The sequence below is a fragment of the Rhinolophus sinicus genome, linkage group LG09 (genome assembly GCF_036562045.2).
Source record: "Rhinolophus sinicus isolate RSC01 linkage group LG09, ASM3656204v1, whole genome shotgun sequence".
In the NCBI taxonomy this organism is placed as follows: Eukaryota; Metazoa; Chordata; class Mammalia; order Chiroptera; family Rhinolophidae; genus Rhinolophus; species Rhinolophus sinicus.
The window spans coordinates 59,419,531-59,563,709 of NC_133758.1; the positions used below are offsets into that span (position 1 = coordinate 59,419,531).

Consider the following 144,179-nt stretch of genomic DNA (forward strand, 5'->3'; position numbering starts at 1 on the left):
AGGATAAAACTGTATCTTGCTCTTGCATTTCTGTTAAGTTTTGCTGCATTTTTGCGTACTTCTAGAATAGCTATTTCTCCTTAGCGTCTTGAAGCATCTTTATCAATGACTTAAATGAGTGGATCAGAAAGTCTTTCTAAACCAGGTCCTGTCAGAGTTTATAAATTTCATTTGATTAGTTAACTTTCTTTAGTCTCTATTAATCTCCCAACAGTTCCCCACTTTTCCCCCTTCATAACCTTGATCTTTTTTTTTTTTTTTGGAAGAAAACAGTTTTCTTTTTTTTTTTTTTTTTTTTGGTGTATATTTAATTTTTAATAGTTTTTTATATTAAATGCTAAATGACAAAGATGGTGGCTTGGCCTTTATAGTATTCTTGTAGTTCCTCAGCACCACTTAGTATTTCAATGTTGTATTAGCTTCCAATATTCTGATAAATACTTCTTTTCATATGGGATAGTTGCTTTACAAAGGGTTCCTTGCACAGAGGGAACTTCACAATTTCCTTTTCTATTCGCCAGTCGTGGTATGCAGAAAGGCACAGGTGTCAACTAGATCTTCCTCACCATCTTGGTTTTCCCACTTATCAAATGTCATATTTGACTTACCAAACAACTTGAAACGCTCATCCTCTGTCAAAAAACATACCTAGGAGGATATCATCTGGACCTTTCCATTGCTTTTTCAAAGTATCCAGTATAAAAGAATTTTCTTCTTCATTATGTATGCTTATCATGTCCGCACCTTTAAAATCTGTAATAATACTTTAATCCAAAGTCAGGATTCAGCAAGATTCTCTGAGTCATATCTCCATTTTTAAAAACTGATGATTACAGCTGCTATCATCTCCTGTCATGGTCAGTACTCTGACTTCTCACATCCTCTATGCTTTCTACTTTGATGGTTTCTTGAAGAAACACATAACTGTCTTGGAGCTGAACCCAGGTGGAGGAAGGACAGTCTGCGACAGCGGCGGAGACAAGGCCCAGGAGCAGCAGCAGGAGCGAGGGCAGCGCGGCCCGGAGCATGACTGCCTTTTAGAGGAGCAAAGATTTTAATTAAAGTGAAAGTACAACTCTCTTACGCGAGGAGTACCCAAAACTGGGATGCCCAGCAGTTTTCTTGAATGTCGTATATTTACTGACCTTTTTTTTTTCTTCATGTGTCTTTTTTTTTTTTTTCCTTCATGATACCTAATTTGTTTCTATCCCCTGTATTTACTGGTCTAGGGGCTTGATTGTTGGGTTCAGCTTAAATTTGTTTTGGCAAGAATGTTTTAAAAGTGTAACACTGCATTGTATCAGTTTTACTTTGATACAGAACTTGATCATCTAAGGTAATCTCATTTGTTTCATTGTAGTGATACACATTTCCCTTGAAAATGTAGTACTCTGTCTCTTGGTGTCCTTTCACTTAATGCTTTTAGCATTTATTATCCATTGTTTTGTGTTCATAAACTTGTTACATGTAAGGAATGTAGAATGTAATTCCACTGGTTCAGCAAAACCACGTTATACTGAGAGTGATATAATGCACTTCCATGGTTTTGAAGTTCTTTATAAAACTTAACGATCACTAAAACATATAAGGAAGAAAAGTTGGTTTTCTTGTTAGAAATAGTCACATTTCTGTTGAAGATACAGGTGGGGGGTGGGTCTTCCAAAATGAACATTTATATATAGTTCCTTGAAAGATTTGCCTAGGAAGATCGTAGCTATTGCATTTGAGTTATTTTGATTTTTTAAGTATGTTAAATTCATGGCACATGCTGTCCTTAGCATGTAGCAATTCTAGGGCTAGGAAGTCAGATACTTGGTTTTCTAATCATGGCAGAGCATGAGATATTTTCTCTGGGAAGTGAAGTCTACTTAACGGGAGGCAGGAACCTTGACACCAATATTTTAATTGAGAATTCCATCTAATTTTTTTTTTTTTTTTTAGGGGTTTATTTGAGCCAAACTGACACCTTATGCCGGGGAGCGAGATCTCAAATGCTCTGCAGAACCCTGTGAGGTTACTTGCCATAGAATCCTATTTTTCATCCACAGTTCCCCTTTTTGGTCAGAAATCATTCTGAAGGATGCATATATGACCTTTTGGTCATATACTGTGGTCTCAGCTCTAGGAAGGTTCATTCCTAGGAAATCTTGGTTTTGATGTCTTGACCACGGGATGGGACAGTACCATAGCCATGGGATCTGAGACTGAATTTTCCTAAACTAGGAAGACCAAGTAAGTGGAAGGCAGTCAAGTCTTACGGCCTTCATTGTGAAAAAACAATGTTGATCATTTCTAATCTATGAACTATGATCAGAGTTTTGCCTTCTGTCTCATCTTTCCGTATTTGGCATCTAGTATAACATTTACATAAGCCATGAAAGTTAACAGTTATAATGTTCAGTAATCATAAACAGTTGAACTATACAGAAAAACCCAAGGAACAAGTATAACATGATTGATACCATTATCAGACAGGTAAAGACAATCATACAAAATGGATTCTGTGTTTAGTATCAATACATTGGTATACAGGCCTTGTTGATTTCTTGGGATAGTTGTCTACCTCCGGTGTTGGCAGCTTCTTATCCTCAAGGAGTCTTTGATGTCTGTAGGTGGGAGCAGATGTTCATTTGTGGTTGGGCACTTGATAAAGTCCCTTCCAGTGAGGTTGGAGAGTGTCTTGTTTGATGTCCTTTTCAGTAAAATCTCCAGATGGCAGTTACTGATCTTTAAAATCTTTGTTCCCCAGGAGTTCGCTGTGAAAGGAAGCAGTTACCAACTTGTCATTTTCTTGAACTGACTGTCAAACCTTGGCAATAGTGTGAGATGTCGCCTTTCAATAATGTCAGCTCATAAGTTCCTTTAGCTTAAATGCACAGTTATGCCTTAAGAAATCCAAGAAAATGGGGAGCCAGGGAGCAGGGAAAAAACAGGTAGCCACCTTGGGTTTCCCATAGTTCTTTGTTTAATTTACAACCATTGTTTATCCATACAATAGACCCTAGAAGTTTTTCATCACTTTATTTTACAATGCATCCCATGCAATTTCAAGTCTTTTGAGGTGTTCCAGGGGCTCTTCTGAAATGCTGCAAAGTTATTTCTACATATTTTGAGATTTTTTTTAACCCTTAAAACCTCCATGTCTAGTGAAAACTAAAGTAATCGGCATTCTTTAGCTTGGACATTTTACAACATCTAGAAATATTTTTCACATACATAAAAAGTTGATTATTAACATGGACTTATTTTTGTAAAACCTAGGCAAAATAGACATGTTCGTTTTATTAAACCAACAAACTTAAACTAGCTTTTTTTTTTTTTTGGTACATTTACTGCTTTATTATAAAGGATACTAATGAACAGCCAGATAAAGAGATAAGAGTGAGATTCAGAAGGGTCCAGAGTGCAGAAGCTTCTGTTCCTGTGGAGTTCGGGTGCACCATCCTCCCAGCACAGAGATGTGTGTGCCAGTTCAGAAGCTCAAGCTAGATTTTATTTAAGGATTAGTTTTATGTAATGTGGACTTGAAAAGCATTTGAATTAGTTTCTATATGAGAATTTTAGAATACCCAATTCTTACAAGCTCTTGCCTTTAAATTTTTACAATACCGTCCACAGGTAGAAAATTATCTCACATATACAACATGCAAATACAGGCACGTGGATACAGAGATCTTTCAGCCATGAAAACTCAACTAGTTTATAAAAGAACAATTGGATCCAAATTTTGCCAGGGAGGTATTTACATTTGTCCTTGACAAGTCAGGTTCCAAATGACCTTACCCCTTTATTAAGCCAGCCATTTTTAATAACTCAAAGAATTGGGTTGACACCTAAATGACATCATGGGTTGATCTATTTATCTAAATCCTTTTTTTTGAGGCTTCAAGAAACATGTTTTCCACTGATTCTATCTTTTTTATAGTTGGCTTTTTCTAACTGCACACAAAAGAAGTATCAGAATCCTCATTTCGGCCATCTTACTATTAATAGGCTGTCACAGGGCTTGCTGGCCTCAGAGGCACAATTTCCCTTGTTAATTTTGAGGTCTGTAGAGTCAACAAATTTCTAGGAAAAACCAGCTGTTAAGTGCATGTCTCCAGATGAGCCAGATGCAGTGGATAATCCTATAGGACTGCTTTACACCCTATAGGACATTTTTCTCAGGCAATTCCACAAAGATTCTTAGTCACCTAAGAATACCCAAAAAAGGGACAGCAAGAGCTCACTGGAAATCGCCAAAACTGATGCTTTCCAAGGTACGGGTCCCTCAAGGTGCACCCATTTCAGGGTTTCCTGCCCTTGTCCCCAGGGCTTTTGCAGGCTATGAAATCCGGGTGACTGAACTACCGTACTGGATGACTCCTGGTCCATATCTCTGCTACTCCGGATTTGGGGATCTGAAAGAATATTGTCACCCTATTGGCTATTTGGGTTGGAGAAGCAAGTGTCCTTTATCTTTCAGAGCTAGAGTTCAGTCTTATTTAACCAGCAGATTTTGTTCAGACTCAAAATAAGCAATCCAAATAAGCCAAACTTAAAAGCAGCAACCCATTTTTTTCCTCTCCCTGAGTTGAGGATTTTCTAAGAACAGTTCCAAAGTCATGGCCTGCTATTTAAAATGTCCCGGGATTCCAAGAGAAATTCACCCAAGTTCACTCAATGCAAAGGAAGTTGGTCAACACAATGACCCTTGCTTGTACCTAGCACTGGGTCCGGGTCCTCAGGGTGGTTCTGGGTGGGGCTTCAGAGTCCTGCTGTACTATGCCAAGTAAATATCCATGTAAGAACGTACAAACCTGTAGAGAATTTTTATACAAGTTTGAGCCAAACTATAATACTGGGGAACAAGATATCAAATGCTCCTGAATTCCATCTAATTTTGATATGCACAGCAAAGCTACACCATTAAATATCTTTTAGATGTGACATACCACAAAGCCTGCATCTTTTTGCTTTAGCAAAGCAATTTTTTAAAATGTTTGACTGGTCTGTGCATTGACACTTGAAAAATAACTGAAAAGAGCCACCTCTTTCCCTACAGTAGTTAAGAATTCCATTCCTCCCCAAAGAACCAATATGCTCTATTGCAATGAAAAGTTACAATGATGGGATTAATTTAGGGACACATAGGTCACCTCTGAGGCACCTGTGCACATTATTTTGAATTTTCAGGAGTCCATTGCAGCATTACACTACAATGTGCAAAACATTGTGCATTTGCCTTGAATCAATGAATAGGACTTTGGGGTAGTTGACTCTTCCAGAAAACATTTAGCTTATGCCATGTGGTACAGGTATATTTATAACCTTGTCCGCTTAAAGTGACAGAAGTAAAACCTTGGTATTTTGGGGGTGTGAATAGTTTTTAGAGCACATTGTCTTTTTAGTATATGTGCTGTCAAAGCGAGCACAAGCACATTGTCTTTTACTATTTGTTTCTTGCTCCGTGTTTTTGATGTGTTTGCCTTAATAATATAATATTAGTGTTTGTTGTGATATTTTACAATAAACCTCTGATATTAAAACTGGTGGGAATCATAGGTTCTCTAAAAGATTTTGAGGACGTTTTTGCAGTGGACCTAGGTAAGCATTAGGCATTCCATTTGCTCTTTGTAACCTAAGGTATTAGGGACTACTGTAGTGACCCTTATGTGCTTGCTATGTAAAGCATGTAACTGCTTAAGCAGTTTAAAAGCATAAATCCTAACAACAGTCTATGGAGTAAATGTTAGTAACCTCTTTGCTAGAATTAGAGATGCAGACATTTGGCTTGCATTTGTCAGGGTGGGTCCTGAGCGTCAGTATTTTGTGGTTCCAGTTGATTCTAGGGTGCCACTGGATTGAAAACTACTGGTTTTCAAAGGTCATAAGCCTTAGTGGTGCAGTTGGAATTTGACAATTCAGTCCACAGCTTATAATCGTAGTTACAGTCCTTTACATATAATTATGTTTTGCTTCCCTTAGAATTGAAAGAGCATTCATTAAATATAACTGCTTCACATGTATCCATTTTCAGCCCCACTACAAACCTTGACAAAGAATTTAACTGCCATTTGTAATCTTTTAGTAAATGTTTTGATAGCAGGCTATGGTATTAAACCAGTTTTCTAAGATAGGTGATACATACCTGATGGTAAGGATGGTGGTAGTGGGTTCTTAAAAATAAAAAACGTGGTTTTTTACACTTGTTTCTCCTCTCACTTATAAAATAATATACTTACCTAAATGGGCCTGGGAAAACCAGGGCAATCTACTGAACAATCCTGATCTGAGGTGTGACTATTAAGTTGGTGAACTTGTTGCAACAACGTTGCTAACCTTTTTTTGGTATCAGAGAGATTATTCATTATGAATTTGCACCAACTGGACAAACAGTTAATCAGGTTTACTATTTGGAAGTGCTGAAAAGGCTGCATGAAAAAGTTAGATGACTTTAACTTTTCGCCAACAATTCGTGGCTCTTGTATAACAACAATGCACCAGCTCACACAGCACTGTCTGTGAGGGAGTTTTTAGCCAGTAAACAAATAACTGTATTGGAACACCCCCCCCCACCCCCCCCCGCTCACCTGATCTGGCCTCCAATGACTTCTTTCTTTACCTGAAGATAAAGAAAATATTGAAAGAAAGACATTTTGATGACATTCAGGATATCAAGGGGAATACGACAACAGCTGTAATGGCCATTATAGAAAGAGTTCCAAAATTGCATTGAAGGGTGGAGTAGGCACTGGCGTCAGTGCATAGCTTCCCAAGGGGAGTACTTTGAAGGTGACTGGAGTGATATTCAGTGTCGTGCAGGGTGCCAGGCGGGTCTCAGCTCCCGCTCCCCACATAAGAACGCAGGACACGGTGAGGCCAAAAAGGAACACCCACGGAGCCATAGATAAGGGAGTCATACTACTACATTCTTGCTGGTGGATGGGTTGGAGAAACAGGAAGCAGGAGTTACACTGTTCGCAACCCTCACTGCACCGCTTGCAGGTTCAGCCACCGTCTTCTTGCTAGCCCCCATTTTTTCTGCTAGCGTAGCCAAGACAGTTATATTAGTGGCCAATGGCTCACTGGTTACAGCTGACGGCCAACCAGCCATAGCTGATGGCCATCCAGTCACAGTTGGCCATTTACTACCTGAGCCAGCACATTTCCATGTGAGGCCAGGAGCCTGGAAACTGATTTTTGGGGCTCTGTCCCCACATTCAGCAACGAAGTATGTAGCATTTTTTCTAAGATGAGTTCGCGAACATAATTGTCCAACCTCGTACTTCCCAGTCAGTTTTCTTCCTGCTATTCTCAGTTTTTAGCAGTGCATTTTTCATTAAAGTGCATTTTGCAGTATAACCCACTAACCAGGGCCTAGAACCTGACTATTCTTGTTTCCCCCACAGAACATTGCTAAGTGATCAAGGTTAGGCAAAAATAATTTGGTGGCAGACAAAGTGTGGGGACAGAGTCCCACAGAGCAGTTTCCTGGCTCAGCCTCACATGGAAAGGTGTTGGCTCGAGTACTAGATGGCCATCAGCTGTTACCAGTTAGCCATTAGCCACTGATATAAGTGCTGTGGCTATGTTGGTTGGTTGGTGTCAGGCGGGTTCTCTAGTCCTGCTCCCCACATAAGAACACAGGTGTCATACAGGGTGTCATGCGGGGTCTCTGGTCCCACTTTCCACGTAAGAATGCTGATTCTCTTGTGGTTGGAAGAGACTATTCACTCTAGTGGTTTTCATGCCAGTTTTCAGAATTATATCACAATTATCCTAGCTGCCAAGTTGATACTGACGTTTTACAAAATTGCTTCATTAACAAGGTTACTAAATCAGATGGTCAACCAAAAAATGCCTTGGAATTGGAATATTTGCAAAATGATCAGTGATAATGTATGGAGGAAACATGATTTTTCCATTTGATGTCATTTTAACTTTTAAAACATTTTTTTTTTATTACGGAAAATCTTAAAGAAATACAGGCAATAATGGTATAATGAATTTCATTGTATCTATTACCCAACTTAAATAACCATCAATTTTGTCACCTCCTCTACCATTTTTTTCATATTTTAAAGCAAATCTCAGCCATCATATAATGTTACTCACGAATGTTTTTAAAACAACCACAATATTAACGTTTGACAAGATTAATAATTATTTAGTAGTGTGAAAAACTCAGCCTTGTGTTTAATTTTCTTCAGTTGATGCAAGAATATTTTACATTAATCGGTTTACTTCAATCAGAATCCAAATGCTCTGTATACATTGCATTTAATAATGTCTCTCAAATCTGTAACCGTTCCCTGTCTTTATTGGGAAAAAAAAATTGAATTCCCAACTACCTATATTTGGCTGACTGCATCCTTGTAGTACTGTTTCACATGATTTTATCCCCCATTTTCTGTGAAGTGGTAGGTCTAAAAGCTTGATTATATTTTCATCCTTTTTTCCTTTTTTTTAAAGCAAAATACCTTATATGGGGTGCTGTATATTTTCCTGTTGCATATCAGGATGTACGTAATGTCAGACTGCCTTCCTTTGGTGATACTAAGCTTGATCAGTAGGTTTAGTGATTTCATATTTTTCCATGCATTGTAAAGTCCCCCATCAAACTTGCACCAAATGGTTTTAGCAGCCGTGGGTGATAAATATCTAGATCTACACAAATATATTTCAGTCACAGAGAACAATTAGTCAAAGGACCCTAAATCCTTGAAAAGGCAAGCCCAGGGTAGAAGATGCCTAGAATTAAGTTGTGTAACTTCTGAAAGTAATTTTTCGCTTTCTCCCCCAAGGTCTATTGGTATTGTTGTACTGGAACCTCAAAAACCCTTCTGGTTTTAGCATCAGGGCCTTGCTCAGTTTTAAGGCTCTGTAGTATCATGCAAACAATATGGGCTGTGGTGTCAGACCTCATTGGAATCTCAGCTCCAAGCCAAGTTATTGGCTTAGAATTGGAACTGAGCAAATAGCTTTAAGCTCCAGTGTTCTCACCTGTTAAATGAAAAACAAACAAACAAACAAAAAAAAACAACCCAAAACACTTTATCTTGTAGGATCATTATGGATTACAAGAAACATTGTTGATAAAGGGCCTAGAACTTAGTAGAATATTAAATGGTAGCTATTATTTTTATTCAAACTTCTTACAGTGCCACCAGATTGTTTGTGTGCCACCTGGAAGGAATATCTCTGTATGTTTGGCAAGTCTGAAATAGGCCTGGTTGAACCAGTTCAGGAAAAACTTTAACGTGTAGCCTCTAACTCCAGAACCTTTGGAAGACAGCAGATGGTGATATGGGCAAAGGTGATCAACTGGAAAATGGAGGAGGTGGTACTGAATGGAACTGAAGAAAAGCCCATGTCCCTCCAGGGACTACAACTACTTGGTGCCACTTAATTGAGGAGAGATTCTCTAACACTTTGGTGCATGGGAGGGAGCAGTCTATTTTAAACTTTGTTTAATGCATACTTGAGCAACATTTTGAAAATCAATTTTTGTTGGGTGTTAGATTTGATTCCAAATTTGTTTACAATTAAACTTTGATATCAGGCCACAGGTGTTGATCAGGCATCTTTGATCTTTGTATAGTTTATAAATATTCTGGATTGTTTGGCTGATTTGGATGTTTGTTTTGTTTGTTTGTTTGTTTGTTTCACTTCAGAGGTAAAATAGGCACACATCTATATAATTAGGAGTGTTGGACAGAAGAACTCCTTCATATTCATATCTTTACAACTATTTTTATACACTTTTAATTTAGCAAAATTATGAACTCATAGTCTTACAAATTACTTTTTATTATTTTATGCTCATATTGTCACATCCTTATTTTCTGCTAAGAACAGAATGCTCCAAGATCACCATTCTGATTTTGTTTCTTGCCCCAAGACAACTGTGCTAGTTTCCTATTGATGCTGTAATTTGATTGAATCTACAAAGTCCTTTTGCCACGTAAGGTAACATTCACAGGTTTGAGGGATTAGCACATATACATCTTTGGGAGGGTATCATTTTTTCTACCTCGTCTGGCCTCTGGACCGTAAAGATTCACAGCCATCTCATGTGTAAAATACATTCACCTCACCCAACTTCACCAAAAGTGTCAACCCATTACCATCCATCAAAGTAAAATCTCATCAGCTCCAAAGCCCCAAATCTCATTGTCTAAATCAGGTATGGGTAAGATCTAAGTATGATATTGGGACAAAATTCCTCCCAATCTGTAGTTTTATGACTTGTTTTTACATTATCTGTTCCTAAAATTCAATGGTAGGATGGGCATAGGACACACTGCCCTTCAAAATGGGAGAAAATGGAAGGGAAAAAGGGGTCACTGGTCTCAACCAACTTAAAAAGGCCTGAGAGTATCTTTTGGGCTTGGGCTGCCTCCCTAGAAGTTCTCCATTCTTTTTCATGAAGAGTAGCACTTGTTCATAGCTGAGTAGTTTTATCAGCCTATATCCTGTACATAGAATTTTGGGAGTTCAACAGCCTTCTTTCATTTTGTCCTTTGTTGCTTGCAGTGTTTATGCTGGTGTAAAATTCTCAACCTTGTGAGTCTCCTGTGTATGTCATGAGATTTCATACCATTAGACAAGAGGCTCCTCTACAGATCTTTTCTGGGTAATGCCATCTTTATTCCTGGCTTCTGCTGAGTTGATTGATGGGGATCCATAATCACATACCTCATCTCTTCGAAAAACCATCTGTGTGGATGAATATTCTGATCTTGTGTGGATGAATATTTTGATCTTTTGATTTTTCTGAGGCACTAGAAAAAGATTGCTCTACCACCACATGCTTTTTCTCTAGAGCACACTTCCCTTGAGTGAATCTCCTAATTTTAGTATCTTTTGCAGTGTGGATAGGCTGAGAATTGCATAAATCACCAAGTCCAGGTTCCTTTTTAACAATTCTTCCCTAGATTTATCTCTTTCTGCATTTTATTAGAAAAATAAAAAAGAAACAAGAAAATACCGTCAGCTAAATATCCCAGTTTGTTATATGTAAGTTTTGCTTTCCACATAACTGTAGAACACAAACAGCTTAGTTTCTACTATATAAGGATTCCCCATTCTTCAATTTCCAAAAAACATTTCTCAATTCCTTCTGAGCCCTCACCAGCAGTGCTTTTAGTGTCCATATTTCTATTAACAGTCTATTTATAATTACATATTTTCTGAGAGTATAGATTTTCTCTATCGTGTTCTTTACTTCCTTCTGAACCCCTCAGCTGAGTTAACATCTATATTTCTGCTAATCTGTACAAAGCATTCTAGGTTTTTTCCTATCATCATACTCACAGTTATTCTAGTCTCTGCCCATTGCCCAATTCCAAAACCACTTCTACGTTTTTGGGTATTTTCACAGCAGTACTCCACTCCCAGGTACCAAAAATCTGTATTAGTTTCATATTGCTGCTGTAACAAATGAGCACAAACTTAGTGACTTAATACAAATTTATTAAAGTTCTGGAGGTCAAAAGTTTGAAATGGGTCTTATGTGTCTAAAATGAAAACAAAAACAAAAACAGGGCTTCTTTCCTTCTTGAAGCTTTAGGGGAAAATCCTTTCTTTGCCTTTTCCAGCTTTTAGAGCTGTCCGCATCCCTTGGCTCATGGCTGCATCACTCCAACCTCTGCTTCCCTAGTCACATCTTCTCTGACTGACTCTTGACATCCTTCTTATAAGGATCCTTGTGGTTGCAGTGGGGCCATCAGGTAGTCCATGATAACCTTCCCATCACAATATCTTGAATTACACCTGCAAAATCCCTTTTGCCATGTAAGGTCATATATTCACAGGTTTCAGGATTTGGGATGTGGACATCTTTGGGGGCCCATTTTTTCTGCCTGCCAAACCTGCCCTCCAATGAATCCTTGTTCATTTAGTGGACAGTATTTGAGGCCATGAGGTAGGTGGTAGGGGACATATATATGAGTGTTGTTAGGCAAAAGTACTGCCTCTGCTTATTGGGGCAGACAGAGCTGGAAAAGATCTTTTTAATATTAGTTTTTTTCCACCCAATTAAGTGTATTACATTATTCTACTCTGCTTATAACATGAACTGATCTAACACTAGGATATTTCACCTGTGTTGACAGTTACTGTGCAGGGGTGTGGGTTCAGTGTTCGCCATATTAGGATGTAAGATTTTTATGTGAGATTTTCTGGGGTTTTTTGTTTGTCTGTTTTGTTTTGCTTTTTAAACATGATGCAAGTCAAAGCAGCACGGTAGGCCAAATTCAAACCTCGTGACCAGAAGTTTACAACTGCTTCTGGCCCAGGTCCAGGGAGAGCTGTTGTTCACAATCTTAGCTGTAGAGGGTGCAGCTCACTGGCCCATGTGGGAATCCAACAGGCAACCTCGGCGTTAGGAGCTCCAACACCCTGAGCCACTGGGATGGCCTCAGAGAGTCTTAATACTACAAAAATGCTGTTCAAACTTACAGGTGGCTAGGAAACAATATAAGTTGGGGCTGATGGCACAAAAAGAAGGCAATGCAGGGCTATTGTCTCTGCTCATTTACTCATTCAGCCATCAAATCTTATATGCCAGATCTATGCCAGGGGTGGGTGTGGAGGTGGAGAGAAGAACCAAGGCAGTATTCAGGGGTGGCTGGATGGCTCAGTTGGTTGGAGCGCAAGCTCTGAACAGCAGGGTTGCCAGTTCAATTCCCACATGGCCCAGTGAGCTGCACCCTCAACTGGATTGAAGACAATGAGCTGCCACTGAACTGCCGGTGGGCAGCCTGATGGCTCAGTTGGTTAGAGCGCGAACTCTTCACAAGATTGCTGGTTGAATTCCTGCCTGGGATGGTGGGCTGTGACCCCTGCAACTGAGGATTGAAGGTGGCGACTGGACTTGGAGCTGAGCTGCGCCCTCCACAGCTAGATTGAAGGAGCTGATGGGCCCTGGAGAAATACATTGTTCCCCAATATTCCCCAATAAAATTAAAAAGGAAAAAAAAAAAAAAAAAAAAAAATATATATATATATATATAAACACAAAAACAACCAAGGTAGTATTCCAGTAAGAAGGCCTGTAAATCTTAAATCTGGTGATTTAAATGCTATTATAGCTTTTACAAAACCCTGCAATCCCCTGAGCCTGGCCCAGCTGACTGTACATGGGAGTTAGATAAGGCCACATGATAGACCTGACTGTAGAACGTGGGTTTTTGTTTTTAAAATAATTACTAAGAACTGTATATAGATCTGTTTTGAGCACTTTATATGTAGTGTCTCCTTTAAAACAACTGCTTTTTAAGGCAAATGTCCCAATTTCCTGGATGAGGAAAAAAGAACGGAAAGGTAAATACTGTTATGCCAATTTCACAGCAGAGTAAAAATTAAAGAGAGGTTAAGTAAGTCATTCATCTAAGGCCACAGAACTAATAAGTGGTAGAATCTGGTTATTAATCCAGGCTGCCTAAACTGTCTCAAATGATAAGTAGGCATAAACAGGAAGATTAGTTAGGTGGTAGGATGGAGGAAGGGTACTGTAGGCAAAAAGAGCAGTATGCTAAATGAGGCCTTGCCTCAAGCCCTCTACTCAATCTTCAGTTACATGAAACAATAAATTCCCTTTAGTATTGAAACTAGTAAGAGTCAGACTTACTGTACTTGAAACAAAGAACATCCTGATTTTACCATTTATCTTGCCAGTCTGCTAAATGTCCTTTCTTTCTCTGTTCACACTGATCCTGTCATTCAGCAATTCAATGATGTCACCAAATACTAAGGATTGTCTCATCTTCCCTTGGAATCCCAAAGTGGCTGACAGCAGCTTCTAAAATTACATCTGTTCTGACATCCAGCAGGATGTATTATGTCCAGCATTGCAAGCAAGTTCTGAGACTCACTCTGACTGGGTTAGCTTGGGTCTTAAGCCCACCAATCAATATGTGTAGGGAGATGGGACAGATTGATCAGCTTAACCTAGCTCTCTTTATCCACTCTTTTTTATTTTATTTTATTTATTTATTTATTTAAATTTATTGGGGTGACAATTGTTAGTAAAATTACATAGATTTCAGGTGTACAATTCATCATCTATAAATCCCATTGTGTGTTCACCACCCAGTCAGTTCTTCCATCACCATATATTTGATCCCCCTTACCCTCATCTCCCCCCCGCCCCCCTTATCCACTCTTAAAGCTGGGCATGCAGTTCCTTTCCCCACAATCAGAAGGTTCCCAGATGGAATTCAGGTGAGTGGATAGGGGGACTGGATGCTGGAAGGACAATCAATATAGGTAGTGCCTCTTGAATCCTGTTGTAAGTGATACCAGCGTCCTAGAGTTAGGGATTTAATGGATAAATATAATAGTGTGAGAAATATCATTTGAGTGAGGAATGACTCTGCTTGTTTGGGACCAGGTATTATTTAAGGTAAAGGTTAAGCAACTTTAATAAAAGACCCCCAGATGCAGCAGCTTAAACAAGACTACATTTATTTTTGACTTTACAGAGCTAGGTGTTCCAGAGCTCCAAGGAGACTCTGGCATCCTCAATACTTCCATTTCTGAATTCAAGGTGGCTGTCCCCATAGTAACCTCCCAGTCAAAAGAGAAGGGAAAAAGGCAAGGGTAAGACATATTCATACTTTTCATGGCACCACAGAAGTGGCACACATTCCTTTCATTCAATTCCCATGAGCCATTAATCACAAACCCATACCTAGCTGCCAGAGGGTGGGAAGACGGGAGGATAGCGGGATGGCCATATGCCCACATAAAAATTTTAAGGAGAAAATTTGTCCTTGTCTTGGTTCAGGCATGAGATCCTGGTGTCTCTTTCTAAGTAATTGTCTGATCCGAACTACATGTCAGCTGTCCCCCCTCCCCCACTGGCTTGTGCCTCTTGGCGGCAGCTAGAGTGCCCACCATAAGTTAGGTCCTCTGGTAGAGGAACTCACCGTGGCTGAAGCACCATGTTTGAGAACGGAGAGCTGCTGTAACTGAATTTGCTATCAGCCCTCACCTGAATTCCACACCACAGCTCACTCTATTGCCGACACCATGTGGGAGTAGCCACCAGAACCATTCCCACTATCTGTGGCCTCACACTGTTTTCCTGGTCCTTGTCTAAGGCTCTTCTGATCCCAGCAATGTGCCCATCACACAATGATTGGTTGCATCTCTCTGGCCAGTGACTCACATATCACCTCTGTAACCAACCCCCTCCTCAACCTCCAAGTAAGTGGCCTTTTCTTTCCTGGACCTTAAATTTCTTATTTTACAAGAGGGTGACCTCGAGCACTGGTCCAGCTCTGATAGGCTCCGCGATTCCAGAAAGAGAAAATCTCAGAAAAAACACAGGCTACCAAGTAAACGACAAGGAAACGTGAAGGAATTCACGAAGCCAGGCCAGCTCCAACTCCTGGAGAACAAACTCTCGCTGTGATCTGCCCAAAAAGGCGTTTCAGCGCTCGCTAGCTGGAGACTGCAGCTTTCACTTCTGAAGCTGCCTCGTCCAAGCAGGCGGGGTGATGATCCTGTCCAGCGGCTCCAGTGTTTGTGAGAATTCAGTCCATTCAGCGGGATGAGGACGAGCAACTTCCAAAAGGGCATGCCTGCGCTCACAGAAAAACCAAAAAGGGTCCAGTGGTATGCGTACCTAGAGCAGCAACCACGCCCCCAAACAGATTGACTGACAACTGCAGTCAGCGTCGCCTGCTCTAGTAATACCAATAGCTAACACGAGAAATTTCTCAGTTGTCATCGCGAGAATAAACCAGCTGCCCAGGGCGGAGTCGGAGACAGGCCAGTCAGTTCCACTACGCAAGTGCAATGTTGCCAACACCCCCAGCCTTCCGTGGAGCGCTGCGGTGCGCCGTCCGGACGCCAAGGGAAGACCGCCTACAGGAGTGCGCCCGCATTTCCTTCCCCTCCCCTGGCCAATTCTCAGTATCATTTCTGGTCCCTTATTTCCGGTCCTTCCTGTTTTTCCTTCCCGGGGACAAAAAAATCGGCGGTGTGGTCAGTTAGAAGCTTCAGTTCCCGTCGGGGTTTGCCTTCCCTGAGGTCGGGAAGCTCCCTGGGCTGTAGCTCCGCGGCCCGAGGGCGGCACCCTCACTTGCACCATGGTGAGTTCGGTGGGTGACTGAGGGAGGAGGCGAGCGGGCGGGCTGTGAGGGCTCCCAGTCCCATCTGGGGCCCTCGTGGTAGGGGCTCAGCCGGGCATCACTGCAGGCTTCAGGCTCCTTGGCTGTAACTTGGGGATTCTCTTTCTGCCTCGCTGTCAGAAGTTGGAGGAGGAAACTGGAATCTGGAGCCGCGCGCATTACAATCTCCCGACTGTATTAAATCTCGATGAAGAGCTTTCGCGCTTAGGGGAAACTAAGGAACAGAGAGCCACAAGGACCGGCTCCGAGTCTCGGTGCCTGCCGTGGGTTGGATTGTTTGCCCCCAAGTCTCACCGGGGAGATAAACAACGGCTGTGACTATATGTTTCTGGATTATTTGATTTATATCTGTTCTCGGTCTGCCCCCCAAGATATAAATTTCACGAGGGTAGAGTCTTTTCGCCATTGCTTCCTTAATGTCTAACGTACCTGGGACGTTGTAGGTGTTCAGTAACGAATGAATGAATGTCATAGTGTTATTGCATGAGGGTGTGATCTCTGGTCTGGCGTGTTTTGTAGGCGTCTTAATTTGTTCAAGAAGCGCTTACAACGGGAATATATGAGAATGCACATAGTGCTGGTACAAAGTAGATGCTCATATATGTTGGTTACTATAATATTTTCATTAAGTGAGGCCCCCACAAGAAGCACTTACGCAGTAGTAAGGTTATAGAATAATTCCAATATAAAGTTATAATGGAAGCTATTGTAGATTGACAAGCACAATTACCTAAGAACAAGAGAACCCGTTGGGCTACAAGCAGCCCTTTCTGTAGGAGGATATGCCCCAAATTTACTGTTTCATACTGCCCTGCCCAGCCTTGAGGCTCTTCATTTCTGAACTCTTTCAAGCGTAGGGAATCCCTTCTCTCCATTCTCTAGCAGGTCCGTGGGCCTGGGTATATCTGGCTATAGGAGTTGTTGGGTATTTTGTATAACTGTTACCATCACCATCACACATTCATATTTGTGCGCTTCCATCACTCTGGGTACATGTCTTTATCACTGATCACTTATCATTGATTCATTGTTTTGGTGGAAGTTCCTATGAGTTCCATGGAAAAAACCATGGCTGAATTCCTAGCACCTAGCATGATGTTTTAAGCATGGAGAAACACTGCATTAAATATTTAGTATCTGTAGGTTTTAATGAAATAGCTAGGACACAGCCTCAGCCTTCAAGGTGGTGGCTTCCCCTGGGAGAGCCTCTTTGTTTTATTCCTTGGTAGATATTGTGTTAATTTATCCACCAAACATTTCCCAAGTTTGTTTCTGTCCATTGAAAAGGAGGGTTAGAAAGGAGATTTAAATTGAGCTTTCTTTGGCTGAGGATCTATAAACTGCATACTTGATGTCTTCATGTATTTATCTTATTCTTATTAAATCATCATGACATCTCTATGAGATAAGAGGTGTGATCTCTGTTGTAAATGTGGGGAAATTGAGCCTACTTCTCAGGGATGGTAAGTGGAAGAATCAGGAGTAAATTCAGATTGTGACTCAGCAAGTTCTCTTTCTACTTATACCCAGAAAACGTTACTGCCTGACACTGTGTTTCAGGGATAGTTGATTTGACACTAGTGTGACAGTACTTACATAAAATTCAGTTAAAGCCGTCCTTTCTTCCTCAAATTCCATTGCCAGGGAACAGGCAAATTGTGATTCTGGGTGGAAAGTGCCATGGTGGGTATAAACCCAGACAAAGGGTAGCAGCCTAGCTGTAAAGAAGGGAGTCACAGAAGAACTTTTTGGGATGGGATGATATGGTAAATTTTGAAGGATGAAGGAATTAACCAGATCCAATGGAGTGGGGACAGTGGAGGAGTAAAGATTTTAGTTCGAGGGAGCAGCATAAGTAAAGTCACAGGACTTGGACATCTTTCAATTTTGTTGTTGTTGTTACTATGTTCATATGCTAGTTCAAACATTCTGCTTGTGACTATGTCCTTGTGAAACTTTTCTCTAAAAAGTAAATGGAAAAAAGGTATTTTAAACATGGACATTTTTCTTCCCATCTGTCTCCTTTTAGGCCCGAAATGCAGAAAAGGCCATGTAAGTATCAACTCGATTTTGTCTGTAAATTTTATATAACTTAGTACTGCCATGGATCTCTTTTTGTGTTTGGTCCTTTTGGTATATGAGCCTTTTGATGTATGTCCCTTTCTCTACATGTGTTAAGATAGTATTCCCATATTTTCTCATTTGTTTTCCCCATTAGTGTTTTTTTGACAGCTCCCAGACTTTTACTGGATGAACACTTATTCACCTGAGGATGGTGCAGGGAATGTTGGAGTGACAGCTAGGGCACCCCGCGATATTAGTCTTTTAACATCTGGATGTGTTGCTTACCTCAGTGGTCTGATTAGTTGAGTTTCGTAGAGTCCTTAAATGTAGTGTAAGTAAAATAGATAATTGGGTCTTCAGGAACACAAATGGCCTTATAAGCCTTACTCTTCGGAACATAGAAAGCTATGAACTACTCTATGAACACACACACACACACACACACACACACACACACACACACAGGAATGACATTAAATATGATCATAGCAGATTTACCCCATCCAGGAACTTGGGTGATAAGAAATCTGTGAGCAAGATCTAATGAAGTCTTCTCTTTTTCTGGTAGGACGGCCTTAGCAAGATTTCGCCAAGCTCAACTGGAAGAGGGAAAAATGAAGGTTGGTGTAAATCTTCCTCATGAATTGTAAAATATCAAGAACAAATGTGTTAGAACTTTCTGAGCAAACTTCAAACTCCACATCTTCCTATTTCTTGTCTATACTTGCTGATACACTTTTGCGTCTACACATTTGAATTCCAGGTATATCTTTCTATGGCTGGGGCAGTGTGATAATCTGGCTGCTTGTTCTTCCATTTTCTTTGTAATGTGATAATTCGGTTCCCATATTATCCCATCTCTGTCTAATATTGAATAAGAGGAAATTGAAGTGCTCTGGGGATCAGTTCTAAGTTGAAATCAGTAAATGATCTCAACTCAGGACTCAGGGAGACTCAGCCAGGTTAGAGATGAAATGTACAATTTTTTGAGTATCTTTGTTTTTTTAAATTATAAAAACACACGTATATGGATGTTTGTTCCAAACTCTAACAGCCATCATTTCTTAAGGTAGTACTATAAATATGTCATGAAATGGATATAATTAGTTTACTTAGCCATCTCCCTATTATTGGACTTTGAAGTTTTTTCCAGTGGTTCACTGTACTAGATACAATACAGTGAATGTTTTTGCCTGTATAGTTGTTTCCTAAGGAGATATTGTTGAGTGAGTTTTAAGGCTTTTTAGACCGTTAGACATTTTAGACTTCAGGCCTGAATCAGTTCAATGTTTGCATGAAGCTTTAATTTCGTATAGCATGGTGGCAATGTGTATATTTTGCTTCTCCTTAGGAACGAAGACCCTTCCTTGCCTCGGAATGTACTGAGCTACCCAAAGCTGAGAAGTGGAGACGACAGGTACATTTTGGGTGAATCTGATCTTAGTAGAAATAACAAGTCTCTGATTGTTTCTTATTATCTAAATGGCTCTTAAACCAGAATTCTGTGTTTTTTGTTTTCATTTTCTATGTTTAATAACTAATTTTGAATTATATTTTTCTAGTGCTTTTAGACATATTCTAAAGTCATAACAATTTATTACTTTTTATTTTTTGCACAGATCATTGGAGAGATCTCTAAAAAAGTGGCTCAAATTCAGAATGGTAAGCTGATCTGTCTTCTTAAAATGCTTGATTTTCAAATCCACAATTAGACTTGGGGACTTCAACACTCCTCTCTCAAAATCAATAGACCTAGTAGAAAATCAGTAAGGACATAGAAGAGCTGAATAACTATAAATGATTTGACCTAATTGACGTTTATAGAACACTTCACTTAACATAAAGGTATGCGTTTTCTTTTTCTAAGAACACATAGAACATTCACCAAAATAGAATATATTCTGGGCAATAAATGTTAGCAAATTTTAAAATAATTAAAATCATACAAAGTATGTTCTCTAATTATAATAGAATTAATGTAAAAACGAGGAACAGAAAAATATCTGGAAAATTCCTAAATATTTGGAAATTAAACGACATACTTGTAACAACCCATTTGTCAAAGAGGAAACCCAAAAGAGATTAGAAATATATTTTGGGGGTGGTGCATGGGTATTTATTTTTATTTTTTAAATAATTAAAAAAATTTTCAATTACAGTTGATGTACAATATTATATTAGTTTCAGGTATATAACATAATGATTAGACATATAATTACAAAATGATCAACCCAATAAGTCTAGTACTCACCTGACAGCATATGTAGTTATTACAATATTATTGCCCTCTAATAACCCATACATTTTACCTCTTTATAACCTGATACATCAGTGGAATCATGCATACTCTTTTCTGTCCAGTGGTCATGGATATTTGTTTAGTGTCCAGTTTCGGACTATAACAAATAGGGCTACTCTGATCATTCTTCTTCACATGCAGTCACTTCCATTGCATATATTCTGAGGAGTGTAGTTACCAGATCATGGGGTACAAGTGTTTATCTTGAGTAGATACAGCCAAACAGTTTCCCAATGTGCTTGGACCAGTTCTCACACCTACCTGCAGCAGCTGAGAGGTTGCATTAAAGGGTTTCCAGCCAGCTCCACATGACAGCTGGTGTGGGGAGAGGATGGTGTAGGGCATCGGACAAAGAGACTGGCAAACAGTGGATTCATACCACATCTTGGGAGTCTCCTCTTCCCATGTTTCCAAAGCCACGTGATTTCCTTAGGATATTAGTAATCTCTGTTAACTGACATGCAGCTTCTGAGTGGACCTTTTTCTATATGTGGTATGTGTTTTTAATTTTTCAATTACACTTGACATACAATATTATGTTAGTTTCAGGTGTACAACATAGTGATTAGACATTTATGTGACTTCCAAAGTTACCACCTCATCTGGCACCATACATAGTTATTACGATGTTACTGATTATCGTCCCTCTGCTGTACTCTACGTTGCTGTGACTATTTTTGTAACAGCCAAATTCTACTTCTTAATCCCTTTTCTTTTTTCACCTATCGCCCCAAGCACTCTTCCCATTTGGCAGCCATCAGTTTGTTCTTTGTATCTTTGAATTTATTTCTGGTTTATTTGTTAGTTTATTCTGTTTTTTAGACCACACATATAAGTGAGATCATATAGTATTTGTCTTTCTCAGTCTGACTTGTCACTTAGCATAATACCCTCGAGGTCCAACCATATTATTCCAAATAGCAAGTTTTCTTTTTCTTATGTCTGAATACTGTTCCAGTGTATGTATGTACCACATCTTCTTTATCCATTCTTCTATCTGTGGGCACTTAGATTGAGTCCATATCTTGGCTATTGTAAATAATGCTGCAATGAACACAGAGGAGCATTTATCTTTTTGAATTAGTGTTTTGGATTTCTTTAGATAAATACCCAAAAGTGGAATTGCTGGGTCTTATGTTTAATTCTTTGAGGCACCTCATAATGTTTTCCATGGTGGATGCACTAATTTTCAGTCCCACCAACAGTGCACGAGGGTTCTCTTTTCTTCCTTCCTTGTCAACGCTTGTTGTTTATTGATGTGTTCATGATAGCTGTGCTGACAGGCGTGAGGTGATATCTCATTGTTGTTTTAATTTGTATTTCCCTGATGATTAGTGACATTGAGTATCTCTTCATATGTCTGTTGGACATCTGTATGTCCTCTTTGGAGAAATGTCTGTTCAGGTTCTCTGCCCATTTTTAATAGGATTGTTTGTTTTGGGGGAGTTAAGTTGTATGAGTATTAACCCCTTATTGGATCTATCATTTGCGAATGTCTTCTCCCATTCAAATGGGTTGTCTTTCCATTTTGTTGATGGTTTCCTTTGCTGTCTGGAAACGTTTTAGTTTGATGTAGTCCCATTTGTTTATTTTTCTTTTGTTTTCCTTGCCCAAGGAGACATATCCAAAAAAATATCGCTAAGAGTGCTTTCACGGAGTTTACTGCCTTTTTTTCCCTCTAAGGTGTTTTATAGTCTGGGGGTCTTACATTTAAGTATTTAATCCATTTTGTGTTTATTCTTGCACATGGTGTAAGAAAGTGGTCTAGTTTCATTTTTTTTGGCATGTATCTGTCCAGTTTTCCCAACAGCATTTATTGAAGAGGCTGTCTTTAGCCCATTATATATTCCTGCCTCCTTTGAATAGATTAATTGACCGTAAAGGTGTGGGTTTCTTTCTGGGCTGTGTATCCTGTTCCATTGATCTACGTGTCTGTTTTTATGCCAGTACCAATGCTGTTTTGATTACTGTAGCCTTGTTTGATATCAGGTAGCGTGACACCTCCAACTTTGTTATTCTTTCTCAAGATTGCTTTGGCTATTCCGGGTCTTTTGTGGTTCCATATAAATTTTAGTATTATTTGTTCTAGTTCTGTGAAAAATGCTATTGGTATTTTGATAGACCTTTCATTGAATCTGTAGATTGCTTTGGGTAGTATGGACATTTTAACAATGTTAATTCTTCGTATCCATGAGTACAGTATATCCTTCCATTTATTTGTATCTTCTTCAGTTTCTTTCTTCAATGTCTTATAGTTTTCCAACTATAGGTCTTTTACCTGTTGGTTAAACTTATTCCTAGGTATTTTATTCATTTTGATGTAATTGTAAATGGGGTTGTTTTCCTAATTTCTCTTTCTGACAGTTTGTTATTGGTGTATACAAATGCAACCGATTTCTGAATACTAATTTTGTATCCTGCTACTTTACTGAGTTCATTTATCAGTTCTAATAGTTTTTTGGTGGACTCTTGAGGGTTCTGTATATATAGTATGGTATCATCTGCAAACAATGAGTTTTTCTTCTTCCTTTCTGATTTGGATGCCTTTTATTTCTTTTCTCCTTTGATTTTTGTGGCTAGGCTTCCAGTCCTATGTCAAATAAAAATGGTGAGAGTGGACAGTCTTGTCTTGTTCCTGATTTTGGTCTTTCACCATTGAGTGATGTTACTTGTGGGTTGGTCATATATAGCCTTTATTAAGCTGAGGTATATGTCCTCTATCCGCACTTTACTGAGAGTATTTATCAGAAACGGATGCTGGATTTTGTCCAACGCTATTTTGGCATCTATTGATAATGATCATATGTTTTTTATCCTTCTTTTTGTTTATGTGATGTATTACATTAATTCAGTTGTGGGTTTTGAACCAACCTTGCATCCCAGGAATAAATTCCACTTGATCGTGGTGTATGATCTTTTCAGTGTGTTGCTGAATTTGGTTTGCTAATATTTTGTTGAATATGTTTGCATCTATGTTCATTAGGGATATTGGCCTAGAATTTTCTTTTTTTGTAGTGTCTTTGTCTGGTTTTGGTAGCAGGGTAATGCTGGCTTCATAAAATGAGTTTCTCTTGTCTTCAATTTTTTTGGAATAGTTTGAGAAGGATAGGTATTAATCCTTCTTTGAATGTTTGGTGAAGTTCACCTGTGAAACCATCTGGTCCCGGACTTTGTGGGTTTTTTTTAAGATTTTTATTAAAAATATAGTTAGCATACAATATTATATTAGTTTCAGGTGTACACAATAGTTACTGAACATTTATATACCGAAAGAAGTGATCACCATGATAAATTCAACAACCATGATAAATTTAGTACCATCCTATCAAAATATTATTGACTACATTCCCTGTGCTGTACTTTATATCCCCATGACTTATTTGTTTTATACCTGGAAATTTGTACGACTTGTTGCCCTTCACGTTTGCCCCCCCTTTTAATTTTTTACTTACAGTTGACATTCAATATTTTATATTAATTTGAAGTGTATATCATATGGTTAGACATTGATATAATTTAAGAAGTGATCCCTGACTAGTCTAGTGCCCACCTGGCACTATATATAGTTAGTACCATATTATCGGCTATATTCCCTGTGCTTTACTTACACGACTCCCCCCGCTCCCGTGACCATCGTGTAACTACCAATTTGTACCTTTTTTTTTTATTGGGGAAGAGTGTGTTTTTCCAGGACTCATCAGCTCCTAATCAAGTTGTTTTCCTTCAATCTGGTTGTGGAGGGCGCAGCTCACTGACTCATGTGGGAATTGAACCGGCAGCCCTGTTGTTAAGAGCTCGCGCTCTAACCAACTGAGCCATCCGGCCGCCCCCAATTTGTACTTCTAAATCCTTTTACCTTTGTCACCCTGCCCCCCAACTCCCTGCCATCTATCATCCCGATAAATCCAGTACCCATCTGACACCATATGTAGTTATTACAGTTGACTTGACTTATGTTATACCCTACATCCCCATGACTACTTTGTAACAACGTATTTGTACTTCTTAACCGCTTCCCTTTTTTCACCCACCACTCCAACCCGCCTCCCATCTGGCAACCATCAAAATGTTCTCTGTAACTATGAGTCTGTTTGTGATTTGTTTGTTTATTTTGTTCATTAGATTCTACATATAAGTAAAATTACATTGCATCTGTCGTTCACTGCCTGACATACTCCACTCAGCACAATACCCTCCAGGTCTATCCATGCTGCTGCAGATGGCAAGAACCCATTCCCTTCCCTGGCTGAGCAATATTCCATTGTATATATATGTACCACCACCTCTTCCTCTATTCTTTTATTGATGTGCATCCAGGCAGCCACCACATCGTGGCCATTGTAAACAATGCTGCGGTGAACATATGGATGCACATATGTTCATCCTTGAAGTAGAGTTTTGAATTTTTTCGGATAAATACCAGGAAGTTGGATTACTGGGTCCCTTTTTGTCTCTTCATATAGCCATTGTTTTTTTTTTTTTTTTTTTTTCATTTTAAACAAGAAGTTTATTTAAACAACAAGACGCTTGACTTAAAGGGAGAACTATCTAGGATTCATTTCTTTTAGAGTAATTTATCCCTACTTAAAGACAGATTGCCCTACATGTAACAGCTACGTACAAAAAAGTTATAAAATTGTCCTTGGTTTTACAATGATAAATGAAAAACATTAAAATTCTCCAATCGAACAAGGTATGCAAGGATTTTTATGTTGTTCTCTTTTTGTTAAACAATGAGAGCAAAATAACTTACTGGAATATAAAGATAAGAGCTGAATGAGCATGCCACTAATGGAGAAAGGGGGTATTTTCACAGAGCCAGTATTTTTCCCCATCCCATCTCCATTTGATGTCGATAAAAACATACCATTGGCCATTTAGTTAAAAAAAAAAAAAAGAAAAAAAAAAAAAGCAAATGCTGTGCACATACATCCGTTACTTTATGTACAATAAAGGAATGGGGAAGTAGCCATTGTTTTAAAGTCTAGTTTGTCTGGTATAAGTATTGCTACCCTGGAGGTGTTTTTTTTTTTTCATTTCCATTTTTATGAAATAACTTTTTCTGTCTTTTTACTTTCAAGTCTGTGTGTGTCTTTTAATGTGAAATGAGTCTATTGTAGGCAGCATTTGTAAGGGTTTTGTTTTCTTATCCAGTCAGCCCACCTATGTTTTTGATTGGAGCATTTAAGCCACTTACATTGAAAGCAATTGTTGATAGATACATAGTTATTAGGTTGGTGCAAGCGTAATTTGCAAAGCGTTTTTTGCAATTATTTTTAACCTTTTAAACTGCAATTACTTTTTACCATTTTATTATTCATATTTTTTTATCTTTTTTTTCCATCTTAAAGAAGTCTCTTTGTCGTTCTTTGTAATACGGGTTTGGTGGCGATGAATTCCTTTAACTCTTTCTTGTCTGGGAAGCTCTTTATCTGTCCTTTGGTTTTAAATGATAGTCTTGCTGGGTTGTAGGTTCTTGCTTTTCATTACTACCCTTGGTTGTAGGTTCTAGCTTTTCATTACTTTGAATATTTCGTTCCAATCCATTATGGCTTGCAAAGTTTCTGTTGAGAAATCAGTTGACAGTCTTATGGGAACTCCGTTGTAGATAATTAACTGCTTTTTTGTTGCTGTTTTTAGGATTCTCTTTTTGTCTTAAGAAGGCTATTTTCATTATTTCTTCAAGTTGTTTTTCAATTCCTTGCACACTCTTGTCCTTTTGATACCCCTATAATGCAATCATATATTGAACTTATTCAAATCATCCGTGAAATGGATATGAGACATGCTATGTTCAAACTTAATATTGGGGGGCTGGATGATGAGCATTTTACAACCAGCATGAGAGATCTGGTTTTGGATACTGCCCTTGCAAGTGCTTTGGGATCCTTGGTTGCTATTCTTACGCCCTCCTGGGGTGGTGGATCTGTGAAGTTACTATTGCCATGGCCACCGTAGGGGATGTTGAAAGCCAGCGGCAAAGGAACTTAAGACAGGAGGTCTGAGAAGTTAAACTCTGGAAGCCCAAATCAAAAGTAAGGGGGTGAGGTCGCAGGCCTCAGAGAGTAACAACACGTACGCTGATGTGGCATGATCTCGTGGCAGCAGGGGTTGATCAGGAAGAAATAGACAGACAACCCAATGCACTCTTGTTGGCACTTTGGAAATAGTTGCGTCCAGAACAGCAATTCCAGCAAAGCCTAAAGGAGAAGTCCGGGAAAGCACGACCTGTGTCCCTCCAGGACTTCATGTGGCCGCTTGAGGCTGACTCCTTTCAGCTTGATGAGGGGTGGGTCAAGGTATTCGGTCAGAGGGAATAAGCAGGGACCGGAGGCCCCATGTGGAATTGTCCATACATTGGTCACCTTCTAATATGCAGAGGGTTTGGCCCTAATTGACACTGGTGCAGACTACAGTCTTGTTTATGAGAAATCCTGGCTGTGCCCAGGAAGTCTGGCTGTGCCCAGAAAGACTGGTGGTACTCTGAGAGCCCTGGCTGTGCCAGGAAGTCTGGCTGTGCCCAGAAGAACTGGCAGTGCCCTGGGAGCTTTGGCTTTGCCCCGAAACTAGGTGGACATCGAGGGACACCCCCTGGGATGATTTTGCGGGGAACCTATGTGCTGTCGCTATGGCCTATTATGGGGTCCCCTGTTCTATTACATGTTGAAACTTTGCAAGGGACCCCAAGCACTGCCATAAAGGTCTGGTACCACAAACTGGGAAAGGTGCCAGTGGCAGCGACCCTCCTTTCCCAGGACAAGAAGCTAGCATGTATCCTCCCAAATGGAAGGGATTTGCCATTGTTGGTTCCTAAGACTGTTATTTCTTTCTGCCCATAGGTGCCTATAGGCTGATACGGCACAGGGCCCCTCGGGGAAGACGCTTGTTGCATAGATGGTGAGGCGAGACCCTGGAGGGGTGGAGTGTGGGGACAGAGTCCCAGAGGGCAGTTTCCAGGCTCTCGGCCTCGCGTGGGGGAGTTGCTGGCTCGGATGGTGGTTGGCCATTTGCTGTAGCCGATTGGCAGTTGGCTGGGGGCCGTGACGGCCTTGGTTGGGTGGCTGGTTGGCAGGCAGAAAGGTGGACAGTGAATTGCGGATCATGTGGATCCTACTTTGTGTGTCTCGCCCGGTCGCCAGCGAAAATATAGTGGTATGACTCCCCTATTTATGGCTCCGTGGGTGTTCCTTTTTGGCTTCACTGTATCTGCATTCTTGTGTGGGGAGCGGGAGCTGAGACAATCCCTCATGACAACTACAGACGAGTATTCCCTATGGATATAAACGTAAAAATCCTCAACTAAGTATTAGCATATCAAATACAGCAATTTATAAAGAGGATATTACATCACAACCAAGTGGGATTTATTCTGGGAATGCATGGCAGATTCAGCATTCAAAAATTAATATAATTCATTACATCACTATTATAAAGGAGAAAAACCATGTGATCATCTTCAGTAGATACAGAAAAAGTGTTTGACCACATTTAACATTCATTCATGATAAAAACTCTTGGCTAACTGGGAATGAAAGGGAACTTTTTACCTCAATAAAGCACTTCTACAAAAAATACCTGTAGCCAGTACACAAAAATAAATTTTGTTTTTATATACTAGCAATGAACGTTTGGAACTAGAACATTTTTTAAAGTGCTATTTACAAAAGTATAACATAAGAAATACTTAGAGGCCCGGTGGCTCAGGCTGTTAGAGCTCCATGCTCCTAACTCCGAAGGCTGCCGGTTCGATTCCCACATGGGCCAGTGGGCTCTCAACCACAAGGTTGCCAGTTCAACTCCTTGAGTCCCGCAATGGATGGTGGGCTCTGCCCCCTGCAACTGAGATTGAACACGGCACCTTGAGCTGAGCTGCCTCCCGAATGGCTCAGTTGGTTGGAGCGCGGGCTCTCAACCACAAGGTTGCCAGTTCAATTCCTCGATTCCCTGCGGGATGGAGGGCTGTGCCCCCTGCAACTAGAAAACAGCAACTGGACCTGGAGCTGAGCTGCGTCCTCCTCAACTAAGACTGAAAGGACAACAACTTGAAGCTGAACGGCATCCTCCACAACTAAGATTGAAAGGACAACAACTTGACTTGGAAAAAAACAGTCCTGGAAGTTCACACTGTTCCCCAATAAAGTCCTGTTCCCCTTCCCCAATAAAATTAAAAAAAAAAGAAGTACTTAGATATAAATCAAACAAAATATATGTGTGATCTGTATGCTGAAAACTGAAATACTGATGAAGAAAATAAAAAAAGACCCAAATAAGTGGCGAGATATACAGTATCCATTAATGGGAATACTCAGTATAGGAAAGCTATCAATTCTTTTTCTTTTCAAATACTACCACAATCAAAATCCCAGCAGGATATTTTTTTATATGTTGATAAAGTTTTTCTAAAATTTAAATGGAAAAGCAAGAGAAGTAGAATAGCCAAAACTATTTTGAAAAAGAACAAAATTGGAGTATTCATACCACCTAATTTCAAGGTTTAATATAAAGCTACAGTATTCAAGATAATGTATTGGTGAATGATAGACATATAGACCAATGGAACAGAATAAGAAGTCCAGAAGTATAGCCACATATATGTGATTAACTGACTTGACAAGGGTACAAAGCGATTCAGTGGAGAAAGGGAGGGCTACTCCCTTGCAACAGACATATCATTTCAACATATCAGGGTTCATTAACTGTTTTCCGTCTTTCACTGTGGTGGGATGCTCCAGTTCTTGGCTGCCATAGACAACACCTCAGCAAACTCCTTTGTGCCCATCTCTTTAAATTAGTCCCTTAGGCTTAATTCTCAAGCTATACAAATGATGTTCCCATTTAACAACACATTGCTTTCTTGAAAGGACTAAATCAATACAGAATGCTGTCAGCTTATGCCAGCCTTACTGCCTCTTTGCTGGAATTGGATGCTAAGTCCCTCCCACCTCTAAGATTTTGCGATTTTAATAGTTGTCTAAATGGAACTGCAGGATTGCTTCAGTTCATTTCTTTGGTTGCTAATAAGGATGAACTTTTTTTTCAATGATTTTTTTTTTCTCTATGCTGGTTGAAACTCTATGTATAGTCCTTGCCCTTTCATTTATTTGGGTGTTATTGGTTTTTCTTATAAAATTAAATGAGTATTTTTATACTGTATGCCCTTATAGGTGTTGACATTCATTTTTGTGGGTATAACATTGAGTGCTATTTTGAAGAAATGATATGAATGTTTTTGTTTTCTAGCTGGTTTAGGTGAATTCCGAATTCGTGACCTGAATGATGAAATTAACAAACTTCTAAGAGAGAAAGGACACTGGGAGATCCGGATAAAGGAGCTGGGTGGTCCTGATTATGGAGTAAGTAAGCAGCAGCCCCAGTGGCTCTTGGGATTGAGCTTGTGAACTTTTGGGCAGGCTGGGTAGATCCTGTCTAGGAGCCTACAGCTCCCAGTCCATGCCTGCCAGAGTGCCTGCTAGGCACTCGAGAAATAAAGAAGGCTTAAAAAGTGCCTGTTGCTTGTGGATAGGAAACCTATGAAAAGGATGGATCAGATAATGCTTAAAGACTCCACGGCACAGGTCTCAGAGCAGACAGGGCACCTTTGTTTACCAACCAGTTGTTCCTGAGTAAGCCACTTAATCTCTCTGGGCCTATTGTTTAAAATGACCATGGTCCTCTTACATCCTTCTCTGAACTCCTTGGGAATTGGGGCATCCATTATTGGATTTTTACCTGAGGGGGTTTGGAACACTCCAGTCTTTCCTTTCTTTGGACTCTTATAGATGCAATATTCTAAAACAGTGGCTTTCAAGTTTTTAGGACCATGACCCATTGTAAAACATACACACACACCCACACACACACTTTATATCACAACCTAGTAAAGACAAAAATGTGTTGAAAAAAATACTTAGTATATGTTGATGAACTTTGGTATTTTCTATTCTGGTCGATTTTGATTTTTAAAAACCTGATGATTATGGGTTACTTAATTGATTTCACAACCCGTACTGGGTCTCAGCTTTAAAAAATACTGTCCCAGACCCTGCATCGTTCATCCATTTGTGAGGAGACATGCCTCAGGTCATTTGAACTAGTAGTATCTAATCAGTGGGCTATAATATGTTATATTAGAAATACATGCTGTTTTTCTACATGGTGGTCTTTTCACATTTGTGAAGGTCTAGCATCAAAACCATAATTCTCACTTTAGTACCTGGCAAAAAAGGGAAGCATTTATTCTTCCCATTGCAGAAGGAAAGGCACTCACATTTCTTGAGCACATGTTCTGTTCTAGGTACTGCACTAGGAACTTACTCATTCAACCTCTTCAGCAGTTCTGTGATGGTGCTTTTGTTTCCTGTTAGACTGCATTAAAGTAATGCAGAAATTTATTAACCCTCCTGGAGAAGTGACCTCCAAAGCATTATAGAATTAATGTTAGATATTCTTAAGTTCCACAACCCAAAGTCAACAGTAATGAGTCTTTTAATGCTTCAGAATTTTATTTTCACTTTATATGTATAAAAGTAATACATTTAATTTCAGTTCTGTAAGATTAGAAGAGTTATGGTGATGGATGGTAGTGATGGTTACATGACATTTTGAATGTATTTAATGCCACTGAACTGTGCACATAAAAATGGTTAAGATGGTAAATTTTATGATATGTGTATTTTTACCACAATAAAAAAAGAAAGGTAATACAGTATCATCAAGCTCAGAAGAGTATATATAAAGAAGCAGAACAACATTCAGTTATAATCTCATTACCTAAGTGCAGCTATGTGAATATTTCCTTCTATTGTTTTTCTCTGAACGCCATTAATTGAGATCATGTGCCCTATATGTACAATTTTAGTTCTAGGTTTTGTATTTTTCAACACGATAATTTTAATTATAAGAAAAATATATACTTTTATGCAAAAAATAAAATGAAAAGAATATAAAAATTGTAAAGTATAAAAGAATTATATATATTATATTCCATATGTGATACAAAATATATTACATATTTTCCTACCACCCAGAAATAACTGCTATTTAGCATTATCTAGAATTTTTTTTAAAAAATTTATTGGGGTGACAATTGTTCGTAAAATTACATAGATTTCAGGTGTACAATTCTGTATTACATCATCTATAAATCCCATTGTGTGTTCACTACCCAGAGTCAGTTCTCCTTCCATCACCATATATTTCATTATCTAGAATTTTGGCTATGCATATTCATGTTCATTTTTATAGAAATTGGTCCATATTCTAACTATATGCTTCGTTTATGTAATAGTGTATCAGGTGCATATTTTCATGTCAATAAATCATTTACACATATGTAATCATTTTTAAAAGCATTTGTGAACTCACAGAAAATTGCAAAAATATACAGCGAGTTTCTGTATATTCTTTATACAGACTTATCAGTTTTTAACATTTTGCTGTATTTACTTTATCATTTTCTCTGTGTACCTTGAGATTTATTTTTCTGAACCATTTGAAGCTTAAACACATGATGCTCCTTTAACCCTTAATACTTCTGTGTGTATTTCCTAAGAGTAAGACTGTTATCTTATATAACCATGGTACAATTATCAAGTTTTAAGGCATTTAACTCTGATACAGTCATTTTATCTAATCTACTTGGCTGATTCATCAATTTTCCCAATAATGTCCTTTGTAGTATTTCCCCCTCTAGTATGGGACCTAGTCTAGGGTCACATACTGCATGTAGTTGATGACCTCATCATTTTTAATAAATGGAATTCAATCTTCTGGATATTTCATTTGTCTTCTACTTCTTGTCATTTAGGTGGTTTGCAGTTTTTTATGAGCTTTTTGTCACATCATATCGTACGATTTTTCAAAGTCAATATAGGAGTTTCATAAGAACCATCATTTTTAAGGTATAGAATATATTCCATCCATGAATATGTTATAATTTGTTTAAATCATTCTCCTTCTTTTAGGTATTTAGGTTGATTGTCTTTTTTAAGGGATAAGAAAAAGTACCTAAACATTTTTCTGTGTATATAAATATTTCCCATGTGAAGCATTATTGTCTTAAAATATATTTGTGGGTCGGTCATCAAAATGGCCTCTATAAAGCTCCCCTGGAATTTACAACCAATCGAACAACAATAACTCCTCAAAGGACTCCCTGCACAGCAGACAGGCAAGACGAAGAGGCCCACTACTGAATTCACCTAAAGCTGGGCGAATCGCGTGAGCGGGGGTGGAGGGAAGAGAGAAGTGCTAACACGAAGCCGCATGGGCGCAGGACGCAGACCTAGCTCAGTGCTCCGAGCTCGATGCATCCTGGAACTACCGCAGCTGCGGGAGAGGGAATAACTCGGACTGCTAGGGCTCCGCTTATGGCGCACAGGGCTGAGGGGACAGCATAGAACACGGCTGAAACCAACGCTCATGGCACAGACCTCGGAGCAAAGACTGAGGGAAGAAGGCTGAAAGCAGTGGTTTAAGCCCTCACTGCCAAGCAGAGAACGGAAGGCTTAGGCACTGAGAATAGCCGCCCTCTCCCTACCCTCCCAGAGCTCACCCTGCCCCCACCTGCCCAGTGCTAGAAGCGGAACAGTAGCAGTGTCAGATCAAAAGAACAGAACATTTGCTGTTCTGAGAACTGTGGACCGCAGACACAGATTCGCAGCCCAGTTACTTCCGGCAAAGGGGAGGGAGCTGTGGACGCAGGACCGGCTGTGGTGGTGGTCGCCACCATTGCTCTGAGCTACCTCTCAAAACTCACCCCACCCCTGGCCCCACCTATCTGGGCGGATCCCTGCAGGAGTATACAGAACAGCTGAAACATAAGGACTCTGAATCTGGTGGAGGAAGAGTTTTGGAACTTTGAAAGCTCTCCGCATACCCACTGGGACTCTGCGCCCTGTGACCCAGGCAAACTATTAATAGGAGAAGCCCGTCTCCCAGGGAATCCCCTCATTGTGTGAGAAGCTGGAATAGTGCAGAGAAAACATAGCACTACCGGGTGAGAGAGAAAAAAAAGGCTGCAGTCGGAGAGAAAATAAAACATTCTACCAACAAGTACTAGAAAACAAAAGAAAGACCTCTTCCTATCAACCTGTTGCAGAAGCCACTCCTGTAGATGTCTAGGAAGAGAAATAATAAATCAGTAATTTCCATGAATAATCAAGGCAACAAGACAGCTCAGAAAGAAAGTGAAAAGTCTCCAGAAAAGGAACTTAAAGATATGGAAATATGTGACTTAAATAACAGAGAATTCAAGATTGCAGTTCTGAAAAAAACTACGAGATGCAAGAAAACACAGAAAGGCAGTTTAATGAACTCAGAAACACAATCAAAGAACAACATGAGCATTTTACGAAAGAGATTGAAATTTTAAAAAAGAACCAAATAGAATTTCTGGAGATTAAGAACTCAATAGAAGAAATTAAGAATGAAATAACCAGCTTAGGTAGTAGAGTTGACCAGATGGAGGAAAGAATCAGTGACATCGAAGATAGAAACCTGGAAATGACACAGATGGAAGAAGAAAGAGACTTGAGACTTAAAAGAAATGAAAGAACTCTACAAGAACTTTCTGACTCCATCAGAAAGAGCAATATAAGAATAATGGGCATACCAGAAGGAGAAGAAAGAGAAGGGAACAGAGAATATATTCAAACAAATTGTCGATGAGAACTTCCCAAACTTGTGGACAGAACTGGATCCTCGAATCCAAGAAGCAAATAGAACACCTAATTACCTCAATCCCAACAGGACTTCTCCAAGGCACATGGTATTAAAGCTGTCTAAAATCAACGACAAAGAAAGAATCCTCAAGGAAGCCAGGGAAAAGAAGACGGTAACCTACAAAGGAAAGCCCATTACATTATCATCAGATTATTCAGCAGAAACTGTACAAGCCAGGAGGGAGTGGAACCAAATATTCAAACTATTGAAAGAGAGAAATTATGAGACAAGAATAATATATCCAGGAAAGACATCTTTTAGATACGAAGGAGGAATAAAGACCTTTCCAGACATAGAGAAGCTGAGGGAATTTTCTAATACACGACCTGCACTAAAAGAAATACAACAGGAGGCTATTCGACCACCATGAACAGGGATGATTTGTGGGAACCAAAACATAAAAAGGGGGGAGTAAAGGCCTGAACCGGAATATGGGAATGGAGAAGTAAGGGTGCTGAAGAAAATGGAATACTCTAATATCAAACTTTCTTTGACATAAACCTAAGGATAACCACTAAAAAAATATCCAGAAATAAAATATGTACAGTAATAAAAGAAGAAACAGAGGGAAACATCTTAGAATACCACCACACAGAAATGATAGACCACAACAAGAAAAGGCAAAGAAACAATGGAGACACAGCCTTAGCAGAAAACTAAAGATAGAATGACAGGAAATCCTCACATATCAATAATCACCCTAAATGTAAATGGACTGAACTCACCAATAAAAAAGCACAGAGTAGGAGATTGGATCAAAAACTAAACCCAACCATATGCTGTCTCCAAGAGACACATCTCAGCTACAAGGACAAGCATAGACTCAAAGTGAAAGGGTGGAAATTGACACTCCAAGCAAATGGTACCCAGAGAAAATCAGGTGTAGCCATAATGATATCAGATGAAACAGACTTCAGGATAAAAAAGGTAACAAGAGACAAAGATGGACATTTCATAATGGTAAAGGGGACTATACAACAAGAAGACATAACAGTCATCAATATTTATGCCCCCAATCAGGGAGCACCGAAATATACCAAGCAACTACTAACAGAACTAAAGGGAGAAATTGACCAAAACACAATTATACTAGGGGACTTAAATACATCATTGACAGCTATGGATAGATCATCCAAACAGAAAATAAATAACGAAATAGCAGCCCTAAATGACACATTAGATGAAATGGACATAATTGACATTTATAGAGCACTTCATCCTAAAACATCAGACTATACATTCTTTTCTAGTGTACATGGAACATTCTCAAGGATAGACCATATATTGGGACATAAAATCAGCCTCAGCAAATTTAAGAAGATTGAAATCATACCAAGCATATTCTCTGATCACAAGGCTTTGAAATTGGATATCAACTGCAAAAAGAAAGCAGGAAAAAACACAAATACATGGAGATTAAACAACATACTTTTAAAGAACGACTGGGTCAAAGAAGAAATTAGAGAAGAGATCAAAAGATGCATAGTAACAAATGACAATGAAAATACATCCTACCAAAATTTTTGGGATACAGCGAAAGCAGTTGTAAGAGGGAAATTTATAGCATTACAGGCCTATCTCAAGAAACAAGAAAGATCCCAAATAAATAACCTCATGCTACACCTTAAAGAACTAGAAAAAGAAGAACAAGTGAAACCCAAGGTCAGCAGAAGAAAGGAAATAGCAAAAATTAGAGCAGAACTAAATGAAGTAGAGAACAAAAAGACAACAGAAAACATTAATGTGACAAAGAGCTGGTTCTTTGAAAGGATTAACAAAATTGACAAACCCTTGGCTAGACTCACTAAGATAAAAAGAGCGAAGACACTAATTAACAATATCAGAAACTGAAAAAGGGGAAGTTATCACGGACCCCACAGAAATACAAAGGATTATCCAAGAATACTATGAAGGACTGTATGCCACCAAATTCAATAACTAGAAGAACTGGAAAAGTTCTTAGCAACATATAGCCTTCCAAGGCTGAACCATGAAGAACTGGAAAATCTAAGCAGACCAATCACCAGTAACGAAATTGAATCAGTCTGGGACCAGATGGCTTCATTAGTGAATTCTACCAAACCTTCAAAGAGGATCTAATACCAATCCTGCTCAAACTCTTCCAAATAATTAAAGAAGAGACAGTACTCCCTAACTCATTTTATGAGGCCAAAATTACCCTGAAAGCAAAACCTGGTAAGGACAACACCAAAAAAGAAAACTACAGACCAATATCTCTGATGAATACAGATGCAAAAATCCTAAACAAAATTCTAGCAAATCAAATACAACAATGCATTAAAAAGATTATTCATCACGACCAAGTGGGGTTCATCCCCGGGGCACAAGGATGGTTCAACATTTGCAAATCCATCAATGTGATACATCACATAAACAAAATAAAGGACAAAAATCATATGATTATATCAATTGATACAGAAAAAGCATTTGACAAGATACAACATCCATTTATGATTAAAACACTTAATAAAATGGGTATAGAAGGAAAATACCTTAACATAATAAAGGCCATATATGACAAGCCCTCTGCTAATCTCATAATTAATGGAGAAAAACTGAAGCCCTTTGCTCTACATTCAGGAACATGACAGGAATGTCTCCTATCACCTCAGCTTTTCAGCATAGTGCTGGAAGTCCTTGCCAGAGCAATCAGACAAGAGAAAGAAATGAAAGGCATCCAAATTGGGAATGAAGAAGTTAAATTATCATTCTTTGCAGATGACATGATGCTATATATAGAAAACCTTAAAGACTCCACCAAAAAGCTATTAGAAACAACGAATACAGTAAAGTTGCTGGCTACAAAATCAACACACAAAAGTCCATTGCCTTCCTATATACTAACAATGGAATCTCAGAAAAAGAAATACAAAAAACAATTCCTTTTGCAATTGCAGCAAAAAGAATAAAATACCTAGGAATAAACTTAACCAAGGATGTGAAAGACCTATATGCTGAAAACTATAAGACATTTTTGAAAGAAATTGAAGAAGACACAAAGAAATGGAAAGACATTCCGTGCTCATGGATTGGAAGAATCAACATAGTTAAAATGGCCATATTACCCAAAGCAATATACAGATTCAATGCAATCCCCATCAAAATCCCAATGGCATATTTTAAAGAAATAGAACAAAAAATCATCAGATTTGTTTGGAACCACAAAGACCCGAATAGCCAAAGCAATCTTAAGAAAAAGGAACAATAATGGAGGTATCACACTTCCTGACTTTGGCTTGTACTACAGGGCTACAATAATCGAAACAGCATGGTATTGGCAGAAAAACAGACACATCGACCAATGGAATAGAATTGAGAACCCAGAAATAAAACCACATAAATATGGACAGACAATTTTTGACAAAGAAGCTAAAAATTCACGATGGAGGAAAGATAGCCTCTTCAAAAAATGGTGCTGGGAGAATCGGACAGCCAAGTGCAAAAGAATGAAACTGGACTGCTATTTGTCACCATGTACCAAAATTAATTCAAAATGGATCAAAGACTTAAGCATAAGACCTGACACAATAAACTGCATAGAAGAAAACATAGGTACTAAACTTATGTATTGGGTTCAAAGAGCATTTTATGAATTTGACTCCAAAGGCAATGGAAGTAAAAGCTAAAATAAACGAATGGGACTATATGAAACTGAAAAGCTTCTGCACAGCAAAAGAAACCATCGACAAAATAAAGAGGCCACCAACTGAATGGGAGAAGATTTTTGCAAACAGTGCCTCCGATAAGGGGCTAATATCCAAAATATACAAGGAACTCATGCAACTCAACAACAAAAATCAAATAACCCAATTGAAAAATGGGCAGAGGACTTGAAGAGACATTTCTCCAAAGAGGACATACAAATGGCAAATTGACATATGAAAAAATGCTCAACATCAGAGAAATGCAAATAAAAACCACAATGAGATATCACCCCACCCCAGTCAGAATGGCTATCATCAACAAGACAAATAGTAACAAGTGTTGGAGAGGCCGTGGAGAAAATGGAATCCTCATACACTGTTGGTGGGAATGCAGACTGGTGCAGCCGTTATGGAAGGCAGTGTGGAGGTTCCTCAAAAAATTACGAATAGAATTACCATATGACCCAGCAATCCCTCTCCTGGGTATCTACCCAAAAAATCTGAAAACATTTATACATAAAGACACGTGTGCTCCATTGTTCATTGCAGCTTTCTTTACATGGAAACAAACAAAATGTCCTTTGATAGATGAATGGATAAAGAAGTTGTGGTATAGAAACACAATGGAATAATATTCGGCGGTAAGAAAAGATGATATAGGAACATTTGTGACAACGTGGATGGATCTTGAGAGTATGATGCTCAGCCAAATAAGTCAGACAGAAAAAGCAGAGAACCATATGATTTCACTGGCATGTGGTATATAAACCAAAAACAACAAAAGAACAAGACCAACAAATGAGAAACAAAAAGTCATAGACACAGACAATAGTTTAGTGGTTACCAGAGGTTAAGGGGGGTGGGGGGTGGGAGATGAGGGTAAGGGTTATCCAATATCTGGTGATGGAAGGAGAACTAACACTGGGTGGTGAACACACAATGGGATTTATAGATGAGGTAATACAGGGTTGTACACCTGAAATCTATGTAATTTTACTAACAATTGTCACCCCAATAAATTAAAAAGATACATACATATATATATATATATATATATATATATATATATATATATATATATATATATGTATTTGTGAACATGGAAATAGTGGATTTAAGGATCAGATCCATTTTCTCTTTTTCTTTCTCTATAAGAAAGTTGGCCCTAAAATGCTGGATCATGAAGGGAAAGAAGTCCCAGGAAATCGAGGTTATAAATACTTTGGAGCAGCAAAAGATTTGCCTGGTGTTAGAGAGCTATTTGAAAAAGAACGTAAGTAATTAACATTTCGACATGTTTTAGCCTCAATTTTCTTTTTGTTTAAACATCACAAATAGGCTTTTATTTGTCACATGAAAGATCTGAATTTTAAGCAGATTCTTAGACTGGGGGCCCATATCCATCAGCTCGTTCAGCTTTAGCACCTCTCTCATTCCCAGTAGCTTTTCCAGAACTGCCACCTTCACAGTGAAGCTCCATGATTTTTCCCAGTTCAAACCTGGGCTTCTTCAACATTTTTACTTTTCTAACAAAGGCATGTGGGATAGATAAATAGATTGGCAAGCCTTTTCTCTCTCTTTTCTAATGCTATCTGGAATGAATTTATTGACCACTTTTTTTCAAGTCATTTGTCTGTACCTCTTGGTCATTATTTCCATCATCTTCCAGATTTGGTGGACTTATTGATGCTGAGCATGGGGTCTTCAAAACCTAATTGCTACATTGTTTAGTAAAACCAACACAGAATAGATGAAGTGAATAACCATTGATAGTCTTGGCATCAACATGAGCTTCAATTATGTGCTACCATTTTTTGAAGATGGAGCACATTTTGTCATGGGTTAAGATCCATGCCATGAAAATTAGGCACTTTTTGCCTTGAACGTCCTCAGTAATTAGCTTGAATTTTCTACATGCAACTTCATCATTCTGTAGGTCAGCTAGGCTCACTTCAAAAACACATCCTTTGAAACCATCAGATGCAATGTGGGTTCTTGTTACTAGTGTTTTTCCAATATTTCGTATATGGAATGTAGCTGGTACTTTCACATCATATCAGTCTTAGAAAATGGATCAACCACTTTCTTCTCAGCTCCCTTTTGGCTGCCTCTTGCAAAGTGCTTGTTCTTGCTGACTGCCATGCTGCCTCTCAGAGAGCCAAAAAAGCTAGCCTCGAATTTTTCGTAATCATCGTAACAGTAGACATGCTATGTGCTGGGTGCTTTCCTATATCATTTCTTAGCTGCACAGAAGCCCTGTAGTGTCAGAATTATTGTTCCCAAAATTTGAAATAAGAAACTGAAAGCACCAGGAGTTGAAGTCACAAGCCCAGTACACACAGTTAGGGCTGGAAAGTACCTAGAATTGACTGGTGCCAAATTCCACACTCTTTGCACTTGCCAGTCTCTCAGTCTGAATGAGCAGTTTGCCTATTTGAAATTTCCCAAAATTATTGGGGTAGGCTCTTAAATTCATTGAATTAGGTTCATAGTTCACTTGCTAGTTGAAAAAATTCTAACTGAAGGACAGTAAAACCTTGGGCCAAACCACAATAGGTAAAAAATAGAGAAAAGTGGAGCTGTTCTGTGTCAGTCCAAGCCAGGCACCCACACCTCTCCTGTCCTTTCCTTCCTTGGCCCTGGGGAACTTCAGCTAAACTTTGGTCTTCCAAAATTCAATTGGAAACCACTGGACCAGAGTTTTTATGTAAAGGCATACTTCGGAGATATTGCAGGTTTGGTTCCAGACCACTGCAATAAAGCGAATATCTCAACAAAGCGAATCATGAATTTTTTGGTTTCCCAGTTACATAAAAGTTATGTTTACACTATAGTGTAGTCAATTAATTGTACAATAATAGAATTATGCTAAAAAATGTACACACCTTAATTAAAAAAATACTTTATTGCTAAAACATGTTAACCATCATCTGAGCCTTCGGTGAGTTGTAATCTTTTTGCTGTGGAGGGCCTTGCCTCGATGTTGATGGCTGATGACTGATCAGAGTGGTGGGTGCTAAAGAATGGAGTGGCTGTGACAGTTTCTTAAAATAAGCCAACAATGAACTCAGCTGCATCGATTCACTTTTCTTTGCAAGAATGTTTTCTCTGTAGCATGTGATGTTATTCAATAGCATTTTACCCACAGAACTTCTTTCAAAGTTGGAGTCAGTTCTTTTAAACCCTGTCTCTGCTTTATCAACTATGTAATATTCTAAATCTTTCGTTGTTATTTCAGTAGTCTTCACAGCATCTTCACTGGGAGTATATTCCATCTCAAGAAACCACTTTCTTTGCTGATCATAAGAAGCAACTCCTCATATGTTTAAGTTTTATCATGAGATTGTAGCAATTCAGTCACATCTTCAGGCTCCAATTGCAATTCTATTTCTCTTGCTATTTCCACCGCATCTGCAGCTACTTCCTGCATTGAAGTCTTCACCCCCTCAAAGTATCCGTGAGGGTTGGAATCAACTTTTTCCAAACTCCTGTTAATGTTGCAGTTTTGACCTGTTCTCATGAATTACGTCTGTTCTTAATGGCATCTAAAATGATGACTCCTTTCCAGAAAGTTTTCAATTTACTTTGCCCAGATCCATCAGAGGAATCACTTTCTAGGGCAGCAATAGCCTTATGAAATGTATTTCTTAAATAATAAGACTTGAAAGTTGAAATTACTCCTTGATCCATGTATAACAGAATAGATATTGTGTTAGCAGGCATGAAAACAACATTCATCTCATTGTACATCTCCATCAGATCTCTTGGGTGACTAGGTGCACTGTCAATGAGCAGTATAATTTTGAAAGGAATCTTGAGTTCTGAGCAGTAGGTCTAAATAGTGGGCTTAAAATATTCAGTAAACCATGTTGTGAACAGTGTACTGTCATCCATACTTTGTCGTTCCATTTGTAGAGCACAGGCAGAGTAGATTTAGCATAATTCTTAAGGGCCCTAGGATTTTTAGAATTATAAAGGAGCATTGGCTTCAACTTAAAGTCACCAGCTGCATTAGCCCCTAACAGGAGAGTCAGCCTGTCCTTTGAAGCTTTGAAGCCAAGCACTGACTTCTCTCTAGCTATTAAAGTCCTACATGGCATTTTCTTCTAGTTTAAAGCTGTTTCTTCTACATTGAAAACCTGTTGGTTAGTGTAGCCACCTTCATTAATTATCTTAGCTAGATCTGGATAACTTGTTACAGCTTCTACATGAGCACTTGCTGCTTCACCTCCCACTTTTATGCTGTAGATAGAGATGGCTTCTTTCCTTGAACTTCATGAACCAACCTCTGCTAGCTTCAGACTTTTCTTTTGCAGTTTCCTCACCTCTCTCAGCCTCCATAGAATTGAAGAGACTTAGGGTCTTGCTCTGGATTCGGCTTTTGGCTTATGGGAGTGTTGTGGCTGGTTTGATCTTCTGTCTAGACCATGAAAACTTTCTCCACATCAGCAATAAAGCTGTTTTGCTTTCTTGTCATTCATATGTTTCACTGGAGTAGCACTTTTAATTTCCTTCAAGCACTTTTCCTTGACATTCACAACTTGGCTAACTGTTTTAGCACAAGAGGCCCTATCTTGGCTTTCAACATGCCTTCCTCACTAAACTTGATCATTTCTAGATTTTGATTTAAAGTTAGAGACATGTGACTCTTCCTTTTACTTGAATACTTAAAAGCCATTGTAGGGTTATTAATTGGCCTAATTTCAACATTGTTGTGTCTTAGGGAATAGGGAGGACCAAGGAGAGGGAAAGAGATGGAGGAACAGCCAGTTGGTGGAACAATCAGAACACATAACATTGATTCAATTTGCCATCTTATATGGGTGTGGTTTGTGGCTCCCCAAAACAATTGCAATAGTAACATCAAAGACGACTGATCACAGATCACCAAAACAAATATAATAATCATGAAAACATTTGAAATATTGGGAGAATTACCAAAATGTGACAGAGACACAAAGTGAGCAAATGCTATTGGAAAAATGGAGCCAGTAGACTTCCTTGAAGCAGGATTGCCGCAAACCTCAATTTGTAAAAAATGCAATATCTGCGAAGCGTAATAAAGCAAAACACAATGAAATAAGATATGGTTGTATTTTAATTTTGCTTTTTAGGAAAGTATTCTATAAATATTAGAATATTTTTAGAATATAAAAAAGTATTCTAGAAAACGTGAAAAGCAGGGAAGAGTAATACTGGTATTCTACTCTCCTTTCAGTCGCTTTTTGTATTTGTTTAAAAATATAATTCTACCTTTATTAAACCCTGCTTATTTTTAAATTCATTATGCCAAAACTGCTTTTGTATGTGTCATTAACATCACTTAAAAATAATTCAGAGTTTAAATATCATGCTGTTTATTATGGAAGTGATATAATTTTATTACAGAGAAGTTGTAAAATACAAAAAATCAAGAAAAAGTCAGCCACATTTTCACAACTTATAGGTAACGATTGTTAACATGTAAGGGCATATTTCCTTCCATTTTTTTAAGGGTTGCAGTGGTGGTGTTGGGGCTCCTAAATTGAAGTTATGTTGTGTGTTTCTCTTTTTTCTTGCATTTACATTTTTCTAAACTTATTTTTATCTATTCCAGGCATAGATTTTCTTGTTTTAATTAAAAAAATGCCTGAGTTAGTCTTAATGAGTATAATTTAAATAGTAGTACAATCCTCTTGACCACCCAACTCCCCTAATCTCAGTGCCCCTGCTAGAGATAACTGGTAACTATTGTTACCTGTTTGGTATGTTCCCTTCCATAATTATTCCATCAGCTAAATTTCATCAGTAAAAGTGACAGGTGACACAACCCCAATTCACTTTAAGCAGAAAAGCCTAAATTTATTGGCTCTCATAACTGAAAAGCCCACGGGTAGTTTGCCATGAGGAATGGCTGATTCTAGATCACATTTCTCCATGTTGTAATTTTGACTCCATTGTGTGAGATTTTTTTTCTCTAACTCTCTCAAGGCTTGCAATGACAAATTGTATATCTTCAAATTAACATTTTGTTTTCTCTCAGCACCAGATTTTTTTCCCCTAAGCAGTTCAAGCAAAATTCCTAGAATTAAGTCTGGTTGGTTTTGATTAGATCAGACCATGTTTTCCCTGAAAATAAGACCTAACTGGAAAATAAGCCCATTTTTCAGGATGACATCTCCTGAACATAAGCCCTAATGTGTCTTTTGGAGCAAACATTAATGTAAGACCCGGTCTCATTTTCGTGGAAACATGGTAGTTCCATCCTTAAACCAGTCTCTGTGTCCGAGTGCCATTGCTCCGAGCCAGCCAGGTTTCAGCTTGTACTCTGTCCTGGTTGCAGCCAACTTGGTGACTACCACTCACAACACATGGACTGAGAGTTGTAGGGGGGTGGACAGAGTTGCCATTATATACATCAGGGAGACAGATGGAAACCTGCCAAAACAGAGTGACTTCCCGTATCTCTTTCGTGATATACACTGACATCCTCCCAAAGTTTTACTTAGAACTCTATTAGTGGATGAGAAGAATTAGAATATCATGGTATGGGTTAACCATACTTTATAAAACCATTCCTGCTTTGGTAGATTTGTAGTTATTTCCAGATTTTCATAATTATAATGCTTTTGCTGATCTGATGGATGAAAAAAAAATTACTTTCATTTCCCTGATTACTAATGAAATTGATAATTTAGTTCAATTACTAATTGAAATGTTCATATATATGAATTTTTTTCTTCTTAAATTATCAGCTTTTATTCTTTGGCCAATTTGTTCGGTTGTCATTTCCCTTTTTATTTTCATGAATTACTTAAATATTCTGAATAGTAATCCTTAGTCTGAAAATATTTTCTTCAGGACTTTCTTGTTTATCTTTTTTTTTGTTTATAGTTTCTTTTGTGTTATCTATATACTTATGTTTTCCCATATTTTTTTTCCATTAAACATTATGGCATTTCCTATGTTATTAAAACACCCTGTGAAATAGCATTATCAGTACTACAGGCTACTCCATCCCACACATACCCTGCAATTAATAATCCTAGGGTATTCCAAGTTTTCACTGTTATAAATAGTGCTGTGATGCACATTTCTGTCCATAAAGCTTTGCCAGCTTTTGTTTTGTTTTTTAAATTAGGATAGATTCATTTTAAATGGACTAATTGGGTCAAAGATTTCAACACTGATTTTTGAAAGGATAGTGCCACTTATATAATCCTATTACTAGTGTAGAGAAGTTCTTATTTCATGTTATTTTAATGAGCACTCATACTGTATTCCTGTATAACATTGTGGAAGGAGAAGTCTTGAGTGTGATTGTGATGAGAAATTCAGCTATGTTGGTGCTCTTTCTTTTAGCTCTTCCTCCTCCAAGAAAGACTCGTGCTGAGCTCATGAAGGCGATCGATTTTGAATACTATGGTTACCTAGATGAAGATGATGGTGTTATTGTGCCTTTGGAACAGGAATATGAAAAGAAACGTAGGTCTATGGGCATTTTGTTTCATTGCAGATGGTGCCTAGTTTCTATTCTGTCCTTTGAAAACATGTTTTTAAATAGTGCTTTATGCCAGAAGGGAGTTTTATTATTTGCCGATGGTCCTCAGAGAAAATGGTCTGCTAATGACCTAACCCCTAGTAACTAGTATGAGGCAGTTTGTGTGGTGTTGGGCCAGAAGGAGAATGTTGGGGAAACCACAGACTGGCATCTGACCTGGTCCTTGTCCACCAGGTTTCACCATCTAGATTCTTTCCTAGACTTGTCTTTTTTTAAATCATGTAATGGTGCCTACTTAAGGAGATTTAGGTCTGCTTTAAACAGCTAATGGGTTATCAGTGTAGAGCAAGATGGGTCTCCCTTTCTGAGTACTTCATGCTGAACGTTACACTGAGCCTTTTATTTACATTCTTTTGAAGCCTTGTAACAACACTGTGAAGAATAAGTTAGTGCTACTCCCCATAAGCCTTTGAGTTAGGGCTTTGGAAGCAGGTGGTCAGGAGTTGGAGCTCTTTGGCAGCATGCTGTACAACTGCTTCTCTATTCTCACGTGAGCATGTCAGTAAGCCGCCCAGGTTGGTGAACTGGGGAGGATCTGAGGCTGTTCCCCAAAAAGCTGTGTTGGACAGACTTAAAGCCAGAGCTGTTGGAAGACCAGACTGCCACTCACATCTGATTCCCTCCCACCAGGGAACAAAGAAGGGTGTCCTTTTCCTGAGAGAATGTCTTTGCTTTGCCCTGCATAGTTTTTAAAGCTTATTTAGAGACCAACATAATACCTGCTCTTTCTTGTCTTCAGTCAGAGCTGAATTAGTGGAAAAATGGAAAGCAGAGAGAGAGGCCCGGCTGGCAAGAGGAGAAAAGGAAGAGGAGGAAGAAGAGGAAGAGATCAACATTTATGCTGTCACAGAGGAGGAGGTACTGGGTGGGCAGTGAGGGTCCCCCCGGCACTCACTATCTTCTGCTCTCAGTGGTGAAGCTGGAGACTCGGTAGAGTTGGTGGTGTGGTAAGAAGGAAGCTCAGCTCATAGACAAGCAGTCGGGTTCAAAGCCCAGCTCTGCCCCTAGCTCTAGCCAAGGCCTCAGCCTCCTCACCTGGAAGATGAATATAGAGATCACCTCCTAGGATCACAGTGAGGATTCCAGAAAGTAATGGCTATGAGAGCACTTTGTAAACTCTGCTTTACATCAAGGATTACTTACTTATGTCTTAGAGATGGGCCCTCCTGAATATACTGGAATTGGATTTATAAACATATTTGAAGCCATATGAGTTTTAGCTTGTGACCTCATCTTTAAAAAAAAATAAAAATGGCAGTGCCAGTAGATCTTCTGTAGTCTTAACACTCCCATTTTAAAGATGGAAACCAGCCCAGAGCAGAGAAGGGACTTACTCAGAGGGTCATGGTTGGGGATGGAACTGTGATCCCAGCCTCTGAAGTCTCCCAGATGTTCTGTAGGGCCTGGTATGTTTAGGCCTTGATCCCTGGATAGGTCCAGAATGGAACCGATTTGCTGAACTGAGAAAGGGGATGGGAATCATCCATGCATAGATGATGAGTCTGGTCCTATGTGAGGAGCTTGCTGTGTTATTACTGGCAAGGAAGCAGTCTCAGAGAGGGTTAGTGACTTAGTCAACATCACCCAGGATATCGCAGACCTGAGGTTCATTCTCAGGTCTAGCTGATAAGCAATGGGGATAGTGAAGCATTTGTTGTAGGATGGCAGTGTGTCCTAGGAAGTTTTTCTCTAGGTGCAAATATGCATTTGCTGTTCAGCCGATGTTTGTTTAATTAGTGGCTACTGTGAGCCAGGCCCATGCCAGAGGCACAGCAGTGAACAATCTCCACTTGTAACTCAAAGTCCAGTGGGGAGAAAGTCCAATCAGTAGAGGCAGTGGAAAACGGCAGCTGTGACCGGAGCTCTGAGTTAGTGACATGGTTCAGAGAGAGTCCATGAAGGCTTTCCTGGGAGGTGACCCTTCAGCTGAGATCTGGAAGAAGAGGTGGTGAGGGAAGAATGTTCCAGGCAGGGGGAACAGTGTGTGTCAAAAGACTCTGTAGGAATGTGAGGGACAGAGACCAGACCTGTGTGGCTATAGCAGAGTGTGGGCTGTAGGGTGTGAGAGGAGCCTGGAGGGAGGGGCGAGATGGGACAAGAAAGAACCCTGGCTCCACGGTGAAGAGGATTTTCCTTTATCATAACAAAAATCCTTTGGTGGAAAACCACCAAAGGATTTTTATTTTTCCTTTTTATTTTGATATAACTATAGATTTATAGGAAGTTGCAAAGGGAGTACAGATCGGTTCTGTGTATCCTTCACTGAGTTTCTCCCATGGTTGCATCTTACATATCATATCAGTTCGCAAACTTGTTGCAATGATGTTGCTAACCTTGTTTGATATCAGAGGGATTATTCATTATGAATTTGTACCAACTGGACAAACAGTTAATCAAGTTCACTATTTGGAAGTGCTGAAAAGGCTGCGTGAAAAACTTAGAACTAAGTGAAAATGACCTGAACTTTTCACCAGCAATTCATGGCTCCTGCATCACAACAATGCACCAGCTCACATGGCAGTTCTGTGAGGGAGTTTTCAGCCAATAAACAAATAACTGTATTGGAACACCCACGCACCTCCCCTGCCCTGGCCCCCAATGACTTCTTTCTTTACCCAAAGATAAAGGCAATATTGAAAGGAAGGCGTTTTGATGACATTCAGGACAGCAAAGGTAATATGACGACAGCTCTGATGGCCATTCCAGAAAAAGAGTTCCAAAATTGCTTTGAAGAGTGGACTAGCCACTGGCATCAGTGAATAGCTTCCCAGGGGGAGTACTTTGAAGGTGACCATAGTGATATTCAGCAGTGTATGCAGCACTTTTTCTAGGTTGATTTCTCAAACTTGACTGTCAGACCTCGAGTTATAGTACAGTATCAAATCCAGGATATTGACTTGATATAATGAGTGTGTAGCATTTTATGTCTTTTATCACATGTAGATTCCTATAACCACCACTGCGATCAAGGTACAGAACTATTCTCTCCCGTGAGCTGTCCCTTTACAATCGCATGTCCTACTCTCCCTTCCCTCCAGTCCCTCGCCCATGGCAAACTAATCTATTCTCCATCCGTATAATTTTGTCATTTCGAGAATGTTTTATAAATGGAATTTATAAAACTACAACGTTCTGTACTGTATGTTGCCTTTTTAGATGATCTTTATACTGAGCACAAGGCACTTGAGATTCATCTGAGTTGTTGAATTCAAGAGTTTAATTTTTTTATTGTTAGACAGTAGTCCATATACTGAAAAGGACACAAGTGGTAAGTGTGCAGGTCAATGAATTTTCATAAGGTGAACACACCCATATAGCAAATACCAGGTGAAGAAACAACTAGACCAGCACCCCAGAATCCTGCTTCTGCCCCTCTAGATGTCACTCTCCAGACCTCTAATAACCCATACTTTTTACCTCTTTATAACCTGATATATCAGTGGAATCATGCATACTCTTTTCTGTCCAGTGGTTATGGATATTTGTTTAGTGTCCAGTTTCGGACTATAACAAATAGGGCTACTCTGATCATTCTTCTTCACATGCAGTCACTTCCATTGCATATATTCTGAGGAGTGTAGTTACCAGATCATGGGGTACAAGTGTTTATCTTGAGTAGATACAGCCAAACAGTTTCCCAATGTGCTTGGACCAGTTCTCACACCTACCTGCAGCAGCTGAGAGGTTGCATTAAAGGGTTTCCAGCCAGCTCCACATGACAGCTGGTGTGGGGAGAGGATGGTGTAGGGCATCGGACAAAGAGACTGGCAAACAGTGGATTCATACCACATCTTGGGAGTCTCCTCTTCCCATGTTTCCAAAGCCACGTGATTTCCTTAGGATATTAGTAATCTCTGTTAACTGACATGCAGCTTCTGAGTGGACCTTTTTCTATATGTGGTATGTGTTTTTAATTTTTCAATTACACTTGACATACAATATTATGTTAGTTTCAGGTGTACAACATAGTGATTAGACATTTATGTGACTTCCAAAGTTACCACCTCATCTGGCACCATACATAGTTATTACGATGTTACTGATTATCGTCCCTCTGCTGTACTCTACGTTGCTGTGACTATTTTTGTAACAGCCAAATTCTACTTCTTAATCCCTTTTCTTTTTTCACCTATCGCCCCAAGCACTCTTCCCATTTGGCAGCCATCAGTTTGTTCTTTGTATCTTTGAATTTATTTCTGGTTTATTTGTTAGTTTATTCTGTTTTTTAGACCACACATATAAGTGAGATCATATAGTATTTGTCTTTCTCAGTCTGACTTGTCACTTAGCATAATACCCTCGAGGTCCAACCATATTATTCCAAATAGCAAGTTTTCTTTTTCTTATGTCTGAATACTGTTCCAGTGTATGTATGTACCACATCTTCTTTATCCATTCTTCTATCTGTGGGCACTTAGATTGAGTCCATATCTTGGCTATTGTAAATAATGCTGCAATGAACACAGAGGAGCATTTATCTTTTTGAATTAGTGTTTTGGATTTCTTTAGATAAATACCCAAAAGTGGAATTGCTGGGTCTTATGTTTAATTCTTTGAGGCACCTCATAATGTTTTCCATGGTGGATGCACTAATTTTCAGTCCCACCAACAGTGCACGAGGGTTCTCTTTTCTTCCCTTCCTTGTCAACGCTTGTTGTTTATTGATGTGTTCATGATAGCTGTGCTGACAGGCGTGAGGTGATATCTCATTGTTGTTTTAATTTGTATTTCCCTGATGATTAGTGACATTGAGTATCTCTTCATATGTCTGTTGGACATCTGTATGTCCTCTTTGGAGAAATGTCTGTTCAGGTTCTCTGCCCATTTTTTAATAGGATTGTTTGTTTTGGGGGGAGTTAAGTTGTATGAGTATTAACCCCTTATTGGATCTATCATTTGCGAATGTCTTCTCCCATTCAAATGGGTTGTCTTTCCATTTTGTTGATGGTTTCCTTTGCTGTACGGAAACGTTTTAGTTTGATGTAGTCCCATTTGTTTATTTTTTCTTTTGTTTTCCTTGCCCAAGGAGACATATCCAAAAAAATATCGCTAAGAGTGCTTTCACGGAGTTTACTGCCTTTTTTTCCCTCTAAGGTGTTTTATAGTCTGGGGGTCTTACATTTAAGTATTTAATCCATTTTGTGTTTATTCTTGCACATGGTGTAAGAAAGTGGTCTAGTTTCATTTTTTTTGGCATGTATCTGTCCAGTTTTCCCAACAGCATTTATTGAAGAGGCTGTCTTTAGCCCATTATATATTCCTGCCTCCTTTGAATAGATTAATTGACCGTAAAGGTGTGGGTTTCTTTCTGGGCTGTGTATCCTGTTCCATTGATCTACGTGTCTGTTTTTATGCCAGTACCAATGCTGTTTTGATTACTGTAGCCTTGTTTGATATCAGGTAGCGTGACACCTCCAACTTTGTTATTCTTTCTCAAGATTGCTTTGGCTATTCCGGGTCTTTTGTGGTTCCATATAAATTTTAGTATTATTTGTTCTAGTTCTGTGAAAAATGCTATTGGTATTTTGATAGACCTTTCATTGAATCTGTAGATTGCTTTGGGTAGTATGGACATTTTAACAATGTTAATTCTTCGTATCCATGAGTACAGTATATCCTTCCATTTATTTGTATCTTCTTCAGTTTCTTTCTTCAATGTCTTATAGTTTTCCAACTATAGGTCTTTTACCTGTTGGTTAAACTTATTCCTAGGTATTTTATTCATTTTGATGTAATTGTAAATGGGGTTGTTTTCCTAATTTCTCTTTCTGACAGTTTGTTATTGGTGTATACAAATGCAACCGATTTCTGAATACTAATTTTGTATCCTGCTACTTTACTGAGTTCATTTATCAGTTCTAATAGTTTTTTGGTGGACTCTTGAGGGTTCTGTATATATAGTATGGTATCATCTGCAAACAATGAGTTTTTCTTCTTCCTTTCTGATTTGGATGCCTTTTATTTCTTTTCTCCTTTGATTTTTGTGGCTAGGCTTCCAGTCCTATGTCAAATAAAAATGGTGAGAGTGGACAGTCTTGTCTTGTTCCTGATTTTGGTCTTTCACCATTGAGTGATGTTACTTGTGGGTTGGTCATATATAGCCTTTATTAAGCTGAGGTATATGTCCTCTATCCGCACTTTACTGAGAGTATTTATCAGAAACGGATGCTGGATTTTGTCCAACGCTATTTTGGCATCTATTGATAATGATCATATGTTTTTTATCCTTCTTTTTGTTTATGTGATGTATTACATTAATTCAGTTGTGGGTTTTGAACCAACCTTGCATCCCAGGAATAAATTCCACTTGATCGTGGTGTATGATCTTTTCAGTGTGTTGCTGAATTTGGTTTGCTAATATTTTGTTGAATATGTTTGCATCTATGTTCATTAGGGATATTGGCCTAGAATTTTCTTTTTTGTAGTGTCTTTGTCTGGTTTTGGTAGCAGGGTAATGCTGGCTTCATAAAATGAGTTTCTCTTGTCTTCAATTTTTTTGGAATAGTTTGAGAAGGATAGGTATTAATCCTTCTTTGAATGTTTGGTGAAGTTCACCTGTGAAACCATCTGGTCCCGGACTTTGTGGGTTTTTTTTAAGATTTTTATTAAAAATATAGTTAGCATACAATATTATATTAGTTTCAGGTGTACACAATAGTTACTGAACATTTATATACCGAAAGAAGTGATCACCATGATAAATTCAACAACCATGATAAATTTAGTACCATCCTATCAAAATATTATTGACTACATTCCCTGTGCTGTACTTTATATCCCCATGACTTATTTGTTTTATACCTGGAAATTTGTACGACTTGTTGCCCTTCACGTTTGCCCCCCCTTTTAATTTTTTACTTACAGTTGACATTCAATATTTCATATTAATTTGAAGTGTATATCATATGGTTAGACATTGATATAATTTAAGAAGTGATCCCTGACTAGTCTAGTGCCCACCTGGCACTATATATAGTTAGTACCATATTATCGGCTATATTCCCTGTGCTTTACTTACACGACTCCCCCCGCTCCCGTGACCATCGTGTAACTACCAATTTGTACCTTTTTTTTTTATTGGGGAAGAGTGTGTTTTTCCAGGACTCATCAGCTCCTAATCAAGTTGTTTTCCTTCAATCTGGTTGTGGAGGGCGCAGCTCACTGACTCATGTGGGAATTGAACCGGCAGCCCTGTTGTTAAGAGCTCGCGCTCTAACCAACTGAGCCATCCGGCCGCCCCCAATTTGTACTTCTAAATCCTTTTACCTTTGTCACCCTGCCCCCCAACTCCCTGCCATCTATCATCCCGATAAATCCAGTACCCATCTGACACCATATGTAGTTATTACAGTTGACTTGACTTATGTTATACCCTACATCCCCATGACTACTTTGTAACAACGTATTTGTACTTCTTAACCGCTTCCCTTTTTTCACCCACCACTCCAACCCGCCTCCCATCTGGCAACCATCAAAATGTTCTCTGTATCTATGAGTCTGTTTGTGATTTGTTTGTTTATTTTGTTCATTAGATTCTACATATAAGTAAAATTACATTGCATCTGTCGTTCACTGCCTGACATACTCCACTCAGCACAATACCCTCCAGGTCTATCCATGCTGCTGCAGATGGCAAGAACCCATTCCCTTCCCTGGCTGAGCAATATTCCATTGTATATATATGTACCACCACCTCTTCCTCTATTCTTTTATTGATGTGCATCCAGGCAGCCACCACATCGTGGCCATTGTAAACAATGCTGCGGTGAACATATGGATGCACATATGTTCATCCTTGAAGTAGAGTTTTGAATTTTTTCGGATAAATACCAGGAAGTTGGATTACTGGGTCCCTTTTTGTCTCTTCATATAGCCATTGTTTTAAAGTCTAGTTTGTCTGGTATAAGTATTGCTACCCTGGAGGTGTTTTTTTTTTTTCATTTCCATTTTTATGAAATAACTTTTTCTGTCTTTTTACTTTCAAGTCTGTGTGTGTCTTTTAATGTGAAATGAGTCTATTGTAGGCAGCATTTGTAAGGGTTTTGTTTTCTTATCCAGTCAGCCCACCTATGTTTTTGATTGGAGCATTTAAGCCACTTACATTGAAAGCAATTGTTGATAGATACATAGTTATTAGGTTGGTGCAAGCGTAATTTGCAAAGCGTTTTTTGCAATTATTTTTAACCTTTTAAACTGCAATTACTTTTTACCATTTTATTATTCATATTTTTTTATCTTTTTTTTCCATCTTAAAGAAGTCTCTTTGTCGTTCTTTGTAATACGGGTTTGGTGGCGATGAATTCCTTTAACTCTTTCTTGTCTGGGAAGCTCTTTATCTGTCCTTTGGTTTTAAATGATAGTCTTGCTGGGTTGTAGGTTCTTGCTTTTCATTACTACCCTTGGTTGTAGGTTCTAGCTTTTCATTACTTTGAATATTTCGTTCCAATCCTTTATGGCTTGCAAAGTTTCTGTTGAGAAATCAGCTGACAGTCTTATGGGAGCTCCCTTGTAGATAACTAACTGCTTTTTTTGTTGCTGTTTTTAGGATTCTCTTTTTGTCTTTAACAAGGCAATTTCATTATTTCTTCAAGTTGTTTTTCTTTTCCTTGCACACTCTCTTGTCCTTTTGGTACTCCTGTAATGCGAATGTTGGTACGCTTGATGTTGTCCCAGAAGCCCCTTAAACTATCTTCATTTTTCCCCCCCCATTGTTCCACTGGGTGTTTTCTGCTATTTCATCTCCAGAACACAGATTTGATTCTCTGTTTCATATGCTGTTGATTTCATCTAATGTATTCTTCATTTCAGTTATTGTATTCCTCTTTTCTGTTTTTCGTGTTTTCTATCTCTTTTTTTTATATATTTCCTATCTCTTTGTTGACGTTCTTCATGAATTTCCCCTATGTGTTTCCCCTATTTTCCCCTATGATTGTTGAGCATCCTTATAACCATTGTTTTGAACTCTGTATCTGGTAGGTTACTTGTCTCCCTTTTGTTTAGGTATTTTTCTGGAGTTTTGTCCTGTTCTTTCATTTGGGACATGTTTTTTTTTTTTTTCTCTCTCTTCATTTTGGCTGCCTCTCTCTGTTTTTTTCTATGTATTAGGTAAATCTGCTACATCTCCTAGTCTTGGCTGAGTGACCTGAAGTAGTAGGTGTCCTAGTGTTCCTGTTTACCTGAGCTGGGTTGTCCAAGCATGTCCCTTGTGTGTGCCCTCCTCCTGTTGTAGTTGAGTTTTGGTTCCTGTTGGCATGTCAGTGGGTTGGACTGGCCATCGGGTTTACTGGCTGTGAGGATGCCTGTGACTAAAGCGGATGAGATGTTGTGTGGGGGCTGACCCCACAGAGCAGAGCTGTTTTAGCAGCGCTCTGGTGCCAGCTGAATGCACCTTTTGGGTGTGTTGTTTGTGGAGCTAGTTGGGTGGTATTCTGGTGTGGTCTCAAGTTGGCTGTCAGGTGTGTTTACTTGTAGCCTCTTGGGAGAGATTCCAGTGCAAGTCCAGTTCAGCCACTGCTTTTTCCCTGGTTTGGGGCCTCGTGGTAAGAGCTACATAGTGATCCTTGGTTGGTTGCTGCTTGTGCTGTGTTTGAAAGTGCTTCGGAAAGGCTATGCTGTGGACAAAAGCGAGCTGCCTCTAGTGTTGGGTCACGGAACCTTCTGTGGGCCTCATGATGTGAACTGAGGCCATTTGCCACTTGTGTCAGGCTTTAGGCCACTTATTTGAAGCTTAGTTTTGACTAGCTGCTGGTTATATCTGTCTTGGGGCCACCTGATGGAAGTTACAATGCAAGTTGAGACTGGTTGGTCCATAAGTTTGGCTTGGGGCATCTTACCAACATGTTGAAGGTACCGTGAGGCCACCTGTTGCTTGATTGGGGTTTGTGCTGCTTTGAGAGATTTTGATAAGTATGCAGTGCAATTTAAGGTAGGCTGCTGTCTGGAGCAAATGTTGGAAGAAGCTCAGTCCCCGTGAGCAAGTTGGGTGGGGAAGGTCTCAGGGAATTTCCAGGGCAGGGAGAACTATGTCAGCCAGATTAGTGGAGATCTCAAATTTGGTGCCCATCTGTGCCTGTCACCTGGATGTGAGGAAGGCTCAACAAGGGAATAATGGCTTCTGCCAGCACTCCCATCCTGGAGAGAGATGCCTCAACCCCTGCCCTTCTATCCTTTGTCCTGAAGCTTGTCAGTTTAATTGCCATATGTCCCTGGCACTTTTTGAGCTGCTGCCCCATTACTGGAGCCCAGAGCAAGTGAGTTTGTGAGCGAGTGTGTCTGTGTGCGGGCCCTTTAAGAGGAGTGCCTCATTCTCCAGCAGCCCTTCGTCTCATTCAAATGCAATATCTTCTGGTTTCCCCAGCCAGATATAATGGGGACGTCTCTTCCCAACACTGGTACCTCAGGCTTGGGGGCCCTGGTTGGGGCTGGGACCCCTCATTCCTCAGGGGGGAGCTCTGTAGCCAAGATACCCTTCCCAATTCTTAATCACCACACCATTAGTGTGGGACCTGCCCGTTCTGCATCTGTACACCTCATAACCATCTCCACATGGCATCTTCTTTACATCTTTAGTTACAGGAATTCTGCTCAGGTAGTCTTCAGGTGGTTCTCAATGATGGTTCTATAATTTAGTTGTAATTTTGATGTGATCATTGGAGGAGACGAGGACAGCGTGTACCTACTGTCCCATCTTGACTGGACTATAATTTTAATTTTAAAAAAATAGATAATTCACAAAGTTCAAGGACCAAATAGTATATAAAGATAGTGAACAAAGATTCTCTTTCACAGCTCTGCCCTCCATCTACCTAGGTCTCACTGCTGTCACCAGCTTTTATTTTTATTTTATTTCCTAACACAAAAGGTAGCATAATATACACAATGTTCTGTTGCTTTTTGTACTTAACAATGTCTTGGCTGTGTTTTTGTATGAGTACAGAACTTATTCATTCCTTTTAAACAGCTGCAGAGTAGTGGTAGTGCATTTTTAACAATACCAATATTTATTTCATGGTCTCCTACTCATGGAATTTTGGTTGTTTTCTGTTTGTAGTCTGATGAGGAAGGCAGCCAGGAAAAAGGAGGGGAAGACGGGCAGCAGAAGTTCATTGCTCATGTTCCTGTGCCGTCACAGCAAGAGGTAGGTAGAGGCTGAGAGTTGCCCTTGCAGGTGGATCTTCCTAAATGCCAGGAGCCTCGCCTCCAGAGGAGACTCCACAGAGTGATTTAGTGGGTTTTATTAATCCTGTCTATCCATTTGGGCAGCTCTGACTTCTGATGACATGGCACTGGTCACCGTGCTCATACAAGGTGTGATCAAACAATATGGTGAATGTTTAAATAAATAAAAAAATTATTATAGTAAAAGACACATTGCCATTAATCCCCCTCAAAATACACTCCCTTGCTTCAAACACACTTATCCCATCATTCTTGCCACTTTCGTGAGTGTCTTTAGTTGTGCTGTCGTGGCTGCCTCAATGTCCTGAATCGATTCAAAACGTTTACCTTTCATGGTCATTCTGACTTTGGGGAGCAGCCAAAAGTCGCATGGTACCAGATCCAGTGAATAAGGTAGATGAGGACACACCGAAATGTGTGACATGGAGCCTTTCCATTGTGATAAAAACCATATGATTAATGCTGATGCTGAGTGCCATTGAATAGAAAAGCAGGGATCTTTAATATGGGAAGTGGCACGTTGAACCTTAGTAACAGTGTGTGACAAGTTTCAACTTGTTTGGTGCACTCAGTCAGGTGTGAGCACTCAGTCAGAAGCTGTGTTTTAAAGTGTGCTGTAAAACATCCTCCATCAAGACAACGCTCCATGTCACACATCGCTTCCGGTATATGGCACTTACTGTCAAATAAAAACATTCCAGTGTGTCCTCATCCACCTTATTCACCGGATCTGGCACCATGTGACTCCTGGCTCTTCCCCAAAGTCAGAATGATTCAGGACATTGAGGCAGCCACAAAAGCGCAACTACAGACACAAAAGAAGACTTCTTCCAGAACTGCTTCAGAAGGTGGCTAGAATGATGGCCACTTCAGTGTGTTTAAAGCAAGGGGGAGTGTTTTAAGAGGATTAATGGCAATGTGTCTTTTACCGTAATAATTTTTTAAAATTTAAACATTTACCATATTTTTTCATCTCTTAATAGTGTGTGGAATCCAGAGAAAACAGGATTTCATCTGCTTTAGAAGAAACTCACACTCTATTGCTCACATACTTCCTGGGGGAGAGAGCAGGACCTTGGTGACCATGCTGGGTATTGGGCTCCTCAATGGCCTCCATCACAAGGACCCCCTCCTGACTGGTTTCCGGTGGGCGTGGAAGGCCTAACTGAGCAGAAGCATGAACCCTTTATTTTTGCTGTCCACAGATTGAGGAGGCACTTGTGCGAAGGAAGAAGATGGAACTCCTCCAGAAGTATGCAAGTGAGACCCTGCAGGCCCAGAGTGAAGAGGCCAGAAGACTCCTGGGATATTAGGGCCAAGTGAGAGCTATCCTTAGGGTCTGGAAATCTCCTGGGAGTCCTTCACCCCCAGCTCACACTTGTCTTAACCCAGAGAGCTCTGTTGTCTTGGGACTTCAGACTAGCCGGCTAGTGCTGTGAGGCTTCCTGCTATTTCTTACTGTTTATTCTCCTCTTACCTTTCCTTACCTCATCTGCTGATCTCAGAAGACGAGTCTGCCCTATCCCTCCCTGACAGACTATCTACATGCTAAACACTTCAGCCATCACCTTTGTACAAATGTTTTGCTACTGTATCAACCCACTTATTTTTATCTTCAGTGTGCAACACAGGCTGCTAACTGACTGCCTATAAGTGTTTTATTTAGCCTTCTACTGACATTTGGTAGGAGGATGGTCAATTAGTTACTACCATTAAAAAAAAATGCATTTTTTTTCCTAAAAAGATATATTTGTAATTCCTCTAGAGAAACAAGATGTGTCAACTCTAAGCCCACATCCCACATGTCAACAGCCAGCCAGAGTTGTCCTTTTTGGGCTGGGCACAGTTCTCCATGGCCCAGTCAGCCTGCCTCATTCCCTCCTGCTCAGTTGACAGGAAATTGAGTTTGGTACTTCTGTTTTAGATGGTTCTGCAGAGAGCTATTTTTATTAGATTTTTGTATGAAGGAGAAACCTTCATGTGTGCAGCTTGTTCCCTGGGCTCCCTGTACTGAGGCGGTGGTTGCATTAGAACATGAGGTTCAGAATCACTGCAGGGGAGAGAATCCCAAAACACGCAGCCCAACTGTGGAAGGGCTCGGACCAGTCCCAGCGCTGTCTGGGAGCTCAGATGGGTGGGCAGAGCCATCCTCACTGTGCTCCCGTGGTGGCCTGTATAAAGGCACACCGTGGATGCCCACGAGTTGGATCAAAACCTGCCATTCGAGCTGGGTGTTGTCTTTCTGGTGGGGAGAACCGACAGCAAAGGCCACAGCAACTGGGACAGTTTAGGGGGCCTCCCCATGGTCAGAGGGGTCCTGGGAGTGTCTGGGAGTCAGTGTCAGGAGCAGATAGTTTTCCTTTGGGTGAGGGCCCCGGCTCAAGCTGTTTGCGAACAGGAAGTCTTGTTTGGAGAAGCTCATTACACCACAGGGGGTTTGGTTCTCCAGGTGGGTGGGAGATGTTCTGCCTGCCTAGAAGCAACACATTCTGGAAATGGCAGAGCCATGTGTGGCTGTGGGTGTCGAGTGTTGGGGAGAGTGCAGCCAGGCCGTGGATAGTCCTGGGGGCCCTCTTGAAGGAGACTGAGGGCAGCAGGGAGCCGTGCAGAGGTCTGAGCGAAGGGGTGACCTAGTCAGTGTGTGACCTAATCTGCAGCCAGGTGTGGAGACTAGAGGCAGGAGCCAGGTCAAGCAGAGGCTGGGCAGAGGCTGGGTGGAGTGGGGACTGGCTGTGTGGGGAAGGTGACAAAGGTGGACTTCACAGCTGTAAGGATGAGGAGATGGGACATAACTAGGCACAGGTACCCTGTGTCCTGGCTTCTCTAAAAGAAGTGCTGGTGCCCCCTTCCCCCAGCAGAGCCCCTGGGCGAATGTATGCAGGGTGCAGGGAGGGGTTTTGGTTGGAACTCTGGAAGCAGAGCCCCTGAGGATCAGGCAGGGTCAGACTCAGCTCTGGGACCTGGCACCCAGCCCAGGACTGGCCTGAGTAGGGAGGCCTCAGGAGAGAACTCAGTGGGGGCTTTGAACAAGACCTTCTGGGTCCCTGGCTTCAGTTTCCCTGCTTTAAAGTCCAGGACAGGACCCATGAGTTTGCTGTGGGGTCTGGGCAGTCCCTAGTGTGGACTGAGGCAAGGGAGAGTCCTTGGTACAGCCTGGCCCATGAGGCAGGCTCTGGGCGGGGTATGGGGTGCCCAGCTAAGATGGGCCCAGTTATGGGTTTTTCTTTCAAGGGGCACACATGGGCTTGGGTCTGTCCTCCATTCGACAAGAGCAGGCAATTCAGACCACAGGTGTTTTTTCTCCCTGGAAAGGGTGGTTGGCAAGCGCCTGGAGTTTGGCCCATCTGAAATGCCCAGGACTTCAGGCCTTCCTCATTCAGTGAACAGAATTCAGCAGGCTTCTAAACCACCTGGGACAGAGACAGAAACAGAAACAGGAGCCCTCTGCTCCATCCCTTTAGTTTACAAGGTCCTCCCCACCCAGGATCTCATCGTGGCTTCCCAAGGTACAGGCAGGATAGGAATTAGTGTCCCACATCTGAGGAAACTGAGGCCCTGAGTAGAGAAGCACCTGGCCCAACATCCTACTGGTTTTCCTGACAGAGTTGAGACCCAGCCCTAGGCTTTTTCCTGCCTTACAGGTCCTGTCTACTTGTCTGCCAGTGACGCCAGAAGTGAGATCTCTGCTGGTCTTTCACCTCAAACCAGGAGCAGCAGGGAAGTCTGAATTGGCTTGGTGGGTATGACTTCTGGTGGGGATGTGGTCACCTAGGTCCCGCTCATTGTTCAGAGGTAACAATGTTACCTTATCCTCAAAGGGTTTGCTTGCCTGGGCACATCCAAGGTAAAAATAGACATTAGCAGGAGTTTGCAGCAAAGAAAATAAAAGTTTATTTAAGGAGTTGGTGCCAAACCCAGAGACACAGGTGAGCTAGTACTCTCAAAAACCTGTCTCCCAGATGCACTCCTGTAACTAGGTTATTTAAGGGAAAAATCGTTAATCATGGTTACTATGGGAGTTGGGATTGTGGGCTCTACTGATTGGTCGAGGTTAAGGCAGGGAGCAGCTGATCATGGATTCAGTTCCTGGTGTCATTCATGGCATTGTTCGGTCAGGTGTCCAAGGGGTGCGGTCCATGAGGTTGTTCTGCTTTCATGAGTCTGGAGTGGGAACATAACAGGCCAAGGTGTTATCTTTGTTTGACTAAAACCTTATTCTGTTTTAAGGTTTGGTTATAATATCTTGGTCATGGTTGATAGACCTGAAGTTTTATTCTTAAATAATTTGGTGTTGACCAGAACCCGATGTCCTAAGGACTTAATGATTAAAAGGAGTGAATATACAATAAGTATATGAACAGGTGGGAGGATCTGGGGACAGAATGCAAATGAGTTTTATATATATAACGCATATATATATCAGGCAACAAACCTAGCTTGGATTAAAGCAGAATGCATGCTAAAGAAATTAAGTTCATGTGCGATTACAACAGAACCAGTCTCAGGAGTCTTTGACAAAATTTTTTTCATGGTTTGTATTAGCTTTGGCTCTGCTCATAGTTTCCAAAATGGCAACTTTCCATGTATACATTTCCATGGACTTCCCTCCCCTTCCCTCATCCCACCGGTCCTCCTGTAAGTCTAAAACAATTTTTCTCTTTTGCTGGATGGGACTTCATACCAGCCCCATCCAAACCTCAGACTACCCTCCTTCCCCTGTACCCTCACCCTCTGCACTCTGCCCCGACTCCACCTGCTCCTGATTTGGGCAATTTATAAACAAGGAAGAGAGAGATTAAAACCTTTCTCCTCTGCCTCCATACCCTGGGCTGCTGTGAGAGGGACAGGCCTACCACTGCGAAGCAAAGAGCTGGTTTTGCTGCCTCAGACTGCTTCACCCCAACACCATCCTCTACAACTGTGCTGGAGAAGAGGGCATCAGCATCTCACTGCTTCCTCCCAAAGCCCCAAGAGAGTACAGAAGGAAACAGTGAGCTGCTGATGCCCTCTTCTCCAGGACAGGTCCCCAGCTCCTAGCAGGCACTGCTTGGCTAATGAGCAGACAGGTCCACTGTGACACTAGCAGCAGTACCCTGGCTCTTCAGGCATTTTGACATCTCCCCTCCTTTTTCACCCCCACAAAACAAACAAATAAACAACAACAACAAAATACTGTAGAGGGAAGGTCGCCTGTAGGGCTAACCCAGTACTACAGAGTTCCTGCACAGGATACTTTCCTGCAAGTCACCAAGCCTGAGTTTCTGCCTCAGATGAGTGGAGTGGGAAGATCTGCTCCCAGGTCTCTCTGGCTGGGCCGTGTAGGATTCTATGAAAACTGGTACGGGGGAGGAACAAGCTTTCTTTTATCCTCAAGGTTCTTCTGGCTGGTCTAATAATCAAATAGACATGAGACAGATTAGCAAGAGAAAATACATATTTAATACAAATTTAATCCACACATATGTATGGGAACCCCACATACATGAGAGAGTCAGACATAGATAGGGAACATGGTATAGTATATATGAAATCCTGAGCTAGGGATGAGGTAAGGTGCCATGGGGGCTTCAAAGGCTGGATGATAAGAACAGACATTTAGTAAATAGAAGTTTGCCATGCTCTATAGACAGGTCAAAAGAAGTTCTCTCTGATAATCTCATTATGGGCAAGGCCCGATTCAAGTTCTAGGTGGTTAAAGGGAAGGGAACAAATTTCTCTTGATCCTGAAGCTAAAATTGTCTTTAGCTCAAAGTAATCTGTTTACCAGAAGGACATCTTAGGGTGGCTTGTTCTGAACCCCCACAATGCAGCTAGGGAATAGGGAGAGGGGATTTATGGCAGGTGAGCAGATGATGTTGGTGAGGTAAGATGGGCCTTGAATGTGTGGATATTCTGGAGGGTCTGGGTCTGAAATCTGAGCAGGGGAATAGTGAGGTAAGAGCACTCCTAGCAGGCCCATTTGGTGGGAGGGTAGGGAGATTGCTGAGTCAACTAGAAGCTGAGAGAGGAGGAAGCCAGGGGGTGGATGGGTACTGCTGTGGGTCTGAGGGTAACTTTGGATGTAGGAGGGCACTCTTCCACTGTAGAGTTGGTGGAAGTTCAAGTAGGTGTGCTGAGAGCCAGATGGCCCTTTATTTCCAGTCAGAGACTCAAGTATGAGATGGGTACCATCAACAGAAATAGGGAGGGCTGGGGCTCATTTGTCCTGTGTTCATGACATTTTGGGGTTCTGGGAGGGGAGAGTGGGGTAGCTGCAGTTTCCTTGGCCACTATGTGAGCTTAGGACTACCTGGGAGGGAGACTTCTCAGCCAGTATCAGCCAGTATCAGCCCAGGGCACTTAAGTCTACAACTGCTGTGGCATAGTTTGCTTTCTTGCTAATTTTCTAACATTTTACATCAAACACTTATATTAAGAACTCAGGGTATCATGTTTGGTGTCTAATCTTCTTTATGGCGTTTTTCACCTTTTATTTCTAATTCGGGGGCACATTTTCAGTACCAGTCTGGGCACTGCTGAATAAAAAAAATGTGGATAATATTATTAGAGGCTATACATTTTAATAATGGTGACTGTAGAAAAAAGAAAAGGATGACAAAAAAAAAAAAAAAAAAGAGGGAAGGAAAGGAGGAAGGGAGGGAGGAAGGAGGATGAAGGCACTTATCTCTAACCACTTGGAGGAGTTCTGATCCATAGAACATTGGGGTTACAGCACATGCTACAGATGTTACAGCTAGGATGGTGCCACTGTGTGGCAATAGCACAAGCACAGTTAAAATTCACTCAGCCCACCTGCCATTAGCATTAAGAATGTTAAATTCTTGATACATTTTTTAAAAATTGGGATGTGTATTATTTCAAATTTTGGGCAGTACGTAAAACTTCACAAATGTTTTTGAATTGCTCTATTTTAAAAAAGCATAATTCAATTTCAGATAAAATACCATTGTGCTATTCAGGAATTTACCACCAAAAGAAAGGAAATGCAAGTTTTATTTTTTATGGCTTTATTGAGGTATAATTTGCATACCATCAAATTTTCATATGATAAACGTACAATTAATTTAAGGGTTTTAATAAATTTCCCTAGTCATACAGTCCTCATAACACTCCAGTTTTTGTTTGCTTGTTTGTTTTTTTAAGGAGGGTGCAGCTCACAGTCACTCATGCGGGGATCGAACCGGCAACCTTGGTGTTAATCAGCACCATGCTCGAACCAACTGAGCCAACCGGCCACACCAAACAATCCAGTTTCAGAACATTTCCATCACCCCACAAATGCAAGCAGTAGCTGGGCTTTTTGGCAAAATTCATGCCCAGATCAATATGCCCCCCCCCCCCCCCACTCCAAACTAATTTCAGTCAAGGTCAACATAAAAGCCAGTTTGGCCATCCAGCCACTTATCCACCTCACCCCATAACTCTCAACACTCCTTTTTTTCCTTAATGCCTCCAATTGGTGACAGCCTTAGTTCATCCTAGCTCTTGGATTCACTTTTTCCTTCCCCCTCTCCACCTTGTGCTGTGGGTAGCCCCTCTGATCTGGAGGCAGACATTGTTTCCTGGGGTTCTGGGCTTTGATTGCCTCACCTTCCCAGAGCCAACCCCATCCCATCCCATCTGCTTCTACCTTGGAATGGAGGCTGTTTCCTGCTGCTCCACCTGTCTACTCCTATCTAACATATCAAAGCTGTGCTCCCAGAATTGCTTTTCTATGGCACTTGGGGGTTTCCTGTCTGGGTACTGTTAGATATTTCCCATGGCAGTGGAGTTCAAACTCTTCCAGAACAAATAAGTCTTCCACCTTCTCTATGGGTCTACCTTTGCCTCTTCGTCCATTGTCTTCCCCACTTGGCCAGAAAAGCTGGTGAAGGGTCCTCAAGGGTACAGTCCTGGTGGACTTGCTCTCTGTAGTCTCCTTACATTACAAGAAGGCCCTCTTCCTTTTCAACTGGGGATGGTATGGGTTTTTGTCTACTTTGCTCATTGATGTATTCCAAGACCCTAGAAAAATACCTGACCCATAGCAGGCATTAAACCTGTTGAATTAAATGGAATTGAAGTGCTGTAGCCCTCCTTGTAAGGGTGCTGTTTGAAAAGGGCAGGAGTGTACTCAACTCCCTCCCATCTTGGTAGCTGGAAAGCCCTTTGGCAAATAGGTTCAATTTGATCTATTTTAAGCTTCTTACAGATGTTTGGATCTCGTTTCTTTGAGGACCCTTGCTTCACTGGGCCATCTTGGGAACTGGTCTGCCCTTCCACAGAACTCCCCACAAACCTCCATTGTTCCTCTGCTCAGGCCAATCTTTGGTGCTTTTCAGATGGGTCAGTTCCCCAAACTGGACCCATAACCCCAACTGAGCCAGCCCATCTTGAGCCATTCGGCAACTGCTTCAGTTACTAGGTTGCATTTTGGGGTTGGAAATCTCCCAACTCCTCCTTCTGGCCTTGCCTTCCACCAAACAGGGCTCCCTAATTCTCTCCCCAGCGTCCGGGGAGGTCATCTTGAGCCACAGCTTTCAGGTCTCTCTCCACAGTTATTTAGGCCTACTCCCCAGTTTTATAGCCAGCTTAATTTCTGGCCTCACTGAAGATTTTTTCTTTCCTCCTTGTAGTGTGCTACCAGCGCTTTCTCCTTTTCAGTGTAGAAAAATGCTACCACTTATCGCCATCCTCTGTTAGATAGATTCTACATTGTCGGCCCTGTTAGTGTGAGCACTAAGGTGACACTGCCATGGTAGACCCCTTCCCCATTGATTCACTCTAGAAGTGGCATTCTGGATCCAAGTGCTGGCTTAACAGGACCCCAAGCCTGCAGGCCCCCACCATTACCTAGAGCCTGCTTTTGACTGTTGGTCTGGGAGAGCAACAGGTAGGCGAGCCCAGGCGGGCTGGCCAGGCCTAGGGAAGGCGGAGGCGGGACAGGAGGCGCCAGAGCAGGACCTAGGGTCCCAGCTGGAGAGTAGCTTAGCTGAGGAAGGGTCAGGTGGAGCAGTGGTTTGGCGGCGGTGTGGAGGGAGAGATAAATAGGCGGAGGGGGTGTGGGGAGTGCTGGGGGAGGTACTGCGAGCGGAGTCGGACTGGGGCGGTGCCGAGGCGGGCCTAAGGGCGGGACTGACCTGGAGAACCGAGGGCTGGCCGCGAGCTTCGCGGAGGGCTGGACTATGGGAGTCGGGGGAGGAGCCGAGGCCCGCGGGCTCCCTGCAGGCCGGGGCGGGCCGGGGCGGGCCGGGCCCGCGGTTGGCGGCTGCACTGCTTCAGGTGTTGCGGCCGCTCCACGTCGCCAGGCGCCCGTGGCTCTGTGAGCCCAAGCCGCCCTCAGCGTCTGGAGCGCCGGCTCTCGGCTCCCTCGCGGCCATGGCGGGGCCGGGCCCAGGCCCAGGGGACCCAGACGAACAGTACGATTTCCTGTTCAAGTTGGTGCTGGTGGGCGACGCGAGCGTGGGCAAGACGTGCGTGGTGCAGCGCTTCAAGACCGGCGCTTTCTCCGAGCGCCAGAGCAGCACCATTGGCGTCGACTTCACCATGAAGACGCTGGAGATCCAGGGCAAGCGGGTCAAGGTGGGAGGCCCGGCCTAGGGTCGCCGCGCTGGGTTGGGCAAGCCCTCTCCGGCCTCTCCGCAGCACTGGCTCCGACTGGCACCAGGGGCGGCCAGGGCCCCTGGAAGGTTCTCCCTCAGCGGGGGCGGGGGCCGCAACTATCGCCTAGGATTGTTCTGAGGTGTCTGGCAAATCCGTTTTGCTTTTCCTTTCCTTCCTCCTGTCGGAATAGGCCTGGGCCTTGGAATCTGGGCCAGGTTCAGTACGCAAAGCGCCGGCCTTGTGTGTGTGTTTGTGTGTGTGTGTCTGTGTGATGGGGGTAGTGCAAAGGAGGAGGCCCTACCCTCACGAGCTCGCACCCTGGGGGATTTTGCTCCACAATAACTTCGCCAGTGGAAGGCAGCCGAGCGCCTCGGAATGCCGGGGACAGAAGAACGCCTGGCTGGCCCTGACCCCTTCCCATCGTGGTCAAAGCCCCCAGTTCGGCCCTTGGGTGGGGAACCCAGCGAGAAAACTACACCCGCCCCGAGACTAGGCGGGATCAGGAAGTAGTTGCTTCTAGGACCAGAGGGCCAAAACTTTGTCAGAATTTCCGGCCTGGCCACGCCTCCCTGCAGTCTCTTTGTGGACCTACTGGTGGAACTTTACTCGACTAGTGCCAGCACTGGGTCCCCTCCCCCAGCTGGAGTTTGCTAGAAACTGAAAACTTCACAGCTACCGGAAGGTAGGGTAGAGGACCAATTTTTGGCAGTGGCTCCAAATAGAAACAGCAGGATATAGTTGTCACAATGTTCTGGCAATGATTTGACACGTAATATTTGATTAATGAGTCAGACTTTCTTAATCTGGGTGTCAACCCCCTTTAATAGAGTAGGAGACCAAGACCAGGATAGAGCAGTGTTCTTGCTCAGAACTTAACTGTGCTTCGTTTTCCATTCTTTCATGGTTTTCAGTTCACATGATCTTTAGAACTCTTAAGAGTACTGGGCAGGAGCAAGAAGTTGCACCAGGGCAATTGGAGTCGGTTGAGCCCTGATGCTCTGGAGTTCTGCCTCTTTGGTTTACTGTAAGCTTTCTCATGGTTGCCATTGGCCTGGATACTTAGCTCTTTGTGCAAAATTTGGATAATTTCTCAGTGTTGCCTTCCTCCTGCCCCATCATGGAGAAAAAGTAAGCCAACAGTCTTTACATGACCACAGTGCATCTAGAATAGACGTGACGGTGGAAGCAGAAACTATCTGCTTGAAGGGTTTTGTTTGTTTTTAATAGTCTTTTGGTTTTATGGGGTTTTATTGTTGTTTGTTTGTTTTGTCTCCTTGGGATAGAAAAAGAGCAACGTGTGGCAGGCAGTTTTGTTATTACTTGGGACCACCTCTTTAGAGCAGGTGGTGAGGGAAGGGCTGTGGGATGGGTGAAATGTATCCGTGGGTGAGCTTGTGCCCTGTGATGATGCCAGCAACCACAGGGAAAGTGGAGTATTAAAATATAGGCATAAACAACAGTAGTGTTCTTGTAAGCTGTCAGCCTGCTCCCACTTCAGTGTTTGTGGTGACCCATGCTGACAGTGGTCAAGGAAAGCGCAGGGTGTTCCCTGTTTACTTGGCGAGATAACAGCCTGTGCCCCTTTGGAGCCCAGGGTGTACTGTGTACCTGAGCACAGGTTATGCAATGCAGAACAGGCAATTCGTTATTTCTTTTCATCATGGTCACCTCCAGATTGTTCTTAGGAGGCAGGTGGGTGGGACTGGCAATGGGAAAACAGTGTAGGTATGGTAACACCCTTAATAGTTATATTTCCCGTCTTGAGAGTCTTGTGTGCCAGTTGTTTTACAGATATGTTCTTATTATTAGCCCTTTCTCACACAGGACGGGATTGCCCCGGAGCACACAGCTAGTAAGTGACAGAGGTGGAAATTTTTCTTCCAGTTTTTTTACTCCAAAGCACTGAGGTCTTTCCCCGTTATCAAACTGCTTCTTTGATCTAATTGTTTGGAGTGGAAAAGCCTTCGGCAATTATTTACCTCCTCATTTTGAAGTCAGAGAAACCTGAAGCCCAGTACACTAAAGAGGCTCTGAATTAAAAGTGAGCAGCAGTAGGTGGGGGACAGTCTCTCTCAAGTCAGGATTTCTGGGCTCTAATGAGTCATCAGGAGTAAGTCGGTTTGCCTCTCTCTGTTTCCTCATCCATAAAATACCTCTGAGGTGTCTTCCAGCAATGTAATTTAAAAAATAGGATTATTGAGGTTTAATTTACACATACTAAACACCCATTTTTAAGTGTACAATTCTGTGAACTTTGACAAATGTATACAGTCTCGTAACCACCACCACAATCAAGGTATAGAATACTTCCATCAACCCAGAAAATTCCCTTGTATCTCTTGGTGTCATTGTCCTACCTTCACCCCTGGCCCTGGCAACCACTGAACTATTTTTTGTCCCTATAGATTCAGCAGTGTGATTTTGACTGTAATCTTTGATGAGCCAGATTTTATTGTTGTTTCTTCAGAAGCAGATCCATATCAGGTTTAGTTTGAAATCTTCCCAGGGTCCATCCAGTGTCCAATAAGCATCCAGTATGATCTCTTAAACCTCCTTTTCCTGTAACGCTGGCTTTTGTTAGAGCTTGGGTAACCTTAGAGGTAGATCACCTAGTGGTTTTCTAACTCCTCTGAGCTCCAGTGTTTGGGGGCATGGTGGGGTAAAGGGGGAAAGCCAAGACGCTACAGATTTGGAAGAGCCTTAAGCTTCCACACAGAACAGTGCTACTTGTATCTAGTTTTATATTGAGGTTCCACTTGTTTTTATTTGATTAAAGAATTCTGCTGCCGAAAAATAAAAAGTTTGAAACATCACAGATGTAATTAAACCCCCTTATTTCTATAGTCACTTCCCAGTGCAACCAGAGTAACATCTAAACCTGAAGAGATGGGCCCCTGTGTGCCTTGCCAACTTCATCTCTCTTCCTCTGCCTCATTCACTACTCTCCATACCTTTCTGCCCTTCAGACATGCTTGCCTCAGACCCTTTGTATTTTTGCCTCTGCCTGTCATACTCTGTCCCTAGATCCCATTGTAACCACTGCTGCATCATTTGGCTTCCACGGAGAATGCAACCTCTTCAGAAAGGCCTTCCCTGGCCTCCCAGGCCCTCCTTCCCATTATGGGATAAGTTCAAGGGTAAGTTCATAGCACTTACCGGGACTTGAAATTGCTTTGGGTCTTGGTCTCCCCCTGTATAATGTCAGCTCCTTAGAAGCTCAGGGATCCAGTCTGCCTTGCATATTAGTGAATTCCTGCACCTACAACAGTGTCAGACAGATGGTGTTCAATACATGTCTGTTAATTGATTTTTATTTATAGAGAGGAAGCTGAGGCCAAAATAAATGAAATGACCCATATGCCTAAGGTCACACACATCAGTGGCAAAACCAGGACTTGAATGCAGGGTCAGCCTGGCTTCTAAATCTAGTGCTCATTTTTACAGTTGACCACCCTTCTGAGTCCCTCTGAGTTCATAATGATGACCCTGAAATTCTGCAAGTTAATCAGTCTAGTAAAAGTGCACTTGTGGCCACCACACTTTGAGAGAAGAATGTGGACTTGGGCATTTTATATGTTTTCAACAACAAGGATTGAAACCTCAAGGAATTTCAGGGCATTTGTCAGCTAACAGAACATCTAGCCAGTTCCAAACAGCTCACGTAGTCTGTTGTGCTGGTTAGTAAGGCGCTGCATGTGGTGATTGGTTCCTATGTCCCACCCCATTCCTTCTGCTCTAGCTATGCAGACTGAACATCAAGAATGAATCGGTGCTGCTAGTGTTTCAAATTTTGGTGTCTCTGAAAGAGAACACTGGATTAGGAGTCTGAGTCCTAACTGGTCTGGGTCTTATGTCCAGCCCTGCCAAAACTGTGGCTAATTCCTTTCCCCTTCTTGGAGCCTCAGGCTTCCTCATTTGTGAAATAGGACTCATGATCTTCCTTCTGCCTACTTAGTGTGTTGGAAAGCTATAGACATGCTTAAAATAATTTAAAATTTCCTTTATATGTTTTTGAATAGATAATCATCTACATAGTTCAGAATTTCAAAATTTCAAAGATGTGAAGGGGCATACTCCTTTCCACGTTTGTCCCCCAAGCTACCCAGTGCCCTCTAAGAAGAGGCAATCAGTGTTAACCCATTTTTTTGTCTGTCCTGAAAGTGCTGTTGTAAATAAAACCAAGGAGTCACAAATATAAGGAATTATTTTATTATTGCTGTTGTTACCGTTTTCCTCCTTAGATTAGACAGATTATTTCTTAACCTGCCATCTCCCACCCGTCACTCCTTCCCAACCTCACTGTCCCCCAGGAAATCTCAGCCGGTTCTAAATCCTTAAAATATTCTTACGGTTCCTCTACTCACCTTATCTGGGACAGATAAGGCTTGTTATATAAACTTGTTTTTTGCAGATCACTGGGGACACAGGCCTCAAGTTTACACACACAGGTTAGCCTTGTAAAATTGTACCCTATTTATTCAGCTCTCTTTCAGGCTCACTCTCCCTTTGTTGGGATGCTGCCAGATCCTTCCTTCACAGAGGTAAAGTCTATGCCCTTGGGCCTGGGCCTCCAGAATTCAGGACCTTCAGCCTTGGTTCTCAAGCTTCTCTTGGCCCTACAAGACATCTTTGTTTTGTGGCACTTCCAAAAGAGGGGACAGGAGCAGGGTAAAAGGAACCAGCATCTTTTTAAAGTTTGCATCCTCAGTCCTTCCAGTCAGGCTTTGCTCACATGCTTTTCCTATTTGGATAAAATTGGTCGGACTTTTTCAGTTTTGATCAGAGATAGTAAAAGGACTGTTAGGTAAGAAAGAAGTTTAGGTCATGCTGGTTGTCTAAAGCAGTCTGTTCTTGATACCAATGACAACCATCCTCATTGCAAAATAAGCCTTGCCTCCCAAGGTTTCTGACAGTCCTGAGGCAGCACGTGTAGTAGTAGAAAGACTAAGGGCCAGCGTTAGATGGCACCAGGTTAAAAATCTTGGCTTTGCCACATAGGGCCTTGGGTATGTGACGTTACCACTTCCAATCTGCTTCACCTGCAAACCCCCTAGCTTTAGGGACCTGACATATAGCAGATCATCAGTAGATGGGAACTCACATTTGGTGGAAATCAGCTGAGAGAGATAGTGGCATGGGGAGTCAGGAAGTGTGGGGCTGCCCAATGAGCTTTGTGAAAGTTGCTTCACTGATTTCTTATCCTATCAGTGAAATGAAGAAAAGGATCCCTCTTGTATCTATATTGGGTTTTCTGGGCAAGAAAAGGCAAGGGCCTGCCCCCTGTGGCAGATCTGGGCAGAGATTCCACACCAGTTAGGGGTTACAGTGCACAAGGCCTTTAGCACCTTGCTGGGTCCACATCTCAGCTCAGGGTGTCAACATGTCTATTTCCTTTCCTCACTTTCATCTCTTTGGTCTTTAAGTCCTTTCAGGTTTTCTTTATCTTCCATTGGCCTTTGGGTAGTGCTGGGCCTGTGATAGGCCCTTGCTGAGGCCTGATGCTTGAATGGTTTTCTTTAAGTGCTTTGGTTTTCTTTGGACGTGAGGAAATCATAGAGTTGAGTAGTAGTAGAGCAGCCCTCCCTCCCACATGTACTGCATCTTCTGTTTTTACCATTGTTCTCATACTTGGTCCTCGCAGTGGTCCTGTGAGAGGGACCCCCATTTTACAGAGGGGGAAATGAGGGCCTGTGTGTAGCAAGTCTGAACCAGAACCTAGCCTTCTAGTTCCTAGTCTAGTACTTTTCCTCATTGTTGTATTATGCCCTCTACCACTACCAACACACACACACACACAAAAAGGTTTGGGACCAATTTAATATGTAAGCCATCACATATCACTTGTATTTACATTTTGATTAGCAGTATCATATGAACATCCTAATGCCAGATGCTTATTAAACAAATCCTTATTAATTCATATTAATTGGGAGAAATGGTGCATATGGCCAGTGTAAACAAAAGAAAAAAATCCATCATCTAGATTGAGTTACAAAATGCTACTTTATTGAACGTGTAGCCATGGAAACCAAGCAAGTGCTGTTAGAGGGCTTATCCAACGACCCTGAGGGCAATTGTAGTATCTTTTGGTCAGTGACAGGTCATTGGAGTAAGTGTGCTGCTTCCTGAGGTGACTGCTTTTTAAGGGGACAAGGTTCTTCTTGATTTGAGAGGCCTAAAAAGTTGGTCTCCAACTCACAGCTGATAGTTTATGGGTCATTTTCCCTCCCTGTGTTAGTTATCTTGTCTCTGACATGAGGATGTTGGGCTATGCTATCTTTGAATTCACTGAAAAAATTACTTGTAATTTCAAGCCAGGTGATCCTGCCATTTTGATGCCTGAGAAGTGTAAAAATCAGATTTTTTTTAAATTAAAGTATTCTATTTACATTTTCCAGTGAGAAACTTTGATTTTTTATTGTTGTTGTTTAACTTGTTTTTTACTCTTGGGTTTTAACTCTGTAATGGGTATACATATAGTAGATTATTTCATAATGAAAAAATAGATCACAGCTATCAGAATAAACTTCAGTTTGCTAGCTATGAATTGTTACTATCTGTCATGTTTACATTATGGATGAAATACATAGAAAAATCAGTATTATTAGTGAAATCACAAGGTAAATATCTCAATATAAACTTTGACTCTACAGTTTTCTTTGGGTTATTTTCTCCAGAATAAGCCCTTGACAAGTATTGGCTGAAGAAACGAGCAAGTAAACAAGAGAGAAGGGAGAACCACATTTGAGCAGAAAAAAGTGTCAGTGGATCTGGAAGCTCTACTTAAAGTGTGGGGTTCATGCAAAAGCCTTAGGGCACCTGGGCACAGAGCTGGAAATGAATGTGGAATGAAAAAAGGAGACCTCATGGGAACTCGGGTTCTCCTGCCACTGGGAAGGAGAGTGGTAATGGATGGAAGGCCCTGGTGTGTTAAGATACACACCAGTTTGCGCTCCAAGTGTATGCATGCATATGTACATCAACAGATTATTATTTGGCTTTACATAAGTTGGCCTTACCTGATTATCCTGTCTAATGTAACACTCTACCAAGTTCCCGTAAAAAAAGAATCTTTATTGAGATAAAATCCACACACCATAAATTTCTCCATTTAAGGTATACAATTCAGTGATTTTTTTTTTTTTTGGGGGGGGGGCTTTTTTGTTTCATACACTCACAGAGTTGTGCAACCGTCACCACAATTACTTCAGAATATTTCCATCATCCAGAAAGGAACCTTGTACCCAGTTAGCAGTCACTCACATTCTACCCTCTCCCCGGCTCCTGGCAACCACTTGTCTACTTTTTGTCTCTATAGAGTTGCTTGTTCTGGACATTACATATAAATTGAACCACACAATATTACGAGTTTTCTTAAGCATGATGCTTTTAAGGTCCGAGTTACTTTTTATCCCTTCTTTGCGCTGCTTTGTTTTTTCTTCCTATAGCACCTACCACCACCCTAAGTCACTCTTGCTGGTTTGTTCCCAGGCCCCGGAGGGAATGTGAGCTCTGTCCTGTATGCCCACACCTAGCCCTGTGCCTTCCCTTGTTTGTTGTTGATGAATGAGTGAAGCATCTGCTCTCACTGTTCAGTAACTGGAGTTTTTCCAGGTAGCAAAGTATGTTTTAGCTTTTGTTGGATCAGTTAGTTGTCTCACTTCCATGTCACCCTCTAGAATTTGGATATATATATATATATATATGTATATATGTGTATATATATATATATATATATATATATATATGTATATATGTGTATATATATATATATATATATATATATATATATGCTATTTCTACTTGTTAAATTTTAAATGCATATTCAAGCTTACATTATTCTATCTACAGTCTAGAATTAGTATCTATTTCTGTGACCTGAAGAAGACAAGAACGCTGGCACTCTTTTCCTCCCTTCTCATTGCCTCCATCCCAACTTCCACATTAAAATCATCTAGGATTTGAATTCTAGATTGTTGTTAATTTTTTGACATTTTGCATCAACACTTATCTAGACTCAATTTTAAGATTTTTTAAATTTTCAGTTTACTGTTATTTTTTTAATATTTTTAAATTTTTTCAATTATAGTTGACATATAATATTACATTAGTTTCAGGTGTATAGCACAGTGATTAGACATTTATATAACTTATGAAGTGATCACCCCAATAAATCCAGTACCTATCTGATACCATACTTAGTTATTACAATACTACAGACTGTGTTCCCCCATGTTATACTCTTCATCCCCATGACTATTTTTTTTTTAATATTCACAATTTTTATTGCAACATGGCCATTTTTGTTAGGGTGAGGAGTTTGATCTTAAACAACAACATTCCATTTAAGGCTCTTTTTTACAGAAATTGCCATCATGACTGATATTCAAAATACATTTAGTGTTGCAAGACTTACATGGTAAACATAAAACTCCTACACTTATTCAGTAGTGTACACTCAATGGAAAAAATGTCATTAATAACAGATTTCTTTTAAGAAGGTATTCAGGTAACAGGAATGAACACTGAGGTACTAGGATAAGTTGATGAGGCAGTTAATACAACTTAATTGGCATTTCTTTTGGGGGTGGGGAGTTAAACTCATTACAAAAATGTGCTTTCAGTGCATAATGTTATATCCATGCTTCCATGTCACAAAAATAGGCTTGCCAAGGCAGGTGAATGCTGGAGCCTCAAAGAACTGTAATCAAGTGCAACTATAAATAATACTGAATAAAGTTTACCATCTGACAAGTGGATAATGCTTTCAAGGCATTCAGTTAGCTTACCCTTTGCAGTGTTCTAAGTTATTCACATTGACAATCACATTCATTGTATTGCTTGCTGCAAAGGAGGCAAGTTTGTTTTGGTGTAAATATTATGGGACGGTATTCCTTGGGTTGTATATTAGAGTAACAGTATTTAACAGTCTAATGGCAATCACCGATAGGCTGCTTACATAAGTGATATGTCCTTTATTCATTGTGTTGGATGGACCCAGTGGGAAGAGGGGAAAAAAATCCAAAAAATCCTAATACTAGTTCAATTGAGCTGAAGAAATGGAAGATCCTTAAGATCTAGATGGCACTTGAGAGGCAAAGAGTTTTAAAACGAGGATAGTTTATTGAAAGCAAAGGGTCAGAGCTCCTGAGTGGGAGGGGGTCCTGAATGGGGGTGTCCCGTGACTGAGGCAAAAGCTCTTTTATACCTTCCCTTGCCTGTTTGGGGAAGGGAAGCTGGCGGCTTTTAATGAAATTCGTCTACCAGGTTTGTTCTGCTTGCCCATCCTAAAGGAATCAGCAAAGTAACCCACTCTTACCTATCAGATCTGCTCCATTTGTCAGGCCAAAATAATTTTATGATTAACCTCAAGACGATGTTACATTTTGTCCTGGAGCGAAGGAGTGATTTAAAAACCTGGAGTTTTAGGATATAGCTGTCTTTGTTTATTCCACCAGGGACCTCCCTGTTTACCTAATGACTTGCTAACTAAATTTGATAAGGGTTTTCCTTCAGGTAAAACGTTGCCTCCCAATTTTTCTTCAAGTGTTGAATGGTCCTTTATGTCATCTAAGTCATTTATTTGCATTTTTAATACCTGTAAATTTCTTTTTAATGGCATCTTTAAAGCTAGCATAAATCATCTTGCTTTTTAAAGGTGCATTTTCAGGAACCCAGAATATACATACTAGGTCTTTCTTAGACTCTTGTTTCATACATGACATGGTACAAAGCATATTGGCAATCATTCAGAAGTAGCAACTTCACAAAAGATGTGTGGGGGTCCTCTACAGTATCTACCAATGTCACCCACCAAGATCTGCTTTGCTTCCCCTACAATTGTCTATTGTCATCACTTACACAGAAGAGAACTGCTTTCTTTCTTTAGATCTCCTCTAGTGTAGGTTTCCTTACTTTCACATCATTAAAAACTTTGATAACAACTTCGGTCACTGTAACTCCAAAAGCCACAGTGCCTGTGGCTTCAGTGGTGGCTCAGAATTCAACTCAGTGGCACTGGGAGAAGGAGGAGGAGTGGGTGGGTAGTTCACATGACTGTTTTGTAACTACCAATTTGTACCTCTTACTGTCCTCCCCCACTTCACCCATTCTCCAAATCTTGTAACCATCAAAATGCTCTCTGTATCTATGAGCTTATTTCTGTTTCATTGTTTGTTTATCCTGTTCTCTAGATCCCGTATATAATTGAAATCATATGACATTCGTCTTTCTCTGTCTAACTTACTCCACTCAGCACCATACCCTCTAGGTCCATTCATGTTGTTGCAGATGGCAAGTTTTTTGTTTTTGTTTTCAAATTGGATAACTGTGTTTTTTTCTAGGACCCATCAGCGCCTAGTCAAGTCATTGTCCTTCAATCTAGTTGTGGAGGGCGCAGCTCAGCTCCACCTCCAGTTGCCATTTTCAATCTTAGTTGCAGGGGGCTCAGCCTACCATCCCATGTGGGAATCGAACTGGCAACCTTGTTAAGAGCATGCGCTCTAACCAACTGAGCCATCTGGCCTCCCGCAGATGGCAAGATTTGATTCTTTTTTACAGCTGAGTAATAGTCATTGTATATACTAAGGGTGCCAATAAAATGTATACAAGTGGACAATTTGGTCAACATTGCTCAAGCAGTAGTTCGCCATACTCAGAAGTGTCTGGATGCTGATGGTAACCACTTTGAGCACCTCTTGTAATTGCAGAAGTCAAACATGACTTGTATTCATCTTTTGTTAATGGTATATATTATTACAATTTTAACACAATTTTCCTTTCTTAAAATGTATATACATTTTTTAGGCACCCTCTATATGTACTACCTCTTCTTTATCCATTGATCCATTGATGGACACCCAGGCTGCCTCCATATCTTGGCGATTGTAAACAATGAACTGCAATGAACATATGAATGCACATACCCCTTCCAAGTAGTGCTATGCGTTTCTTCAGATAAATACCCAGAGCTGAGATTTCTGGGTCCTTCTTTATCTCGTAATAGTCTTTGCTTTAAAGTCTGTTTTGTATGGTATGAGTATTGCTACTCCAGATTTTTTTTTTCTTTTCGATTTTCATGAAATAACTTTCCATTCCTTTACTTTCAGTCTGTGTATGTCTTTCAATCTGAAGTGAGTCTCTTATAGGCAGCATATGTAAGGGTTTTGTTTTTTTAATCCATTCAGTCACTGCATGTCTTTTGATTGGAGCATTTAATCCATTTACATTTAAAGGTAATTGTTGAGAGATAGGTAGTTATTGCCATTTTCATACTTTTTATCTTTTTTTTTTTTTTTAATCTTAAAGTAGTCCCCCTAAAATTCCTTATAATCCTGGCTTGGTGTTGATTCCTTGTAATCCTTTAGTTTTTTCTGGGGAACTGTTTATCTGTCCTTTGATTCTAAGTAGTAGCTTTGCTGGGGGAGTAATCTTGGTTATAGGCCCTTACTTTTCATCACTTTGATTATTCTGTACCAATCCCTTCTGGCCTGTAAAGTTTCTGTTGAGAAATCAGCTTGACAGGCTTATGGGAGCTCCCTTGTACATAACGAACTGTTTTTTTCTTGCTGCTTTTAAGATTCTCTCTTTGACTTTAACCTTTGGCATTTTCATTATGATGTCTTGGTGTGGACCTCTTTGGGTTCATCTTGTTTGAGACTCTGCACTTCCTGGGCTTGTATGTCTTTCCTTTGCCAGATTAGGGAAGTTTTTGTCATTATTTCTTCAAATAGGTTTTCAATTTCTTGCTCTTTCTTTTCTCTTTCTGGTATTCCTAGGATGTGAATGTTGGTGCACTTGTCCTCCCAGATGCCCCATAAACTATCCTCATTTTTTTTTTTTTAATTCTTTTTGCTTTTTGGTGTTCTGATTGGGTGTTTTCTGCTACCTTATCTTCTAAGTTGCTGATTTGATCTTCTGCTTCATCTAATATCCTGTTGATTCCCTCTAATGAATTCTTTATTTCTGTTATTGTATTCTTCATTTCTGACTGGTTCTTTTTTATGTTTTCTAGCTCCATTTTTATGTTTCCTGTCTCTTTGTTGAAGTTCTCACTGAGATCATTGAGCATCCTTATAACCAATGTTTGGAACTCAGTGTCTGGTAGATTGCTTGTCTCTATTTTGTTTAGTTCTTTTTCTGGAGCTTTGTTCTGTTCTTTCATTTGGGACATATTTCTTTGTCTCCCCATTTTGGCTGCCTCCCTGTGTTTGTTTCTATGTGTTAGGTAGGGCTACTATGTCTTCCAGTCTTAGTAGTAGGTGCCTTATGTAGTAGGTGTCCTGTGGGGCCCAGTGGCACAATCTCTCTTGTCAACTGAGCTGTGTACTCCACGTATGTCCGTTATGTGGGTTGTGTGTGTCCTGTTGTAATTGAGCCTTGATTTCTGTTTGCATGTCAGTAGGAGGGATTGACCCTTAGGCTGATTTGTTGTGAGGACTGGTGGTCATTACAGTGGCGGAGCTGGTGTACAGGGGCTGACCCTACAGAACAGGATTTTCTTTATCAGGGCTCTGGTGCCTGCTCAATCTGCCCTTTGGTTGTATCTTTTTTGGAGGTGATTGTGTAGTGCTCTGATGTAGTCTGAAACTGGCCACTGGGTATGTTGGTTTTGGGGTCTCTTAAGAGAGGCTCTGTTGCAGGCCAAGTTCAGCCACTTCCTGTGCCCTGCTCAGGGCCACTTTGTATGAGCTACAAAGTGATCTGCAGGTGGTTGCCAGTTGCACTGGGCTTGGAGATGCCTGGGAAACTCCAAGCTGCAAACCAAGGGTGGCTGCCATTAGTGCTGGTCTTGGAGCTCCTCAGCAAGTGGTATGGGGCATGCTGAGGCCAGATGATGCTTGCTTGGGGTATGCAAACCTTTGAGAGATATTAGGAAAGTCCTCAGCATGAGCCAAGACAGGCCATTTGTTTGGAAAAGACACTGGAAGTGACAATTTGGGTGGAGTGGGGTCTCAGGGAATCACCAGGGTGGGGCAAAGAGTGTTAGCCAAGTTGATGGAGACTCAGATGTAGCAGCTGACTGAGGGCTCAACAAAGGAACAATGGTGTCTGCCAGCACTTCTTCCTGGGAGAAAGCTGCCCCTCCAGCTCTTGCTCTGAAGCCAGACAATTCAGTTCCTCGTGGTAAGTCCCTGGCACTTTTCGAACTGCTACCCCAGCTCTGGAGCTCAGAGCAAGTGAGCCCATTAGCGAATCAGTCCATGCTCAGGCCCTTTAAGAGGAGCACCTGGCACTCTAGTCACCCTTTGTCTCACTCAGCCACAATCTCTGCTGGTTTTCACAGCCAGAAGTCATGGGGACTTATCTTCCCAGCACTGGAGCCCTAGGCTGGGGAGCCCTGGGGCTGGGACCCCTTGCTTCTCTGGGGGAACTTACACAGCTGAGATATCTCTACTGATTTTTAACCACCACACATGGGTGTGGGACCAGCCTGTTCCGCATCTCCACCCCTCCTACCAGTCTCAAGGTGGTTTCTTCTGTATGTCCTTAGTTATAGGACTTCTGTTTAGCTAGACTTCAGGCCATTCTCAATGATGGTTGTTCTGTAGTTAGTTGTAATTTTGATATGGTTGTGAGAGGAGGGAAGCACAGTGTTTTCCTACTCCACCATCTTGACCAGTAGTCTTACTGTCCTTTATTTCTTTGATTCATTTTCATTTTGCCTGAATTGTTCCTCAGGTGATTCTTACAGAAAGTCTGTAAGTGATGATAAACTTTCAGTAACCACATGTCCAAAATTAACTTTATTTCCACCCCTGTTGCCCCTGAGATGTTAGCTTGACTAGATATAGAAATCTACTTATAAAATAATTTCCTCAGAACTGTGAATATATTGCACTATCTTAAAGCACCCAATGCTGCTGATGCAAGGTCTGAGTCTAGTTGACTTATTGTTTGCTTGTAGTCAACTCACTTTGTTTTTTTTTGTAAGCATTTATATTTAAAAAAAAAAAAAATGCTTCCTCATGTTCTGAAATCTTACCATAGTGTGTCTAGGTTATGGGATATTTTTCATTCATCCTGCTGTGAACTCAGTAGGTATACTTCCTATATTTTTAAAGCTCGAAGAAATTTCCTTTTATTTCTTTAATTAACTCCTTCTTGTCATTCTCCCTGTTCTGTCCCCTGTCCTCCACATCTCTTACCTATTCCTCTGTCTTAAAGCTTGTTCTGTTGTGCTGTGTTCTGGACAACCCCTGGGCTCTACCTTCCAGCTCACTGATTTGCTTTTCAGTCATATCTCTTCTGATATTCATTTCGTCTTTGGTTTCTTAATTTTGACAGTTACATTTTTCATTTCCAAGATCTCCCGTTGGTTCTTTTTCATATCAGTAATATTTTCATTCTGAGGAGATTATTAATACTCTTTTTTTCCCAACTTTTCAGTATGAAAAATTTCAAACAGAAAAGTTGAAAGAATAACAGTGAACCCCACACATACTCTACCTAGAGTCAATAGTTGAATCATATTTTGCTGTATTTGTTGTATCTTTCTATGTATGTAATAGAAATATTTTTGTTTGAAAGGAAGTTGCAGACATCATGATACTTTACCCCTGGATACCTCAACATACAACTTTTAAGAATAAGCACAATACTCTTATCACATTCTATAATAGCATCCACAGGCTGGTCCATTTTTCAGTTTCTCCAACTTTCTCCAGAATGTGTTCTGTAGTGTTTTTCCCCCTTGAACCAGTATGGGTTTAGTTCAGGACAATGCCTTCTAATGGCTTTTGTTTTTGTTATTGTTAAGAATCACTTTCTGGATTTGTCTCATGATTTCCTTCTGGTGTCTTTTGACTAGTTCCTTTATCCCTCATATTTCTAGTGAATGGGAAGTTGAATTTAGAGGCTTGATTAGACTCGGGTGGCACAGTTTTGGTGAGAATGACTCAGTGGTAATGTTGTGTACTTCACATGGCACCACGGCAGGCACCACTTGATGCCAGGTTACCCCACTGGTAGTGATGCCAAAATCACTTGGTTAGGATAGTGTCCATCAGATTTATTTATTCATATTTCTTAAGATTCCTCTTTGCTCTATTAACTTTATTTCCTGGGGCATCATTTAAGAGCCACAGCCTTGAGCTGGCCTTTTCTGTCTGGAGCAGTGAACAACTTGAAATGAGAGTAAAAGGAAAAATGCCTGAAACTTGGAAGGGTGGTCTGTTGAGTTTAATTATGGTTGTTGGCTAGAAGTTACCTTCTGATACCCGAGACATAAACTACATGTCAGGGAGATCATTAAATGGCGACAAGTTCACGGTTTGTATATTCAGTATCTACTTTTTCCCAAGTATTGTTATAAGCACTGGTGAGAAAAAAGGTAAATAAGAGACGGTCCCTTTTTTTTCAGGAGCTCACATCTGGTTGGGAGAATAGATGTATAAATAAAACTAGCATGCAGTGCTATCATTGCTGTTGCTGTAGTGACTGTAATTTCTGAACCCAAAATTGGAACACATGGCCTGATAAGTACACATGTGTTTATTGTGGCGACAGCAGGAATGAATATTTAAAATTAGGCCTGTTCCCTTAAAGCAGGGCCCTGCGGTTGCCATGGCTGCCATAGGGATGTGTGCTGAGTTCTGCAGGGTCATAGAGGAGGCAGCAGTCTGCTCTTCCCAGGGTCACAGAGGTAGTGAAGTTTGAGCTGGATCCTGAAATATAAATGAGTTTCCCAATGGAGAAAGACAGGGATTTGCTACCAAGAATATATATGTGCAAAGCCATGGAACTGTGAAAGAGGAAGTGTTTGTTTAAGTCAAGTGTAGTTGGAGTTTGGGGGTAGAGACACTATGGACAGGGGTTAGGACCAGCCTTCTGATCATGCTAGAAGATGTGTCAACTGTGTCCTAAGGAAGCACACAGCTTTGTCTGGGATACACACCGTTTGTTCCTGAGGGTTGACATGGGCTGGAGGCATAATCAGCAGTGATCATGGGGTAGCCGAGGGGTCAAAGCTGAGTAGGGCTCCCAGCTTGACCCACTCTCCCTTAATCCAAGTAGCAGGGCAACAGGAGGGACAGTTTGAGGGAAGGCAGAGTTCACTTTGGGACAAATGTTATCTAAGCCCCCGGTAGCCAGGCCCTTGCTTATGAGGAATTTTGGATAAAAAGCAGGTTGGGGTTTTAGGGAATTATTGTGGAGGCTGTGAGGACTCCAAGAAATGGTTTACCAGGGAAGTCAGAACTTGCAGTTGTGTCTAGGAATGATATCATTGCTTCCTCTCAGCATACATTATTACCATGAAGACCTTGCATTCTACCCTGTTTGTTGCCAACTCTTCCCTGCCCCACTGGACTGAATTGGGGGGAATGGCTTCTGGCGTCTTGCTTTGGTTTGGTCACCCATGTTTTCTCATAGTTCCCAAAGGGGCCTGTGAGCGTGATTTGGGTGGCAGCAGGAAAGATGGCCATGGAGGAAGGGCTTGGGGGTAATAGATGGTCTCAGCCTCCCTGTGAGAGGGAAGAATGGCATCCCTGATGAGTTCCTTTGTGAGTGATTGAGGCAAGACTCATTGGCTAGACGTGAGGGTCCTTTCCCACATTGTGTCTTTTCTACACCAAGACTGTTTAGGAAATGGTTTGACTGATTCCTGCAAGAGATATATTAATATATTAATAAATCATCAGTGAGGTTTCTTGGAAAAAACAGCAACAACAACAGATACGGTTTGTGGAGTTGCTGTGCACACAGTATAGAGTTAGACAAAGCTCTACTGAAACTTGGCCCCTATCTAAAAAGTAATAAGAACTTGCTTTCTAGGGATATGTGAGGATGAAATGGACTGAAAGATGTGAAGCACTAACAATGCCAGCGCCTGGAGGTTCTCAAAGCACATTCGAACCCCTCCTTTACCCCTTGCTCCCACTGGCCCTGCGAAATAGGGCTGGTCACTGCTATTCCCAAGTTACTGGTGATGAAACGCGGACTCCAGAAAGGTACTGTGACCATCCTTGATCACTTGGCTGGTGGAGTAGGTCAGGATTCCTGATCTCTCTCTCATTCAAACTACAGATGGCCCTACCAAGGATAGCTGCATTGTGGCAAAGGACAAAGAAAGTAATCTTTGATGCTGGGATCTTGAATAACTGGGTTTAGGGGGGTGGGAGGAATTTATGCTTAGGAGTCCATCTCTAGCCTTCCTGCCCACCACAGAGGAGCAGTTTTGCCCGTGTAACACTATCTGTATTAGATCCATGTTGCTTGCCCCTCACTGTGTGGCTAGCACAGCATTCTCTCCTTTCTCTTTCCCACTTGGTCTCTGTCCAACTCCCTGACTGTGTTTAACTTGCTAACATACGGGAGGTTTTGCAGCATTTTACTATTAACAATGCACCCATGTCTTGGGCTGTGGCTTGTTTGCGAGCCTGGGCCAAGCTCTTCCCTTGGAGAACCGAGGCAAGAGAAATGATAATGGTGTTGGCTGGCGGAGTAGACTGCAAACTGTACCTCCTGGTTCGACTCAACCACATCCCAAGACACCATGAAAAACAGCTCAGGAACTCATATTTGGGTCAGGCTGACCAGTTTTCAGAGTTTTGACCTGAGAACTAATTTTTCCAAGGTCCTTTTCTATGACGAAGCAAGGAACTTCTACGGTCTGCTTCATCATGCAGGAGAAAGACTGTTCAAATAAAATTCTCTTCTTTTTCCATTGGGAGGGACAGTGCTGGACCCAGTTCTGGGAAGTGAACCATGTGTGCTTTTAACCTAATAAGCAGCATGATTTCCACTGGGGCACACGCGTACCCACTCCATAGGAACAGCAACTGCGAGTCCCTGGAATGCAGTTTGAGCCTCACTGCAGCTCTGGTCTTCTTCTCACTGTCCTGACTATCAGGACCTGCTTTCAGAAGGCTTCCTTCCTTGTTGAACACCTGCTGTGCTCCAGGTTACTGGTGGCACAAAGGAATAAGATGGGACCTCTCCTCTCAAGAGCCCGTGCTCGATGGTAAGAGACAGACTTACAAAACAGTAAGTGTTGTGACAGCCCGAGGCCAGTCCCCACTATGAAACTCATTTTGTTTGGCCTGAGGATGGCGATTTGCTGGTTTGTATTTTATCCTGCTTATGCAGGACATCCTTTTCTGTCATCTTGCTGTATTTTATGTTCCCTACCTGGCCCCCAAAGACCTTGGTTTGGGATATTTGACTTAAATTGATAACATATTTTGTGGTGTGTGCTGTTATGGAGGCAAGAATAAAGAGCTATGGGAGCATGAAGGAAAGAAGAATGGATTCTGCTTAGGTTGGGGCCCAGCCCTGTGTGTCAGGGAAAGCTCAACTGAATAGATGATCTTAGAACTGGGGTCCTGAAGGTTAGGTAGGAGTTCACTAAAAGGTCAAGATGAATGTAGTATATTCTAGAAAAAGGATTTAATGATGAGAATGATAAACCCCATCATGGATGTGTGGATTCAGAGGGGCAGTGTACACTGGGAGTTGTTTGCTGTGGAGCTTAGAGAAAATAAAACTCATGGAGACTGTGCTTCCCCAACTGAGGCAGCAGTTGGTGGGCCTGAGCCTGCCCACCACCAAGGCAAATGAAAGACCCAAACCAGGCCTCTTGAAACCCCCGCCCTACCCTACCCATTTGAAATTTACCTTACCACCCTCTGCTGAGTGGGAGGGGAGCAGCATCTGTCTTCTGAGCTGATGACCTCTGGGAGTTATTTCCATCCCATTCAGGCCTTACTCCTACCCTCAGTACCCAGCAGATGCTTCTGGACTTCACTCCAGATTATCAGCAGCCCGGGGAATTTCCCCTAAAGAGAAAGCCTAGCAGGGAGAGGTTAGAGAAGTTAGTGGTGTGCCAAGTGGCAGGTGAGGAGTTTGGGAGGGAGGGCTCAGGTATAATTCACAGTACAAAGTCCCAATGTGTCAAGTGAGGGTGCAGGAAGAGAACTTCCTGGGGGTGACGGGTGGAGAAGTGGGTGGTGATTTCAACTTGGCAGCTGTCCCTAGCAGTTTAAGGCCGGTTATGTGGTCCAGGTAGTGAATCACTCCCTGAATTTCATCAGGATGCATGTTACCCAACAGTTTGCTAAACTAGGGCTTAGAGTTCAGCCCCTAGATGGAGAACAAGCAGGGAAGGGTAACAGGCTCTAAGGGCAGAAATGGAACTCATCCATCCAACATATTTATTGAGCACCTTCTATATACCAGGCGCTATGCTGGGTGCTGGACACATGCAGAAAGCCAAACAGACATAGTGTCTGCCCTCATGAAGCGTATATGAGGAAGAGACAATAAACATTTAAAAAGTGTGAGTTGTGTGTGCATTATGTCAGACAGTGTAATGCACTGAAGAAAAATAAACTGAGGTGAGGGGATAAGATGGGCTGCTCTTTTAAGAAAGAGTAGTCATGACAGGACTCTTAGCAGAGGTGATATTTGAATATAGGTTGGAATGAAGGGAGGAAGGCATGTGGAGAAGAATACTTCAAGGGGAAAATCAAGGGCAAGCCTCGCTATAGAAACCTCAAGGAGTACTAAAGGACTGGCAAGGAGGCAAATACACTGAAGTGAAGTGACAGCAGGTAAAGTTGGGTCCTGTGGGTCCTTTACACCCAGATCCTAAGGACTTAGGGGATGCTACTTGAAGGGGGAGGAGCAGAGGAGTGACAAGATCTTAGTAGTTTTAACAGCTCCACATTGGCTGCTGTGTGATGAATTGATGGGAGCACAGGTAGAACCTGAGCAGGTTTGAGGCTATAGTGACCTGGTGCCAGGCTAAGTAGAGGTAGTGACAAGTATGAATGGGAGGGAGCAACAAAGGCAGAGGCAGTGGAGACTTGGTGCCTGTGATTTCCTGCTCTCCAGGCCCCTGCTGAAAACGGATCAGGGAGGTAGGCAGACAGGCAAACAGACAGGCTGAGATGCCTTCAGAGCCTGCCTTTCTCCTCTGTGACATTGGGCATTTGGTCTTTGCCTGCAAGCTCAGGTGAGGATCCTGTGGGTGGTCCACGTACCTGCTCCAGAATCCCACAGTATACATGTGGTAGGTTCTGCTCTGGCTTCTGAGACCTTTTAGGATTAACTATCCTCTCCAGTAGATGGTTCAAGGTGATGCTAGTCTGTTTGCCTGCCTCCTCAAATAGCTAAGGTGACCGATCAGACTCATTAAACTTTTCACTCAGCCTCCTTTGGGGCACTATCAGATGGCAGACCTGGGGCTTCAGCAGTGCTTGGCTGCTGAGAAAGTGAGGCCTCTCCTGGCTTGGCTTTCCCCACCTCCTTTGAAACACAGAGGGCATTTGGGCCAAGTGGTTGGGTCTCCTCTACCAAGCCTTCTCTGTGATCCTAAGGCAGGCCCATTCTCCACCCAGCTACCCGAGTGATACTTCACAAACATCAATCAGAACACATCTTGTCTTAGCCTGGGCTCCCCTGGAAAACAGCCTGACACAAGGGCTTGCAGGCAGCTCATTTGGTTTGGAGACTGGAGAAAGAAAAAGGAAGGGAACATTATATGAGGTTGCATTTTCAGTTTGGTCACTGCCATGGACAAGTAGGGCTTAATCTGGCCCAGGCATACTCTGCCTGCCACTGGCTAAGGGTTGATCCATAGAGCGGTAAGCCTCTCACTTCTGGGTAATGAATACATGAGTGTTTGGTGGTTTCCAATAGGCTTCACGGACTAGAATCAGAGAGGCTATGTGGCAGGCAGCGAGGCAAGCCTGGTGCTGCAAGGAGTTTTAGGCTACGTACTGTGTGAAGTTGGTTGCTGCTGTGATGGCTGGAGTACAAGGTGGACTGCTAAGCTATGTGAAGTGGGATAAAAGAGGTGTCTGATACATATTTCCCTGCTTCAGACAATGTCCAATGGATTCCCACTGCAGTAAAAATAAAATCCACACTCTTGATGTTGTCCTACAAGATCTTACATGCCCTGGCTCCAGCCCACCTCAGACTGTGTTTCCTTCCGAGTTCCTTCTTCACTACCATCTAGCCACACTGCCCTTTTTTGTATCTCAAACATGGCAAGCTTTGTCCTGCTTCTGGTCGTTAGTGCTCTTCCCTCTGTTTGACCATTGTCCCAATGGCTCCTCAGCTCAAGTGTGTTACCTTTTGTGACCACCATTGGAGGCCCCCAGACAAGGAAGTCTCTGCCCTTACCTTGATTTTCTTCAGAGTGCTTACTATTTCTACTATTTACTTTCTTCTTGTCTGTCTCCTTTTACTAGAATGTGAGCTCTGTTTCATTCCCTGCAGTATCTTCAGTTCCTAGAAGGGGCTGGGACATGGCAGAATTTCGGTACATAATGAATGAACAAATGACCCACGCACACAGTCCAATATATTTTTCTTTGGGTACTTTATGTATTCTACTTTGCATTAAAGCTCCTTTGCATATTTTAAAAACACTAGCCAACAATTGTAATAGCTCAGTAAATATTAAATGGGTACATTTATCCAGCACCTTCTCTGTCTAGGCACTGTGCATGTTGAACCTATCATTTGACGCTTACAGCACCTTTTTTTATAGATGTAACACTGAATTAAATTTTAGCCCAAAGACACCAAGCTGACAGAACTGGTTTACGATCTCAGGCCTGTCAGACTCCAGAGCACCGTCACTGCTCTTTTTTGTTCCCTTTAATGTGGGGGAGTAGAATGAGAATATTACCAGTTATGGGAAGGACCTACTTTCCAAAAATATCTCCTCCATTACTGCCCAAATTTCACACCAATTGGTTGACCTAGATATTGTAATCTGTAGCTGTTTTGTTGGTTTTTAATTTAGTTCTTATTTTTATTAGAGTTATACTTGTGTATGATTTAAAGAGTTAATAAGGCTTGTTACAAAAAAGGTCTCCTGATACCCCCACCCCCAACTTCCGGGGGAAATCACTTCAACTCTTTATTGTTGATAGGATTTTTCTATTTCTCTTGTTTATATTGCCCCCACCCCATTATAGGCATAATCTATTGATTTCTTACTTTGGAAGATGAGGGTTTAACTAACTCTCAGCACCACCCTAGCCCCCATTATACACATGCACACTTTGCATCCTCTCAATAGACTTGTGTAATACTGATTAGATCAGCATTAAGTTCCTTTCAGCTCTATTCTTGAAATATATCCCGAATTTGATCAATTCTCCCAATCTTCACTGCTACCACCCTTATCCAACCACCATCTTTTACCTGAATTATGGCCATAGCCTCCTAATTGGTCTCCCCATTTCTGTCCTTGCTGTCTTTTGCTGTATTCTCAATCAGAATGATCCTGTTAAAAAGTAAATCTGATTGGCAGAAAACTGTGGCTTCCCACCTTCACTCAGAATGAAGGCCAAAGTTCTTACCATGGTCTATAAAGTACTACATGATCTAGTTCCTTTGTACTTCTCTGTCATCCCTATTACTCATTTCCTTTTTATTTATTTATTTATTAGTTTCATGTGTACAAAACACTGTAATAGTTAGACATTTATCATTTATACCCCTCACAAAGTGATAACCCCACCTCCCCCAATCAACTACCCCTCTGACATTGCATACAGCCGTGACATTTCTACTGTCTCTATTCCTTATGCTGTGCTCCACTTCTTGGAATATGTATATATACACACACATATATATTAAATGTATACACATATATATTAAATATATGCACATATATATTAAATTATAGTTGACATTCATTATTATTCAGCTTCAGCTTCAGGTGTACAGCACAGTGATCAGGCATCTACATCATCCCTGAGGTGGTCTCCCTAATGAGACAAGTGTCCATTGGATACCCTACGAAATCTTTACAACATGATTGATTATATTCCCCAAATTGACTTTTATATCCCTGTGGCAATCTTGTGGTTACCAATTGTGCTTTCTAATCCCCTCACCTTCCCCCTTATCCAGATAATTCCAAAATGCTAATTCGAAGAAATCTGTGCACCCCTATGTTTATTGCAGCACTATACACAATGGCCAAGACATGGAAACAATTGAAATGCCCATCGGTAGATGACTGGATTAAGAAACTGTGGCTACAATGGAGTATTACGCAACCATAAAGAAGAACGAAATTTTACCATTTGCAACTATATGGATGGACCTAGAGAACATTATGCTAAGTGAAATAAGTCAGACAGAGAAAGACAAATACCATATGATCTCACTTATATGTGGAATCTAAAGAATAGAATAAATAAACGAACTAATCAGAAACAGTCTCAGAGACATAGAGGAAAAACTGAGGGTTGCTAGATGGGAGTGGGGGTGGGGATAAGGGGGAAGGTGAGGGGATTAGAAAGCACAATCGGTAACCACAAGATTGCCACAGGGATATGAAACTCATTTCTTTTTTATTCTGCTCTAAACATAGTGATCTTGCTTGTTTTGAATATACTAGTCATGTCTGCCTCAGGGGCCTTTGCACTTGCTGTTCTACTTGGAATGTTGCCTACTAGACATCTGCATAGCTAGCTTACTCTAGCTTTCTGCACAGCTAGATATCTGCAAAGTTAGCTAATTTTCTTCAGATCTTTACCCAACAGTGATCTTAATGAGGCCTTCTTTGGCCATCCTATCTGAAACTTCATTCCTTGCTATTCTTCATAATTTCTTCTCCTGCTTGTTTTTTCCTTCTTATCACTATCTAGCATACGTGTTATTTTGTAACTTATTTTATAATAAACATTCTCTTTATACCTTTACATATAAATAAATATATTTTCTAATAAGTATAAATTATTTTTTAATAATTTTTATTTTTCAATTACAGTTGACATACAATATTATTATATATTGTACAATAGTGATTAGATATTTATATAAATTACAAAGTGATCACCCTGATAAATCTAGTACCCATCTAACACCATACATAATTGTTACAATATTATTGATTATATTCCTTGTGCTATACTTTACATCCCCATGACTATTTTGTAACTATTTGTATTTCTTAATCCCTTCCCCCTTTTCACCCACTGTCAGCTCTCCTCCCCTCTGGCAACCATGATGTGTTCTCTGTTTCTATGAGTTTGTTCTGTTTTGTTTGTTGTTTATTTTGTTCTTTAGATTACACATATACAGGGTGTGACAATTAAGTTCGCGAACTTGCCACCTTGCGCTTACATTGGCAGCACTGTACAAATAGCTCAGTAAGGTTTCATAACCTTGGTATATTAGTGTCTCACAGCTATGTTTGTGTCGACGTGTGGTGGTGTCTTGTTGAGTGGCGTTCATTATTGTTGTTGCCTGTTGTTGTTTTTTTTAACTTTGTTTTAATGGGTCTCAAAATTCTGTGACAGATTTTTGTCAATCTGTTTCCATTAAAAAGTACTGATTTTTAAAATCAGTAACTTAAAAACTGCCACACACAAAAAAACGAATGGTCCACAAAACATTCTCCTTTCCTTCTGAAGGTTTTACGATGCACTGTAATTATTAACCAGTCTTTTACTATTACACTTAAATGGCCATTTGAGACAAACAGTTCTGAGACCATTGTTCCACCGCTGATTACGACTGGGCTGGCAGGTATTGGGGATAATGTCCATTTGGCCTTCTGAACTTTCTGGGTAGACTTGGTGATCTTGCCAGCTCCAGCTGCCTTCTTGTCCACTTATTTGATGACACCCACAGCAACTGTCTGTCTCATGTCACGAACAGAAAAATGGCCAAGAGGAGGGTAGTCAAAGAAGCTCTCAACACACATGGGCTTTCCAGGAACCATGTCAACGATGGAAGCATCACCAGATTTCAAAAACTTGGGGCCATCTTCCAGTTTTTTCCCTGAACGACGATCGCTCTTCTCTTTCAGCTCAGCAGATTTGCAAGCAATGTGAGCTGTGCGACAATCCAGCACAGGCGCCTATCTGGCACTGATTTGGCCTGGATGGTTCAGGATAATCACCTGAGCAGTGAAGCCAGCTGCCTCCATTGGTGGATCATTTTTGCTGTCACCAGGCACATTGCCACGACGAACATCTTTGATAGACACATTCTTGACATTGAAGCCCACATTGTCCCCAGGAAGAGCTTCATGGTGCAATTCACCAGACTTTACTTCAGTTGTAACACTGACTGGAGCAAAGGTGACTACCATGCCGGGATTGAGAACACCAGTCTCCACTCGGCCCACATGGACAGTACCAATACCACCAATTTTGTAGACATTCTGAAGGGGCAGACGCAAAGGCTTGTCAATTGGACGAGTTGGTGGCAGGATGCAATCCAGAGCTTCAAGCAGTGTGGTTCCACTGGCACTGCCATCTTTATGGGTGACTTTCCATCCCTTGAACCAAGGCATGTTTGCACTTGGCTCCAGCATGTTGTCACCATTCCATCCAGAAGTTGGCACAAATGCTACTGTGTCAGGGTTGTAGCCAATTTTCTTAATGTAGGTGCTGATTTCTTTAACGATTTCCTCGTATCTCTTCTGGCTGTAAGGTGGCTCAGTGGAATCCATTTTGTTAACACCCACAATTAGTTGTTTCACACCCAGTGTGTAAGCCAGAAAGGCATGCTGCCGGATCTGCCCATTCTTGGAGATACCTGCTTCAAATTCACCACCAGCAGCAGCAACAAGCAAGACAGCACAGTCAGCCTGAGATGTGTCTGTAATTGTGTTTTTGATAAAGTCTCTGTGTCCTGGGGCATCAGTGATGGTCACATACTTGCTGGTCTTGAATTTCCACAGGGAGATAGCAGTGGTGATCTCTCACTCACGTTCAGCTTTCAGTTTATCCAAGACCCAGGCATACTTGAAGGAGCTCTTTCTCATGTCAGCAGCCTCCTTCTCAAATTTTTTGATGGTTCTTTTGGTATTCCACCACATTTATAGATCAGATGACCAGTAGTGGTAGACTTGCTGGAATCTACCGTGTTTCCCCGAAAATAAGACCAGGTCTTATATCATATTTCCCTGAAAATAAGGCCGGGTCTTATATTAATTTTTGCTCCAAAAGACGCATTAAGGCATATTGTCAGGGGATGTCTTATTTTTCCATGTACAACAATCTACATTTATTCAAATACAGTCATGTCATCTTCTTCTGGAACATCGTCATAACATACTAAATGTGCCCATCTGGCTGATGGTCTTAACTGGGGCTTATTTTCCGAATAGGTCTTGTTTTGGGGGAAACACGGTACATGTCCAATGACAATGATGTTGATGTGTGTCTTTTCCTTTCCCATTTTGGGTTAGATTTAATGGTGGTTTTCACTACACCTGTGTTCTGGCGGTAAACCCGTTGCGAAAAAGTTGTTGAGTGTTTTTGTGTGGTGTCACGAGAATGTCTGAGCTTGAATTAGAACAACGAACAAACATTAAATTTCTTGTTAAACTTGGCAAGAGTGGAAGTGAAATCAGGGACATGTTAGTCCAAGTTTATGGGAATAGTGCCATGAAGAAAACGGCAGTATACAAATGGATTAAACATTTTTCTGAGGGGTGAGAACGTGCTACTGATGAAGAGAGGTCAGGACGGCCAGTAGCGAGAAAAAATGATGAAAACATTGCACAAATTCATCTAATTGTGCATCAAAATCATTGGCTGACTGTGAGAAGCATAGCAGACCAAGTAAATATCAATAGAGAAACAGTTAAGAATTTTTTTTTTTTTAATTTTTATTGGGGAATATTGGGGAACAGTGTGTTTTTCCAGGACCCATCAGCTCCAAGTCAAGTCGTTGTTTTCAATCTAGTTGTGGAGTTGTTGTTTTCAATCTAGTTGTGGAGGGCGCAGCTCACTGGCCTATGTGGGAATTGAACCAGTGACCTGGGTGTTATGAGCACTGTGCTCAAACCAACTGAGCCAACCAGCCGCCCCAACAGTTAGGAAAATCTTAACTGAAAATCTTGGCATGAGAAACATGTGTGCAAAAATGGTCCCAAAGGAGCTTTTGCATCACAACAGTGCACCAGCTCACATGGCACTGTCTGTGAGGGAGTTTTTAGTCAGTAAACAAATACTGTATTGGGACACCCTCCCTACTCACCTGACCTGGCCCCCAATAACTTTTTAACCCAAAGATAAAATATTGAAAGGAAGATATTTTGATGACATTCAGAACATCAAGGGTTATATGATGACAGCTCTGATGGCCATTCCAGAAAAAGAGTTCCAAAATTGCTTTGAAGGGTGGACTTGGCACTGGTGTCAGTGCATAGCTTCCCAAGGGGAGTACTTTGAAGGTGACCGTAATGATAGTCAGCAATGAGGTATGTAGCATTTTTGCTAAGATGTGTTCGTGATCTTAATTGTTAGGCTTTGTAAGTGAAATCATACGACATTTGTTTTTCTTTGTCTGACTTCACTCAGCACAGTACTCTCTAGGTCCATTCATGTTGTTGCAGATGGCAAGATTTCATTCTTTTTTTATGGCTGAGTAATATTCTATTGTATATATGTACCGCCTCTTTATCCATTCATCCATTGATGGACATCCAGGTTGCCTCCATATCTTGGCAATTGTAAATAATGCTGCAATGAACATATGGGTGCACATGTCCCTTCCAAATAGTGTTTTGGGTTCCTTTGGATAAATATCCAGAAGTACAATCACGGAGTCTTCTTTGTCTCTTGTTATATAGCCTTTGTTTTAAAATCTATTTTGTCTTGTATAATAATTGCTACCCTACCTTTTTGTTTGTTTCTGTTTTCATGGAGTATCTTTTTCCATTCCTTTACTTTCAGTCTGTGCTTTTGATCTGAAGTGGGTCTCTTGTAGACAGCATATGTAAGGGGTTTTTTATTTTTTTTATCCATTCAGCCACCACACATCTTTTATTTGGAGCATTTAATCCATTTACATTAAAAGTAATTGTTGAGAGATTTGTTATTGCAATTTTATTTATATTTTTTATTTTTTTAAAGGAGTCCCTCTAACATTCCTTGTAATACTGATTTGGTGGTGATGAATTCTTTTAACTTTTTCTTGTCTGGGAAGCTGTTTATCTGTCCTTTGATTCTAAATGAGCTTTGCTGGGTAGTGTAATCTTGGTTGTAGGTCCTTGCTTTTCATCACTTGGAATATTTTGTGCCATTCCCTCTGGCCTGCAAAGTTTCTGTTGAGAAATCAGCTTGACAGTCTTATGGGAGCTACCTTGTAGGTAACTAACTGCTTTTCTCTTGCTGCTTTTAAGATTATTTCTATGTCTTTAACCTTTGGCGTTTTAATTATGATGTGTCTTGGTGTGCACCTGTTTGGGTTCATCTTTTGTGGGACTGTATACTTCCTGGGCTTGTATGTCTATTTCCTTTACCAGGTTAGGGAAGTTTCCATCATTATTTCTTCAAATAGGTTTTCAATTCCTTGTGTTCTCTCTCCTTCTGGTACCCCAACAGACGTGAATGTTGGTATGCTTGATGTTGTCACAGAAGCCCCTTAAACTGTCCTCATTTTTTTTTTTTTTTTTTGGTTTCTTTTTTCTTTTTGGTATTCTGATTGGATGCTTTCTGCAACCTTGTCTTCTACATTGCTGATTTGATCCTCTGCTTCATCTAATATGCTCTTGATTCCCTCTAATGTATTCTTTATTTTGGTTATTGTATTCTTTATTTCTGACTGGTTCTTTTTTATGTTTTCTATCTCCATTTTTATGTTTCCTATCTCCTTGTTAAAGTTCTCACTACTCTTCTTTTAAGTTCATTGAACATTTTTATAACTAGTATTCTGAACTCTGTGTCTGGGAGATTGCTTGTCTCCATTTTATTTGGTTCTTTTTCTGGAGCTTTGTTCTGTTCTTTTATTTGGGACATGTTTCTCTCCATTTTGGCTGCTTCCCTGTGTTTGTTTCTATGTATTAGGTAGATCTACTAAATCTCCTGATCTTGGTAGGGTGGCCTTACGTAGTAGGTGTCCTATGGGGCACAGTGGCATAGTCTCCCTGGTCACCTGAGCCAGGTGCTCCAGCTGTGTCCCTTGTGTGGGTTGTGTGTGCCCTCCTTTTGTAGTTGAGCCTTGATTTCTGTTTGCACATCAATGGGACCGATTGACCCTCAGGCTAATTGGTTTTGAGGACTGGCAGTGACTACAGTGGAGGAGCTTTGGTGCAGGAGCTGACCCCACAGAGCTGGATTTGCTCTAGCTGGCCTCTGGTACTTGTTGAGTTTGACCTTTGGCTGTGTCATTTGTGGAGGTGGTTGCGTTGTGCTCTGGTGTGGTCTGAAGCTAGGCAGTGGGTGTTTTGGTTATGGGACCTCTTGGTGATGGGGGCTCTGGTGCAGTCCAAGGTCAGTGCTGCCTGTGCCCTGCCTGGGGCTACTTGGTATGAGCTATAAAGTGACCTGCAGGTGATTGCTACTTGTGCTGGGCTTGGAGGTGCTTGGGAGAGGCTAAGCTGTGAACTGAGGCTCGTTTCCACTAGTGCCAGACTTGAGGCTGCTTTGCAAGGAATACAGGGCATCCCCGGCCAGATACTGCTTGTTTGAGGTTTGTGAACCTTTGAGAGATTTTAGGAAAGTCTACTACGTGAGCCAAGACAGGCCATTTGTATGGAAAAAAACACTGGAAGTGGCTTGGGTGGGCCTGCATTTGGGTGGGATGGGGTTTCAGGGAATCACCCAGATGGGACGATCAGTGTTAGGTAGGTTGATAGACACTTACATATGGTGCTTACCTGCGTGTGTAGGCTGGGTCATGGGATTACTCAACAAAGGAACATTGGCTTCTGCCAGAACATCTGTCTGGGAGAAAGCTGCCCCTCCAGGCCTCGCCCTGAATCCAGACAATTCAATTCCTCCTTGTATGTTTCTGGTGCCTTTCGACTTGCTACCCTAGCACTGGAGCTCATAGTGAGTCAGTCTGTCAGAAATATTGGTATTTGGGCCTTTGAGGAATACTTGGGACTCCAGCCACCCTCTGTCTCACTCAGCCACAATCTCCACTGTTTTTCATAGCCAGAAGTTATGGGGATTTCTCTTCCCAGCACTGGAACCCTGGGATGTGGGGCTTGGTGTGGGGCTGAGACCCCTCACTCCTCAAGGGAGACCACCACAGCTAAGATATCCCTCCTGTTTTTTAACTGCCACATGTGAGTGTAGGAATAGCCCCATTCTGCATCTCCGCCCTTCCTACCATTCTCAAGGTGGCTTCTGTTAGTTATACGACTTCTGTTGAGCTAGATAGACTTCAGGCAATTCTCAGTGATTGTTGTTCTGTAGTTTAGTTGTAATTTTGAGGTGGTTGTGGAAGGAGGCAAGCACAGTATTTATTATCCTAGTTAGCATCTGTCTCCTACACTAGACTGTAAGCTTTAGGACAGGAATTTACATCTGTTTTGTTGGCCCTGGTATCCTCAGTGCCTGGAGCACATAGCAAGTTTTCAGTAAGTACTTGTTGTAATGATTGAATAAATACATTATGATTAGTAAATGCTACTCACAGATAAACGGTGGCTGCCATTATTTTTAATTTCCTGTGCTCACTAGTTTCTTCTGGCCATCATAATCATCTTGTTTTTGCTTAGGTGTCTATTTACCATTAATTCATCTCCAAACTCTCACCTAATTGGTATAACTCTCTTCTCCATCTGTTCCAACATATTGTGTAACTCTCCACCCAATATATTGCTTTCTCTCAGTTCCATCTTCTTGAAGAAGTCTCTTCTGAGCTTTCTTAATTTCTGTTGTTAGTTTTGTTGTGTTTAGAGTAATATTCTTTTGAAATTTACTGAGACTTATTTTGTGGTTTATCTTGGTGAATATTCCATCTCCTCTTGAAAAAATGCTGTTCTGTAGTATAGTGTTCGGGAAATGTCAGTTGAATCAATAGTGATGTTTAGATATTCTTCATACTGATTTTTTTTTTCTACTTACTCTATCAATTATTGAGAGAGAGATGTTAAAATCTCCAGCTACCATTGTAGATCTATTTCTCCATTTAGTTATGTCAGTTTTAACTTCATGAAATTTAAAATTCTGTAATTAGGTTCATAGATATTTAGTATCATTATGTCTTCCTGATAAATTGTGTCTTTTATCATTATAAAATGTCTCTTTATATCTTATATTTCTTTGTTTAGAAGTCTACTTTGATATTACTATAACCATCATTCTTATGCTTTTAAAATGCTTTTTGTGTTAAATATAGCTCTCTTTATGTATATTTTCATTCTTTTACTTTCTACCTAATTTGTGTCTTTATGTTTAAAGTGCATCTCAGATAGATAGCATATAGTTGGGTCTTACCATTTTTTCAGTCTGACAAACTATGGCTTTTAATTGGCATGTTTAGTCTGTTTATATTTAATGTGATTATTGGCATGGTTGAGTTTAAAATCTACCATTTGCTATTTGTTTTCTATTTGTCTCTTCAGCTTTTTATTCCTTGTTCCTTTCCACTTGCTTTTGGTTTAACTGATTTTTTTTTTTTTTTTAAGAATATCATTTTAGTTCTTCTGTTGACTTATTATTTCTCCTACTGGTTAATATGGGGCTAACAATGTGTATCCTTAACTTATAAAATCTCTAGAGTCAATTTTATACCACTTCATGTCTTAAAACTGACACTTGTCACATCTGACACTTCACAAGTACAGTAACCTTACAATTGTATAATTTTACTTATATGCCCTCTTTTCCTTTGTGCTATTATGGTCATATTTTTTATTTCTAATACATTATAAACCCCACTTTATAGTCATAATTTATAACTTTAATGTCAGTTGTCTTATAAGGAATTTTTAAAAAAAATTTTATTGTAAAATATTGGGGAACAGTGCATTTTTCCAGGACCCATCAGCTCCATGTCAAGTCGTTGTTTTCAATCTAGTTGTGGAGGGCACAGCTCACTGGCCTATGTGGGAATCTAACCGGTGACCTTGGTGTTATGAGCACCGCACTCTAACCACTGAGCCAACTGGCTACTCACGCGGGGCTCAGCTCCAAGCTCAGGCTGTTGTTTCTCACTGGTCCCGGTGGGAATTGAACTGGTGACTTTGGTGTTACGAGCACCATGCTCCAAGCACTGAGTCAACCGGATGCCCCTCTTATATGGAATATACAAGAAGAAAAAATAGTATTTTATATATACCCACTTATTTACAATTCTGGTGCTTCTCTTTGCTTTTGTAGATCTGAGTTTCCATTTAGTACCATTACCCTTTATCCTGGAGAATATCTTTTAGCATTTCTTGTTGTGCAAGTCTTCCAGGAAGATTCTGTCCACTTTCAATTATCTAAAAATATCTTTATTTCACCCTCATTTTTGAGAGATTTTTTTCCTTCTAGATATAGACTTTGGTGTTGAGTTTTTTCTTTAGGTACCTTTTTTTCCTTTTCAACACTTTTCATCATTATCTTCTGGCATTCATTATTTCTGATGAGAGGTTACCTGTCATTTTTGTTGTTGTTCCCCTGCATATAATGTCTCCCCAATCCTCCCAACTGCTTTAAAATTTTTATTTTTTTACCTTTGGTTTTCATCAGTTTGGCTATGATCTGCTAAGATATATTTTATATTTCTTATGCTTGGGGTTTGCTGAGTTATTTTGATCATTAAATCAGTATTTTCATCAAATTTGGAATTGTAAGTCATTAGTTCTGCCACATTCTCACTATCTTCTCCTTCTGGGGCTGCAATTATGTGAATATGAGACTGTTTGATATTGCCCCAATTTGATATTGTCTTCAATTTTTTCCTCTTTATTCTTCAGACTGGATAATTTCTATTGATTTTTCTTCAATTTCACAGATTCTTTTTTTATTGCCATCTTTATTCTGCTGTTAAGATTATCGAGTGAATTTTCCACTTATTGTTCTTTTAAGTTCTAGAATTTTGAGTCTTTTTTATGTTTTTAAAAATAATTTCCGTTTCTCTGCTGAAATTCCCTATTTACTTACTCATTGTGATCATATTTGCTTTAATTCCTTGCACATATTTTCTTTTAATTCTCTGATCATATTTAAAATAACTCCTTTGAAGTCTTTGTCTATTAAATTTAATATTTGGGCCAGTTTGGCATCATTTTTTATTGACTGCTTTTTTTTCTTTGTCGGTCAAATTTTCCTGTTTTTTTTTTTTTTGTTTTGTTTTTTTTTACTATTTAGCCATTTTTGATTGTATACTGGAAATAGTGGTTGATACCTTGTAGGGACCCTGTATTCTGTTATCTTCTTTTGAAGAGTGTTGATTCATGTTTTAGTAGTCAATTCAGTTACTGGGTGATCACCTTGGATCTGTGTAGGTTTAGTTTTATATTTTGTTAGGGCAGATAGGTAGAAGTTTGAGGAAGTTTCTCTTGCCTCTCTAATTTGACAGAACTCAGCTTCCAAACCTGATACTTGTGTTGGGTCTTGGTTTTAGGCTTTGTTGGAGTAGGTTTATGGAGGCCTTCTTATAGCCATGTTTCTCACTCATAGCCTTCGTGATGTCTCAGCTTAATATCTGGGTCATTATCAAGGTGCTAAGGAGGCCTCTTCACCATGGCTAGGTTGGAACTTCAGCATCCTCTAGCACTGCTCAATCTGTATGTCTATGTTCTGGTCTGTTCTCAACCCTGTAGGAGCCACTCTGTGGTGAGATTCTTATAGTCTCACCCTGTGCATAGAGTCCTCAGGCAAGGAGTACTGGGTCCCCTCTCTTCCTACCACATAGACTTTTGGGCTCTCCCACCTCCTGCATTGTTCCATCAATCACATCTGGAGACATTGACCTTTGCCTTCCTGACTCAGTGGGACCACCATGCCCTGCTTATGTTCTATCCCACTGTCCTGTGGTCAGGAAACCGTCCCCAGGTAGAGTTGTGGTGATGATGAGGTGCATTTCATGAGTTTTGCCTCTCTCGGGAATACAGTTTTGTGCTGCTTATTGTTTATAACCTGAAAATGGCACCCTGCCCTATTTTTCTCAATCTAATGGTTGTTTATGGAGGGAGGGCTTGTCTGCTACTGATTATTCTGCCAGAACTGAAAGCTGTCCCAGAACCTTGGGGCCTGCTCTGGATGAGCTGATGTTCAGGCTCACTGCTGTCTTGGGATCTTCCTCTACCACCATCCTTGGGATTCAGTTTGCCTCTCTTGAATTGAACTCTGTTTTCTGGAGCCCACATTTTCTCATTTTTGGTTGCTTTCTTTAGGTAAAGGAACCTTTGGTAGTTTCCTGAGAAAGGTTGGCAGGAAGGTAAATTTTTTTGAAGCCTACATGCCTGAAAATGCCTTTATTAAACCATTGCACTTGCGTGATAATTGATTGGGTAGAGAATTCTAGGTTAGAAATGATTTTCCCTCATAATTTAGGCATTGTTTTATTGAATATCTAATGCCATGTGGATCTTTTGTGTGAAACCTTGAAACCTATTTTTTTTCTTTTCCTTCTTTTCCCCTCTGTGGAATTTTTTTGAATCTTCTTTCCCATTGTTCTGGAATTCCCTCCGTCATGTGTTTTGTTTGGGTCATTTTCTTCCATTGTGTGTGTGCTTAGCGGGCCCTTTCAATTAGTTCTGGGGGATTTTCTTGAAGTATTTCTTTGATTTTACTTTTCTTTTTTCCCTGAAACTCTTACTATCCCATATTGGACCTCCTAGGCTGGTTTTGTAGTTTTCTTCTCTATTTTCCATCTCTTTGTATTTTTTTGTTACTATGGAGGGATTTCTTCAACTTTATCTTCCAACCTTTATGTTGTGTTTTTCATTTATGTTACATTTTTAATTTTCAGAGCTCTTTTTTTCTTTCTGAATGCTCCTTCTACTTAAAAGAAACGTGTTCTATTATTTTTTCATGGATCTTTTCTATCTCTGAAAATATTGATGATTATTTTTGAGGGTTTTTTTTTTGTTTTTGTTTTTTTGCCTTTACATGTTTCTTATTCCTCCAAGTTCCTTTTTTCTATGTTTGGCCTTTATCTTTCATTGTATATGCTCTCTGGGGTATGGAGGTGAGTTATTGGTCATTTGGATCTCAGGTTTGTGTAGTGCTAAAGTGTACACCCTTTGCTTCACCCCATGCATGAGCGAGCAGACACCATGGTTTAGAGTACAGAGCCTAGTGTCCTTGGAGCCTCTCACAGTTAAGGAGTAAATAGGAAGTGTCAGGACTGGAGGATTTTATTTGTCATGTTGTGGCCCAGAGCTCATTAACTCTTGGACTTCTCTTGGTGGGGCCTAGGGAAGAAGTTGTCACCTCCCTGCCCTCAGGAACTGTCTGAGGCCTCTGGGGTCTGTCCCCGCCCCAGACAGAATAAGGAGCCTTCCACACCTTGAGAATTCGATAAAAAGGCACTGAGAGTGCTTGTGCCAGCTAAAGAGCATAGATAGACCTGCAGCTTGGTGTAGACCAAAGCAGAGAGCCCCAATAATCTGTGATTTGTGGAGTAGAGAAGGCAACCCCTGAGCTCCTGAGAACAATCGTACCTCCCTGCTCTGATGCCCATCCATGGTCCATCTCTCCCAGTCCCAGAGCTGGTGTTCTCCGCCTGGAATGGGGGACCTTCTGGCCGGGTACAGTGTAGGTCTATGTCTGCCTTGGCTCAACCCCTCCTCCTGCTCTATCTCATGTGTATCCTGCCAGACTGCTGCTTCTAAGAAAGCCAGGGAAGCTCCTGCCACACACAGGCACCTCTCCTCCATGGCCAGGAGGACTAGGCATTGGGCACTAATGGGTGTTAAGTGAAGGCATGGGCAGGAAAAGACCCCAAGCTCCTTTTCTTTAGCCAAGCTGGGTCAGCTGATGGTAAAGGCCCCTCAGGAAGACTCTTCCCATTGCCTTCCCTAGACCTTCATTGCCACAGCCAAGGCTCCCTTACCACCAGGTTGTGAGCATCTTCCCAGGTGTTGCTGAGGCAGAAGCACAGAACCCTAGTTCTGGGGGAGCCTTACACACAACTGGGTACAGCGGTGCATTTATAAGCCCATAGAGGGGAAGGCAGTGGACGTGCACATAGCCAGCTAGCATCATGGCAGCTCACTGGACTATGAGCTGCTGGAACTCTTCTGGTTCACAGCAAGCCTGTGTTTAGTGGAGGGAGGGCATACAGAGGACCCTGGGTTGAGTGAACTTCCTGCTGCAGTGTAGAATACATCCCTTGTCCTTTTACCACCTGTCCCTGGGGACTAGAGGGAGCAATGGGGTTACCTACCTTTTCATCCTCCTGTCTTCAAAGTTGAGCCACTGAGTTGTTTCCTAAGGGCTCAGAACACCTGTCTCTCTTTCTGTCCATCTTCTATCTGCCCCTCCTTTGTGATTCCTGTCAAGATGTGGGCTGGTGGTCTGCCAGTTGAAACTAGTTTTTTGGGCATGGGTACGTGGGATTGCTTTCCCTGTCCCTTGGGCTTGGCCATGTCACCACTTTCATAGGAGGCTCCCTAATTTTTTAGCTGCAGATCTGGGACACAGCTGGCCAGGAGCGATTTCGCACCATCACCCAGAGCTACTACCGCAGTGCCAATGGGGCTATCCTCGCTTACGACATCACCAAGAGGAGCTCCTTCCTGTCAGTGCCTCACTGGATCGAGGATGTGAGGAAGTATGCAGGCTCCAATATTGTGCAGCTGCTGATCGGTGAGCTGGGGGGATATGGAGGGGGCTGGCAGTGTTTATCGGGGCCACAGATCCTGTTTGTCTGTCTCAGTTTCTCTCTCCTTTTTAAATAAAAGGCAAGCCAAAGTGCAGAGTTGGGGCTGAGCTTCGCTAGGCAGGAACGAAACCAGAACTTGAATGATCTTGCAAATCCTTATCCTGCTAATCACTTGTAAAGTTATATTCAAAATTGGAATTAGAAGAAGGAAGAAAGGAAGCTAACGTTTACTTTGCTATGAGCATGTATCTGTACAGTGGTTAACACTGGCTAAATCTTCACATGTGTCTTTGGATTTAGTTCCCATAACCATGGCTACTCTTTGTTAGTCAGGAAATGGAACTAAGGCTCAGAGAAGTGAAGTGATTTCTTCTAGTTCACACAGCCTGAGAATACATACAGGTGAAATTTGAGTTCAGTTCTGCTGATCGTAATTCAGTGACTTGCTCTGTCATACCACATCGCAGAGCAATGCTTCTCAAATGATTGCATGCCTCCAAAGCCTTAAAGCACAGGTGCTGGGGACCACGCCCAGAGCATCTGATTCAGGAGTCTGGGTGGGACCCATGAATGTACATTTCTAATAAGTTCCTAGGTGACGCCTGTGACATCCATGTTGCTGGCTCAGGGACCCCACTTTGCAAACTGCTGCTGCAGAGGGATGCTGTTACCTTCATTTTTCCTTTTCCTCTTACATAAAATTCCCAGACCTGGGCTCAAGCAGCTTTGGACCATTTGTGTGGTCCTTGGGGTCTTTACCCCAACAGTCAGGCTGATTCTTCTAAGATGAGATTGTACAGATGGGGCCTGGATGTGGGTCCAGCTGGGAAAAGGATGGCACTTGGTTCCATGCAGTCTGCCTTTTGCATCCTGCCTCGACAGGGGTGTAGAAGCACTCAGCAGAGCTGGACTCCCCAGGCTCTTCTTACCCAGCCTTACACTTCCCTTTAATCCAGGACATTTAAAATAAAACATTTTATTATAAAGCATTTTATACAAAAATAAAATCGTGTAATAAACCCCAGATACCTATCACACAACTTTAGCAATTATTAATAGCAACTCACGTCCCATTTTCATGTCTACCCTCATCCCCTCCTCCCTTGTGTTGTTTTTCAGGCAAATCCCAACACCAAACTATTTCATCAGAAAATATTCCAGGATGAATCTATAAAAGATACAAACACTTAAAAATATATAACAACAGTAATACCATTTTTATATAAAAAAATATTGACATTTTGTTAATAAAATTAAATAGCTGATCTGTGTTCAGATTTATAATTACTCATAAATAACATGTGCTTTTTTTTTTTTTTTTTTTAGTTTATTGAAGTCAGGCTAAGTTCTACATATTGAAATTATTTGCTGCATCATTTAAGGTTACCAAAGAAATTTTAGATCTTTATAGACACTATTTTTTTTCATCTTTCCTGTAATCACATTATAAAAGTCAACCAGTTAGAAACTTAAAAAAATTCTTTTAGAAATTGGGTCAAGGAGCAGTTTACCAGATGATTTAGAATATAATGAAACATCGTATACCTGTAGGAGAAGCTAAAGATGTACTCTGAGGTAAAGTGAGAGACTGTGCTCTATCATAAAAGCAAAATAACCAGAAACCACAATCTTACAGAGAATAAAAAAATCCCAAAGGGAAATAGGAGAGAATAAATAATAAGCATAAATTTTAGCAAAAAAACACACAAAAATTAGCAACGCCAGATTTTCTTTGTTACTTCCACATTTATGGAGTACCTGCCAAGTGCCAGTTGTTTTCATGTTTAGTGTACCATTTAATTCCTACTCTGCTGAAGGTGGCATCATAGATTGGGAAACTGAGACTCAGAGATGAAGTGACTTACCTAAGGGTCACACAGGAAGTGATAGGAAGCTGGAAAGAAAACCTACTCAGGTTTTCTTCCAGCTCTAAAGTGGAAGAACTGTGTTCTTTTCACTACATTGCTTCTGTTTCTTAGAAAGAAGCAATAAAATATACAAGCCTCTGGCAAAGATTAAAAAACAAGGGACTAAAGCACAGAATAAAAGCTTTAAATAAAAAAAAAGTTTTATTTTTTTTAAAAAGATAGATTACCATGCACAACTAGTAGTTGACAGAGGGCAGTGGGTCTCTCAGCTTGCACCTAGCACCTGTGGGCCTCACCAAGCTGCACCTGGCCTTTCCCTACAGGGAACAAGTCGGACCTTGGCGAGCTCCGGGAGGTCCCTCTGGCTGAGGCACAGAGCCTGGCAGAGCACTACGATATCCTGTGTGCCATTGAGACGTCTGCCAAGGACTCAAGCAACGTGGAGGAGGCCTTCATGAGGGTGGCCACGGAGCTGGTCATGAGGCACGGGGGCCCTCTGCTCAGTGAGAAGAGCACTGACCACATCCAGCTGGATAGCAAGGACATTGGAGAAAACTGGGGCTGCGGGTGCTGACCGGCATGCAGGGCAGGCAGGCAGGGGCCTCCCCGCCTCTTCTCTCTCTCTGTGGCCTGCCAAGCCCAGCCTTCCAGAGCTGGCCCTCCAGGGCATCAGTGATTCTAGAGCAACTGTATAAAGTCCTAGAATTATTCATCCCATGGCCTGGATGCTTGATGGGAAAGCTACCCCGAGGAAGGAAGAAGTATGAGTCCTCCTGCAAGAGGCCTGTTGGCACAGGGTAGAGTATGGGGCCCATCCTTCCAGTTAGAGGCTGTTCCCTCCATGCTCTTAACATTCCAGGGCTGGCCTGATGCTACCGGTGTGGACTGCAGAGGGAGAGGGGCCAGGAATGTGCCTCCCCTGCTCTACACATAACTTATTCTGACCATTTCACACCTTGTGTCTGCTGCAGCTGTGGCAACAGGTTGCTGCTCTTCAGGGATGTGGCTGGTGCCCCAGGTTCTCCCAGGTCATTCAGGGCCATCACATGCACCTGCAGAGAGCAAGAGCAACCAGACCAACAGACTGGTTCCTGAGCACAACCCCAGGGAAGCCCTAACTCCTTCCAGGCGAGGAACCTTCTTTCTTCACTGCCAGCTCTAAGCTCACAGACACTATGTGGCCCAGCTTGCTGCCTTAGCAAGACCTCTCAAGTTTTCTGGTTTTCCACGTAGCTTCTTGTTTTTATCTGCACAAGTGTGGGGTCATGGCCCACAGCCAAGTGGCCCACAGCCAAGTCTGCTGTCTTGGGGCCCAAAGTTTTGGTACTCAGATTGCAAAACCAGCTTCTTCAGTACCCGCTCTCAGAAGCTTGGGGGTAGGGGAACTGAGATAGGAATAGGGACATTAAAGGGAAAAGTAAAAATTGCATCCTTGAGGCTCAGGTCTGAGAGGGACCGTGAGAACACCCAGTCTTAACCCATGTGCAGAAATCTTGCCTGCCATGTTTAAAGTGTCAGTTCACCCACTGCTCCCAGTCTAGCCTCTAGAGTTTCTCAAACAAAAAAAGATGAGGCCGTGGCAATTCTGGGTCTGGCTGTTTCACCCCCCTGGGCCTACCTGCCCTCAATAGCCTCAGTGTGCTCTCAGTGCTAAGGTTACAAGGCAGGTTGGGGCTGAGATCCCTGGGGATCTTAAAAGTAGCACCAGTCTTTGCCTTGTAGCTCAGGATTACAGAGACCCCAGTCCCTCCATGTCAGCCCAGTCCAGCTCCTCTGGTCGCTCAGTTTGGGGCCCTAGGAAATAAATTGCTCTCAGAGCATGACGTGACCTAGGCACAGGCACCCTGTGTCCTGTGCCAAGGTCACACCTGAAAGAGAAGCCAGGACACAGGGTGCCTATGCCCAGGTCACATCATGGAGAGAGGCAGCTCAGAGCCTTTAAGAGCCCAGGCAGCACTCCAGGCTTAGTCCCAGTCCCCAAGGCAGGCTGCGGCACTCCAAGCTCAGACTTCCCTTGCCTTCTTCAACTCCAAGCACTTTGATCTGTATCGCCACCTCTCCTAGGCAGCCTGGCTGTAGACCTTTTGCAATAGCCCCACAGCAGTCTGAGGTGGCAGGGTTGGGCACGAGCAGCTGAGACTGAGACATACAGGGTTGGAGGCTCCCTTTCAGGCAGGGAGGCAGCCATGGAACAGCTGAGCCTGGTCCTGGAGGGGAAGGATGTTGGCCTGGTCGGGCCAGAAGCTGCTGAGCAAGGGTCTACGGTGAGGGGAATCAGCCCACTGTTGGCTGAGGTGAGGTAGGAGCTGGGAACAAGAAGACTGCCTGGCTTCCTTCCTCAGCAGCCTTGCTGATGGGATGGGGCCCAGTTTCTGGCAGGGAGTTGATATCTCACTGACCCCTCCATTGCAGTCCCTGGACTCCACCTGTAGTTGAAAGTGCCTATTAATGAGGGGTTCCCTAAAGAGGGTTCCATTCAGGCCAAAGGCAAAGGTTCTCCAGCCCCAAGATCTCTCTGCTAGATGCTGACATTTGGGCAGAGCTGGGCATTCAACCCAGGGCCCAGATGGAAGAGAAGTCTCATCAAACCCTACCTTGCAGAGACGTGTTGCTTTGGGAGGTGGGGAAACATGCAAGGGGTCTTGGAGCAGAGGCCTAGGCCTGCACCCCTGTGATTGACTTGCAGCCACAGTTCCAGCCAAGCAAAGGTACTGTCCTTGCTCATACCTACTTATAGCTCCCTCCTGCCTTGAGGCTGAGGATGGCTCTCAGCTGCCTTGCAGGGCTTAGGGAAAGAGGGAGGCCCCTCTACCCCTTCTTCACATGGATGCCCTGATCTGCCATGAGGATCTGCCATGAGGATCTGCCATGAGGGGAGGCACAGGAAGAGGTAGCTGACTGGTGATGGGCTCATTTGTCATCTTGGAATATGAGCCATACGCCTTCTTGGGCAGGAGACCTGAAACCTTGTAAAGGTTTGACCCAGAAGGGGGAAGGAATAGCCAGCCCAGCCTGGGACCAGGGAGGTTTCTTCTCACTGGTGACCTCTTGGTTTACCCAGAAACCAAGGAAACAACACTTCCTCCCCTTTCACAATCCCAGGATGTTCGAAACACTGGGCCAAGTGGGTCTCCTGCCACCCCATCCTTCCTGCATGGGAGCAACCTCACTCATTTTCTAGGGTTTAGCCTAGAAATCAGAAGTCACTTTGGCTCCTCAATGTCTCCCCGCACCCTACCACAGTGCTGGGATCCCATCTCCACCGTGCCCTGCCTCCGCTCACCTGGACATCTCATTGACCTCCTTGCTTCTAGCCTCCATTGCCCCAAGCCACCCTCCTGCTGCTGTCAAAGTGGCAGTTGTGCAAGGTCACTTCTGGTCCTGTCCCCCCTCCCCAATACCTTCCAGGGTGCTCTGGGGCACTCAATGCTGTCCACACTTGACTCAGATGTCCAAGGCCTTCACAACTTTGCCCTGGCTTTTCTCCATTACCTGCTTGTCCCCCAGGAACACCCTCTGTCCAGGCCAACCCCTTCCTGTCCTCCCCTACTTACTGACCCTGCCTTTTTAGTCATGGCATCTATAATCCAGCTGGATACCTCTGAGAAATATCCCCATCCCACGCTAGTCCCTTGCTCATAGTACCCCCTAGTAAGAATTGGTTCTTTCCCGATTCCTTGGTCTCTGAGATCCACTCCCCACCAACACACACACAAGCACACGCATGCACACACACACACACACACACACACACACACACACACACAATTTCCTGGGCTGCAGCCATATCCTACCGTTCCAAGAGATGTTTCCCCAGCCTTCAACCTCAGTCACAAATGCTAGTCCTCAGGGCTTGGCCTGGGGTGTGATATTGACGACATGCCACGTGGGGTGTCTGCTCTGTAGTGCCCTGTCAGGCCAGGGTCTCACTACCTCTCTAGGCTTTAGTCCTCAGTCAAATGGGGCAAGAGAAAATGGGGAAGTATGTGACATAGGAAACAAGACTCACCTGTTTCCACTCCCAGCATCCCAGAGCCTCTGGGGCAAGAGAACAGTTTAATCTCTTCCTTTGTTTATAAATTACCTAAGAACAGGAGCAGGTGGGGTAAGGGGCCAGAGTGTGGGAGATGGGGGAGGGGAAGGAGAGCGAGGAAGTATTCTGGCAGCCCAGGCCTGGAGGATGGCAGTCTGTCTGGGTGGGGCTGGTACGACAATGGGCTGAAGGAGAACAAGAGGGAAGTTGGTATTTTATGCTCATGGGAAGAGGAGTGGTGTGGGCAAGGGACCTAACTCCTAAGCCAAAAAGGTGGGTCCCTGTCCTCCCAGACGTGGCGGTTTGACCCCAAAGACACAGGCCCCCGCAGACTTTTGACCTGAAGGAAGCTCCTATTGAATTCAGTTACTCTTCTCCAAGAGGGCTGCCAGGGCTGGGGCCTCAGGGACCCTCTGAGCCCTGCCAGCCTGGACTGTTAGGGGCAGAGAGGGCCTCAACCAGCCCAAGGATGCCATTTGCATTTGGGGATTTTTCATATTATCTATTTATAAATATATAAATCTATATCAGATCTATTTTTTAAAACATGGAAAAGTTGCCTTTATGGAAACTTAGCAGAGCCAGAGTGTACACATTCCTAAACCATTAAACAGTTTTTTTCTAACGAGCTAATGGTGCCCAAGACTAGTTTTCTTACCCTTGAGCCCTGAGCCAGCCCAGGTGGCCACATGCCCAGCTTCCCCCAACTAGTTTCCAGGTCTGGAGTGGGTAGGTGGGCCTACACACTGCCCACTTCCTGTCTGTTACCTGGAACCCTGTTAAGACCTCTTTTCCCCCAGACTAGTGTGGGATTCACTGGGCAGAGAAGCAGTCAAATGCCTCAGGGGCAGAAAGGAACTTGGGTTGAGTCCCATCTCTGCCAGGGATACCCGTGTGACCTTGGGCAAGTCACTGTACCTCTCTAGGCCCAGCTTTCTTCAGCTGGGTTTGTGTGGGGAGCTGGGGAACAATATTTGGCATCCCTCACACTTCTATCATTCTGTGAAAGAGGTGTTACTATCCCTCTAACATCTACTTTTTCAGATGAGCCAACAGGCTCAGGGGTTGGGAGTTCCTTGCCCAAACCTTGCAGCCACAACAAAGTAGAGCTCTTACTCCAAGTCAGGATCTGAGAGCCCCCACAAGAACTAGACTGTTCCTGTTCACCGTTATATTCTCTGCACAGAGAACAGTTCCAAGCACATAGGTGCTCAAAGAATTGCTGAGTGCCTGAATTGGTCCCTGACACCAGGAAGGCCATGAATCCATATCCCACTGAAATAATCTGGGATCTGCCCCTAGTCACTCAAAGAGGGTCTGCGGAAATGGGGACAAGATGTGGCGAACAGGGCATGGCTGCTTATGTCAGCCAGATGCTACTTCATCTGCCCTGACAAGCCCAGTTCTGAGACAAACTGACATCATGGGGCTCACTCCAACCACCTTTCAAATTCCAGTCCTCTCCTGACTAGTTGTGTGACCTTGGGCAAGTCATTTCTCTACTCAGGGCTTCAGTTTCCTCAGATGTGGGACACTAATTCCTATCCTGCCTGTACCTTGGGAAGCCACGATGAGATCCTGGGTGGGGAGGACCTTGTAAACTAAAGGGATGGAGCAGAGGGCTCCTGTTTCTGTTTCTATCTCTGTCCCAGGTGGTTTAGAAGCCTGCTGAATTCCGTTCACTGAATGAGGAAGGCTTGAAGCCCTGAACATTTCAGATGGGCCAAACTCCAGGCGCTTGCCAACCACCCTTTCCAGGGAGAAGAAACACCTGTGGTCTGAATTGCCTGCTCTCATCGAATGGAGGACAGACCCAAGCCCATGTGTGCCCCTTGAAAGAAAAACCCATAACTGGGCCCATCTTAGCTGGGCACCCCACACCCTTCCCAGAGCCTGCCTCGTGGGCCAGGCTGTACCAAGGACTCTCCCTTGCCTCAGTCCACACTAGGGACTGCCCAGACCCCACAGCAAACTCATGGGTCCTGTCCTGGACTTTAAAGCAGGGAAACTGAAGCCAGGCAGGGACCCAGAGGGTCTTGTTCAAAGCCCCCACTGAGTTCTCTCCTGAGGCCTCCCTACTCAGGCCAGTCCTGGGCTGGGTGCCAGGTCCCAGAGCTGAGTCTGACCCTGCCTGGTCCTCAGGGGCTCTGCTTCCAGAGTTCCAACCAAAACCCCTCCCTGCACCCTGCACGCATTCGCCCAGGGGCTCTGCTGGGTGTAAGGGGGGCACCAGCACTTCTTTCGGAGAAGCCAGGACACAGGGTACCTGTGCCTAGTTATGTCCCATCTCCTCATCCTTACAGCTGTGAAGTCCCTCCTTTGTCACCTTCCCCACACGGCCAGTCCCCACTCTGCTCAGCCTCTGCTTGACCTGGCTCCTGCCTCTAGTCTCCACACCTGGCTGCAGATTAGGTCACACACTGACTAGGTCACCCCTTCGCTCAGACCTCTGCACGGCTCCCTGCTGCCCTCAGTCTCCTTCAAGAGGGCCCCCAGGACTATCCACGTCCTGGCCGCACTCTCCCCAGCACTCGGTACCCACAGCCATACATGGCTCTGCCATTTCCAGAATGTGTTGCTTCTAGGCAGGCAGAACATCTCCCACCCACCTGGAGAACCAAACCCCCTGTGGTGTAATGAGCTTCTCCAAACAAGACTTCCTGTTCGCAAACAGCTTGAGCTGGGGCCCTCACCCAAAGGAAAACTATCTGCTCCTGACACTGATTCCCAGACACTCCCAGGACCCCTCCGAGCTTGGGGTGCCCCCCTAAACTGCCCCAGTTGCTGCAGCCTCTGCTGTCAGTTCTCCTCGCCAGAAAGAAAAGACCCAGCTTGAATGGCAGGTTTGGATCCAACTCGTGCTTCCTGGGCATCCACGGTGTGCCTTTATACAGGCCACCACGGGGGCACAGTGAGGATGGCTCTGCCCACCCATCTGAGCTCCCAGACAGCGCTGGGACTGGACTGAGCCCTTCCGCAGTTGGGCTGCGTGTTTTGGGATTCTCTCCCCTGCAGTGATTCTGAACCTCATGTTCTAATGCAACCACCGCCTCAGTACAGGTAGCCCAGGGAACACGTTGCAGACATGGTTTCTCTATATCAAATGCAAAGCTGCTCATTCATCATCACAGTGACAATGCTATCTACCAATGAGCTGGAGTATCTGTGTGCTAGGCTGATTGGCCATCAGGATGCAGGGACCTGGGAGTGGAGGCCAGGAGAGAGGATGTTGGGGGCCCGTGCATTAGCTCCTAGGAGCTGGGTGAGTAGGGCCAGCGTGCTCCAGCATGTTCAATGTGTGGTTCCCGGGCTAGCAACTGGCATCATCCAGGAGCTTGTTAGAAATATAGAATCTCTGTCCACCTCAGAGCTCCTGAGTCAGAATCCAAATTTTAATAAGATCTCCAGGGATTTGTGTGGACATTTTGAGAAACATTGGTCTACACAGCCTGCTTACCCAACCAGGGTGGCCCATGGTCAGGCCCTGACATCTCAGAAGTTTTTAGGTTTCTTCTAAAAAATGTCCTGAAGGATCTTGCCCATTTACCTCTGGGGGAAAAGTGTTTTCATTTTTTATTTTTTTACTTTATTTTTTTTATAAGTGCTGACTTGGTAACGTGAAGGGCAAAGGGCTGGTGGCTCCTTGACAAACTCAAGCTCTGACTCCGACCAAGACAGATACAGGGCCCACAGAGGGGTCAGTAGAATCATTTGGGTCAACCTAACATCCCATCTTCCATTCAAACTCACCCTATCTAGCAACATTTGAATTGTCATTCCTGATGGGGATTCTTGGTCTTTTCTAGATCCCTGACCACTCTGTAGACCCTTTTTTTCAGAAAACATAGATTTACATATACTCATAGTCCAAATAGGACACATTGTCAGGAGTAAGTAGACAGTTGGGTGAAGGCTGCCCAATTTCCATGCCTAGCGTCTTCAAACTTCTGTCAGAATGCTGGTAGATAGCCACCGGAAATGGAGTCTGATGTTTATTGAGAGATTTCTATACTACTACACAAAAGAGTTTAAGCACCTTGCCTCAAATGCCACTGACAGAGATAGGAGCCCTAGACATTGGCCCCAGGGTCATGCATTAACCCCGGAGGGAAATCCTGAGAAGGAAACTTGGGTTTTGTGGGTTAGACTGCACCTGCAGAAACAACGATTCTAAGTGGACCTTTCTGAAAATAAACTCCTTGTGGAGAATCTATGCAAGGAATGAATCTTAAAAACAATAAAACCTCTATGCACAGGAATATCCATGGCAACCTTATTTGGATGAAAAAGGGGCCATATACTAAACCTGACAAGCTCAGAGGCCTGGATGGTGGACCTTACAAACTCAGAGACCAAAAGTAACCACATAGGATGGTCTGAACATAAAAATCCCTAACTAAAAGTGGGTCATGGCGGGTCATGTTTTAGGTCTATAGCTTCCCTGGCAAAGGTAAATCTTTACCTTAAGCGAGACTCATTGTCTTTTTGCATCTTGGATAACATACCTTTGAAATGTCAGAGTAAAATCTCCTTTTTCAGACCCCTCAGGGCACACTCATGCACAAGAGCATAACAGAGAACCCTCATTGTTATCTTGTTCCCAGAATACCATCTCTATGTACTATAAATGTTTACTATCCTGAACCCACCAATGTAAAAGTAGTATGTCTCTCTCCGTTTTACTTTTTATCCAATTCCAGAGAATTCCCCACTTTGCTTTCTTCTGCCTACTTAAGCTACCACCAGTGGATTTCATGTAACCCTCCTTAGGTCTCCTCCTTTTATTCTAATGTATAAAATAAGCTGCAAAACTGACATTCTCCATAGCATATTCTCAATCTGTTGAGATTTTTCTTTCTGGCAATTGCAGTCGGTTTGGCTCAAATAAACTCATAACAATTATGTCCCCTTCTCAGGGATGTGTGGGGAATCTCACATCCTGAGAGCAGGTCATGAAGGGGGTCAGGTCCAGGGCCAGAAGGATGGATACTACTCTCTAAGTGTCAGCCCTGAACCTAATCCTTGCCTTCCACCTCTGCCTGCTGTCCCAAAACTGGACTTTGTCTTCTCAATTTCTTTGAAAACAGGTCTCTTTTGGGGTTGGGACAAAATGGTGGTCATCTAGAGGCAGAAACTGGGGAGAAGCCCTGGGGGTTCTAAGTGCTATGAGCCAGATTTTCAGCCAGTGTTTATTTTGCAATCCCTAGCCTCCCATGATCTGATCTTATTAAAATCTGGGCAATCTAGAAATGAAAGCATGTTCACTTAAAAAAGTAAAATGGTTGGTGCTATGAAAAATTCTTACTTATTAATATCCTTTTTTCCCCTACAAAGTGTTTATATGTAAATTGGATAAATTCTATTTTAAAGGTTATTTTTTTCTAGATATGAACTATTTATAATTGCTTTTATACAGAAGATTGTAAACTAGGCATAATAGAAATATTTTTAGGATCTATATGGTTACTTTTTAAATATTTTTATTAAAATATAGCTAAATACAATATTATATTAGTTTCAGGTGTACACCATAGTTATTCAACATTTATATACCTAAAGACGTGATCACCATGATAAGTCCATCTGACACTGTGCCGTGCTATCACAATATAATAATATTGTGATATTCCCTATGCTGTACATTACATCCCCATGACTTATTTGTTTTATACCTGGAAATCTGAACCTCTTATTTCCCATCACCTTCCCCCCTTTTACTTTTTCAATTACAGTTAACATTCAATATTATTTTACATTAGTTTCAGGTGTACAGCATAGTGGTTAGACATTTATATAATTTACAAAGTGATTTTCCTGACTAATCTAGTACCAACCTGGCACTGTACATAGTTATTACCATATTATTGACTATATTCCACATGCTTTATATCCCCATGACAATTTCATAACTGCCAATTTCTACATTTTAATCCCTTACTTGTTTTCACTGCCCCCCCCACCCCTTTCAATCTGGCAACCATCAAAATGTTCTCTGTATCTATGAGTTTGTTTCTGTTTTGTTTGTTCATTTTGTTCTTTAGATTCCACATGTAGGCAAAATCACATTGCATCTATCTTTCTCTGACATACTTCACTTAGCCCACCAGGTCCATCCATGCCACTGCAGATGACAAGAACCCATTCCCGTCCATGGCTGAGCAATACTACATTGTATATATGTATCACCTCCTCTTTTTCCATTCATCTAGGAATGGAAACCCAGGTTGCCTCCACATCTTGGCCATTGTCAACAGTGCTGCAATGAATATATATGGATGCACACATCCCCTCGGAGTAGTGTTTTGGGTTTCTTCAGATAAATACCGAGAAGTGGGATTATTGAGTCCTTCTTTGTCTCTTGTTAGAGCCTTTGTTTTAAAGTCTGTTTTGTCTGGTGTAAGTATTGCTACCCCAGATTTTTGTTTGTTTGTTTGTTTCCATTTCCATGAAATGTCTTTTCCCAAACCTTTGCTTTCAGTCTGTGTGTTTCTTTTGATCTGAAGTGAGTTTCTTATAAGCAGCATATATAAAGGTCTTATTGTCTTATCCATTCAGCTCCCCCTTTTTTAAATTGGGGAATATTGGGGAACAGCGTGTGTTTCCAGGATGTCAAGTCACTGTTCCTTCAATGTAGTTGTGGGGGTGGGGGCGCAACTCAGCTCCAAGTCAAGTCGTTGTTTTCAATCTAGTTGTGGAGGGCGCAGCTCACCTCCAGGTCAAGTCGCTGCCCTTAATCCAGTTGTAGAGGGTGCAGCTCACTGGCCCATGTGGGAATCGAACCAGCGACATTGGTGTCATGAGCACTGCGCCCCAACCACTGAGCAAACTGGCTGCCCACCCGTGGCTCAGCTCCAAGCTCAAGCCATTTATTCTCACTCAGCGCCCCTGTCTTTTGATTGGAGCATTTAATTCATTTGTATTTAAAGTAATTGTTAAGAGATATGTAGTTATTGCCATTTTATTATTCCTATATATATATATTTTTTGGTATTAAAGAAGTCCCTCTAACATTCCTTGTAATATGGGTTTGGTGGTTATGAACTCCCTTTAGCTTTTTCTTATCTGGGAAGCTCTTTATCTGTCCTTCAATTCTAACTGATAGCTTTACTGTGTAGATTACCCTTGGTTGTAGGTCCTTGCTTTCTATCACTTTGAATATTTCATTCCAGTCCCTTCTGGCTTGCAAAGTTTCTGTTCAAGTTACCTGATAGTCTAATGGGAGGTCCCTTGTAGGTAACTAACTGCTTTTCTCTTGCTGCTCTTAAGATTTTTTTCTATGTCTTAACGTTTGGCGTTTTAATTATGATGTGTCTTGGTGTGGGCCTTTTTGGATTCATTGTCTTTGGGACCCTTTGTGCTTCATGGGCTTGTATGTCTATGTCCTTCTCCAGGTTAGGGAAGTTATTGTCATTATTTCTTTAAATATGTTTTCAATTCCTTGCTCTCTTCTTCTTCAGGTAGCCATATGACACAAATGTTGGTATACTTGATGTTGTCCCAGAGGCCCCTTAAACCCTGGGTTCTTTTTTCTTTTTGCTGATTTGATCCTCTGCTTCATCTAATAAGCTGTTGATTCCTTCCAATGTATTCTTTATTTCAGTTATGGTATTCTTCATTTCTGACTGGTTCTTTCTAATGTTTTTTTATCTCCGTTTTTATGTTTCTTATCTCTATGTTGAAGTTCTCACTAAGATCATTGAGCATCCTTATAACCAGTGTTTTGAACTCTGCATCTGGTAGATTGCTTCTCTGTTTTTTTTAGTTCTTTTTCTGAAGCTTTGCTCTGTTCTTTCATTTGGGACACGTTTCTTTGTCTCCCCATTTTGGCTGCCTCCCTGTGTTTGTTTCTATGTATTAGATAGGGCTGCTGTGTCTTCCAGTCTTAGTGGTAGGTAACTTATGTAATAGGTGTGCTGTGGGGCCCAGTGGCACAGTCTTCCCTGTCACCTGAACTGGGTGCTTCAGGCATGTCCTTTGTGTGGCTTGTGTGTGTCCTCCTGTTGTTGTTGAGCCTTGATTTCTGGTGGCACATTAATGGGAGGGACTGGCCCTCAGGCTAATTTTTTGTAAGGACTGGTGGTGACCACAGTGGAGGAGCTGACAGAACAAGATTCACTTTAGCAGGGCTCTTGTACCTGCCCAGTCTGCCTTTTAGGTATGTTGTTCTAGGAGTCATCCAAGTGATGTTCCAGCTGGGTCTAAAGCTGGCCACCAGGCTTGATAGTTCCAGGGCCTCCTGGGAGGGGCACTGCCAAGGCCAAGTTAAGGCACAGCCTGTACCCTGCCAAGGCATGAGCCACAGAACAATCCACAGATGGCCGCCGCCCATGCTGGATTTAGAAGTGCCTTGAGAGACCAAGCTGCAAACCAAGGCCAGCTGCCACTAGTGCTTGGCTTGGGCTACTCAGCACGAAATATGAAACCAGATGCTGCTTATTTGGGTTTTGTGAACCTTTGAGATATTTTAGCAAAGTCCATTGCATGAGCCAACACAGGCCCTTTGTATGGAAAAGACACTGGAAGCAGCTTGGGTGTGCTGTAAAGTTGAGTAGGGTGGGATCTAAGGGAATCTAGGGTGGGGCAGACAAACAATGTTAGCTAGGTTGACAAAAACTCAGATATGGCAGCCTCCTGTGTTTGCACATTAGGAGGGGGAGAGCTCAACAAAAAAACAGTAGATTCTGCTAGCACTTCTGTTTGGGGGAAAGCTGCCCCTTCAGTCCTCACTCTGAAGCCAGACAACTGAGTTCCTTTCCATATGTTCCTGGTGCCTTTCAAGCTGCTGTCTCAGTGCTGTGGCTCAGAGCGAGTGAGTCCACGTAGTTAGTCCATGCACAGGCCCTTTAAGAGAAATGGGGCTCCAGCCATCCTGTTTCACCCAACCACAATCTCTGATGGTTTTCACAGCCAGAGTTATGGGGGCTTCTCTCAACCCTGGAATCCTGGGCTGGGGAGCCTGGTGTGGGACTGGGACCCTCTCGCTCCTCCAGGGGACCTCCACAGCCAAGATATTCTTCCTGATTTCTAATGGTCACACGTGGTTGTGAAACCATCCCATTCCACATTGCTATGCTCCCTACCAGTCTCGAGGTGGACTCTTCTGTTTGTCCTTTGTTGTAAGACTTCTCTTCAACTAAACTTCGGACAATTCTCAATAATGGTTGTTCTGTAGTTTAGTTGTAATTTTGATGTGGTTATCAGAAGAGGCAAGCACAGTGTTTTTCTCTGCCATCTTGACCTGAAATCTATACGGTTACTTTAGTACACACTTATTTCTTTAATGTGTATTGTATGATTAGTGTTATTTGGTTAATTTGTGATATTTGAAATGTGTTATCTTAAATGAAAATGATGTAAAGTGTCTTTGTTTTTCAGACTTTAAAAAATTATTTTGTTTTATTTCCTCAGACTCCTTTTGCAGGCCAATGGGTGGAGACTTCTCTCACCTAATGAGACAGCTCAGGCTCCTTTGTTCACTTTGTCTTACAGAGGCTTGCAGGCATGTCTTTTCCATTGTTGTCTACTCAATTCACCTCATCCTTATTGATTTATCCCTTTTTAAAAATAACCATCCAAGTAATTTCCATGGGATTTGAGGCAGGGTGAGGAGACCTTTGTATGTGGTCAGTATCTCTAGCATAGCAGGACCAAGGGAAGGTTCTGTACACATTGCCAAAGCCTCCCCAAGCTGCTAATCTGGCTCTACCTGGCTTTCTGTTTAAAGATCTCATGAAGATTGATAAAGAATGTGGTGCCAGTCTCATTCCTTATTTGTGTCAAGTTCTACAAAAAACTTCCCATCAAGATTTTGGTTGGTATGAAATTGAATTTAAAGATTAATCTGGGAGAATTGAATCTTATTCACAAATGGGTACATCTTTCCATTTATTCAGACTTTTATGTCCTCAGTTACATTTTGCCATATTTGTTTGTTAATAAATCAAATTTTAATATTCCACTAAAGCTCTAGATCCATGTTTTACAAATGAGATTTTTAAGTCTTCAAGCTTGTCAATAGTCCACAGTGAGCAAGGATGGGGAAGAAGGGAAAGGCAGTGTTTAGTCCCCTGTCCAACCAGATTGAATCACTTTGTCCATTTTATATACTAGGTACGGCCTAGGAGTTGTTTGGAAAAAAAGGTCTTACTACTAAAAACGTTTGAAAACTATCACTCTATATTTTATTTAAAAAGTGTGACAAAATATATATAACATAAAGTGTACTGTCTTATGCATTTTTAAGTGTACAGTTCAGTAGCATTAAGTAGATTCATATTGTCGTACAATCACCAAAGTAAGGAATAGTTATTTAGATTATGATTCAGGTCCATAGAGTTTTTTTTTAGAATCTAGAACATCAACTGCAGTATGCATGTACTCCTTCTTCCACTTTTGTTTCTACTAACAGGTAGGCATTCTGGAGCATTATATAATGAATCCATCAGGTTGGTGAACTTCAGAACCTGCTTTTCTTTTTATGATGATATCTTTGTAAACCTCACATTTGTTTTCATCTTAGTAAGCATACACAGACCTAAAATAAAGAAATAGGATTTTTATTATGTCCTTATAATAGTCTGAACAAAAATAGAACAGGATCAGTAGGGCTGTTGGGGAACTCTGTCTGGCTCCTTCTATGCTGTTATACTGACAACTCTGAGGTATTGCCTCAGGCTGCATTTTCCAAGATGAACAACATCTGCATCCCAATCCACAGGAAGAGGAAAGGAGGAGAGAGGGTAGCTCTTTTCCTTTAAGGCATGACTAGGAAATTGCCACATCTGCTTTCATCCCCTTGTCTAGAATATGGTCATGTGGTCACAGCTAACTCAGGGCATCTCGGAAATGTAATCTTTATTCTGGATTGTCATGTGCCTGGCTAAAATTCTACTCCCATGAAAAAAGGGGAGAACAATACTAAGGGAAACTACACAATCTTTGCTACATCTAGTTGTCCCTGACCAGCTAGCAGGGGTGGATGGAAAACCTAGTGTTATGGATTAACTGAAGATGGGTTTGAATTCCAGCTCTCCCAAGTGCCAGCCTTGCACCTTTTGTAGCATAACTTCCTTTAAGCTTAAATTTTCTCATCTAAAATAATGTGGACAATTCTTTTTATCTTGCATGGTTGTCTGAGATTAGGAATGATATATGTAATGCATATATAACAATAACATATTAGGTTGGTGCAAAAGTAATTATGATTTAAAAGGTTAAAAATAATTGCAAAAACCGCAATTACTTTTGCACCAACCTAATATGTAAAACAAATAGCTGATGCCCACAAAAGGAGAGTTTTTATTATGATTAGGTGTATTATTAAACAAATAAACATTACTGACTGTGACAGTTCATTTTATGTGTCAACGTGCATGGACCACAGTGCCCAGATATGTGGTCACACATTATTCTAGATGTTTCTGTGAGGATGTTTTTGGATGAGATGAACATTTGAATCAGTGGACTTGGAATAAAACAGATTTCTCTCAATGTGTGTGGGCCTCCTCCAATCAGCTGAAGGCCTGAATAGAACAAAAGACTGACCTCCCCCAAAGTAAGAGGGAATTCTGCAGCAGATCACCTTCAGACTTAAACTATAACATTGACTCTTTCCTGGGTCTCTAGACTGCCAGCCCATCCTGTAGATTTTGGACTTGCAAGCCTCCATAATTCCATGAGCCAATTTCTTTAAAATGTGTCTTTCATTCTCTCTCTCTCTCTCTCTCTCTCTCTCTCTCTCTCTCTCTCTCTGTCGCTCTCTCTCTCTCATCATGAATACTAATACACTGACACATATGTTTATTTACCAGAGTGCATTCACACATTGAGTAAATTCTTTGCACTCCAAGTTATTTGTAATATTAATTTCTGCTCTGCCGACATTTTCCCTTTTTTTCTATCCAGAATTTTAGGGCTAACTTTACTTTTTAGCAGCATGAGGAGAGGAATGAGAGGGATGAGGGAACATTTTTGGTTTTGAAAATGGATCTGACCTTTGACCCTCTAAATTAACTTTTGGATTCTGTCCTAAGCAAACATGTCTAGATGGAAAAAAAGTTTTGTGTATAAGATTTCAATAACAGTTCCATTTATTTGGGGGAGGGTTGGGACTTGGAAATAACCTAATTGTCCCAGAAAAAGGCAGGCATAGAAATAATCTTCATGAAGGATTTCATTAGAATATTGATTGGAATTCCAACGTGAAAAAAAAAAAAGGCCAGATAGTTTTTTAGGATTGCAATTTTCATTTAAACCTAAATGTTCACCGGTAATAGAGCAAAATGTATATTAAAGCTTTTTTGAAAAGCCTGGAAAGATATTCAGTCTGGCTAGCAATAAATATCTTGCTGGGATTTCAAGGTTTTTAACTTTTCTCAGTTTTCTCTATTTTATGAATTTTTCACTATGAGTATGAATTAGTTATACATAATCAGGAAAACCAAAAAAGCTATTCTCAGTTTTTAAAAAAAATGAAAAAATGAAAGAAAATGATTGGCTATGATTTCAATTACAATTTTTCAAAGACAACAGAAAGAAATACTAAAATGGTTGCTTCTGGATGATGGATTTATGCCTTAACAGTCATTTATGATTGTTCCTCTGTGTCTTTATACTAGTTTCAGTGGTAATGTATTTTTTTTCCAGAGTTAGATAAGAAAAAAGAAAAACATATATAAAAAAGGCTTAGAATAACAATGTGCTCATAATGATTGTGTTTGGCTCAAGGAACTTACAGAGAACTGCTATATTGCTTTTAAAAAATTTTTTTTTAATTAATTTATTTATTTTTAATTAGTTTCAGGTGCACAAGACAAAGCAAAACTTAGACGTTTATCATTTATATCCCTCACACTGTGTGAACCCCCCCTCCCCCCATCCACTATCCCTCTGTACGTTCCCAAAACCTCTCACCTTCCCCTTATCCCCACCTCCCCGCCCCTCTAGCAACCCTCTGTTTTTCCTCCATGTTTCCAAAACTGTTTCTGATTAGTTCATTCACTTATTCTTTTCTTTAGATTCCGCATATAAGTGAGATCATATGGTATTTGTCTTTCTCTTTCTGACTTATTTCACTTAACATAATGTTCTCTAGGTCCATCCATGTTGTTGCAAATGGTAAGATTTCTTTCTTCTTTATGGCTGCGTAATACTCCATTGTATAAATGTACCACAGTTTCTTAATCCAGTCATCTACTGATGGGCATTTCGGTTGTTTCCAGGTCTTGGCTATTGTGTATAGTGCTGCAATAAACATAGGAGTGCATAAAGATTTTTGAATTGGAGTTTTGGATTTCTCCGGATAGATACCTAGGAGTGGGATTGCTGGATCATAAGGTAGTTCCATTTTCAGATTTTTGAGATACCTCCAAACTGTTTTCCATAGTGGCTGCACCAATCTGCATTCCCACCAACAGTGCACCAGCGTTCCCTTTTCTCCGCATCCACGCCAGCACTTGTTGTTTGTTGATTTATTGATGATAGCCATCCTGACTGGGGTGAGGTGGTATCTCATTGTGGTTTTTATTTGCATTTCTCTAATGGTTAGTGAGGTTGAACATTTCTTCATATGTCTGTTTGCCATCTGTGTGTCCTTTTTAGAAAAATGTCTCTTCATGTCCTCTGCCCATTTTTTAATTGGGTTGTTTGTTTTTTGGAGTTGAGTTGAGTGAGTTTTTTATAAATTTGTGATATTAACCCCTTATCAGATATATCATTGGCAAATATCTTTTCCCAATCAGTAGGATCCCTTTTTGTTTTATTGATGGTTTCCTTTGCTGTGAAAAAGCTTTTTAGTTTGATGTAATCCCACATGTTTATTTTTCTCTTACTTCCCTCATGAGGATATATCAGTAAAAATCTTACTCCGGGTAATGTCTGTGAAGTTTCTTCCTATATTTTCTTCTAGGAATTTTATGGTTTCAGATCTTACATTTAAATCTTTAAGCCATTTTGAATTTATTTTTGTATGTGGTGTAAGGAGGTGATCCAGCTTCATCTTTTTGCATGTGTCTGTCCAAGTTTCCCAGCACCATTTATTGAATAGACTGTCTTTACCCCACCGTACATTCTTGCTTCCATTGTCATAGATTAAATGGCCATATAGGCATGGATTTATTTCTGGACTCTCTATTCTGTTCCATTGATCTATGGGTCTGTTTTTATGCCAGTACCATGCTGTTTTGATTACTGTAGCCTTGTAGTATAATTTGAAGTCAGGTATTGTTATACCTCCCACTTTGTTCTTATTTCTCAAGATTGTTGAAGATATCCGGGGTCTTTTGTTATCCCATATAAATTTTAGGATTATATGTTCTATTTCTGTGAAAAATGTCGTTGGTAGTTTGATAGGAATTGCGTTGAATATATATATTGCCTTAGGCAGTATGGACATTTTAACTATATTAATTCTTCCTATCCATGAACATGGTATGTGTTTCCATCTATTTGTATCTTCTTTCATTTCTTTCTTCAGTGTCTTATAATTTTCTGAGTACAGATCTTTTACTTCTTTGGTTAAATTTATTCCCAGGTATTTTATAGTCTTTGGAGCAATTGTAAATGGAATTGCTTTTTTATTTCTCCTTCTGATGTTTTATTATTGGTATATACAAATGCAACTGATTTCTGAATATTAATTTTGTATCCTGCTACTTTACTAAATTCATCTATCAGCTCTAATAGTTTCTTGGTGGAGTCTTTAGGGTTCTCTAAATATAGTATCATATCATCTGCATATAATGACAGTTTTACTTCCTCCTTACCGATTTGGATGCCTTTTATTTCTTTTTCTTGTCTGATTGCTGTGGCTAGAACTTCCAGCACTATGTTGAATAGAAGTGGAGAAAGTGGGCAGCCTTGCCTTGTTCCTGATTTTAAGGGGAATGGTTTTAGTTTTTCCCCATTGAGTATGATGTTAGCTGTGGGTCTATCATATATGGCCTTTATTATGTTGAGATATGATCCCTCTATTCCCACTTTCTTAAGGGTTTTTATCATGAATGGCTGCTGAATTTTATCAAATGCTTTTTCTCGTCAATTGATATGATCATATGATTTTTATTTTTCATTTTGTTAATGTGGTGTATCACATTAATTGATTTATGGATGTTGAACCACCCTTGCATACCAGGGATGAATCCCACTTGATCATGGTGTATAATCTTTTCAATATATTGCTGAATTCTGTTTGCTAGTATTTTGTTGAGGATTTTTGCATCTATGTTCATTAGCGATATCGGCCTGTAGTTTTCTTTTTTGTGGTGTCTTTGTCTGATTTTGGGATCAGGGTGATAGTGGCTTCGTAAAAGTGTTTGGGAGTCTTCCTCCTCTGGATTTTTGGAAGAGTTTGAGGAGAATAGGTGACAATTCTTTTTGAACGTTCTGTAAAATTCACCTGTAAAGCCATCTGGTCCAGGGCTTTTGTTTGTTGGGAGATTGTTGATTACTGATTCAATTTCCTTGGTGGTAATCAGTCTATTCAGGTTTTCTGTCTCCTCTTGAGTTAGCCTTGGGAGGTTGTATGCATCTAGGAAATTGTCCATTTCTTCCAGGTTGTCAAATTTGTTGGCATACAGTTGCTCATAGTAATTTCTTAGGATTTTTGTATCTCTGCGTGTCTGTTGTCACTTCTCCTCTTTCATTACTGATTTTATTAATTTGGGTCCTCTCTTTTTTTAATGAGTCTGGCTAAAGGTTTGTCAATTTTGTTTATCTTCTCTAAGAACCAACTCTTGGATTCATTGATCTTTTGTATTGTTTTTCTGGTTTCTATTTCATTTATTTCCGCTCTGATCTTTATTATCTCCTTCCTTGTACTCCCTTTGGGCTTATTTTGTTGTTCTTTTTCCAGACCCCTTAAGTGTGAAGATAAACTGTTGATTAGTGATGTTTCTTGTTTCTTTAGGTAGGCCTGCAGTGCTATGAACTTCCCTCTTAGGACTGCTTTCGCAGCATCCCATAGATTTTGGGTCGTTGTATTTTCATTTTCGTTTGTCTCGAGATATCTTTTGATTTCTTCCTTGATCTCCTGTTTGACCCATTCATTGTTTAGTAACATATTATTCAGCCTCCATGAATTTGTGTGTCTTCCAGTCTTTTTCCTGTAGTTCATTTCTAATTTCATAGCACTGTGGTCAGAGAAGACAATTGGTATGATTTCAATTTTCTTAAATTTATCCAGACTTGCTTTGTGGCCTAACATATGGTCTATCTTGGAGAATGTTCCATGTGCGCTTGAGAAGAACGTGTATTCTGCAGCATTGGGGTGGAATGCTCTGAAAATATCGGTTAAATCCAAGTGGTCCAATGTGTCATTTAAGGCTGTTGTTTCCGTATTGATTTTCTGTCTGGAAGACCTGTCCCTTGTTGTCAGAGGTGTGTTGAAGTCCCCTACTATGATAGTGTTACTGTTGATCTCCATCTTTATGTCAGTCAATATCTGTTTTATATATTTAGGTGCTCCTATGTTGGGTGCATAGATGTTTACTAGGGTTATATCCTCTTGTCGAATTGATCCCTTTATTATTATATAGTGTCCATCTTTGTCTTTTAATATTTTCTTCATTTTAAAGTCTATTTTGTCAGAGATAAGTATTGCAACTCCAGCTTCTTTCTCATTTCCATTTGCATGGAATATCTTACTCCAACCCTTCACTTTTAGCCTGTGTGTGTCTTTTGATCTGAGGTGAGTCTCTTGTATACAGCATATACAAGGGTCTTGCTTTCTTATCCATTCAGCCACCCTATGTCTCTTGATTGGAGCATTTAAACCATTTACATTTAAAGTGATTATTGATAAGTACATAGTTATTGCCATTTTTAAATTTGTAGTTAGATTGTTTTCATCTTTCTTCTATTTACAGAAGTCCTTTTAGTATTTCTTGCAATGCTGGCCTGGTGGTAATGAATTCCTTTAGCTTATTCTTTTCTGGGAAGCTCTTTATCTCCCCGTCAATTTTAAATGATAGCCTTGCTGGATAAAGCAACCTAGGTTGTAGGCCTTTGTTTTCCATCACTTTGAGTATCTCCTGCCACTCCCTCCTGGCCTTCAATGTTTCTGCAGAAAAGTCATTTGATAGTCTTATGGGAGTTCCCTTGTATGTAACCCTCTGTCTTTCTCTTGCTGCTTTTAGGATTCTCTCTTTGTCTTTAACCTTTGCCATTTTAACTATAATGTGTCTTGGAGTGGACCTGTTTGGGTTTATCCTGGTTGGAACTCTCTGCACTTCCTGGACTTGTATGTTGGTTTCCTTCATCAGGTTAGGGAAATTTTCAGACATTATTACTTCAAATATGTTCTCAATCCCTTGTTTCTTCTCTTCACCTTCTGATATTCCTATGATGTGCATGTTGTTGCACTTGATATTATCCCATAGGTCTCTTAAACCATCTTCATTGTTTTTTATTCTTTTTTCTTTCTGTTGTTCTGTTTGGGTGATCTCTGCTAACTTGTCTTCTAAGTCGCTGATTCGATCCTCTGCTTCATCTAACCTGCTGTTAATTCCTTCAAGTGAGTTCTTTATTTCGGTAACTGTGTTCTTTAGTTCTAACTGGTTGTTCGTTATGATTTCTACATCCTTCTTGATGTCCTCTCTAAGTTCCTTAAACATTCTTATCATCAGTATTCTGAACTCTGTCTCTGACAGTTTGGTTACCTCTGCTTCATTTAGTTCCATTTCTGAAGGTTTCTTCTGTTCTTTTATTTGGGATATGTTTCTTTGTTTCCTCATTCTGGCTGACTCTCTGTGTTTGCTTCGATGTATTAGGTAGATGCCCTGGAGTTCTTAGTTCTTGCTGGATTAGTATATAATAAATGTCCTTTATATTTGACTTGCACTACTTCGTTCTTCTCTCCTGCGTGTGCTCTAAAAGTGACTCTTGTGTTGTGTATATTGTCCTGTTAAAGAAGATCCTTAATTGCTTTTCGCTTGTGAGTAGGTGGAGTTAACTCCTAGGCTGACTAGTTGTGAGACTTGGCTTTGCCCATGCAGGGTATTCTGCTGCGTGAGGGTTGACCGCTTAGATGTGGTTTGCCCTTTGGCCTCTATGTGCCTGTAAAGAATCCCCTCTGGGTGTGTCACTTGTAGGTCAAACCTGGTAGTACTCTGGCTTGGTCTGGAGTTGGCCGCTGGGTATGTTGAATCTTGTGCCTCTTAAGCTGGGCACTGGTAGGGCAATTACAGAACAAAGCAAATCACCAAGCACAACAATAACAACAAGGAAAAAGTCAAATACATTCACATGTAAAAAAGCAGTCGACAACCCCCACTCGACACAGGCAAAGATGTCAGAAATATAAAGACAAATCAAAACAGAACAAAAAAAAAACCACAGCGCCAGTTGTAGCTTAAGCCCACCAAGTAATCTCCAGGTTGTTCTCTGCTGTAGCACAGAGTCCCCACTCGACACAGGCAAAGATGTCAAAAATATAAAGACAAATCAAAACAGAACAAAAAAACAAACAAACAAACAAAAAAAACCAGCGCCAGTTGTGGCTTAAGCCCACCAAGTAATCTCCAGGTTGTTCTCTGCTGTAGCACAGAGTCCTCACTCGACACAGGCAAAGATGTCAAAAATATAAAGACAAATCAACACAGAACAAAAAAAACAGCGCCAGTTGTGGCTTAAGCCCACCAAGTAATCTCCAGGTTGTTCTCTGCTGTAGCACAGAGTCTCCACTCGACACAGGCAAAGATGTCAAAAATATAAAGACAAATCAAAACAGAACAAAAAAACAAACAAACGAAAAAAAAAACAGCGCCAGTTGTGGCTTAAGCCCACCAAGTAATCTCCAGGTTGTTCTCTGCTGTAGCACAGAGTCCTCACTCGACACAGGCAAAGATGTCAAAAATATAAAGACAAATCAACACAGAACAAAAAAAACAGCGCCAGTTGTGGCTTAAGCCCACCAAGTAATCTCCAGGTTGTTCTCTGCTGTAGCACAGAGTCCCCACTCGACACAGGCAAAGATGTCAAAAATATAAAGACAAATCAAAACAGAACAAAAAAACAAACAAACAAACAAAAAAAACAGCGCCAGTTGTGGCTTAAGCCCACCAAGTAATCTCCAGGTTGTTCTCTGCTGTAGCACAGAGTCCTCACTCGACACAGGCAAAGATGTCAAAAATATAAAGACAAATCAACACAGAACAAAAAAAACAGCGCCAGTTGTGGCTTAAGCCCACCAAGTAATCTCCAGGTTGTTCTTTGCTGTAGCACAGAGTCCCCTGCGTATTGTGCCGGTAGAGCCGGTCACCTGGTGCCCAGAGTGACTCTGAGGCTGCAGCTTTAGATGCGTGGGGCTGAGGGGTCTGGACAGTAGGTTTTACAAAGTCAGTGCAGTTTCTGCCCTTGCCGGCACATATGCACACTGAGAATAGCACCACCAGCCCTGTGTCCAGCTCTCCTGAGTCTTAGGGCACCTCTTCCCTGTGTGTGTGTGTGGCCGGCAGGGAATTCCTCAGCTGCTGAAAGCTGAGTGCTGTATCTGCCACTTACTGCTGATCCCTGGGAGTGCCTCCGCCGATGTAATTGCCCCGCCCTAGGCAGGCCAGAAAGGGTGGGGGCTGGGGATGGAAAGAGGGTCTTCTTTCCCAGCCCAGCTGTGTCACACCCCACCCACAGGCCAGAAACGGTGGTATCTGGGGGTGGATGAGTCTCCTGTCTCCTAGGCCAGGGCAAACCACACTCTTCTCAGCCTCTTCCCTGGGCCAGAGCCAGCGGCCAGTCTTCCCATAGCCCAAACCCCAAGGCTCCTCTGTAATCTGACACTGCTCTTCAGATCAGGAGCCAGTTCAAGTCTCTGGAAGGGTGGGGGTAGGATTGGAAGAGCGGGGGGAGGGGCCCAGGTATGGAGTTAATAGCCTCAAATGCTAGATATCCTCCCTCTGGGGGGGGGGGGGAGAGGTCTGCTGTGGGACGCAAAGTAGAGTCCGCCACCTGGCTTTTGTGTTCTCTCTTTTGTCCTGGGAACCCCTGCGTCTCTGCATCTGGGGATGTGGTTGCCCCGTTCTAGGCTGGCTAGAAAGGGTGGGGGCTGGGGATGGAAGGAGGGGTCTTCTCTTTCCCAGCCCCGCTGTCTTAACACTCTTCCCGCAGGCCAGAAAAGGTGGTGGCTGGGGGCGGAAGATTCCCAGCTCCTAGCCTCCTCCCTGGGCCAGAGCCGCCCGCCTGTCCTCCCGGAGCCCGGGCTCCAAGGCGCCTCTGTAATCTGCCGCTGCTCCTTAGTGCAGGGGCTAGATCAAGTCTCTAGAAAGGCGGGGGTAGGGTCGGAAGAGCGGGGGGAGGTGCCCAGGCACGGAGTCTGTGTTCCTTGTCCGGCCCAAGGACCAACTGAGGTTATTAGCTGAAGTTAATGCTGGATATGCTGCCCCTGCAGCGGGAGAGGTCCGCTGTGGGACGCAGGGCAAAACGCCCACCTCCTGGCTTCCGGGCTCTCCTCCGTCCTGGGATATCCTGCGTATCTGTAGCCGTGGGTGTGGGCTGGAATTTCACAGGCACAGGTGCGGAGCAGATTTCCACAACCCAAGGGTGGGGGCCGAATTTCTACCGCCACAGGTGTGGACCGCGATTCCAACCCGCGTCCCCACCGCCGCCGCAGGTGCGGCGTGTCTCCGCTCCGCTCCCTTCCTTCTTCCCCTGCTCGCCCAATTTTTCCCCACCTGCAAGAAATCCCTGCGCGAGTCTCTTCGCTGTTCTGCGTGATGAGCAGAGAGTCCTTTGATGGGTTATAAGCTTCCCGTTTCTGATAAGATCCGACGGAGAACTCAAAAAGTGCGCCCCGCTGCCGCCATTCCTATCTGTCCTTTCAATCTTGATTGTAGAGGGCGCTTTTTAAAATTTTATTTTCTTATTAGTTTTACTGTGGTAAAATATACATTACATAATATTTATCATTTTAACCATTTGTAAGTGCACAATTCAGTGGCATTAAATATGTTCAGGTTGTTATGTAACTATAACCATTATCCTTACCCAAAACTTTTTCATCACTTCAAACACAAACTATGTATCCATTACAGACTAACTCTCCCTCTTCCCATCCTGGTAACCTCTACTTTACTTTCTGCCTCCATGAATTTTATTATTCTAGGTACCTCATGCTTTGTAAATTTTTTAATGCTCCTGAGACAGACTTTTTTTCTGGGAATGCTTATGAAATGATGTCATGGTTTAAGGCAGTTTGGGGATATCTACAAGAGGAAAACACATTCTGTTTGAAAGGTTTGCTGTAGGGTTAACACCTGTGGGGGAGACAACCCAGCACCAGAGTAGGGACTCAGTGAAAGAAGGGCTTTGTCTCCTGTTTAGGAAAATGGGAGAGTTATTTATTTATTTATTTATTTTTGAAACTAAAAAAAAAAAAAAAATGTTTAAAAAATGGGAGAGTTAAAAATAAATATTATTTTCCCTGGTAAGACAGTGGTGAATTTCCTTTAATGTCATTTTCATGTGAGAAATCAGCATATGTTTAATCAGTATTCTCTTTTCCTATTAGTGTAGAGTAAAATTTAAGAAAGATTTGTTTTCCAGAGTCTGAAGGCTATGCAGCCCAGCATCCCTCTGGGGCCCTGGGAGAGGAGAGCATTCGTTCATCAGGATTGGTACCCCAAGATCTTTTTTGGTCACCCCAAAAGCATAGGGGGACTGTCACAAAATAAGCTATCACCAGTGGCTGCCAATAACTTTTTAATGGGAATCAATCTGGTGGAAGACACACACTCACCAGACACCTTGTCTCCTGGAGTGGGCATGGTCTGAATTACCACAGGACAAATCTGTGACATATTTGGCACCCTAATTTGTTTTAAAGACTCCCCATATTTTAAGAAACAAATACTATGTGTAGGCTAATGAGGAGAGAGGTAAGAGGGAGAGGTAACATTTGGGGTAGAGTCTTATTTAAACTTTAAAACAACGGTGTTCATATAAGAATTTAGTGCATTTCTTTCATGCATCCTTCCCATTGAATTTTCTTTCCATGCCAGACTTTTTGGGTCAACCAGCCTGTGTGCCTGTAACCAACCATAGGAGGGTTTCCAAGGCTGACCTTGGGGGCCAGACTGCCTGGATTCAAACCTCAGCTCTGCTACTTACCTTTTTGTTTTCAGTTTCCCCATCTGTGAAATGGGGATGAGGACGATGAAAATGGTGCCCACCACGCACTGCCGTGGGGTTGTTCTGCGGATTAAATACCTTAATAAAGGAGGTACTTGTATCAGTGCTTGGTATTTGAGTCTTTGCTGAATATAATAGGGACATAGAGGTGAGTATCAATTGGGTCTCACCTGTGAGCACCTTCCTGTTTGAACTCCCAGACACCACCTGATTCTCCTTACTCAATGATTAGGACTATCGGTGGCTTATTTGCACCTCTGTCTTCATTCTTTCTCTACTTGCCCCTTAAGTGAGTCACACTTTCAGAATTCCCCCAAGCTAGCTACACATGAAAACATTAAGAAGTCAGGACAGTGTGACATCACCATCATGGCAGTATGTGAAGACCTTCAGGCCTCTCCCCTTGAAGTTACAACAAGTTGGATAGTTATAATTCAACAAAGGGCCCCCTGATCAACATACAAATATGTCTGTCTGATGGATCCACTCATTGAGACATCTGAAGGTGAGCATATCAGAGTATTCAGGGGAGACAGGGTGGGGGAAGGACAAAGACAGGAGCCACAGACATGGTCCAGTGCCTGCCTTGGCACCAGTGGGTGCAATAGCAGTAAAAGGTTGGGGTGCAGCCCCACTGGGAAGATCAGACCAGAGGGGCAGAGGTGACAATCAGGTCTGGGTGGCTGGTACACATTGAGGCTGAGCCACAGGGAAGCAGTGCAAAGGGTGGCCGCATTCCACAGATCACCAATACCAGACAAAGAAAGCCACAGACATGGAAACCCCCCACCCCCACCCCCAACCCCCAGGGGCCCTCTTGGCAGTAAAATCCTCACTCAGGAGATCATGAAAGGCCAGGAACAGCTTTCTAGCATAAGTGGTCTGAATTTGTGGCTGAACCCACTGGAAAGAACTGAACTGCAGACCTGTGAACCTGCCTCCCGCCACCATTCCCCCACCCATTGCATAGCTTCTGGTTACAGGAAGGTGGCACCAGGAACACATAGGCCAGGAGACCCATAGCCCACAACATCCCACCACAGAGGTGGTGCCCTGAGACAGAGGTAACTGGAAAATAGAGAGGATGCTCACCTCCTCCGGGAATATTGGGCTGCTTTCCACAGGCAACTTGCCACCACTCCATCAAGATCCTGGAAACCTCAAAAGCACAAGTAAAAGAAAACAAAAACTTGTGTATCAGCACCACCTACCGGAAAACAAAAGAAAGACCTCTACTTATCAACATGCTAATCAGTTGAGTCAAGTACTCAAATATATATTTATCATTCAAACAAATGCCCAGGCATAGAAATAATCCATTAAGAATAACGAATAACCAAGTAAACAAAGGAGTTGAGAGAGAAAATTTTAAAATCACCAGAAATTAAACTTAAAGACATGGAAGTCTGCGATTTAAATTACAGAGAACTCAAGATTGCCGTTCTGAAAAAACTCAACAAGATACAAGAAAACTCAGAAAAGCAATTCAAATAGTTCAGAAATATAATCAATGAAAAAAAATACTTCACCAAAGAGAATGAAATTCTACAAAAGAACCAAACAGAAATTCAGGAGCTGAAGAACTCAATAACAGATGAAGAATGAACTAGTGAGCTTAGGAAATAAAGCAGATCAGATGGAGGAAAGAATTAGTGATATTGAAGATAGAAATCTAGAAATGACTCAGGGGGAAGAAGAGAGAGAATCGAGAGTAAGAACAAAAATGAAAGAACTCTACGAGAACTACCTGACTCAATTAAAAAGAGCAATATAAGAATAATGTGTATACCAGAAGAAGAAGAGAGGGAGAAGGGAACAGAGAGACTATTCAAACGAACAATTGATGAGAACTGCCCAAATATATGGAAAGAACTGGATCTTCAAATCCAAAAAGCTAACAAAACACCTAATTATCTCAGTCCAAAAAGGTCTTCTCCAAGGCACATTATATTAAAGCTGTCAAAATTGAATGACAAAGAAATAATTCTCAAGGCAGCTAGGGAAAAAAACAGTAACATATGAAGGAAACCCTATTATATTATTATTGGATTTTTAAGCAGAAACTCTACAAGCTAGGAGAGAGTGGAATCAAATACTAAAAATATTGAAGGAGAGGATTCACCAGCCCAAAATAATATATCCAGTAAAGTTATCCTTTAGCTGTGAAAGAGAAATAAAGGCTTTTACAGACATACAGAAGCTGAGAGAATTTACCATCATGAGACCAGATATACAACAAATGCTGAAAGGTGCTCTTCTACCTCAAACAAAAAGACAAAAGGATACAAAACTGTGAGTAAGATGACTAACAGACAGACAGAAGCAGAAAATTGCAACTCTTGTTAGAATAGGGTATTAAACACTTAAATATAACAAAGGTGGAAAGGGATTAAAGCATTTTTTTAAAAAACTAGTGCTTCTGCAGTTTGCAACGAAATGCGCAGCATAAAAAGTGGTGCTTTGTGACAACATAAACATAAAAGGGAAGGAGTAGAAGGACTAAACTTGTATGGGTGAATGGAAATAAAATGCAATCAGAAGAAGGACTATTGTGCATATTAAACTTTCTTTTGCATAAACCTAATAGTAACCACAAAACAAAAATCTAGAACTGAGACACATAACACACACAAAAAAGAGAAAACAAAGGAAAAGATTATAGAATACCACCAAAATAAAATAGAGGGAAAAAACATAAGGGAAAAGAAAAAATGGAGACATAGAGCAACCATAAAACAAAAGATAAAATGACTAGAAGAAGTCCCAGTCTAGTTACAGTTATTGTGCATCAATAGTCACAATAACTGTAACTAGACTGGTGAGTTCAACCAATTAAAAGAGAGAGTAACAAGACGGGCTTAAAGACAAGATTCAACTATATGTTGCCATTAGGAGATCCATCTCAACTACAAAGACAAACGTAGACTCAAAGTGAAGGAGTGGACAATGATACTCTAAGCAAATGGCATCCATAGAAAAGCTGGTATATCCATACTTATGTCAATAAAAATAGATTTCAAGATAAAAGAGTAACAAGAGACAAAGTTACACATAATGATAAAGGGGAAATACATCAAGAAGACGTAACATTTATTAATTTGTATGCATCCAACCTGGGAGTACCAAAATATATAAAGCAACTGCTAATAGAACTAAAGGAAGAAACTGACAAAAGTCATAATTATTGTAGAAGACCTAAATATCCCATTGACAGCAATGGCTAGATCATCCAAACAGAAAATCAATAAGGAAATATCAGCCTGAAATGACACATTAGACCAAATGAACATAATAGATATTTACAGAACGTTCTATCCCAAAATACCAGAATATACATTCTTCTCTAATGCACATGAAACATTCACAATGATAGAGCATATGCTGGGGCACAAAACTAACCTAAACAAGTTTAAGAAGACTGAAATCATACCAAACATATTCTCTGACCACAATGCTTTAAAACTGGAAATCAACTACAAAAAGAAAGCTGGAAAAACCACAAATATGTGGAGATTAAACAACCAGTGAATGAAAAAAGAAATAAGAGATCAAAAGACACGTAGCAACAAATGAGAATAACACATGACATGTGAAAATTTTGGGGATGTAGCAAAAGCATTAATAAGAGGTGCAGTTTATAGCATTACAGGCCTACCTCAAGAAACAAGAAGGATCACAGACAAATAACTTAAACTTTCACCTTAAAGAACTAAAAAAAGAAGAACAAATGAAACCCAAAGTCAGGAAAAGGAAGGAAATAATAAAAATTAGAGCATAATTAAATGAAATAGAGAACAAAATGACAATAGGAAAAAGTTAATGTGACAAAGAGATTGTTCTTTGTAAAGATTAATAAAATTGACAAAGCTCTGGCTAAACTCACTAGGCAAAAAAGAGGAAAGACTCAAATAAAATCACAAATGAAAGAGAAATTACGATGGATGCCACAGAAATGTAAAGTACTATACAAGAATACTAGGAAAGGCTATACTTGTATGCCACAAAATTCAATAACTTAAAAGAAATATACAAGTTTTTAGAAATATATAACCTTCCCAGAATGAATCAAGAAGAATTGGAAAATCTAAATAGACTGATCAATTGTAAGGAAATTAAAACAGTCATCAAAAATCTCCCAAAAAATAAAAGTCCAGCATCAGATGGTCTCACTAGTGAATTCTACAAAATATTCAAAGAAGATTTAATATTTATCCTTCCCAAACATTGAGAAAGAAGCGATACTTCTTAACTCATTTTATGAGGCTAACATTGCCTTGATATGAAAACCTGGCAAGGACAATACAAAAGTAGAAAATTACAGAACAATATATCTGATAGACATAGATGCAAAATTCTCAGCAAAATATTATAAATTGAATACAACAATACATTAAAAAGATTATACCTCATGACCAAGTGGGTTTCATTCCAGGAGCACGAGGATAGTTGAATATATGCCAATTGATCAATGTGATAAATTAACAAAATAAAGGATAAAAATCATATCATATCAACATATGCATAAAATGCATTTGACAAGATACAACATCAATTTATGATTAAAACACTCAATAAAATGTGTATAGAAGGAAAGTACCTCAACATAAAGGCCATATATGACAAACCCTCAGTTAATACAGGGGGTGCCATAAAAATGTATACACATTTTAAGAAAGGAAAAACTATAAAAATTGAAATACTCAATATATACCAATAACAAAAGAGTAATACAAATCGCGTTTGACTTCTGCAATTACAAGAGGTGCTCAAAGTGGTTACCATCAGTGTCCAGACACTTCTGATTACGGCGAACTACTGCTTGAGCAACACTGACTAAAGTGTCCACTTGTATACATTTGTTTTTGGCAACCCCGGCATTATACTCAATGTCAAAAAACTGAAAGTTTTCCTTTCATTAATAAGATCAGGAACAAGACAAAGATGCCCCCATCACCACTGTTATTGAACATAGTACTGGAAGTCCTAGCCAGAGCAATCAGGCAAGAGAAAGAAGTAAAAGGCATCCAAATTAGTAATGACGAAGGCAAATTGTCACGTTTTGCAGATGATGTGATGCTGTATATAGAAAACTCTGAAGACCCCACCAAAAAACTACTTGACACAATAAACAGATATAGGAAAGTTGTAAGATAAAAAATTAAATATGGTGATGAAAAGAGAACTGACTCTGGGTGGTAAACACACAATGTGATATATAGATGATGTGTTACAGAATTGTACACCTGAAACCTATGTAATTTTACTAACAATTGTCACCCCAACAAACTTTTTTTTTTAACTGGGGAATATTGGGGAACAGTGTTTTTTCCAAGATGTCAAGTCGTTGTTTTTTCAATCTAGTTGTAGAAGGGCACAGCTCAGCTCCAGGTCAAGTCATTGTTTTCAATCTAGTTGTGGAGGGCGCAACTCACTGGCCCATGTGGTACTCGAACCCGTGACCTTGGTGTTATGAGCACCACGCTCCAACCCCTGAGCCAACCGGTTGCCCGCTGGCGACTCAGCTCCAAGCTCAAGCCGTTGTTTTCAATCTAGTCGCGGAGGGTGCAGTTCACTGGCCCATGTGGGAATTGAACCGACAACCTTGTTGTTAAGAGCTCGCGCTCTAACCAACTGAGCCATCCGCCACCCACAAACATTTTTTTTTAATTAAAGTTTATTGGGGTGACAATTGTTAGAAAAGTTACATAGGTTTCAGATGTACAATTCTATAATACATCATCTGTATATCACTTTGGGTGTTCACCACCCAGAGTCAGGTCTTACATCACCATATATTTAATCCCTTTTACATTCATCTATACAGCCCCTCCCCACCTTCTGGTAAGCACTAAACTATTGTCTATGTCTATGAGTTTTTGTTTCTTCATTTGTTTGTCTTGTTCCTTTGTTGTTTTCAGTTATATATACCGCACATCAGTGAAATCATATGGTTCTTGACTTTTCCTGCCTGACTTATTTCGCTTAGCATAATAATCTCAAGATCCATCCATTTGTTGCAAATGGCACTATGGCCTTTCATAGTATTCTTGTATGGTCCTTTGCATTTCAGTGACATCCATTGTAACTTCTCTTTCATTTGTGTTTTATTTGAATCTTTCCTCTTTTTTGCTTTGTGAGTTTAGCCAGAGCTTTGTCAATTTTATTAATCTTTTCAAAGAACAAACTCTTTGTTGCATTCATTTTTTCTATTGTCATTCTATTCTCTATTTTATTTAATTATACTCAAATTTTATATTTTGTTATGGCAGAAGAGTATTCCATTTTGTATATATACCACATCGTCTTTATTCAATCATCTATCAAAGGACATTTTGGTTGTTTCCATGTCTTGGCCACTGTAAATAAAGCTGCAATTAAATCGGAGCACATACACCTTTATGGATAAATGTTTTCAGATTTTTTGGGGTATATACCCAGGAGAGGAATTGCTGGGTCATATGGTAACACTGTTTTTAATTTTTTGAGGAACCTCCACACTGCCTTCCATAACGGCTGCACCAGTCTGCATTCCCACCAACAGTGTATGAGGGTTCCTTTTTCTCCACAGCCTCTCCAACACTTGTTATTATTTCTCTTGGTTATGATAGCCATTCTAACTGGTGTGAGGTGATATTTCATTGTGGTTTTTATTTGCATTTCTCTGAGGATTAGTGATGTTGAGCATTTTTTCATATGTCTATTGGCCATTTGTATGTCCTCTTTGGAGAAATGTCTACTCAGGTCCTATGCCCATTTGTAATTGGATTGTTTTTTTTTTGTTGTTGAGTTGTATGAATTCCTTGTATATTTTGGATATTAGCCCCTTTTTGGAGGAGTTGTTTGCAAAAAACCTTCTCCCATTTTGTTGGTTGCCTCTTTATTTTGTTAATAGTTTCTTTGGCTATACACATGCTTTTTAGTTTTATATAGTCCCATTTATTTTTTTAGCTATTACTTCCCTTGCCTTTGAAATCAAATTCATAGAATCCTCTTTGAACCCAAGATCCATAAGGTTAGTACCTATGTTTTCTTCTATGCAGTTTATTGTTTCAGGTCTTATGCTTAGGACTTTGATCCATTTTGAGTTAATTTTGGTACATGGAGACAGATAGCGGTCTAGTTTCATTCTTTTGCACGTGGCTTTCCAACTCTCCCAGCACCATTTATTGAAGAGGTTGTCTTTTCTCCATTGTATGTTTTGGCTTTTTTGCAGAAAATTCGCTGTCCATATTTATATGGGTTTATTACTGGGTTCTTAATTCTATTCCATTGATCTGTGTGTCTTTTTTTTTCTGGCAGTACCATACTGTTTTGATTATTGTTGCCCTGTAGTACAAGCTGAAGTCAGGGAGTGTCCAGTATTGTTCTTTTTTCTTAGGATTGCTTTAGCTATTTTGGGTCTTTTGTAGATTCATATGTAATCAGGTTTTTTTGTTGTTGTTGTTCCATTTCTTTAAAAAATGCCATTGGAATTTTGATGGGGATTGCATTAAATCTGTGTATTGCTTTGGGCAATATGGCCATTTTAACTATGTTGATTCTTCCAATCCATGAACACGTAATGTCTTTCCATTTCTTTGTGTCTTCTTCAATTTCTTTTAAAAATGTCTTATCAGTGTCAGCATATAGGTCTTCCACATCCTTGGATAATTTTATTCCTACATATGTTATTCTTTTTTTTGGCAATTGCAAAAGAAATTTTTTTTGTAATTTCATTTTCTGAGATTTCTTTGTTGGTATATAAGAATGCAATGTACTTTTGTATGTTGATTTTGTAGCCAGCAACTTTACTGTATTTGTTGATAGTTTTTAAAAGCTTTTTAGTGGAGTCTTTTGGGTTTTCTATCTATAGCATCACGTCATCTGCAAAAAGTGACAATTTAACTTCTTCATTCCCAATTTAGACGCCTTTTATTATTTTCTCTTGCCTTATTGCTCTGGCAAGGACTTCCAATACTATGTTGAAAAGCAGAGGTGTCAATGGACAGCCCTGTTGTGTTCCTGAACTTAGAGCAAAGGGCTTCAGTTTTTCACCATTAATTATGATATTAGCTGAAAATTTGTCATATATGGCCTTTATTATGTTAAGATATTTTCATCTATACCTATTTTATTAAGTGTTTTAATCATAAATGGATGTTGTATCTTGTCAAATGCTTTTTCTCTATCAACTGATATAATCATATGATTTTTCCTTTATTCTGTTTATGTGATGTATCACACTGATGAATTTGCATATGTTGAACCATCTTTGTGCCCTGGGGATGAACCCCACTTGGTCGTGATGAATAATCTTTTTAATGCATTGTTGCATTCGATTGCTAGAATTTTGTTTAGGATTTTTGCATCTGTATTAATCAGAGATATTGGTCTGCAGTTTTCTTTTTTTGTGTTATCCTTACCAGGTTTTGGTATCAGGGTGATGTTGGCCTCATAGAATGGGTTACGGAGTATTGTCTCTTCTTCAAGTTTTTGGAAGAGTTTGAGTAGGACAGGTAGTACATCCTCTTTGGAGGTTTGGTAGAATTCACTAGTGAAACCCTCTGGTCCCGTACTTTTGCTGTTGGGAAGGTTTTGGATGACTGATTGAATTTCCTTACTGGTGGTCGGTCTATTTAGAATTTCCAGTTCTTCATGATTCAGCCTAGGAAGGCTATATGTTTCTAAGAACTTGTCCATTTCTTCTAGGTTATTGAATTTGGTGGCATATAGTCCTTCATAGTATTCTTGGATGATCCTTTGTATTTCTGTGGAATCCGTGATAACTTCCCCTTTTTCATTTCTGATTTTATTAGTGTCTTTTCTCTTTTTATCTTTGTGAGTCTAGCCAAGAATTTGTCAATTTTATTAATTTTTTTAAAGAACCAGTTCTTTGTCACATTAATTTTTTCTTTTTTTTTTATTGTTCTATTTTTTTGTTATTTTTTATTTTATTTCTTAATTAAAGTTTATTGGGGTGACAATTGTTAGTAAAGTTACATAGATTTCAGGTATACAACTCTGTATTACATCATCTATAAATCCCATTGTGTGTTCACCACCCAAAGTCAGTTCTTCCATCCCCACATATTTGATCCCTTTTACTCCCATCTACCACTGCCCCTCCCCCCTTACCCTTTGGTAACCGCTAAAATATTGTCTGTGTCTATGAGTTTTTGTTTCTCATTTGTTTGTCTTGTTCTTTTGTTGTTTTTGGTTTACATACCACATATCAGTGAAATCATATGGTTCTCTGCTTTTTCTGTCTGACTTATTTCACTTAGCATTATAATCTCAAGATCCATCCATGTTGTCACAAATGGTCCTGTTTCATCTTTTCTTACCGCCGGATAGTATTCCATTGTGTATATATACCACAATTTCTTTATCCATTCATCTACCAAAGGACATTTTGGTTGTTTCCATGTCTTGGCCACTGTAAACAAAGCTGCAATGAACATTGGAGCACACGTGACTTTACGTATAAATGTTTTCAGATTTTTTTGGTAGATATCCAAAGAGGGATTGCTGTGTCATACGGTAATTCTATTCGTAATTTTTTCAGGAACCTCCACACTGCCTTCCATAGCGGCTGCACCAGGTGTAAAATTTGTCATACATGGCCTTTATTATGTTAAGATATTTTCCCACCAACAGTGTATGAGGGTTCCTTTTTTTTTGTCCACAGCCTCTCCAACACTTGTCACTATTTGTCTTGTTGATGATAGCCATTCTGACTGGGGTGAGGTGATATCTCATTGTGGTTTTTATTTGCATTTCTCTGATGATTAGTGATGTTGAGCATTTTTTCTTTTTTTTAGTTTAAATTTATTGGGGTGACAATTGTTAGTAAAATTACATAGATTTCAGGTGTACAATTCTATACATCATCTATAAATCCCATTGTGTGTTCACCACCCAGAGTCAGTTCTCCTTCCATCACCATATATTTGATACCTCTTACCCTCATCTCCCACCCCCCTATCCCCTTATGCTCTGGTAATCACTAAACTATTGTCTGTGTCTATGGGTTTTTGTTTCTCATTTGTCTTGTTCTTTTGTTGTTTTTGGTTTATATACCACATATCAGTGAAATCTTATGGTTCTCTACTTTTTCTGTCTGATTTATTTCGCTTAGCATTATACTCTCAAGATCCATCCAGGTTGTCACAAATGTTCCTATATCATCTTTTCTTACTGCCAAATAGTATTCCATTGTGTATGTATACCACAACTTCTTTATCCATTCATCTATCGAAGGACATTTTGGTTGTTTCCATGTCTTGGCCACTGTAAACAAAGCTGCAATGAACATTGGAGCACATGTGTCTTTATGCATAAATGTTTTCAGATTTTTTGGGTAGATACCCAGGAGAGGGATTTTTTGCTGCATAGCTGGGTCATATAATAATTCTATTTGTAATTGTTTGAGGAACCTCCATACTGCCTTCCAAAACAGCTGCACCAGTTTGCATTCCCACCAACAGTGTATGAGGGTTCCTTTTTCTCCACAGCCTCTCCAACATTTGTTACTATTTGCCTTGTTGATGATAGCCATTCTGACTGGGGCGAGGTGATATCTCATTGTGGTTTTTATTTGCATTTCTCTGATGATTAGTGATGTTGAGCATTTTTTCATATGTCTATTGGCCATTTGTGTGTCATCTTTGGAGAAATGTCTCTTCAGGTCCTCTGCCCATTTTTCAATTGGGTTGTTTGTTTTTTGTTGTTGAGTTTCATGAGTTCCTTGTATACTTTGGATATTAGCCCCTTATCGGAAGCACTGTTTGCAAGAATCTTCTCTCATTCAGTTGGTTGCCTCTTTATTTTGTCAATGGTTTCTTTTGCTGTGCAGAAGTTTTTAAGTTTCATATAGTCCCATTCATTTATTTTAGCTTTTACTTTCATTGCCTTTGGAGTCAAATTTCATAAAATACTCTTTAAACCCAAGGTCCATAAGTTTAGTATCTATGTTTTCTTCTATGCAGTTTATTGTGTCAGGTCTTACACTTCAGTCTTTGATACATTTTGAATTAATTTGGTACATGGTGACAGATAGCAGTCCAGTTTCATTCTTTTGCACATGGCTATCCAATTCTCCCAGCACCATTTATTGAAAAGGCTGTCTTTTCTGCATGGTATGTTTTTTGCTTCTTTGTCAAAAATTATCTGTCCATATTTATGTGGTTTGATTTCTGGGTTCTCAATTCGATTCCATTGGTCTGTGTGTCTGATTTTCTGCCAATACCATGCTGTTTTGATTATTGAAGCCCTGTAGTACAAGCTAAACTCAGGGAGTGTGATACCTCCAGCGCTGTTCTTTTTTCTTAAGATTGCTTTGGCTATTCGGGGTTTTTTGTTGTTCCAAACAAATCTGATGATTTTTTGTTCTATTTCTTAAAAAACGCCTTGGGATTTTGATGGGGATTGCATTAAATCTGTATATTGTTTTGGGTAATATGATCATTTTAACTATGTTGATTCTTCCAATCCATGAGCATGGAATGTCCCTCCATTTCTTTGTGTCTTCTTCATTTTCTTTTTAAAATGTCTTGTAGTTTTCTGCATATAGGTCTTTCAGATCTTTGGTTAAGTTTACTCCTAGGTATTTTATTCTTTTTGCTGCAATTGCAAAAGGAATTGTTGCTTTTATTTCTTTTTCTGAGATTTCAAGAATAGTATATAGGAATGCAATGGACTTTTGTACGTTCATTTTGTAGCCGGAAACTTTACTGTAGTCGTTGATTGTTTCTAATAGCTTTTTGGTGGAGTTTAGGGTTTTCTATATATAGCATCATGTCATCTGCAAAGAGTGACAATTTAACTTCTTCTTTCCCAATTTGGATGCCTTTTATTTCTTTCTCTTGTCTGATTGCTCTGGTGAGGACTTCCAACACTGTGTTGGAAAGCAGAGATGATAGGGGACAGCCCTGTTGTGTTCCTGAATGTAGAGCAAAGGGCTTCAGTTTTTCACTGTTAGTTATGAGATTAGCTGAGGGGTTGTCATATATGGCCTTTATCATGTTAAGGTATTTTCCTTCCATATCTATTTTATTAGATAAAATAGATTTATTAATCATAAATGGATGTTGTATCTTGTCAAATGCTTTTTCTGCATCAATTGACATAATTATATGATTTTTGTCCTTTATTTTGTTTATGTGATGTATCACATTGATGGATTTGCATATTTTGAACCATCCTTGTGCCCCTGGGATGAGCCCCACTTGGTCGTGATGAATAATCTTTTTAATGCACTGTTGCATTCGATTTGCTAGAATTTTGTTTAGGATTTTTGCATCTGTATTAATCAGAGATATTGGTCTGTAGTTTTCTTTTTTTGTGTTATCCTTACCAGGTTTTGGTATCAGGGTGATGTTGGCCTCATAGAATGGGTTATGGAGTATTGTCTCTTCTTCAATTTTCTGGAAGAGTTTGAGTAGGACAGGTATTAGATCCCCTTTGAAAGTTTGTAGAAGTCACTAGTGAAGCCATCTGGTCCTGCACTTTTGTTTTGGGAAGGTTTCAGAAGAGTGATTCAATTTCCTTACTGGTGATCGGTCTATTTAGATTTTCTAGTTCTTCGTGTCAGCCTAGGAAGGCTATATGTTTCTAAGAACTTGTCCATTTCTTCTAGGTTATTGAATTTGGTGGCATATAGTCCTTCATAGTATTCTTGGATGATCCTTTGTATTTCTGTGGCATCCGTGATAACTTCCCCTTTTTCATTTCTGATTTTGTTTATTAGTGTCTTTTCCCCTTTTAGCTTTGTGAGTCTGGCCAAGGGTTTGTCAATTTTATTAATCTTTTCAAAGAACTGTTTATTTGTCACATTAATTTTTTCTATTATTTTTTTTTATCTGTTTCATTTAGTTCTGCTCTGATTTTTATTATTTCCTTTCTTCTGCTGACCTTGGATTCCATTTGTTCTTCTTTTTCTAGTTCTTTAAGGTGTAATGTGAAGTTAACATCTGTGATTTTTCTTCTTTCTTGAGATTTGCTTGTAATGATATAAATTTCCTTCTTAAAACTGCTGTTGCTGCAAACCAAAAATTTTGGTGGGATATACTGTCATTCTCATTTGTTTCAATGTATCCTTTGATCTCTCCTCTTATTTCTTCTTTGCCCAGTCATTCTTTAAAATTATGTTATTTAATCTCCTTGTATTTGTGGTTTTTACTGCTTTCTTTTTGCAGTTGATAGCCAATTTGAAAGCCTGTGATCAGAGAATATGCTTGGTATGATTTCAATCTTCTTAAGTTTGCTAAGGCTAGTTTTATGTACCAATATATGGTCTATCCTTGAGAATGTTCCACGTACATTAGAAAGGAATGTACAGTCTGATGTTCTAGGATGAAGTGCTCTATAAATGTCAATTATGTCCATTTCATCTAATATGTCATTTAGGGCTGCTATTCCGCTATTTATTTTCTGTTTGGATGATCTATCCATAGCTGTCAATGATGTATTTAAGTCCCCTAGTATAATTGTGTTTTGGTCAATTTCTCCCTTTAGTTCTGTTAGTA

General features: G+C 41.1%; 2 protein-coding genes and 2 pseudogenes across 4 annotated transcripts; 2 read left to right on the forward strand and 2 right to left on the reverse strand.

Moving 5' to 3' along the window:
• The first annotated feature begins 15,774 nt into the window (after positions 1 to 15,774).
• Positions 15,775 to 58,335, forward strand: ISY1 (ISY1 splicing factor homolog). Of its 2 annotated transcripts, XM_019719029.2 has the most exons (11): positions 15,775 to 16,085; positions 18,154 to 18,176; positions 18,757 to 18,808; positions 19,540 to 19,605; positions 19,808 to 19,850; positions 29,728 to 29,840; positions 39,030 to 39,147; positions 45,216 to 45,338; positions 46,154 to 46,272; positions 56,465 to 56,551; positions 57,798 to 58,335. In XM_019719029.2, the coding sequence occupies exons 1-11, from the start codon at positions 16,083 to 16,085 to the stop codon at positions 57,903 to 57,905; spliced, it is 855 nt and encodes a 284-aa protein (XP_019574588.1). In that variant the 5' UTR covers positions 15,775 to 16,082; the 3' UTR covers positions 57,906 to 58,335. The 2 variants fall into 2 exon arrangements, with proteins under 2 accessions (XP_019574588.1, XP_074196608.1); XM_074340507.1 differs by lacking the exon at positions 18,154 to 18,176 and having other exon boundaries at positions 15,805 to 16,085.
• Positions 58,336 to 65,776: 7,441 nt separating this feature from the next.
• RAB43 (RAB43, member RAS oncogene family) lies at positions 65,777 to 105,237 on the forward strand. 2 transcript variants are annotated; one of them, XM_019719030.2, is made up of 3 exons: positions 65,777 to 66,153; positions 102,458 to 102,641; positions 104,849 to 105,237. In XM_019719030.2, exons 1-3 carry the CDS (start codon positions 65,950 to 65,952, stop codon positions 105,097 to 105,099), a joined length of 639 nt encoding a protein of 212 aa, XP_019574589.1. In that variant the 5' UTR covers positions 65,777 to 65,949; the 3' UTR covers positions 105,100 to 105,237. The 2 variants fall into 2 exon arrangements, with proteins under 2 accessions (XP_019574589.1, XP_019574590.1); XM_019719031.2 differs by having other exon boundaries at positions 65,794 to 66,153; positions 102,464 to 102,641.
• On the reverse strand, positions 75,584 to 80,432 carry LOC109438864 (cofilin-2; annotated as a pseudogene).
• On the reverse strand, positions 81,715 to 92,337 carry LOC109438865 (elongation factor 1-alpha 1; annotated as a pseudogene).
• Positions 105,238 to 144,179: the final 38,942 nt, after the last annotated feature.

Bases quoted from the DNA above. Each gene is read 5' to 3' on its own strand.
- ISY1 (XM_019719029.2), top strand. The intron at 29,841-39,029 runs GTAAGTAAGCAG...TTTCTCTATAAG, and splicing joins TGGGTGGTCCTGATTATGGA to AAAGTTGGCCCTAAAATGCT. The intron at 45,339-46,153 runs GTAGGTCTATGG...TCTTGTCTTCAG, and splicing joins ACAGGAATATGAAAAGAAAC to TCAGAGCTGAATTAGTGGAA.
- RAB43 (XM_019719030.2), top strand. From the start codon at position 65,950: ATGGCGGGGCCGGGCCCAGGCCCAGGGGACCCAGACGAACAGTACGAT. The intron at 66,154-102,457 runs GTGGGAGGCCCG...CTAATTTTTTAG, and splicing joins TCCAGGGCAAGCGGGTCAAG to CTGCAGATCTGGGACACAGC. The intron at 102,642-104,848 runs GTGAGCTGGGGG...CTTTCCCTACAG, and splicing joins TATTGTGCAGCTGCTGATCG to GGAACAAGTCGGACCTTGGC.